A 110,191-nucleotide genomic window follows, 5' to 3' on the forward strand; every position below is an offset into this window, starting at 1 on the left:
CAGAGCCGCGCAGTATACAGCGCAGAGCCGCGTAGTATACAGCGCAGAGCCCCGCAGTATACAGTGCAGAGCCCCGCAGTATACAGCGCAGAGCCGTGCAGTACACAGTGCAGAGCCGCGCAGTACACAGCGCAGAGCCGCGCAGTATACAGCGCAGACACACGCAGTACACAGCACGGACACGCGCAGTACACAGCGCAGAGCCACGCAGTACACAGCGCAGAGCCGCGTAGTATACAGCGAAGAGCCACGCAGTATATAGCGCAGAGCCGCGCAGTACAAAGCGCAGAGCCGCGCAGTATACAGCGCAGAGCCGCGTAGTATACAGCGCAGAGCCGCGTAGTATACAGCGCAGAGCCACGCAGTATACAGCGCAGAGCCACGCAGTATACAGCGCAGAGCCACGTAGTTATACTGCCCAGTCACGTAGTATATTGTCCAGTCACATAGTATACTGCATATCCCTGTTAAAAAAAAAAAAAAAGAATTAAAATAAAAAAGTTACATACTCACCTCCTGGAGCGGCCGGTATCTGATGGTTGTTGCACCTCCTAGAGCGGCCGGTACACGATGCTTGTTGCACCTGGAGTTGCCGGTACCCGATGCTTGTTGCGCGCTCCGGTCCCAAGAGTGCATTGCGGTCTCATGAGATGATGACGTAGCGGTGTTGTGAGACAGAAAGACGGAAGTGCCCTTAGACAATTATATAGTAGATTACCCCGCTCACCAAATCGGACCCCGAGGGGCCCGGCTCACCAAATCGGACCCAGAGTGACCCCGCCCACCAAATCGGACCCAGAGTGACCCCGCCCACCAAATCGGACCCAGAGTGGCTCCGCCCACCAAATCGAACCCAGAGTGACCCCTTCCACCAAATCAGACCCAGAGTGACCCCTTCCACCAAATCGGACCCAGAGTGACCCCACCCACCAAATCGGACCCTGAGGTTCCCAGCCCACCAAATGAGACCCTGAGGTGCCCAGCCCACCAAATCGGACCGAGTGACCCCACCCACCAAATTGGTCCCTAAGGTGCCCCGCCCACCAAATCGGACCCAGAGTGGCTCCGCCCACCGAATCGGACCCAGAGTGGCCGCGCCCACAGAATCGGACCAAAAGTGACCCCGCCCACCAAATCGGACCTAGATTTACCCCGCCCACAAAATCAGACCCAGATTGACCCAACCCACCAAATCGGACCGCCTGAGGGGCACCCAAGTGTGAAAGTCTTGCAGGGGCAGCCCGGGCACCATTCCAAAGCACTATCTGTAGTTCCTTCAGGAAATACCCATCTAGTTATAGTGCTTTGGAACAAAGCACTATACTGTTATTCCACCGTGGTAAACTTCTTCTTATTCTTATTATTCAGTCCGCACGTAATGCGGCCCGAACCGCTAAACTCACAGACTCCAGTGAGGTGTCATTTCGAAGCCAGCGTTCCTGAGAGGTGTGCTAAGTATTTTTCGTGCCGATCGGATTTGTAGTTTTTGCGCAATTTGTGTTTGAAAAAAGTCTTTCAATGCGTTTCAATAGGGAAATTGTCCCATACGTTTATAATGGGCTGGTTTCTGAGGCAATTTCTAAAAATAACTGCCACCTGGCTGATTAGCTCATTGATATGCGCAGTCAGACACAGTTACTATGCCAACGCCTATGAAGTCTACATCAGCTCACCAGGTCACAAGTTTTGTCAGATAATATCAGCTCTTAAAGTGACAGTACAGCACAATTCCAAACCACTATCTGTAGTCTTATGATTATTAGACTGTGGCCCGATTCTAACTCATCGGGTATTCTAGAATATGTATGTCCACGAAGTATATTGCACAGCCACGCAGTATACAGTGCAGAGCCGCGCAGTACACAGCGCAGAGCCGCGCAGTACACAGCGCAGAGCCGCGCAGTACACAGCGCAGAGCCGCGCAGTACACAGCGCAGAGCCGCGCAGTATACAGCGCAGAGCCGCGCAGTACACAGCGCAGAGCCGCGCAGTACAGAGCGCAGAGCCGCGCAGTATACCGCGCAGAGCCGTGCAGTGCACAGCGCAGAGCCGCGCAGTACACAGCGCAGAGCCGCGCAGTATAAAGCGCAGAGCCACGCAGTGTAAAGCGCAGAGCCGCGCAGTACACAGCGCAGAGCCGCGCAGTACACAGCGCAGAGCCGCGCAGTACACAGCGCAGAGCCGCGCAGTACACAGCGCAGAGCCGCGCAGTACACAGCGCAGAGCCGCGCAGTACACAGCGCAGAGCCGCGCAGTACAAAGCGCAGAGTCGCGCAGTATAAAGCGCAGAGCCGCGCAGTACACAGCGCAGAGCCGCGCAGTACACAGCGCAGAGCCGCGCAGTACACAGCGCAGAGCCGCGCAGTACACAGCGCAGAGCCGCGCAGTACAAAGCGCAGAGTCGCGCAGTGTAAAGCGCAGAGCCGCGCAGTACACAGCGCAGAGCCGCGCAGTACACAGCGCAGAGCCACGCAGTATACAGTGCAGAGCCGCGCAGTACACAGCGCAGAGCCGCGCAGTACACAGCGCAGAGCCGCGCAGTACACAGCGCAGAGCCGCGCAGTACAAAGCGCAGAGCCGCGCAGTACACAGCGCAGAGCCGCGCAGTACAAAGCGCAGAGTCGCGCAGTATAAAGCGCAGAGCCGCGCAGTACACAGTGCAGAGCCGCGCAGTACACAGCGCAGAGTCGCGCAGTATAAAGCGCAGAGCCACGCAGTACACAGCGCAGAGCCGCGCAGTACACAGCGCAGAGCCGCGCAGTACACAGCGCAGAGCCGCGCAGTACACAGCGCAGAGCCGCGCAGTACACAGCGCAGAGCCGCGCAGTACAAAGCGCAGAGTCGCGCAGTATAAAGCGCAGAGACGCGCAGTACACAGCGCAGAGCCGCGCAGTACAAAGCGCAGAGCCGCGCAGTACACAGCGCAGAGCCGCGCAGTATAAAGCGGAGAGCCGCGCAGTACACAGCGCAGAGCCGCGCAGTACACAGCGCAGAGCCGCGCAGTACACAGCGCAGAGCTGCGCAGTATACAGCGCAGAGCCACGCAGTACACAGCGCAGAGCCGCCCAGTATAAAGCGCAGAGCCGCGCAGTATACCGCGCAGAGCCGCGCAGTGCACAGCGCAGAGCCGCGCAGTACATAGCGCAGAGCCGCGCAGTATAAAGCGCAGAGCCGCGCAGTACACAGCGCAGAGCCGCGCAGTACACAGCGCAGAGCCGCGCAGTACACAGCGCAGAGCCGCGCAGTACACAGCGCAGAGCCGCGCAGTACACAGCGCAGAGCCGCGCAGTACACAGCGCAGAGCCGTGCAGTACACAGCGCAGAGCCGCGCAGTATACAGCGCAGAGCCGCGCAGTACACAGCGCAGAGCCGCCCAGTATACAGCGCAGAGCCGCGCAGTACACAGCGTAGAGCCACGCAGTATACAGCGCAGAGCCGCGCAGTATACAGCGCAGAGCCGCGTAGTATACAGCGCAGAGCCCCGCAGTATACAGTGCAGAGCCCCGCAGTATACAGCGCAGAGCCGTGCAGTACACAGTGCAGAGCCGCGCAGTACACAGCGCAGAGCCGCGCAGTACACAGCGCAGAGCCGCGCAGTATAAAGCGCAGAGCCGCGCAGTACACAGCGCAGAGCCGCGCAGTACACAGCACAGAGCCGTGCTGTACACAGCGCAGAGCCGCGCAGTATAAAGCGCAGAGCCGTGCAGTACACAGCGCAGAGCCGCGCAGTACACAGCGCAGAGCCGTGCAGTACACAGCGCAGAGCCGCGCAGTATAAAGCGCAGAGCCGTGCAGTACACAGCGCAGAGCCGCGCAGTACACAGCGCAGAGCCGCGCAGTACACAGCGCAGAGCCGCGCAGTATAAAGCGCAGAGCCGCGCAGTACACAGCGCAGAGCCGCGCAGTACACAGCGCAGAGCCGTGCAGTACACAGCGCAGAGCCGCGCAGTATAAAGCGCAGAGCCGTGCAGTACACAGCACAGAGCCGCGCAGTACACAGCGCAGAGCCGTGCAGTACACAGCGCAGAGCCGCGCAGTATAAAGCGCAGAGCCGTGCAGTACACAGCGCAGAGCCGCGCAGTACACAGCGCAGAGCCGCGCAGTACACAGCGCAGAGCCGCGCAGTACAGAGCGCAGAGCCGCGCAGTATACAGCGCAGAGCCGTGCAGTATAAAGCGCAGAGCCGCGCAGTACACAGCGCAGAGCCGCGCAGTACACAGCGCAGAGCCGTGCAGTACACAGCGCAGAGCCGCGCAGTATACAGCGCAGAGCCGTGCAGTACGCAGCACAGAGCCGCGCAGTACACAGCGCAGAGCCGCGCAGTACACAGCGCAGAGCCGCGCAGTACACAGCGCAGAGCCGCGCAGTACACAGCGCAGAGCCGCGCAGTACACAGCGCAGAGCCAGCCGCGCAGTACACAGCGCAGAGACGCGCAGTACACAGCGCAGAGCCGCGCATTACACAGCGCAGAGCCGCGCAGTATAAAGCGGAGAGCCGCGCAGTACACAGCGCAGAGCCGAGCAGTACACAGCGCAGAGCCGCGCAGTAGACAGCGCAGAGCCGTGCAGTACAGAGCGCAGAGCCGCACAGTATAAAGCGCAGAGCCGCGCAGTATACCGCGCAGAGCCGCGCAGTACATAGCGCAGAGCCGTGCAGTACACAGCGCACAGCCGCGCAGTATAAAGCGCAGAGCCGTGCAGTACACAGCGCAGAGCCGCGCAGTACACAGCGCAGAGCCGCGCAGTACACAGCGCAAAGCCGCGCAGTATAAAGCGCAGAGCCGCGCAGTACACAGCGCAGAGCCGCGCAGTACACAGCGCAGAACCGCGCAGTACACAGCGCAGAGCCGCGCAGTACACAGCGCAGAGCCGCGCAGTACACAGCGCAGAGCCGCGCAGTACACAGCGCAGAGCCGCGCAGTACACAGCGGAGAGCCGCGCAGTACACAGCGCAGAGCCGAGCAGTACACAGCGCAGAGCTGCGCAGTACACAGCGCAGAGCCGCGCAGTACACAGCGCAGAGCCGCGCAGTATACAGCGCAGAGCCGCGCAGTACACAGCGTAGAGCCGCGCAGTACAGAGCGCAGAGCCGCACAGTATAAAGCGCAGAGCCGTGCAGTACACAGCGCAGAGCCGCGCAGTACACAGCGCAGAGCCGCGCAGTACACAGCGCAAAGCCGCGCAGTATAAAGCGCAGAGCCGCGCAGTACACAGCGCAGAGCCGCGCAGTACACAGCGCAGAACCGCGCAGTACACAGCGCAGAGCCGCGCAGTACACAGCGCAGAGCCGCGCAGTACACAGCGGAGAGCCGCGCAGTACACAGCGCAGAGCCGCACAGTACACAACACAGAGCCGCGCAGTACACAGCGCAGAGCCACCCAGTATACAGCGCAGAGCCGCGCAGTACGCAGCGTAGAGCCACGCAGTATGCAGCGCAGAGCCGCGCAGTATACAGCGCTGAGCCACGTAGTATACAGCGCAGAGCCCCGCAGTATACAGTGCAGAGCCCCGCAGTATACAGCGCAGAGCCGTGCAGTACACAGTGCAGAGCCGTGCAGTACACAGTGCAGAGCCGCGCAGTACACAGCGCAGAGCCGCGCAGTATACAGCGCAGACACGCGCAGTACACAGCACGGACACGCGCAGTACACAGCGCAGAGCCGCGCAGTACACAGCGCAGAGCCGCGTAGTATACAGCGAAGAGCCACGCAGTATATAGCGCAGAGCCGCGCAGTACAAAGCGCAGAGCTGCGCAGTATACAGCGCAGAGCCGCGCAGTATACAGCGCAGAGCCGCGCAGTATACAGAGCAGAACGCGCAGTACACAGTGCAGAGCCGCGCAGTACACAGCGCAGAGCCGTGCAGTACACAGCGCAGAGCCGCGCAGTACACAGCGCAGAGCCACGCAGTACACAGCGCAGAGCCACGCAGTATACAGCGCAGAGCCGCGTAGTATACAGCGCAGAGCCGCGTAGTATACAGCGCAGAGCCACGCAATATACAGCACAGAGCCACGCAGTATACAGCGCAGAGCCACGTAGTTATACTGCCCAGTCACGTAGTATATTGTCCAGTCACATAGTATACTGTATATCCCTGTTAAAAAAAAAAAAGAATTAAAATAAAAAAGTTACATACTCACCTCCTGGAGCGGCCGGTATCTGATGGTTGTTGCACCTCCTAGAGCGGCCGGTACACGATGCTTGTTGCACCTGGAGTGGCCGGTACCCGATGCTTGTTGCGCGCTCCGGTCCCAAGAGTGCATTGCGGTCTCACGAGATGATGACGTAGCGGTGTTGTGAGACAGAAAGACGGAAGTGCCCTTAGACAATTAGATAGTAGATTACCCCGCTCACCAATTCGGAACCCGAGAGGCCCGGCCCACCAAATCGGACCCCGAGGGGCCCGGCCCACCAAATCGGACCCAGAGTGACCCCGCCCCCTAAATCAGACCCAGAGTGACCCCGCCCACCAAATCGGACCCAGAGTGGCTCCGCCCACCAAATCGGACCCAGAGTGACCCCTTCCACCAAATCAGACCCAGAGTGACCCCTTCCACCAAATCGGACCCAGAGTGACCCCTTCCACCAAATCGGGTCCAGAGTGACCCCGCCCACCAAATCGGACCCAGAGTGACCCCACCCACCAAATCGGACCCTGAGGTGCCCAGCCCACCAAATCAGACCCTGAGGTGCCCAGCCCACCAAATCGGACCGAGTGACCCCACCCACCAAATTGGTCCCTAAGGTGCCCCGCCCACCAAATCGGACCCAGAGTGGCTCCGTCCACCGAATCGGACCCAGAGTGGCCGCGCCCACAGAATCGGACCAAAAGTGACCCCGCCCACCGAATCGGACCTAGATTTACCCCGCCCACAAAATCAGACCCAGATTGACCCAACCCACCAAATCGGACCGCCTGAGGGGCACCCAAGTGTCAAAGTCTTGCAGGGGCAGCCCGGGCACCATTCCAAAGCACTATCTGTAGTTCCTTCAGGAAATACCCATCTAGTTATTCATTATTATTTATTTGGCTGTGTAGGTGCACATATACACTTTTTTACATATATTTTTCACCACTATTTTTATTTCTTCTTGTCACACTGACAGTATATCATTGGTCCTTATGTGCCTTTTTTGTCATTATAGTGCTTTGGAACAAAGCACTATACTGTTATTCCACCGTGGATAACTTCTTCTTCTTCTTCTTCTTATTATAGTGCTTTGGAACAAAGCACTATACTGTTATTCCACCGTGGTAAACTTCTTCTTATTCTTATTATTCAGTCCGCACGTAATGCGGCCCGAACCGCTAAACTCACAGACTCCAGTGAGGTGTCATTTCGAAGCCAGCGTCCCCAAGAGGTGTGCTAAGTATTTTTCGTGCCGATCGGATTTGTAGTTTTTGCGCAATTTGTGTTTGAAAAAAGTCTTTCAATGCGTTTCAATGGAGAAATTTTCCTATACGTTTATAATGGGCTGGTTTCTGAGGCAATTTCTAAAAATAACTGCCACCTGGCTGATTAGCTCATTGATATGCGCAGTCAGACACAGTTACTATGCCAACGCCTATGAAGTCTACATCAGCTCACCAGGTCACAAGTTTTGTCAGATAATATCAGCTCTTAAAGTGACAGTACAGCACAATTCCAAACCACTATCCGTAGTCTTATAATTATTAGATGGTGGCCCGATTCTAACTCATCGGGTATTCTAGAATATGCATGTCCACGTAGTATATTGCACAGCCACGCAGTATACAGTGCAGAGCCGCGCAGTAGACAGCGCAGAGCCGCGCAGTACACAGCGCAGAGCCGCGCAGTATAAAGCGCAGAGCCGTGCAGTACACAGCGCAGAGCCGCGCAGTACACAGCGCAGAGCCGTGCAGTACACAGCGCAGAGCCGTGCAGTATAAAGCGCAGAGCCGTGCAGTACACAGCGCAGAGCCGCGCAGTACACAGCGCAGAGCCGCGCAGTATAACGCGCAGAGCCGCGCAGTACACAGCGCAGAGCCGCGCAGTACACAGCGCAGAGCCGTGCAGTACACAGCGCAGAGCCGTGCAGTACACAGTGCAGAGCCGCGCAGTACACAGCGCAGAGCCGCGCAGTATACAGCGCAGACACGCGCAGTACACAGCACGGACACGCGCAGTACACAGCGCAGAGCCGCGCAGTACACAGCGCAGAGCCGCGTAGTATACAGCGAAGAGCCACGCAGTATATAGCGCAGAGCCGCGCAGAGCTGCGCAGTATACAGCGCAGAGCCGCGCAGTATACAGCGCAGAGCCGCGCAGTATACAGCGCAGAACGCGCAGTACACAGTGCAGAGCCGCGCAGTACACAGCGCAGAGCCGTGCAGTACACAGCGCAGAGCCGCGCAGTACACAGCGCAGTACACAGCGCAGAGCCACGCAGTATACAGCGCAGAGCCGCGTAGTATACAGCGCAGAGCCACGCAGTATACAGCACAGAGCCACGCAGTATACAGCGCAGAGCCACGTAGTTATACTGCCCAGTCACGTAGTATATTGTCCAGTCACATAGTATACTGCATATCCCTGTTAAAAAAAAAAAAGAATTAAAATAAAAAAGTTACATACTCACCTCCTGGAGCGGCCGGTATCTGATGGTTGTTGCACCTCCTAGAGCGGCCGGTACACGATGCTTGTTGCACCTGGAGTGGCCGGTACCCGATGCTTGTTGCGCGCTCCGGTCCCAAGAGTGCATTGCGGTCTCACGAGATGATGACGTAGCGGTGTTGTGAGACAGAAAGACGGAAGTGCCCTTAGACAATTAGATAGTAGATTACCCCGCTCACCAATTCGGAACCCGAGAGGCCCGGCCCACCAAATCGGACCCCGAGGGGCCCGGCCCACCAAATCGGACCCAGAGTGACCCCGCCCCCTAAATCAGACCCAGAGTGACCCCGCCCACCAAATCGGACCCAGAGTGGCTCCGCCCACCAAATCGGACCCAGAGTGACCCCTTCCACCAAATCAGACCCAGAGTGACCCCTTCCACCAAATCGGACCCAGAGTGACCCCTTCCACCAAATCGGGCCCAGAGTGACCCCGCCCACCAAATCGGACCCAGAGTGACCCCACCCACCAAATCGGACCCTGAGGTGCCCAGCCCACCAAATCAGACCCTGAGGTGCCCAGCCCACCAAATCGGACCGAGTGACCCCACCCACCAAATTGGTCCCTAAGGTGCCCCGCCCACCAAATCGGACCCAGAGTGGCTCCGCCCACCGAATCGGACCCAGAGTGGCCGCGCCCACAGAATCGGACCAAAAGTGACCCCGCCCACCGAATCGGACCTAGATTTACCCCGCCCACAAAATCAGACCCAGATTGACCCAACCCACCAAATCGGACCGCCTGAGGGGCACCCAAGTGTCAAAGTCTTGCAGGGGCAGCCCGGGCACCATTCCAAAGCACTATCTGTAGTTCCTTCAGGAAATACCCATCTAGTTATTATTATTATTCAGTCCGCACGTAATGCGGCCTGAACCGCTTCACTCACAGACTCCAGTGAGGTGTCATTTCGAAGCCAGCGTCCCCAAGAGGTGTGCTAAGTATTTTTCGTGTCGATCGGATTTGTAGTTTTGGCGCAATTTGCGTTTGAAATTTTTTTTTCCCCTCATTGTAATGCATTTCAATAGGGAAATTTTCCCATAGGTTATAATGGCCGGGTTTCTGAGGCAATTTGAAATGTACCTGCCACCTGGCTGATTAGCTCATTGATATGCGCAGTCAGGCCCAGTTACTATGCCAACGTCTGCGAACTGTACATGACCACACCAGCAGTTTTGCCAGATAATATCAGCTCTTAAAGTGATAGCACAGCACAATTCCAAAGCACTAGGCCGCCCACCAAATCGGACCCAGAGTGGTGCCGCCCGCCAAATCGGACCCGGAGTGGCGCCGCCTGCCAAATCGGACCCAGAGTGGCGCCGCCCGCCAAATCGGACCCGGAGTGGCGCCGCCCGCCAAATCGGACCCGGAGTGGCGCCGCCCGCCAAATCGGACCCAGAGTGGCCCCGCCCGCCAAATCGGACCCAGAGTGGCTACAACTACAAAACCAGCGTCTGAGGGGCACCCAAGTGTGAAAGTCTTGCTGGGGCAACCCGGGCACCATTCCAAAGCACTATCTGTAGTTCCTTCAGGAAATACCCATCTATTTCTCTCTGTTATCAGCCATTCCCCGTACTGCTGTCAGTCTATTTCTCTCTGTTATCAGCCATTCCCCTGTCCTACTGTCAGTCTATTCTCTCTGTTATCAGCCATTCCCCGTCCTGCTGTCAGTCTATTCTCTCTGTTATCAGCCATTCCCCCATCCTGCTGTCAGTCTATTTCTCTGTTATCAGCCATTCCCCTGTCCTGCTGTCAGTCTATTTCTCTCTGTTATGAGCCCTTCCCCGTCCTGCTGTCAGTCTATTTCTCTCTGTTATCAGCCATTCCCCTGTCCTGCTGTCAGTCTATTCTCTCTGTTATCAGTCATTCCCTTGTCCTGCTGTCAGTCTATTCTCTGTTATCAGCCATTCCCTTATCCTGCTGTCAGTCAGAGTGACCCGGCCCACCAAATCGGACCCAGAGTGACCCGGGCCACCAAATCGGACCCAGAGTGACCCGGGCCACCAAATCGGACCCAGAGTGACCCGGGCCACCAAATCGGACCCAGAGTGACCCGGCCCACCAAATCGGACCCAGAGTGACCCGGCCCACCAAATCGGACCCAGAGTGACCCGGGCCACCAAATCGGACCCAGAGTGACCCGGCCCACCAAATCGGACCCAGAGTGACCCGGGCCACCAAATCGGACCCAGAGTGACCCGGGCCACCAAATCGGACCCAGAGTGACCCGGCCCACCAAATCGGACCCAGAGTGACCCGGCCCACCAAATCGGACCCAGAGTGACCCGGCCCACCAAATCGGACCCAGAGTGACCCGGCCCACCAAATCAGACCCAGAGTGACCCGGGCCACCAAATCGGACCCAGAGTGACCCGGGCCACCAAATCGGACCCAGAGTGACCCGGGCCACCAAATCGGACCCAGAGTGACCCGGCCCACCAAATCGGACCCAGAGTGACCCGGCCCACCAAATCGGACCCAGAGTGACCCGGGCCACCAAATCGGACCCAGAGTGACCCGGCCCACCAAATCGGACCCAGAGTGACCCGGCCCACCAAATCGGACCCAGAGTGACCCGGGCCACCAAATCGGACCCAGAGTGACCCGGGCCACCAAATCGGACCCAGAGTGACCCGGCCCACCAAATCGGACCCAGAGTGACCCGGCCCACCAAATCGGACCCAGAGTGACCCGGGCCACCAAATCGGACCCAGAGTGACCCGGCCCACCAAATCGGACCCAGAGTGACCCGGCCCACCAAATCGGACCCAGAGTGACCCGGCCCACCAAATCAGACCCAGAGTGACCCGGCCCACCAAATCGGACCCAGAGTGACCCGGCCCACCAAATCGGACCCAGAGTGACCCGGGCCACCAAATCGGACCCAGAGTGACCCGGGCCACCAAATCAGACCCAGAGTGACCCGGGCCACCAAATCGGACCCAGAGTGACCCCGGCCACCAAATCGGACCCAGAGTGACCCGGCCCACCAAATCGGACCCAGAGTGACCCGGGCCACCAAATCGGACCCAGAGTGACCCGGGCCACCAAATCGGACCCAGAGTGACCCAGGCCACCAAATCGGACCCAGAGTGACCCGGCCCACCAAATCGGACCCAGAGTGACCCGGGCCACCAAATCGGACCCAGAGTGACCCGGGCCACCAAATCGGACCCAGAGTGACCCGGGCCACCAAATCGGACCCAGAGTGACCCGGCCCACCAAATCGGACCCAGAGTGACCCGGCCCACCAAATCGGACCTAGAGTGACCCGGCCCACCAAATCGGACCCAGAGTGACCCGGCCCACCAAATCGGACCCAGAGTGACCAGGCCCACCAAATCGGACCCAGAGTGACCCGGCCCACCAAATCGGACCCAGAGTGGCCTCAACCCTGAGGGGCTACAACTACCAAACCAGCGCCTGAGGGGCACCCAAGTGTGAAATTCTTGCAGGGGCAGCCCGGGCACCATTCCAAAGCACTATCTGTAGTTCCTTCAGGAAATACCCATCTAGTTTATTAATGGAATGCCCATCCATTAGCTATGTCTTTCACATGTGATTGGTGGTCCCATAGATGGACCCACAGTCTCTAAAACCCCCACTTTTGATTTTTCTCCAGCAAAGGGGATATTTCATAAAAGTAAAATGTTGAAAACGTTTAGTATGTTGAGTATATTTAGTATTAGTTTTGTATTCATATATTGATTAATTATTTATTTAGTATTTAGAATAATGTTTGAGTCTGCATAGTATTAGTTTAGCATTCATACATTGCTTAGGTATTTATAGTAATAGTTCCGTACACCGCTTAGTAATTATAGTATTAGTTTACTATCCATTCATTGTCTTAATATTTCTAGAATTAGTTTAGTATGTAGAAAAATATTTGCGTATTCATAGTATTAGTTCAGTAGCCATCCATTTTAGTATTTTTAACATTAGTTTAGTATCCATATATTGATTATTTATTTAGTATTTAGAATAATGTTTGAGTCTGCATAGTATTAGTTTAGTATTCACACATTGCTTTAGTATTTATAGTATTAGTTTAGTATTCATACATTGCCTTATTATCTCTAGTATTAGATCAGTACACTTCTTTAGAATTTATAGCATTAGTTCTGAAGCCATCCATTTTCTTAGTATTTCTAGTATTAGTTTAGTATTTAGAATATTATTTGAGTACACATAGTATTAGTTTAGTTTCCATAGTGTTGCTATATTATTTCTAGCATTAGCTTAGGATTTAAAATAACTTTTAAGTATTTATAGTATTAGCTAGTATGTAGAATAATATTTGAGTATACATAGCATTAGTTTAGTATCTATGTATTGCCTTAGTAGTATGTTAGTAATGTAAAGTATTTCTATTGTTAGTTTAATGTCCATAGCATTGCTTTAGTATTTATCAGATTAGTTTAGCACAGTGATGAGCAAAAGTGCAACAATATTTTGAACTTTTGACTTTCAGGCTTCATATCTCACCATCCACTACTGCAGAGGTGGAGAACCTCAGGCACGCGGGACGTGTACGGCCCTCAATGACCTTTTATTCGCCCCCGGCCAGATTCCATAAAGTAGAACTTGGTCAGTAGCTGTATTTTGATGGCCACTTGCCCATTTATTTCTTCTTGCTCTGTGACCCAGTCTGTGCCCACCCCATCTTGTGCTTCTGCTTACCTAGTATAATAATGTAGTCTGTGCTGCCATAGGCGGTGCACATCTCGGCACAGGCAGGTTTCCTGGAGCTCCCCGAAACAGCCTTGCAGCTCCAAGAGAGTCCCCCCACCTCTTATGTGACGCGCTGATGGCGGTGCGTATGCGATTACATCATTGTGTACGCACCGCATGTACGCATGCCATTTGCCGTCACCAGGACACCAGAGGCGGAGCTGCACCTGCAGGGGATAGTATGAGTTGTAGGTATGAAACTCTTTTTTTTTAATAAAATGAATGAAATGGGTGTAGGGGAGCAAATAATGATGGATTGTGGGTGGGGGACAGAGGACAGCAAATAATGATGGATTGGGGGCATGGGGGGCAGTAAATAATGGATTGGGGGTGGGGGACAGTGAATGATGATGTACTGAGGGTGCTGTGGGATAGCACAAATAATGATGGATTGAGAGTGAGGGAAGGGGGACAGCAAATAATGATGGATTGGGGTGGGGGACAGTGAATGATAAAGGATTGGGGTGGAAAACGGGAACAGTGAATGATGATGTATTGAGGGTGCTGTGGGGGGTACAAGTAATGATGGATTGAGGGTGGGGGACAGCAAATAATGATGGATGGATTGAGGGTGGGAGATGGGGGGCAGCTAATAATGATGGATTGGGGGAGGGGGACAGGGTAAAGCAAATAATGATGGATTAGGGTTGGGGACGAGGGACAGCAATAATGATGGATTGGGGTGGGGGAGCACAAATAATGATGAATTGGGGGTGAGGAACAGCAAATGTTGAATTGAGAGTGGAAGACACCAAATGACGACTTGAGGGTGGGGTTTAGAAAAAAAACAAATAATGAGGAATTAAGGGTGGGGTACAGCAAATGATCATGAATTGAGGGTGGGCAGAGAGCAAATGTTGATGAATTGATGGTGGGAGAAGAGAGAAAAGGATGATGAATTGAGGGTGGAGAGAGTAAATGATGAATTGAATTTGGAGGAGAGCAAATGATGCTGTATTGAGGACATGACATAATGAATTGGGGTGGAGGGGTGCATGTAAATATAATTAATCGAGGGAGTGGGAGGTACAGAGTGGGGGGCATTAAGGATGCAGGAGTGTGACTGGTAATGAATTGGGGGAAAGCGTACAGGTGCTAATTAATTTATATATTTATTAGGTGGGGAATGTGGCTATTTATATTTAGTGTGGGCACAGTGGTGGATTACTTGATATGGTGGGTTGCATAATAACTAATTATATATTAATGGTGGGTGCACATCTGTATTCAGCTGCATAGCGTAGAGGTTGGGGAAAAGGTGGGGAATGTGCTCTGGAAGCAGTGCTCTAGATATGTTATATTTTATGCAGAGACGAGTCCTGGCTGGAAGAAGTGATGGCAGTCTGTGCCGGATGAAGAAGAAAAGCGAAGAAGGACCTCATTTAGAGATATCATTGGTGAGTCAATGTGTTATCTGTACACTGACACTATATACTGCATACTATGTGCAGAGCTCCTGTGTGTAATGTCATTGATGATCCATGTATTATCTGTACACTGACACTATATACGGAGCTCCTGTGGTGATCACTGTATTATCTGTACACTGACACTATATACAGAGCTCCTGTGTATAATGTCACTGGTGATCACTATATTACCTGTACACTTACACTATACACTGTATAGCGTATAAAGAGCTCCTTTGTAAAATGTCACCGGGAATCACTGGATTATCTGTACACTGACACTATATACAGAGCTCCTTTGTATAAAGTCACTGGTGATCACTGTATTATCTGTACACTGACAATATATACAAAGCTCATGTGTATAATGTCACCGGTGAGTCACTGTATTACCTGTACACTGAAACTACAGACAGAGCTCCTGTGTATAATGTCACCAGTGATCCCTGTATTTCCTGTACACCTGAGCTCCTGGGTATAATGGCACTTATGGTAATATTATTATGTTTTTTTATTAATAATCAGTATTGTATTATTCGATCACTATGTGGTCTGCTCATGATGTGGCAGTATTTGTTCCTTGTATGTGGTATTATTTGATCACTATGTGGTGGTAATATGTGGTCTGGTGTGGGGGTATTTATCCCCTGTATGTAGTATGTGTTGGTAATATGTTGTCCAGCCATGGTGTGACGGTATTTGTCCCTTGTATGCAGTAATTATTGATCATTTTTTTAAAAAGTATGTGACTCATTCCCTTATAGAAAAATAAAAATATACTTGAGCCGATGCTTCTTATGACAATACTAGATGGTGGCCCGATTCTAACGCATCGGGTATCATAGAATATCTATGTATGTATGTATATAGCAGGCACATAGTATATAGCACAGGCCATGTAGTATATAGCAGACAAATACTACGTGGGCTGTGCTATATATTATGTGGCTGCTATATACATACATACATATTGTAGAATACCCGATGCGTTAATACAGGCCACGCAGTATATAACTGTGGCCACGCAGTATATAACAGCCCACGTACTATATAACACAGCCCACGCAGTATATAGCAGCCACGCAGTATATAACACAGCCCACGTAGTATATAACACAGGCCAAACAGTATATAACACAGCCCACATAATATATCGCATAGCCCACGTAGTATATCACATAGCCCACGCAGTATATAACACTGGCCACGTAATATATAGCACAGCCCATGCAGTATCTAACACTGGCCACGTAGTATATAGCAGCCACGCAGTATATAACACAGCCCATGTAGTATTTAGCAGTGTGGGCGCCATATCCCTGTTAAAAAAATATTTAAAATCTAAAATAGTTCTATACTCACCCACCGGGATCTCGCAAGACCGGTAAGTCATCTGGGTAATTTCACAATGCATCCTGGGAACGGAAGATGGCGGCAGCCGCGCATGTCTCGGCTTACTACGGTAGGTGAGAATAGCAGGTTTTTTGTTTATTATTTTTAACATTATATCTTTTTACTATTGATGCTACATAGGCAGCATCAATAGTAAAAAGTTGGGGACACACAGGGTTAATAGCAGCGTTAACGGAGTGCGTTACCCGCGGCATAACTCGCTCCGTTAATGCTGGCATTAACCCTGTGTGAGCGCTGACTGGGGGGCACTCGGGAGTATGGAGCGGGCGGCGGGCACTGACTGGACGGAAGTAGGGAGGGACTAATCGGACTATACCTGTCGCTGATTGGTCGCGGCAGCCAGGACAGGCAGCTGGTGAGACCAATCAGCGATGCGGGATTTCCGGGACAGACAGACGGAAGTACCCCTTAGACAATTATATAGTAGATTGAATTTGAGGCTTCTTCACATTTTTTCGGGCAACCATTCCAGACTTGTATAACGTGCATCTCACGGTGTTTGCATGGATGTATGTGATGTCTGTGTTTGTAGCTCCAGAACTGATAGACCTTGGGAGGAGCCGACTTGTTGATGCCGATATTTTGCCTGGACATCCACTTCTTGGCTTTTGAATGGATGGACAGACTTCATTTCATATTCTTCCAACTGTCATGAGTCTCACATGATGTAGGTGGGCAATTTTCTTGGCTATCGATGAGATGGATGATGCTGTTTTTCTTTTTTTGGGAAATCTTCTTCATCTTGATTCGAACCAATGACCTTTTACTTGGGAATCAATTCAATTCAATTCAATTCAATTCAATTCAATGAAGCTTTATTGGCAGGACCAAATAAACATTAGTTTTGCCAAAGCACATGTTCAGTAGGGAACAGGGAGTAGGGACTGTGGGAACGATGGATGGGGTCAACCTGATAATATAGTGAGCTATTAGGGAATGTGAGAACAGGTTGTATTTTGTAGTATAAAGGAAGAAAAATATTTTTTCACCAATCGGAGCAAAACAGTAACAATGCAGTAACATGACAAAGAATCTGTATAACTAATCATATGCTAAATAGTTGCAAGTCAGATTTATGTATGAGATAGCCATAATTTTATAGACTATCATCTTGGCTATGCCACAAGCAATGCAGTAGTGGATCGTGAGGTATGGAGCCTGAAAGTCAAAAGATCAAAACATTGTTATCCTATTGCTCGTCACTGAATATAGAATATTTCAGCATATATAGTGTAAGGCTCAAATATTACACAGTATTAGTTTAGCATCCATACAGTGTGTTAGTATTTATAGTATTAGTTTAGTATGTATACAGTAGTATTAGTACATAGAATAACATTAAATATTCTGAGTACACACAGCATTAGTATATACAATATTATATAATCTGAGTACACACAGTGTTAGTATATAGAATAATATATAATCTGAGTACACACAGTATTAGTATATATAGAATATTATATAATCTGAGTACACACAGTATTAATATATAGAATATTATATAATCTGAGCACACACAGTGTTAGTATATAGAATAATATATAATCTGAGTACCGACAGTATTAGTATATAGAATATTATATAATCTGAGTACACACAGTATTAGTATATACATGGCTGACATCCTCTGACACAGCCTCCCCTGCTGCACTATGTTATGGTGGCCTCCACTTCACCCACACTCCTTGCCCTGGCAATAAGCATGGGCATGGTGGAGGAGTGGGCCTTCTCCTTTCTTTCAACTGTACCTTTAACCCAATCCCACCTCTACCCTCCCTTATCCTCCCTTCTTTTGAAGTCCACACTGTCCGCATCTACTCTCCCTACAACCTCCAAATGGCCTTCATATACCGACCAGGTCCGACCACTGCCTTTATTGACCAATTCTCCACCTGACTCCTTCACTTTCTCTCTTCTGACACTCCCACCATCATCATGGGTGACTTCAACATCCCCATTGACACCCACCAGTCAGCAGCCTCCAAACTCCTGTCCCTTACTTCATCCTTTGGAATTACTCGGTGGTCCTCCTCAGCCACCCACACAGATGGACATATATTAGACCTGGTCTTCACCCGTCTCTGCTCTCTATCTAATTTCACCACCTCCCCTCTCCCTCTATCTGACCACCATCTACGCACTTTCTCATCCCTGTCCTCCCCACCTATCACCCATGTCCAGCAACATGCGCACCCACGCAGGAACTTCGCACACCTAGACACCCACACATTCTCTGACTCTAACCTATCACTAGCATATATATCCTCATTCCAAGACACAGACACTGCCACTGCTTTCTACAATGCCACTCTTGCATCAGCTATTGACATGGTCGCCCCTGTCATGCATAGCAGAGTGCGACAAATCAATAGACAACCCTGGCACAATAACATCACTAAAAAGCTGAACGTCGTTGGAAGAAAACGCATTCGCAAGATGATTTCACTGCACTCAAACAAGCAACACTCGCATTCAGCTCTCACCTCTGCTAAACAGGCCTACTTCACAACCCTTGTATCTTCCTTATCCCACAACCCCAAATAGTTGTTCAATACTTTTAACTCACTCTGCCCACCACTGCCTCCTCTGAGTTCCATAATCGTTGCCGAGGACTTTGCCACACACTTCAAAAATAAGATTGACCAAAAAAGGCAAGTCTTTGTCATCAAACCACCACAACCCCTTTGTATACGAGACCAATGCCCAAAACCCATAAATTCCCTCTCCAAAATCACTGAAGGGGAGCTTGCTCATCTTCTCTCCAAATCACACCTCACCACTTGTGCACTTGACCCCATCCCATCCCACCTCCTCCCCAACCTCACCACCACACTAATCCCATCCCTAACCCATCTCTTCAACCTATCACTAACTTCTGGTACCTTCCCTTCTGCTTTCAAATATGCCACAATCACACCTATCCTCAAAAAGCCAACCCTCGACCCAACAGCTATGTCCAGCCAAATATTATTGCTCCCTTTTGCTTCCAAACTCCTTGAGCAGCACGTCCATGCTGAACTTTCCCCTCACTTTGCATCTAACTCTCTCTCACAACCTATAATCTGGCTTCCATCCCCCACCATTCCACTGAGACTGCCCTAACCAAAATTACGAATGACTTACAGCAAAAGATAACAGACAATGCACTATACTCCTCCTTCTAGACCTGTCCTCTGCCTTCGACACAGTTGACCACTGCCTCCTACTACAGATCCTCTTTTCCTTTGGTGTCAAAGACCTTGCCCTATCTTGGATCTCCTCATTCCTTACCAACTGCACAGTTAGCGTTTCCTACTCTCAAAATACCTCTTCACCTCGCCCCCTCTCTGTTGGTTTCCCACAAGGCTCTGTCCTTGGGCCCTTACTCTTCTCAGTCTATACACTCGGCCTGGGACAACTCATAAGGTCCTATGGCTTCCAGTACAATCTATATGCTGATGACACTCAGATCTACTTCCAGTGGCGTATCCAGGGGGGCAGCCGAGGCATGTGCCCCGGGCACAGCCGACAGGGGGGCGCCAGCGGGCCGCCTGATGCGGCGGTCCAAGGAGGCTCCTCGTCGAGTCATACCCAGGGGTCGGCATGGGAGGGGGAGCGGGGTCTGTCTAATTGTACTCACCTACTCCTGGCGTGGTCCCTGCAGGTCTCTGGTTCCCCGGCGCCACAGCTTCTTCCTGTACTGAGCGGTCACATGGTACCGCTCATTACCGTAATGAATATGCGGCTCCACCTCCCATATTCATTACTGTAATGAGCGGTAACGGTCACCGTTCAGTACAGGAAGAAGCTGCCGGCGCCGGGGAAGCAGGGACCGCACAGCGCCAGGAGCAGGTGAATATAATGGGGAGGGGAGCGCTGCGCGATATTCACCTGCTTCTCGTTCCAGCCGCAGCTCCGTCTTCAGCATCTTCTGCAGTGACGCTCACGTCAGAGGGCGCGGTGACGTGGTTAGTGTGCACCCTCTGCCTGAACGTCAGTGCTGAAGACGCTGAAGATGGAGCGGTGGCTGGAACGAGGAGCAGGTGAATATTGAAAGTGCCGGGGGCCTGAGCGACGAGAGGTGAGTATATGATTTTTTTTATCGCAGCAGCAGCAGATGGGGCAAGTGTCTGTATGGAGCATCTATGGGGCCATAATCAATGTTTCTGCAGCATTATATGGCGCAAATATCTTTATGGAGCATCTTACGGGGCCATAATCAACGTTTCTGCAGCATTATATGGGGCAAGTGTCTGTATGGAGCATCTTATGGGGCCATAATCAATGTTTGTGCTGCACTATATGGGGCAAGTGTCTATATGGAGCATCTTATGGGGCCATAATTAACATTTCTACAGCACTATATGGGGCAAATGTCTCTATGGAGCATCTTATGGGGCCATAATCAACGTTTCTGCAGCACTATATTGGGCAAAATGTGTCTATGGAGCATCTTATGGGGCCATTATTAACCTTTATCCAGGATTATATGGGGTTCCTGATTCAATATGGATATTCAAAAACACTTAACCTACTGATGTCTCAATTAATTTTACTTTTATTGGTATCTATTTTAACATTATGGGGATTCAGGAATGTACCTTGGCTTGGTCATACAGTTTCAATAGATTTAAGGTTCAAATGGGGGAGGTGCAGGAAAGGCTAGATACACCTCTGTCTACTTCTCTGGCCCAGATGTCAGATGTCACCTCTCTGCTCTCCAGAATCCCAGAGTGTCTATCAGCCATATCCTCCTTCTCCTCTCACTTCCTCAAGCTCAATGTGGACAAATCTGAACTAATTATCTTTCCTCCATCTCGCATATCTTCCCTACCTGATCTATCTAAGTAAATGAAATCACACTTTCCCCTGTCCCCAAAATCCGCTGCCTCGGAGTAAGGGTACTGTCACACAGTGCAACTTTCCAACGATCACGACCAGCGATACGACCTGGCCGTGATCGTTGGTAAGTCGTTGTGTGGTCGCTGGAGAGCTGTCACACAGACCGCTCTCCAGCGACCAACGATGCCGAGGTCCCGGGTAACCAGGGTAAACATCAGGTTACTAAGCGCAGGGCTGCGCTAAGTAACCCGATGTTTACCCTGGTTACCAGCGTAAAAGTAAAAAAAAAAAAACGTACATACTCACATTCCGGTGTCCTTCAGGTCCCTTGCCGTCTGCTTCCCGCTCTGACTGAGTGCCGCCGTAAAGTGAAAGCAGATCACAGCGGTGACGTCACCGCTGTGCTCTGCTCCGGCCGGCAGTCAGTCAGAGCAGGAAGCAGACGGCAAGGGACCTGACGGACACCGGAATGTGAGTATGTACGGTTTTTTTTTTTTTACTTTTACGCTGGTAACCACGGTAAACATCGGGTTACTAAGCGCGGCCCTGCGCTTAGTAACCCGATGTTTACCCTGGTTACAAGCGAACGCATCGCTGGATCGCTGTCACACACAACGATCCAGTGATGACAGCGGGAGATCCAGCGACGAAAGAAAGTTCCAAACGATCTGCTACGACGTACGATTCTCAGCAGGGTCCCTGATCGCTGCTGCGTGTCAGACACAGCGAGATCGTATGTATATCGCTGGAACGTCACGGATCGTACCGTCGTAGCGACCAAAGTGCCACTGTGTGACAGTACCCTAACCCTGGACTCTGCCTTGTCCATCAAGCCGCACATCCAAGCTCTCGCCACCTCCTGTCACTCCAGCTCAAAAATATTTACAGAATCCATCCTTTCCTCAACCCTCACTCTACCAAAATGCTTGTACATGCCCTCATCATCTCCCGCCTCGACTACTGCAACATCCTCCTCTGTGGCCTACATTGTAACACTCTCGCACCCCTCCAGTCTGTCCTTAACTCTGCTGCCCGACTAATTAATCTCTCTCCTTGCTACACTCCTGCTTCCCCTCTTTGCAAATCTCTTCACTGGTCCCCTATTTCCCAGCGTATCCAGTTTAAACTACTAACACTGACCTACAAAGCCATCCATAACCTTTCTCCTCCGTATATTTCCACACTAATCTCTCAATATCTTCCTTCACGTAATCTCCGGTCCTCCCAAGACCTCCTTCTCTCCTCCATGCTTATTCGCTCCTCACCCAATCGCCTACAAGACTTCTCCCGAATATCCCCCATCCTCTGTAATTGTGTTTCCCAACACATCCGACTATCAACCACATTTGGATCCTTCAAACGGATCCTGAAAACCCATCTCTTCAAAGAAGCTTACAACCTGTAAAGACCACACGACCACCTCAACACCATCGGAGCTACTGCAACCCTCGACCTACTGTCTCCTTCCTCACAATCCTGTAGAAAGTAAGCCCGCAAGGGCAGGGTCCTCTCCCCTCTGTATCAGTCTGTCATTGTTAGTTTGCTTACTGTAAGTGATATTTGTATTTTGATGTAACCCCTTCTCATGTACAGCACCATGGAATCAATGGTGCTATATAAATAAATAATAACAATATATAGAATATTATATAATCTGAGTACACACAGTATTAATATAGAGAATAATATATAGTCCGAGTACACACAGTATTAATATAGAGAATAATATATAATCTGAGTGCACACAGTATTGAAATATAGATTATATAATCTGAGTACACACAGTATTAGTATATATAGAATATTACTGTATATAAACTGAGTACACACATTATTGATATATAGAATAATATATAGTCTGAGTACACACAGTATTAGTATATAGAATATTATATAATCTGAGTACACACAGTATTGATATATAGAATATTATATAATCTGAGTACACACAGTGTTAGTATATAGAATATTATATAGTCTGAGTACACACAGTGTTAGTATATAGAATATTATATAGTCTGAGTACACACGGTATTGATATATAGAATATTATATAATCTGGGTGCACACAGTATTTGTATATAGAATATTATTTACTCTGAGTACACACAGTATTGATATATAGAATATTATATAGTCTGAGTACACACAGTGTTAGTATATAGAATATTATATAATCTGAGTACACACAGTATTGATATATAGAATATTATATAATCTGAGTACACACAGTGTTAGTATATAGAATATTATATAGTCTGAGTACACACAGTATTGATATATAGAATATTATATAATCTGGGTGCACACAGTATTTGTATATAGAATATTATTTACTCTGAGTACACACAGTATTGATATATAGAATATTATATAGTCTGAGTACACACAGTGTTAGTATATAGAATATTATATAATCTGAGTACACACAGTATTGCTATATAGAATATTATATAATCTTAGTACACACAGTATTGATATATAGAATATTATATAATCTTAGTACACACAGTATTGATATATAGAATATTATATAATCTTAGTACACACAGTATTGATATATAGAATATTATATAATCTGAGTACACACAGTATTAATATAGAGAATATTATATAATCTGAGTACACACAGTATTAGTATATAGACTATTATATTATTTGAGTACACACAGTATTAGTATATATAGAATATTATATAATCTGAGTACACACAGTATTGATATATAGAATATTATTTAATCTGAGTACACACAGTATTAGTATATATAGAATATTATATAATCTGAGTACACACAGTATTAGTATATATAGAATATTATATAATCTGAGTACACACAGTATTAGTATATATAGAATATTATATAATCTGAGTACACACAGTTTTGATATATAGAATATTATTTAATCTGAGTACACACAGTATTAGTATATATAGAATATTATATAATCTGAGTACACACAGTATTGATATATAGAATATTATTTAATCTGAGTACACACAGTATTAGTATATATAGAATATTATATAATCTGAGTACACACAGTATTAGTATATATAGAATATTATATAATCTGAGTACACACAGTATTAGTATATGTAGAATATTATATAATCTGAGTACACACAGTATTAGTATATATAGAATATTATATAATCTGAGTACACACAGTATTAGTATATATAGAATATTATATAATCTGAGTACACACAGTATTAGTATATATAGAATATTATATAATCTGAGTACACACAGTATTAGTATATGTAGAATATTATATAATCTGAGTACACACAGTATTAGTATATATAGAATATTATATAATCTGAGTACACACAGTATTAGTATATATAGAATATTATATAATCTGAGTACACACAGTATTGATATATAGAATATTATTTAATCTGAGTACACACAGTATTAGTATATATAGAATATTATATAATCTTAGTACACGCAGTATTGTTATATAGAATATTATATAATCTGAGTACACACAGTATTAGTATATATAGAATATTATATAATCTGAGTACACACAGTATTAGTATATGTAGAATATTATATAATCTGAGTACACACAGTATTAGTATATGTAGAATATTATATAATCTGAGTACACACAGTATTGATATATAGAATATTATTTAATCTGAGTACACACAGTATTAGTATATATAGAATATTATATAATCTGAGTACACACAGTATTAGTATATGTAGAATATTATATAATCTGAGTACACACAGTATTAGTATATATAGAATATTATATAATCTGAGTACACACAGTATTGTTATATAGAATATTATATAATCTGAGTACACACAGTATTAGTATATATAGAATATTATATAATCTGAGTACACACAGTATTGTTATATAGAATATTATATAATCTGAGTACACACAGTATTAGTATAAGTAGAATATTATATAATCTGAGTACACACAGTATTAGTATATGTAGAATATTATATAATCTGAGTACACACAGTATTAGTATATGTAGAATATTATATAATCTGAGTACACACAGTATTAGTATATGTAGAATATTATATAATCTGAGTACACACAGTATTAGTATATGTAGAATATTATATAATCTGAGTACACACAGTATTAGTATATGTAGAATATTATATAATCTGAGTACACACAGTATTAGTATATGTAGAATATTATATAATCTGAGTACACACAGTATTAGTATATATAGAATATTATTTAATCTGAGTACACACAGTATTAGTATATATAGAATATTATATAATCTGAGTACACACAGTATTAGTATATGTAGAATATTATATAATCTGAGTACACACAGTATTAGTATATGTAGAATATTATATAATCTGAGTACACACAGTATTAGTATATATAGAATATTATTTAATCTGAGTACACACAGTATTAGTATATATAGAATATTATATAATCTGAGTACACACAGTATTAGTATATATAGAATATTATTTAATCTGAGTACACACAGTATTAGTATATATAGAATATTATATAATCTGAGTACACACAGTATTGTTATATAGAATATTATATAATCTGAGTACACACAGTATTAGTATATATAGAATATTATATAATCTGAGTACACACAGTATTGTTATATAGAATATTATATAATCTGAGTACACACAGTATTAGTATAAGTAGAATATTATATAATCTGAGTACACACAGTATTAGTATATGTAGAATATTATATAATCTGAGTACACACAGTATTAGTATATGTAGAATATTATATAATCTGAGTACACACAGTATTAGTATATGTAGAATATTATATAATCTGAGTACACACAGTATTAGTATATGTAGAATATTATATAATCTGAGTACACACAGTATTAGTATATGTAGAATATTATATAATCTGAGTACACACAGTATTAGTATATGTAGAATATTATATAATCTGAGTACACACAGTATTAGTATATATAGAATATTATTTAATCTGAGTACACACAGTATTAGTATATATAGAATATTATATAATCTGAGTACACACAGTATTAGTATATGTAGAATATTATATAATCTGAGTACACACAGTATTAGTATATGTAGAATATTATATAATCTGAGTACACACAGTATTAGTATATATAGAATATTATTTAATCTGAGTACACACAGTATTAGTATATATAGAATATTATATAATCTGAGTACACACAGTATTAGTATATATAGAATATTATTTAATCTGAGTACACACAGTATTAGTATATATAGAATATTATATAATCTGAGTACACACAGTATTGATATATAGAATATTATTTAATCTGAGTACACACAGTATTAGTATATATAGAATATCATATAATCTGAGTACACACAGTATTAGTATATATAGAATATTATATAATCTGAGTACACACAGTATTAGTATATATAGAATATTATATAATCTGAGTACACACAGTATTGATATATAGAATATTATTTAATCTGAGTACACACAGTATTAGTATATATAGAATATCATATAATCTGAGTACACACAGTATTAGTATATATAGAATATTATATAATCTGAGTACACACAGTATTAGTATATATAGAATATTATATAATCTGAGTACACACAGTATTAGTATATATAGAATATTATATAATCTGAGTACACACAGTATTGATATATAGAATATTATTTAATCTGAGTACACACAGTATTAGTATATATAGAATATTATATAATCTGAGTACACACAGTATTAGTATATGTAGAATATTATATAATCTGAGTACACACAGTATTAGTATATATAGAATATTATATAATCTGAGTACACACAGTATTAGTATATATAGAATATTATATAATCTGAGTACACACAGTATTGATATATAGAATATTATTTAATCTGAGTACACACAGTATTAGTATATATAGAATATTATATAATCTGAGTACACGCAGTATTGTTATATAGAATATTATATAATCTGAGTACACACAGTATTAGTATATATAGAATATTATATAATCTGAGTACACACAGTATTAGTATATGTAGAATATTATATAATCTGAGTACACACAGTATTAGTATATGTAGATTATATAATCTGAGTACACACAGTATTGATATATAGAATATTATTTAATCTGAGTACACACAGTATTAGTATATATAGAATATTATATAATCTGAGTACACACAGTATTAGTATATGTAGAATATTATATAATCTGAGTACACACAGTATTAGTATATATAGAATATTATATAATCTTATATAATCTGAGTACACACAGTATTGTTATATAGAATATTATATAATCTGAGTACACACAGTATTAGTATATATAGAATATTATATAATCTGAGTACACACAGTATTGTTATATAGAATATTATATAATCTGAGTACACACAGTATTAGTATATGTAGAATATTATATAATCTGAGTACACACAGTATTAGTATATGTAGAATATTATATAACCTGAGTACACACAGTATTAGTATATGTAGAATATTATATAATCTGAGTACACACAGTATTAGTATATGTAGAATATTATATAATCTGAGTACACACAGTATTAGTATATGTAGAATATTATATAATCTGAGTACACACAGTATTAGTATATGTAGAATATTATATAATCTGAGTACACACAGTATTAGTATATGTAGAATATTATATAATCTGAGTACACACAGTATTAGTATATATAGAATATTATTTAATCTGAGTACACACAGTATTAGTATATATAGAATATTATATAATCTGAGTACACGCAGTATTGTTATATAGAATATTATATAATCTGAGTTCACACAGTATTAGTATATATAGAATATTATATAATCTGAGTACACACAGTATTAGTATATATAGAATATTATATAATCTGAGTACACACAGTATTAGTATATATAGAATATTATATAATCTGAGTTCACACAGTATTGATATATAGAATATTATTTAATCTGAGTACACACAGTATTAGTATATATAGAATATTATATAATCTGAGTACACACAGTATTGATATATAGAATATTATTTAATCTGAGTACACACAGTATTAGTATATATAGAATATTATATAACCTGAGTACACACAGTATTGATATATAGAATATTATATAACCTGAGTACACACAGTATTGATATACAGAATATTATATAATCTGAGTACACACAGTATTGATATACAGAATATTATATAATCTGAGTACACACAGTATTGATATATAGATTATATAATCTGAGTACACACAGTATTGATATACAGAATATTATATAATCTGAGTACACACAGTATTGATATATAGATTATATAATCTGAGTACACACAGTATTGATATACAGAATATTATATAATCTGAGTACACACAGTATTGATATATAGATTATATAATCTGAGTACACACAGTATTGATATACAGAATATTATATAATCTGAGTACACACAGTATTGATATATAGATTATATAATCTGAGTACACACAGTATTGATATACAGAATATTATATAATCTGAGTACACACAGTATTGATATATAGATTATATAATCTGAGTACACACAGTATTGATATACAGAATATTATATAATCTGAGTACACACAGTATTGATATACAGAATATTATATAATCTGAGTACACACAGTATTGATATACAGAATATTATATAATCTGAGTACACACAGTATTGATATACAGAATATTATATAATCTGAGTAGACACAGTATTGATATATAGATTATATAATCTGAGTACACACAGTATTGATATACAGAATATTATATAATCTGAGTACACACAGTATTGATATATAGATTATATAATCTGAGTACACACAGTATTGCTATACAGAATATTATATAATCTGAGTAGACACAGTATTGATATATAGATTATATAATCTGAGTACACACAGTATTGATATACAGAATATTATATAATCTGAGTACACACAGTATTGATATATAGATTATATAATCTGAGTACACACAGTATTGATATACAGAATATTATATAATCTGAGTACACACAGTATTGATATACAGAATATTATATAATCTGAGTACACACAGTATTGATATATAGATTATATAATCTGAGTACACACAGTATTGATATACAGAATATTATATAATCTGAGTACACACAGTATTGATATACAGAATATTATATAATCTGAGTACACACAGTATTGCTATACAGAATATTATATAATCTGAGTACACACAGTATTGATATATAGATTATATAATCTGAGTACACACAGTATTGATATATAGATTATATAATCTGAGTACACACAGTATTGATATATAGATTATATAATCTGAGTACACACAGTATTGATATACAGAATATTATATAATCTGAGTACACACAGTATTGCTATACAGAATATTATATAATCTGAGTACACACAGTATTGATATATAGATTATATAATCTGAGTACACACAGTATTGATATACAGAATATTATATAATCTGAGTACACACAGTATTGATATACTGAATATTATATAATCTGAGTACACACAGTATTGCTATACAGAATATTATACACACAGTGTCTCCACACAGTATTGCTATACAGAATATTATATAATCTGAGTACACACAGTATTGATATACTGAATATTATATAATCTGAGTACACACAGTATTGCTATACAGAATATTATACACACAGTGTCTCCACACAGTATTGCTATACAGAATATTATATAATCTGAGTACACACAGTATTGATATACAGAATATTATATAATCTGAGTACACACAGTATTGATATACAGAATATTATACACACAGTGTCTCCACACAGTGTCAGCCCTGGGTGGCAGTGAGGAGCTCGGCCAGCAGGGGGCAGCACTACGTCCACAGTGCAGTGCACTCCCCTCCCCGGGAGCAGGCTGCAGGCTGGATGGCAGTCGGTGTGGGAGTAGTGCTCGCACAGGGGGCGCCCCGGACGGTTGTGTGTCTTCTCCATGTGGAGTTGCCCTGAATGGAGAGGCCGGCGCTCGCTGTGCGCGTAGTCTCAGCCTGCGGGAAACTTGTTAGCAGGTGAAGTGGCGTACCTGGTGCAATGGCTGCTCCGCGCTGGACTCTGCCGGTGACCGGACTGCTGCCGGTGACCGGACTGCTGCCCCTGCTCTGGCTCACAGCCCCTGCACTGCTGCTGGCGGAGACCCCGGGTGAGTCCTAGCTGTGCGCTCCATTGGTGAGCAGCGTCTTTCCTAAGTTTTGTCTGTTCCTGGGAAAGTTTGGTGAAGACCACGAGCCCTCCTACTGGCTGACTGCCTAGGTTACCTGCAGGGCTCTAGGAGAGCTGGGTGACTGCAGTGGGGTCCTGCCTTGTGTGTACGGTTTATCTGACTTGTTCCTGTGGCCTGATCCTTGTGTGTGTCCTCAGTATGTGGCAGGCAGTGCTGTGGGCAGTATGTGTGTATATGAGCTGAGACGTCGCCCACATGTTCTTATAGATGGCCCTATAGTCAATGGGCACAATGGCTACTGACAGCGATGGGGGGCTACGTGCGGACTAGTGAGAGCTGCATCAGGGAGCTCTGTATTGGGGTGTGGGCACACAGCGGCTCGCCCAGGCACAAACCGCCTGAAAAACCTGTCGGAGAGCGCTGGACCTTCCATGTAGACACTTGTTCACATGTTCAGGCTTCTAAAAATGGCCAGCGGCTAAAAGAAGAGCGTGGTCCGTTCCCCTGGCGTGTGCCACTTGGGAGATGCTCTAATTTACAAGGCGCCGGACGTCTCTTGGAGCTTTTCCATCATTTTTAATACAGGAAAAAAAGTCCAAAAAACTGTAGGAAAAACCTTTTTTTTTTTCTGAAACAGAATGAAGGTTTTTTTTTGCAGCCTCTTAAGTGGACAGTACCTAGTTTGGGGTGGATTCCCATAAGAATCTGCCTCCAAGAAGATTTTTTTTTCTAACCGGGCATTTTTCAAAATCTGAAGCCGCAAAAAAATCTCTTAAAAGACCGAACATATGAACTGGAAAACTGAACCAGTAGAAATGAATCGGAAGAGACTTTCTAAGGCCGTGTTCACACGTTTAGTATCTGTAAGCCCAAATCAGTATACTAGAAACACATCACCTCTCCTGTATTATCACCCACTGCTGGTTTTACAGATACTGAACACGGCCTGATTCCATGTTCAAGGGTATGTTCACACTTCGGGTTTTTTTCTGCATTTTTTGAGCACTGCTGCTTAGAAAAAACACCATAAAGCGCTGACTTAAATGCTAGAAATACATGACCCATTCATTTGTATGGAAAAACAACTTGCTGTTCATATGGTCAGTATTTAAAATAAAAAAAAATGACGTACTTTCTTTTGGCATTTTCTTCTAGGAGGATGCTGAATACAATGCAATACAAGTTAATGTCTTTTTGAGCAATTTTTTAAGCTTTTTTTGCCCAGTGTATCTTTCATTACTTTATAGATTTCTAAAAACTGCTATGTGCACACATTGCGGATTAGGCTTAGGAATTTTTGGTGCGGATTCTGCATCTCTTGGCAGAAAACGTAGGTGCGGATTTGTCGCGTTTTTTGTGTTGACTTGCTGCGGATTTTCTGCGTTTTTACCCCTGCGGATTTCTATAATGGAATGGATACAAAAACGCTGCAGATCCGCAAAAAAGTGGCATGCTCCTTCTTGTAATCCGCAGCGTTTACGCACAGAATTTTCCGCACCATTAGCACATCATATTTTTTTTTTACCATTGATTTACATTGTACTGTAAATCACTTGCGGATCTGCCACCTTTCTGCACCTCAAAAAATGCTGCAGATCCGCAGGAAATCCGCAATGTGTGCACATACCCTAAGAGTATGTGCACGCGTTGCAGATTTGCCTGCGGATCCGTAGCGGATTTGGCCCTGCGGATTCGCAGCAGTTTTCCATGCGGTGTACAGAACCATGTAAACCTATGGAAAACAAAAATCCGCTGTGCACATGCGGAAAAAACTGTGCGGAAACGTAGCGTTGTTTATTCCGCAGCATGTCAAGTCTTTGTGCGGATTCCGCTGCGGTTTACACCTGCTTCACAATAGGAATACGCAGGTGAAATCCGCACAAAAAACGCTGGAAGTGCTCAGGATACAATCATAAAATGTAGGGAAAAATTAGCTTCAGGCTATGTTCACACTAGGCTTTTTTTCTGCATTTTTATGTTTTACAGTATTACAAATCTCATGCACACACATTGGTTTTTTTAGTCCTCAGCATTTTGTGCTTTGCATGTTTTTTTGCACAATAGAGCACGTCACTTCTTTCAGCCTTTTTTCTAGGTTTTTCACCCATTGAAAAAACGCTGAAAATCCGCACCAAAAAAACCGCAGGTGTCAGGTTTTGCAGCATTTTTTTTTGTGCTAAATCCTAATTAAATAGACTGAGTTTTTTTTTTTTTTTTTTTTTGAACCAAGTTTTATCAGCATGCACAAGAGACAAATGTAGCATGGCAAAAACGCAGGGGGAAAAAAAAAAAACGCAAAACCTGTTTTTGCAGCAGCTTCTTTCCTGCCAAGAGATCAGGTTTTGCTGCAGAAAAAAACACAGCAAACCCCCCCCGTGTGAACTTAGCCTTAGGGTATGTGTCCACTGTCCGGATTTACGGCGCTTTGGACGGAGCGGAAAGCCCGCTCCGCCCAAAGCGCTGCCCCCTTCTGTACGTGCGGTGATTCCGGATGTGTTCATTGCACACATCCGGAATCACCGCACCCCATACATAGGGTCCTGTGTTTTACCTTGCGGCGACGGAGCTGAACATCTGGACACTGCGGGTTGAACACTGCGGTTGTATGCAGCGTTCATTCCGCAGCTTATCCGGATGTAAACCAGCCCGTGGACACATACCCATAGTATTCCAAAATGCCATAGAAATGGAGCAGTTCCTGACGTGACTTCTACTTGAAATATAGAGAGTTTTGACCACCAGAAAGACGCAGTGTGAACATAACCTAAGGGTTTTGCTTATTGTCAGCTGAGACTTCCCCTCTTGTATTTTCAGTGGCCGCACTTGGTCAGATGATGATTGTAGCTTGGTGGTAGAATTAGATTAGTAAAAGCCTTCTGATATATCCAATATAAATCAATGGTTTTATCATACCATGCGATAAATCATTAATAGTGATGAGCTAACGTGCTGGGATAAGGTGTTATCTGAGCATGCTCATGTGCTAACAGGGTGTCTTCAGAGTGCTCTGATAATATGTCCGAGTCCCCACAGTCGCATGAATGGCACGAGAGGTGAGTATAGGCTTTATTTTTATCAGGGCCAAACATATAGATCAAGAAGGGGTTGTCTTAGTAGTGGATAACCCCTTTAACTGCCCTATTTAGAGCTAAGATTTTTTGAGAAAGAAATCCTACTGAAAGGGTTTTCTGGTTTCAGAAAAATCAAACTCGCCTTTACTCACCCTCCCCAGGTCCAGCAATGAGCTTCTGCTACTCCCAGTGTCTGTGATTGTCTGCAGCGCTGATGTTACTTCGTCCGTGAGCCACTGAGCTCTCCGATTCGCTATGACTCTAGATGTGATGTCAGCATCGCAGACAATAAGAGACACCAGGAGCAGTGGCAGACACTCTGTGCTGGACCCGTGGAGGGTGAGCAAAGCACAGTTGGTATTTTTTGTACACATAAGTGCAAGGGGAGAGGGCTCCGTTTGTTTGTGTTTTATAAAACCCTATACAGATTCGGTGAACGTGGAAGCCTCGACTTTAGCACAGAGTGAAAGGTCGCCGTACTCATTAGATTAAGACCAATGTTAGCCATATTTTTAGTCAATCTGCTTGGAGATGGGCGCACTTGATAACTCTTTGACCAGTAAGGCTGCCGTCACACTAGCAGTATTTGGTCAGTATTTTACATCAGTATTTGTATGCCAAAACCAGGAGTGGGTGATAAATGCAGAAGTGGAGCATATGTTTCTATTATACTTTTCCTCTAATTGTTCCACTCCTGGTTTTGGCTTACAAATACTGATGTAAAATACTGACCAAATACTGCTAGTGTGACGGCAGCCTAATAGTCTATATTCCTGGGTGATTTTACAGACCAGACTAGTACATGTAATAGTAGGAGCCAGTCACAATGGCTGTCTGAACCAGGCCGTACTCATCAGATAGCTCTGCGAACCACCCAGAAAGATGTTGCAAGTCGCCTATCGTAGCGGCATAACTCCCCTAAAAACAAAACAATCGGCATCGTAATTCCCACTGTTGGATGATGGATGGTCTGATGAGTAGCCAGTCCACCAAACCGGCACCGTCACATCATGTGTACCAGGGTCTCAAGGTTGACAGACCATCTAATATGTATTCACTGTTCGGATAATGTTTGTTGGCCCTTTTTCGAGGCAGTGGAGGTGGGGAAGGATTGGGAATTATCCATTTCTGACTTTGGCTTCAAAAATAAAATAAAGCCTGAAGGTAGAAACGGACAGGCCAGTTTAAAAGGAATCTGACCCTCCCTGGAAAATTTTGATCTCTTACTATAGGCATACTGGTAATAGGATGATTAAACCAGTCTTACCTGTATGCCTCATAGCTGCGGTGTACATCTTGAGAAATTTGTTTTATGTTAATGATTTTGTGTGGTGCCTGGAAGCAATCACTGCCTCCGGTCTTCATTAGAATGGCACCCCCCTCCCATTAGCGCCACAGTGACCTGTTCAGTGCTGTAATCCCGCAGCTATGAGGCATACAGGTAAGACTGGTTTAACCATCCTATTACCTGTATGCCCATAGTAATAGATCAAACTCATCCGGGGGGTAGTGACAGATTCCCTTTAAGTCCAACCTATGACAAGTGCCAGCTATTGATGGTCTAGTGAGATGATCTGACAGCTCCATAGGGATCAGTGAAGTTGTGAGTTGAGGTTATTGGGTTGGCCTGAAACTTGCGTCCATCGTAATACAAATGTAATTTGTCATCAGTTATTCTGAAACTGTCCAAGTCTTTATTCACCTGGGTTCCTGCAGACTGGATAACATCTTCAGATTGAAAAACTCGCATGAAATATTTTTGGAAGATTTTAGTAAATCTTTCGCAAAAAAATCCACAAGACCACAATCGTACATTATCCATAATAAAGTGCTCTGAGCTCCTTTGGATTTAGCGCAACCATGACCTTAAAGGATTGTTCTAATATTCTTTTGGAAGAAGCGCACCACTCGCTTGCGTTCCTTCTTCTTGCTCCTGAAGATTGATAAGTCTGATAACAGCACTAAAGCTAGCTGGATACAGAGCTATGGCTCAGAGCAGTGCTTGTGTAACGTAGCGTGGGGCGCTAGCTGTGGGTGGGGTACTCCTCTCTTGCACCCCAGCATGTTACATGAAAATACTGGTCCTGGCTTGGTGTGTGCGTTTGTGCTGTGGGGTGTTACGCCCATGCTGGCCACATGTAATCGATGTCACTTCTTCTCGCACGTTTCAATATCACAGGGCATCTCTGTACATATTCTCTTCACTTCTCTGGTTCCAGTCTCCGCTAGTCTCACTTGTTTCAGCACAACCGAGCCTAGTACCACAGTTCGCGAAAGTCCTCTTTTGCCTTTGTGTGACTGCTGACGTATGGATCCCCCCACAATAATGTGCTGCAATGAAACGCCGCTGTCAGATCCGGGACATGAGGGTGTGTATGAGTTATACATACCCCCACCCGTAGGTGCCGCCTCGCTCTCCATACACTTGTATGGATCAAGGCCGTACCCTCTAGTCGGACATGCCCACTGGCCGGCGGCATTACTAGCCGAGACGTGGCCTCTCTCCAATACAAGTGAATGGTGAGCGGTGCGCCGCCCACTGGCTGGGTGTGTGTATAACTCATGCACACCCTCCGGTCCCGGGTCTGGAGCTGGCGAATACCGGCAGCACACAGTGCGTGCCCTGGGGGAACTAAGAAGTCTGCAGTTAGAGTGACTGCAGACTTATCAGTTTTGATCGGATAACCCCTTTTAGGAATCTCGCTATCCTCTGCTTTGATCTTCTCTCTCGACTTGGGGACACCCACGAACCGCGGCACTGCACACGCTGGACCTTAGGTCGGTGTCTGTCACTCGCTGGGCCTGAACTCCCTTTCTAACAGGAAGCTGTGGCGGTCCTTGCATTAGCCCCTCCAACTATGGGCTACTCCCAACACTTATCTCTATCTTACCCTATTCACTGTCTGTTGCTGGGCAGAACACTGCAATGCATCACAGTACAATTCACATTACACATCACCCTCACAATAACGCATGACATTGTACATAGCACTGATGTCTTCAAAGGTGAGCAGGCCAATTCGGTATATCCAATCCCTTACACTGTCACTCTCAAAGACTGTGGGGGATTGATAAGCTATGACATTAAAAATCCTTCTGGTCTTGAGAATGGGGGGATTTTTAAGAAGAGGTACATTGTTTTTACAAACACTTTGCAGGTTTAACCATTTATAAAGTGAGAGCGCCCCTTTATTGGTGCCCTCATAGTTTGGGGTTGCTGCGTAATGCTAACGCACTACATACTGTACACCAATGAGCCCCATCCTTAGAACCGCTGGCGTGCTGTGAATCCTGCGGCTGACATGACACAATGTATACAGATGTGTGTATCTCACGTGATGAAGAGCAGCCATGGCAGGCACACATGGCGTCCAGGTATGGGATGAAGTGACTGTTGGTTTCATGGACACATTACTAATTATAGAGTCATATGTATGGTTTGGATCCTTTGTTAGTCACTGTCTGAGATACTCTGCAGACTGGTTTTCTGACTGATCTGACACATAATGTAAATTCTGTTATGAAACACATAATTAGGGTGGGAAAATTGTTCCAGAAATGATTGTGTAAATATGAAGGTTCAGCTACAAAGAATGACAAACTGGTTCCCAGTCTCTGTATCATGACACCAAAAATGTCATAGGAAACCTTATACACTGTAACAAAAAGCATCACTCACTTAAAGGGAACCTGTCGGCCAGTACATGCTGCCTAAATTGTAAGCAGCATGTACAGGTCCTTCTCAAAAAATTAGCATATAGTGTTAAATTTCATTATTTACCATAATGTAATGATTACAATTAAACTTTCATATATTATAGATTCATTATCCACCAACTGAAATTTGTCAGGTCTTTTATTGTTTTAATACTGATGATTTTGGCATACAACTCCTGATAACCCAAAAAACCTGTCTCAATAAATTAGCATATTTCACCCGACCAATCAAATAAAAGTGTTTTTTAATAACAAACAAAAAAACCATCAAATAATAATGTTCAGTTATGCACTCAATACTTGGTCGGGAATCCTTTGGCAGAAATGACTGCTTCAATGCGGCGTGGCATGGAGGCAATCAGCCTGTGACACTGCTGAGATGTTATGGAGGCCCAGGATGCTTCAATAGCGGCCTTAAGCTCATCCAGAGTGTTGGGTCTTGCGTCTCTCAACTTTCTCTTCACAATATCCCACAGATTCTCTATGGGGTTCAGGTCAGGAGAGTTGGCAGGCCAATTGAGCACAGTAATACCATGGTCAGTAAACCATTTACCAGTGGTTTTGGCACTGTGAGCAGGTGCCAGGTCGTGCTGAAAAATGAAATCTTCATCTCCATAAAGCATTTCAGCCGATGGAAGCATGAAGTGCTCCAAAATCTCCTGATAGCTAGCTGCATTGACCCTGCCCTTGATGAAACACAGTGGACCAACACCAGCAGCTGACATGGCACCCCACACCATCACTGACTGTGGGTACTTGACACTGGACTTCAGGCATTTTGGCATTTCCTTCTCCCCAGTCTTCCTCCAGACTCTGGCACCTTGATTTCCGAATGACATGCAAAATTTGCTTTCATCAGAAAAAAGTACTTGGGACCACTTAGCAACAGTCCAGTGCTGCTTCTCTGTAGCCCAGGTCAGGCGCTTCTGCCGCTGTTTATGGTTCAAAAGTGGCTTTACCTGGGGAATGCGGCACCTGTAGCCCATTTCCTGCACACGCCTGTGCACGGTGGCTCTGGATGTTTCCACACCAGGTCTGGAATCGGTCCTTCTCCACAATCTTCCTCAGGGTCCGGTCACCTCTTCTCGTTGTACAGCGTTTTCTGCCACATTGTTTCCTTCCAACAGACTTACCATTGAGGTGCCTTGATACAGCACTCTGGGAACAGCCTATTTGTTGAGAAATTTCTTTCTGGGTCTTAAGGTACCGTCACACTAAACGATATCGCTAGCGATCCGTGACGTTGCAGCGTCCTCGCTAGCGATATCGTTTAGTTTGACACGCAGCAGCGATCAGGATCCTGCTGTGATGTCGCTGGTCGCTGAATAAAGTCCAGAACTTTATTTGGTCGTCCGATCGCCGTGTATCGTTGTGTTTGACACCAAAAGCAACGATACCAGCGATGTTTTACACTGGTAACCAGGGTAAACATCGGGTTACTAAGCGCAGGGCCGCGCTTAGTAACCCGATGTTTACCCTGGTTACCAGCGTAAAAGTAAAAAAAACAAACAGTACATACTTACATGCGTCCCCCAGCGTCTGCTTCCTGCTCTGACTGAGATCCGGCCCTAAAGTGAAAGTGAAAGCATAGCGGTGACGTCACCGCTGTGCTGTTAGGGCCGGAGCTCAGTCAGTGTCAGGAAGCAGACGCTGGGGGACGCGCAGGTGAGCATGTACTGTTTGTTTTTTTTACTGTTACGCTGGTAACCAGGGTAAACATCGGGTTACTAAGCGCGGCCCTGCGCTTAGCAACCCGATGTTTACCCTGGTTACCCGGGGACCTCGGCATCGTTGGTCGCTGGAGAGCGGTCTGTGTGACAGCTCTCCAGCGATCAAACAGCGACGCTGCAGCGATCGGCATCGTTGTCGCTATCGCTGCAGCGTCGCTTAATGTGACGGTACCTTAACCCTCTTGCTTGAGGGTGTCAATGATGGCCTTCTTGACATCTGTCAGGTCGCTAGTCTTACCCATGATGGGGGTTTTGAGTAATGAACCAGGCAGGGAGTTTTTAAAAGCCTCAGGTATCTTTTGCATGTGTTTAGAGTTAATTAGTTGATTCAGAAGATTAGGGTAATAGGTCGTTTAGAGAACCTTTTCTTGATATGCTAATTTATTGAGACAGGTTTTTTGGGTTATCAGGAGTTGTAGGCCAAAATCATCAGTATTAAAACAATAAAAGACCTGACAAATTTCAGTTGGTGGATAATGAATCTATAATATATGAAAGTTTAATTGTAATCATTACATTATGGTAAATAATGAAATTTAACACTATATGCTAATTTTTTGAGAAGGACCTGTATTAGCCACTGTGTGTGTGATCACAGCCATATATGTTTGTTTCTGAAACGCTGCGGCATTTAAGAGAAACGCATGCTTTCAATAGCCGCCGAGGCTTCCTGCATGCGCGTATAGGCAGAGGCTTGCCAGTCACTGTCAACAGGTGGGGAGAAGCCACCAGGGACCCGCCAGTACGACTAGTCACCCATGTGGCTCTGTCTCCGGCGGCTAGTCACCGCAGGCTTGGGGTAAAATCTATGTGACAGCCGACTGCAAAATCGCATGCAGTGTCAATGGGGAGAGTGTAGTAAGCACACGTGGTGGCATACCTCTGGCCAGAGTGTTGGGCATCCTGAAGTCCAACTTGCCCCACTCTTCTTGCTCTCAGAATCTGCTGTATGCGGTGGGTTGGAACACCCCCATTCAGATGAGATCGGGTTCAGGTAACTCGTCTGTGTACAATTGCCCCAAGTGTTGTATACAATGTATATTGTTGTGTTGGGACCAGCTGACCATCTAGTTTAGTGTGTGTTAGATTAATAGGGGTGGCTCAGTGGTTAGCACTGCAGCCTTGCAGCACTGGGGTCCTGGGTTCTAATCCCACCAAGGACAACATCTGCAAGGAGTCTGTATGTTCTCCCTGGGTTTCAGCTCAGCACTTTAATATCATACTGATAGGGAAGTTACATTATGAGCCCCAATAGGGACAGTGATGATAATGTCCGTACAGTGCTGTGGAATTAATGGCGCTATATAAATGAGAAAAATATGTAACAAATCGTAAACTGCAGATGTTGCAGGTGAAAAATCCTTTAGAACATATGGGTGTTGGAATGAATAGCTGTTGGGGAACCACCATGTCAGATGGGTGCGAGTCCTACATCCGGCATATGTATACACTGGCGGTGTACAAGCTCTGCACAGCTCCATTCAATGTGTAGTGGCTGCGGCCAGGTCCTATAGTACCCCAACTAACCTGAGATGGGTCCTAGGTTTTCTGACTGGTCAACTTTAATTACACTGGTGAACTGAACCCCACATACTGTATGCATTACATGCTTACTGCAAGAATGTGAATGGCGCCAGTGAAAAAAAAAAAAGCAGTTTTCAGTTTTCGGAAAGAATCGAGCTGCTACCTGGGAAATGTGTGGTCCTAATTTTGGGAAGGTATATGTGATATAAGGCTGCTCCTGTATATCCCAGGCCTGTGATGACCATTCCTGTTTGGCCATTGGATACTGTATACAGAGACCGCTTGTTACGTTGTGATTTGGACGGTGTTCAAAGCAAGAGATACTTCTGGCTTCATTGTGTTTTCCAGCCAAAGGAAGCCGTGCCCTCTATTTATGGATTAAGAAAACACAATGCATCACAAGTGTCTTGGCTTCCTGTAGCAAAATACATGCGAGGCGACCTGTACTTGTCAGCATTTGGCCACCTCTACTAACTGTGCCAGGCTTTCTCATTGTATGCCACAAGGGTATAGACATGAGGGTATGTCCCTTATCTGCTTTTTTTGACCATGAAGGTACTTAACAGTATGAGAGGAATGTATTTGTGTGTCTTAAGGTACCGTCACGCTCAGAGACGCTGTGGTGATATAGACAACGAGCCGACCTAAACTAGATCGCTGAAGCGACGCTGTTTAGGTCGCTGTAGAGACGTCAAATACAGCAGCTCCAGAACGATGCAGGAGCGATCCAGTGACATAACGGCGACTCACTTCTCGTTCTTGCTGGTTGTTAGCTCCATTACATCCATTGTTAGCGTCGTTGCTTTTGATGTCAAACATGACGATACACGCCGACCTGGCGACAAAATAAAATTCTGGACTTCTAGCTCCGACCAGCGATGGCACAGCGGGATCCAGATCGCTGCTGCGTGTCAAACACAACGATATCGCTATCCAGGACGCTGCAACGTCACGGATTGTTGTCATTCTCTTTGCAAAGTCGCTGAGTGTGATGGTACCTTTAGAATATAGCCTAGCTTTAGGCACACTATTACAGGTATCAGGAGACAATCTATGTATTTAATCGTCTAAGGGGTACTTCCGTCTGTCTGTCTGTAACGGAAATCCCACGTCGCTGATTGACCAATCAGCGACAGGCTTAGTCCTGCTGTGAAATGGCCCCTCCCTACTCTCCTCCGGTCAGTGCCAGTGTGTCGCCCCATCCCGGACCAACTTTTTACTATTGATGCTGCCTATGCAGCATCAATAGTAAAAAGATATATAATGTTAAAAATAATAAAAAAATAAAAAATTGTGCTATTCTCACCTTCCGCTGTCCACCGATGCGCGTGATGCTGCCGCCAGCTTCCGTTCCCAGTGATGCATTGCGAAATTACCCAGATGACTTAGCGGTCATGAGACCCATGACCGCTAAGTCATCTGGGTAATTTCGCAATGCATCACTGGGAACGGAAGCTGGCGGCAGCATCACGCGCATCGGTACAGCTTCGCTGGACGCCGGAGGGTGAGTATATAACTATTTTTTATTTTAATTTTTTTTAACAGGGATATGGTGCCCACACTGCTGTATGCTGCGCGGGCTGTGTTGTATGCTGCGCGGGCTGTGTTGTATGCTGCGCGGGCTGTGTTGTATGCTGCGCGGGCTGTGTTGTATGCTGCGCAGGCTGTGTTGTATGCTGCGCGGGCTGTGCTAAGCGCGACGTACGTACATACGTACATACATACATATTCTAGAATACCCGATGCGTTAGAATCTGGCCACCATCTAGTGAGAACATAAACATTTAAAGGTAAAAAAAAAAAAGTCCTAAGCATGCTATACTTTGGTGAGCGCAGTGGATCTTTGCACTTTTTTATATAGATTGGAATCAATCTTTAAAGGGAATTTGTCATCAAGTGTTTACTATGTAATCCAACAGCAGCATGAGGTAGGGACAGAGACCCTGATTCCAGTGATTTATCACTTAGTTAACTGGGAGCAGCGGTTATGATAGAATCCTAGTTTTCTCTGCTTCATATCTAGCAGAGCTCAGTAGTTTAGCTGTGTAACCTCGCTCACACCACTGATTAGCACCTTTCTGTATACATTATGTAGTGACAGAAAGCTGCTAGTCAGTGCTGGAGGTGTTTTATCAGCCGGAGATTATCACTGGAGGACTAGTAAACCTGCTGTTGTTTAGTCCTTCATATTCATGAGCTCTGCATAACCCACTTCCACCACTGATTGGCAGCTTTCTGCACATGCATAACATAGCCAGAAAGCTAACAATCAGCGCTGTGCATCATGATGCTTTCAGAGAGAGTAGCAAAAACCTAGTGACAGATAAGCTGTATGAATTTGAAGTCATAAGGAGATATAGTAGGAACTCTTGGATCTTTTATGGCTCTGTACAACACAGAACCATGTGTCTGAGCATTGAAATTATCTGGCACCAAATTTCCAACATTACATGGTCCATGTGCAGCGCTGTACATGCATCCGCAACGCGTAGGGTTGCAGGAGCTGCCTACAATTGCATGTTCTATTTCTGGTGTTAAAGTGGACAAGAATAATGCATATTGACTGAAATTGGTCAGTGTGCTATGTACAGTCATTTGCCATTTATTAAAGTCACTTTTTTCTATTTCTTTCTTCTACTTTCTTCTGCTTGTTGCCTGTCCTGCTGCACAAAGTCTCCTCTTAACAGTTGTTGTAGAGATGTGTCTGCTGCTATAGAACTCTGTGTGGCATTGACCTGGTCTCTAATCTGAGCTGCTGTTAACCTGCGATTTCTGAGGCTGGTGACTCGGATAAACTTATCCTCAGCAGCAGAGGTGACTCTTGGTCTTCCTTTCCTGGGGCAGTCCTCATGTGAGCCAGTTTCTTTGTAGTAGTGCTTGATGGTTTTTGCAACTGCACTTGGGGACACTTTCAAAGTTTTCCCAATTTTTCGGACTGACTGACCTTCATTTCTTAAAGTAATGATGGCCACTCATTTTTCTTTACTTAGCTGTTTTTTTCTTGCCATAATACAAATTCTAACAGTCTATTCAGTAGGACTATCAGCTGTGTATCCACCAGACTTCTGCTCAACACAACTGATGGTCCCAACCCCATTTACGGTATAAGGCAAGAAATCCCACTTATTAAACCTGACAGGGCACACCTGTGAAGTGAAAACTATTCCCGGTGACTACCTCTTGAAGCTCATCAAGAGAATGCCAAGAGTGTGCAAAGCAGTCATCAAAGCAAAAGGTGGCTACTTTGAAGAACCTAGAATATAAGACATAATTTCAGTTGTTTCACACTTTTTTGTTAAGTATATAATTCCACATGTGTTAATTCATAGTTTTGATGCCTTCAGTGTGAATGTACAATTTTAATAGTCATGACAATACAGAAAAATCTTTAAATGAGAAGGTGTGTCCAAACTTTTGGTCTGTACTGTACATGTGATCTGTCCTGGATGCATGATATGGATGATGCATTACTTAGTACATATACATGGATGTGATCTGTCCTGGATGCATGATATGGATGATGCGTTACTTAGTACATATACATGGATGTGATCTGCCCTGTATGCATGATATGGATGATGCGTTACGTAGTACATATACATGGATGTGATCTGCCCTGGATGCATGATATGGATGATGCGTTACGTAGTACATATACATGGATGTGATCTGCCCTGGATGCATGATATGATGATGCATTATGTAGTACATATACATGGATGTGATCTGCCCTGGATGCATGATATGGATGATGCGTTACGTAGTACATATACATGGATGTGATCTGTCCTGGATGCATGATATGGATGATGCGTTACGTAGTACATATACATGGATGTGATCTGTCCTGGATGCATGATATGGATGATGCGTTACGTAGTACATATACATGGATGTGATCTGCCCTGGATGCATGATATGATGATGCATTATGTAGTACATATACATGGATGTGATCTGCCCTGGATGCATGATATGATGATGCGTTACGTAGTACATATACATGGATGTTATCTGCCCTGGATGCATGATATGGATGATGCGTTACGTAGTACATATACCTGTACTGGATGATGCGTTACATAGTACATATACATGGATGTGATCTGTCCTGGATGCATGATATGGATGATGCGTTACGTAGTACATATACATGGATGTGATCTGTCCTGGATGCATGATATGGATGATGCGTTACGTAGTACATATACATGGATGTGATCTGCCCTGGATGCATGATATGATGATGCATTATGTAGTACATATACATGGATGTGATCTGCCCTGGATGCATGATATGATGATGCGTTACGTAGTACATATACATGGATGTTATCTGCCCTGGATGCATGATATGGATGATGCGTTACGTAGTACATATACCTGTACTGGATGATGCGTTACATAGTACATATACATGGATGTGATCTGTCCTGGATGCATGATATGGATGATGCGTTACGTAGTACATATACATGGATGTGATCTGTCCTGGATGCATGATATGGATGATGCGTTACGTAGTACATATACATGGATGTGATCTGCCCTGGATGCATGATATGATGATGCATTATGTAGTACATATACATGGATGTGATCTGCCCTGGATGCATGATATGATGATGCGTTACGTAGTACATATACATGGATGTTATCTGCCCTGGATGCATGATATGGATGATGCGTTACGTAGTACATATACCTGTACTGGATGATGCGTTACATAGTACATATACATGGATGTGATCTGTCCTGGATGCATGATATGGATGATGCGTTACGTAGTACATATACATGGATGTGATCTGCAATGTGACATTGGAGGGAAATGAAAAGCGTCAGGGTTGGAGCCCTAATTTGTAATTGCCTGGCTAGACTGTTTTATCTCCTCTGGTATACAGATAGTTGCTTCCTAGTAGGAACAGCCTTTTGTAATGATATTTTCTTGTAGTTAATAAGTGATGGTCCTTATCTGTCACTTTGCAAATGAAATAAATTATCCATTCATTGTGCTTAATGACCGATGACCCCGTTTAATAAGAAGCGAGCATCTGTTGATAGGGATTCTCTTCCTTAATCACGGTCGTTGGGAATGCGTGGATGCACTGTGGCGTATGTGCAGACATTATTTTATCTATTTGTCCTGCTTTCAGCACAAATTGCCAGGGGAATGCTTTGTTTCCACTGATCGCTGTCTGTGAGCCAACATCCCACTCAGCGTGGTCACAGCTCAGCGTCTGCTGCCCTGTCCATAGGATTTCCTGCTCCTTTGTTCTACACCTATACCATAGTGCACAGCTTCAAAGGTTTTGCCTCACAAACTTGCCTAACCTTTTTCAGTTGAAAGATGTCAAGACAGAACTCCAATATTTCTAAAGGATTAATCCCATCCTTCTAAATGGATATTGTCAGTTCCTGTAAAAACGAGGACTTTATTTTTTAAATTAGTTTATTACAGTTTGCAATTGCAACTGTTCTTGAGATAATACATTTCTTCTTTTATTTACTGCTTGTTGCCTAGGAAACCAAGCACTGCTGGCCAGGTTTAGGAGGTAACAGGGCACGCCAGCAATCCCAGCCAGCGCTAAACTGTGCATACAAGTGAGAGCTTGTAAGCGCTGCACACATTCTGTTGTCCTACAGTGGTCGGACTGTAAAGTTGAAGTGTTAATATCTCAAAAACAGATGACAATTTTAATGAGCTGTAAATTGCAAAATGTCTTGTAGTTACAAGCAGCACTATTCTCTTCACAATACAAATTTAAGAAGATGGGAATAATAACCCATTAATGGGGTCTGTCAAACGTTATTGGTGTCCGCATATAACAGGTCCAGCACCGTGGTCATTGTCACTTATCACAGAACAGAAAAACAAAACTGCACCATTGCTAACTTTGCCTTAGGCATTTTTTTCACCTTCATTGTCAGTTTTGAAACATAAGTAAAATAAATAATTATGCATGGCTGAGTTGGTGCGAATTAGTTAACATGACCCATCCATCGGTCGCGTCAATAATCTGCAGCTGCTAAACTAAAGCTGTGAGGATCGCCTTTTGCCTGCCAGAATCCATGGCTCTTGTTTTGATTAGTTAGCCTGGTGCGCGATGTCATGATGCACGTGGGACATGGCGCCAGAGGCCGGCTAAACAAACGAGCCGCGGATCTGGTAGGTAAGAGGCGGTGCGGATTACGGACGTGGTAGATGCATTGTGTTGTATGAATCGATTCACAGCATTTTAATGTCTAAAAAAAAAAAAAAGTGTCATGGCTAAAAGTAGTGGTCAATGGAACACTCAGTTAATGGTATTGCACAGGACAATGGTGCAAATTCTGCCTGTCATGCGGTTGTGTGGGGAAGGATGGAGTGGTTTTTGAGTATTTTTCATTCATTTCTTTTTTTTTTTTTTTTTTTTTTTTTTTTTTTTAGAGTATTTATCCATTACAAAAATCACCTCAAAATCTGTGTCTGAATTGTCTTCCCCAACCTGCTGGTTACACTGTAAATTGTCGGAAATCCCCTCTTATAAGGCACTGTGTTTTACCTGCGGTTTTTGTGCGGATTCCACTGCGGTTTTACACCTGCGGTTTTCTATTATGGAGCAGGTGTAAACCGCTGCAGAATCCGCACAAAGAAGTGACATGCTGCGGAATGTAAACCGCAGCGTTTCTGCACAGTTTTTTCTGCAGCATGTGCACTGCGGATTGCGTTTTCCTTAGGTTTATGTTGTACTGTAAACGCATGGGAAACTGCTGCGGACCCGCAGCAAAATCCGCAGCGTGTGCACATAGCCTTAGCATGCTGCGGGCCCCCCTCCATACAGATCCTTATATGCTTCTGTGCCGGAGCTGTCAGCACTTTCCTCCCATGCCCACGCATGCTGCGGAGCACGCTGGTCCTGTCATTGTGTCCTGTTTGATGACATGCAGGTTTTGTTTCATTAGGCATTGTTTACCAGGGACAGTGATTCCTGATGTCCCACAGTGCCATGTCTTGTTTTATTGTCTGTTATGGAATAAACAACCCAATATTTACTACAGGTAAAAGCAAAACATGGTGATTGTATTGTTAGAGACAACTTTGTATGACTATTAGCAGGAGAATCTTTTCTAGGCATCCAATGGGCTCTACGCCATGAATTACAGGAAGAACACTGATCCAGAACAGCCAAAATCCAAATCGCTGCAATTAGTGACATGTAAGGGTGTGCTCACACCGAGCTTTTGGAGTAGGCACTCTCCAAAAACCATGAGGAGTGCAGCAACAACAATTTGGAGAATTTCTGCTCTGAAAACTCAGTAAAAAAAACAAAAAAACTATGTGAACACACCCTAGTGATGATCCTGCTGGGAACAGGGTTGTGAGAGTTTCCAGTTATGACGTTACGTTGTGGCATTGGGCCCCATTGTCCAGCATACCCTTCTGCTCCTGATCTAATCCTTGTGGTGGGAGCAGGTTGTTGCAGACTGTCATTTACACCTTAGCCTTGCTGGTATTGTTCTGGAGAGACACCAGCTGGCACACTTGGTGCTGACTTCAGCAGTTTCTGGGATTGGAATGACATTTTATTGTGCTGATCAGTTTCAAACAAAACACACCATGCTCTTCTGCCTCCCTGCTGACCTTGTTTCTTATGTAAATTGCCGTAACGCCCTATGGATCTTTAGGAAAGCCTTATGACACATCCTGGCTCCATGCACACTGTAGGACTAGTTTTGATCCAGCTTGGTGAATTACAGACCACAGGTCTTATTTCTAAAAAAATGTTTTTTTAGGGTGTAAGTTCATGTTAGTTTGTTCATTGTAAATGAATCACACTATATTAATTTATGTAATGAGAAGCTTTCCTAAGACCCTGTTCACATCTGCATTAGGTATTCCATTCAGAGCCGCGATCACAGATTAAGCTAAAGTGCTAGACGGAGCATGTCGGAAATAAGACAGTCCGTGATATAGCCTCATTGGTGTCCAGCATGAAGTGGCTCTTTTAATAGTTTCAGATTTTTGTTCTTGTAGCGAAGCACGAATACCAAAATAATGCAGATGTGAACAGAGCCTGATCCAAATAATTCCTGTATGCAGCTGCAAATGGCACGCACCAAACATATTGCATTTTAGATCCTTAATAAAAAAAATGTATTACAGATGTGTGCTATCTTCTGGCACAAATTATCAGTGTGGATGACTGCCAAGGCTGATTCTAGAGATGTACTACACAGTTATATTACAGATTACATGTGTGTGTACGCTGTAAAGGGACTGTAAGCACAGAATGACTGTTGAGACTAAAGGTACCTTAACACTAAACGACTTTGCAACGATATCGCTAGCGATCCGTGACGTTGCAGCGTCCTGGATAGCGATCTCGTTGTGTTTGACACGCAGCAGCGATCTGGATCCTGCTGTGATATTGCTGGTCGTTGCTGAAAGTCCAGAACTTTATTTGGTCGTCAGATCGGCGTGTATCGTCGTGTTTGACAGCAAAAGCAACGATGCCAGCAATGTTTGCCTGCGCTTAGTAACCCGATGTTTACCCTGGTTACCCGGGGACTTCGGCATCGTTGGTCGCTGGAGAGCTGTCTGTGTGACAGCTCTCCAGTGACCACACAGCGACGCTGCAGCGATCGGCATCGTTGTCGCTATCGCTGCAGCGTCGCTTAATGTGACGGTACCTTTAGATTTGGCTCACGTCTATACTCCCTTTACCACATCAGTCACTGTCCTGCCGCACGGCGGGGTCAGTCATTCATATACACCTTCCCACCTGCTTGCTTTCCCTCTATCTCCACCCTCCTCTTTGATTGACAGCTCTGGCTTCATAGGGCCAGAAAAGGATGCAGATAGATGGAAGCCAAGCAGGTGGGCAGGTGTATATAAATGATTGGCCGCACCGTGAAGCTCCGAGCGGCACGACTCAGTTTGAACAGTCATTCAGTGCCTTGAAAGAGGACCTATTACTAGGTGAAAAGTGGCCCATTTTTGCTCTTGTTTTTTACCAGCTGCTCCCCAGTATTTTTATTTTTCAAATAGGTCATATGGTTCCGTAGATGGGGGACGTTGCTCACAGGATTCTCTAGAGCTGTGTTTTTAGGCTATGATACACTGTAGCCCCTTGCTGAACACCATAAAAATTTGCACTAAATGTAGGCCTACATCCATACGACTGGTTTAAAGGGGTTGTCCGATGTAAGACGACAAGTCACTATGTGTGACTGCAGCCTTGTAAATCTTCACAGCAGACATGCACTGCGTGCTGTGAGTATTCTCCGGTGTCAGCAGCGGGATGGGGTCATGTGACTGCAAGTTTGTGATATACATACTACCAGATAGAATCCAACTAGGCTGTTTCCAACCTCACGCAATACACTAGTCTTTTTAGACCGGACAACCCCTTTAAATAATAATCAGAATGCCCTGTAAGAATTGGTCACTTTCCTCTTCAAGGCCTAGTTTGTGAAGAGTCCATATGTGTAGCATCTGATCTACATACCACATTTTTACCTATGAAATTAGAGGCATAGGGTATTATAGCAGGGCACTAAATATGCCTGGGTGTACAACAGCAGTTCATGAGAACATCCACCAGAGGGCGCCTCACCGCGACTCAATGTAAGTACAGATCCAGCTTTCCTTTCAGCACCCGGGGATTACAGGCACGAGCGAGGGGTTTATCGCAGCTCTGCCTGTAATATTAGTTAACCCCTTCAGATGGATTACTTCGTGGGACGTGACAGTTCATCAGAGAGGGTATGTATCTTGTGTGTTTATTGTTTTGCCAAGCGAGGGTCTGAAAATGGAATGAGAGAGCAATAAAATATTAAAACAACCGCTGTGTTTATTTCATTAAAATACTTTTTAATCATGTGTGTGTGTGTTTTTTAACCCTTTCCAACAATTGGATTAATAATGGATAGGTGTCATAATTGACGCCTCTCCATTATTAATCTGGCTTAATGTCACCTTCCAATAGCAAGGTGGCATTAACCCTTCATTACCCCATAGCCCACCGCTACAGGGAGTGGGAATAGAGTGGCCAAGTGCCAGAATAGGCGCATCTTCCAGATGTGCCTTTTCTGGGGTGGCTGGGGGCAGATGTTTGTAGCCAGGGGGGGGCCAATAACCATGGACCCTCTCCTGGCTATTAATTTCTGCCCTCAGTCACTGGCTTTACCATTCTGGCGGAGAAAATTGCGCGGGAGCCCACGCCAATTTTTTCCGCCATTTAACCCTTTATTTGAGCAGCTACAGCGGCCAAATTTTGCACATACACACTACTAACATGAGTAGTGTCGAATATGCAAAAAAAATGGGGATATGAGATGGTTTACTGTATGTAAACCATGTCTCATGTCCTGTCGGGTTTGTGCAGGAGAAATGCAAAGCCGGCAATTGAATTACCGGCTTTTCTATAGAACACCGGTGCGTATTTCTCGCAATGCACACGCATGGTCCATGTGTAATCCGATTTTTTCTCGCACCCATAGACTTTCATTGGCGAGTCTCGGCCGAGATACGCTGACAATCGCAGCCTGCTGCGAGTTCCCTCGGATCCGAAATACGGTGGAGAAAATATCGGATGATGGGAGCTGCACCATAGATTAACATTGGGCCGAGTGCTATGCGATTTTTTATCGCATAGCACTCGTCCGTATTACGGTCTAGTGTGACCCCGGCCTAAGGCTGGGTTCACATTGCGTTAAAGCAGCCCGTTCAACACATGCGTTAAACGGGCTGCGTAAATGCAAGTGCCGAAATGTGATTGCGCTAGCGCAGATAGAGCTAGCAGATGCTCTATCTGCGTTAGCGGTGACGTACCCGGAAACGCTGCAGCCCGCGTCCCAGGGTCCATGACTCAATGACGGCACATCGTTAGCGCACGCCCATTTTGGGGGCGTGTGCTAGCGATGCGTCTGACATAGGGCTTAATGGCGGCATTAACGGACTGCCTATAATGCAATCTGAACCTAGCCTAAGTGTTAAAGAAGCCTAAGTGTTATACACTGCCGTCTGTTTGATGTGCACTGCCAGCTGTTTGTAACACACCTTAGCCTTCTTCATGGCACTGTAGGTCTGGAGGACTTGATCAGGAAGCGCCCCACCACACACACCATGTTCTTATCCCCAGGACACACTCTAGTTTGGGGACCTGTGTAGATGTGTACCTTGTACAGAGGTGGGGATGCGGTCACATCTTTTTACAGCACGTGACAGCTGAGTTGATCAGCTGTGGGTGGATTGCGGTGGAATTAACATGTTAAGGCCGCTGTCAATCTGACAGCAATATTTAACACATTCGGGTTGGAAGGGCATCACAAACACCGCCCATCGTTGCCCCTGCCACATGATCTCGGGGCGACGATGGGTTGGCATGACCACCGGGAGTTCTTCAGAAGACCTCTGTGCTTGTCATTGCAGATCTCCTAAGAAGCCACCACGTGACAGGCGTTCATGGGCGATGGTCATTTTTGCTACATACAGCAGTGTAGCACAAGCGATCAGATGATCACCGCTTCGTCTCCTAAACAGGGCTGTGGAGTCTGAGTCTGTCTAAAATGGACCCCCGCTGATTTTGGGAAAGTAATGAAATGTTCTATTTCTGATGAAAAGAGCTCTGCTCAGTAGTGAGGCAGTGCTGTGGAGTGTGGAGTTAGGGAAATGTCAGAGGTTTGGCTTACCGTCTCCACAGTCCTGGTTAACACTGCTTTTCATCATATTAGCCCCAATGTTGCTACTACCTGTGAGCTGAGCCTTATTAAGGCTGTAATCACACATCCGGGTTTCGCGGCCCCAGTACGACCTGCTAGGCTTGTAATGGCCGCTCGTCTACTAATCCAGAATAAAGAGCCTCATAAGTTCCTGTGAGGATGTTGCGGTCAGGTCAAAAGATCTGCAACTGGTCCTTAGATCACAGTTAGTACTTTGACAGCGAAACATGGATTTGTGAAACCGGTCTAAAGGCGATTGAAGCATAAAATCTGTGATTAAAACTAATACTCTTAGTAAGTCCAAAAATCTTTGTCAGTCACGGCATGCTGAAAGTTATAGATTTTTTCCATGAAGGGAAAGGGGAGTCGAAAATGTTATTACCTTGTAAGAGAAGGAAAGACTCGAATTAGGAGATAGTATGTGTAGAGGCTGCAGCAGTCCGGCTCAGGTTCCCTTCTGTGATGGTCCTACTCCTTATATGTTGTGTATGGGTCCAGCACACGTGTTGTATGGCATCAAAGGGATTTTCCACTTGACAACTCTTTTCGAATGGCCTTAATGTGCTCAATAAATAGAGAAAAAAATAAAAATATTTCGCTCCAAGTGCTGTTTTCCCGGAAATCTCAGGATAATGTTTGACACGTGAGCCCTGCAGCCTTTCATAGTTCTGTCAGAGCCAGCACTTATGCTGGAGTTAAGTATGCTTTCAACTTTTTTTTTTATTGATCAAATTTGGAACATTCTAAAGTAGTTGTCCAATTTTTTTTTTTGAGGCTTCTGTCTACAACAGGGAGTTCCCAATGCAAGTGCACAGCTTCAGTGCAGCATGGTGCTACCATGAAACTGGAGGAGCCTGTCGATTTGCCATCTATGTCAGGAGATGTTAACCTTATTTCATGACATTGATATCTTGCTGTATTACTAAGAACAATTACAGTAGATAATATTTATAAAGTTGTTTTGTGTCGTAGATCATGGTGAAGAAATGAGGGCTTCCTTTAAGGGCCAAGAAGTGGAAAACTTTACACTGGGTTAATGGTAGCCAAGGGGAAACGGAAGGTGGGGCACACCTGCTTTTGTGAGCTGACAGAAGGGCCCTGTTCCTGGTTTCTGGCCCCCTTGCAGCTGCTACTTGTTGTGGTACTGGCACCTGCTGGCTGCCATGCGCCCAAACAGTGGTTCCCCCCCACATATGGGGTATCTGCATACTCAGGACAAATTGGACAACAACTTTTGGGGTCCAATTTCTCCTGTTACCCTTGGGAAAATATAAAACTGGAGGCTAAAAAATCATTTTTGTGGGAAAAAAAATTTTTTTTTATTTTCACAGCTCTGCGTTATAAACTGTAGTGAAACACTTGGGGGTTCAAAGTTCTCACAACACATCTAGATAAGTTTCTTGGGAGGTCTAGTTTCCAATATGGGGTCACTTGTGGGGGGGGTTCTACTGTTTGGGTACATCAGGGGCTCTGCAAATGCAACGTGACGCCTGCAAACCAATCCATCTAAGTCTGCATTCCAAATGGCACTCCTTCCCTCCCGAGCTCTGCCATGCGCCCAAACAGTGGTTCCCCCCCACATATGGGGTATCAGCGTACTCAGGACAAATAGGACAACAACTTTTGGGGTCCAATTTATCCTGTTACCCTTGTGAAAATACAAAACTGGGGGCTAAAAAATCATTTTTGTGAAAAAAAAAAAAAAAAAAATTATTTTCACGGCTCTGCGTTATAACCTGTAGTGAAACACTTGAGGGATCAAAGCTCTCAAAACACATCTAGATAAGTTCCTTAGGGGGTCTACTTTCCAAAATGGTGTCACTTGTGGGGGGGTTTAATGTTTAGGCACATCAGGGGCTCTCCAAACGCGACATGGCGTCCCATCTTAATTCCAGTCAATTTTGCATTGAAAAGTCAAATGGCGCTCCTTCCCTTCCGAGCTCTGCCATGCGCCCAAACAGTCGTTTACCCCCACATATGGGGTATCGGTGTACTCAGGACAAATTGTACAACAACTTTTGGGGTCCATTTTCTCCTGTTACCCTTGGTAAAATAAAACAAATTGGAGCTGAAATAAATTTTGTGTAAAAAAAAATTTAAATGTTAATTTTTATTTAAACATTCCAAAAATTCCTGTGAAACACCTGAAGGGTTAATAAATTTCTTGAATGTGGTTTTGAGCACCTTGAGGGGTGCAGTTTTTAGAATGGTGTCACACGGGTATTTTCTATCATATAGACCCCTCAAAATGACTTCAAATGAGATGTGGTCCATAAAAAAAAAAATGGTGTTGTAAAAATGAGAAATTGCTGGTCAACTTTTAACCCTTATAACTCCCTAACAAAAAAAAATTTTGGTTCCTAAATTGTGCTGATGTAAAGTAGACATGTGGGAAATGTTACCTATTAAGTAATTTGTGTGACATATCTCTGTGATTTAAGGGCATAAAAATTAAAAGTTGGAAAATTGTGAAATTTTCAAAATTTTCGCCAAATTTCCGTTTTTTTCACAAATAAACGCAAGTTATATCGAAGAAATTTTACCACTATCATGAAGTACAATATGTCACGAGAAAACAGTGTCAGAATCGCCAAGATCCGTTGAAGCGTTCCAGAGTTATAAACTCAAAGGGACAGTGGTCAGAATTGTAAAAATTGGCCCGGTCATTAACGTGCAAACCACCCTTCGGGGTAAAGGGGTTAAACCTTTACGGTGTAATGTGTTAGCAATGGGCTTCTTGGTGACTGTGGTCCCAGCTGCCTTGAGATCATTAACAAGTTCCCCCTTGTAGTTTTAGGCTGATCTCTCACCTTCCTCATGATCAATTATACCCCACGAGGTGAGATTTTGCATGGTGCTCCAGATCGATGTCAATTAACAGTCATTTTGTATTTCTTCCATTTTCTTACTATTGCACCAACAGTTGTCTCCTTCTCACCCAGAGTCTTCCTTATGGTTTTGTAGCCCATTCCAGCTTTGTGCAGGTCTATGATCTTGCCCATGTTGTAGACGTTAGAGTCTGACTGATTGAGTCTGTGGACAGGAGTCTTTTATCAAGGTTACTATGTAAGACAGCTGTCTTTAATGCAGGTAACGAGTTGATTAGGAGCGTCTATCTGGTCTGTAGGAGCCAGAACTCTTAATGGTTGGTAGGATATCAAATACTTATTTCTCACTGCAAAATGCAAATAAATTGGATTTTATTTTTGATATTTTATGTCTCAATGTTAAAATTAACCTACCCTTAAAATTATAGGCTGCTCATGTCTGTCAGTGGGCAGACTTACAAAATCAGCAAGGGATCAAATACTTCCTTCCCTGTATATGTTCTAAGTTGTGCACAAATCATCATCTCACCACAGCTGCGTGTTAGTAAGGGTCCCGAACACACAAAAGGGCTTGGCAGTTTGGCCTGCAGCAATCGTTCCTGCAAACTATAGTGGAGATAATTAGATTTTAAGTAAATGCTGAGTCCTGGAGAGGCCGGAACATCTGCAGGTTGTGGGGTATTCAAGGTTTCCCTGGCTTGTCTCCTTTTATATTATAATCCAAAAAGGATTTCCGAGCTTTTTTTTGTGTGCACTGTTTCAGCCTCATACTGTATTTACTGCTGCCATTTAAAAAATGATTAACCCATCATTTGGCACGAGGACTGCAGTAATCTCTCATAAAGAAATTTCAGCTGTCGTTGTAAAAAAAAATACATTTTTGCGAGAAGAATTTTTACTATAATGAAGCAAAAAGTCATAGTAAATGTTCAACAAGGCCTGTGCAGCAGTTGGTTAAGGAAGATATTTCATGAATTTTGACTATATAAACTGTACATGGCTACTGTAGAAAAGAACGCTTTTCACTTTTCTTTTTTCTCCACTCCATTGTAGAGATAAAGGGCACCAAAGTTACTGGCAGGCATTATGTTAATTTTCTAATTGTTCAACAGGGCATTTAATTTCGTACTCCCAACCTACATGCTGCAGTCCAATCTTAAAAAGGCACTGTCACAGGGACAAGAAGTAGACAATCAGAACTGTGTCAGGGTGATACTTGCCCGTCCTGGGTAGGGTTGAGCGACCTTTACTTTTATAGGATCGGGTCGGGTTTCACGAAACCCGACTTTTTCAAAAGTCGGGTCGAGTGAAATCGGCCGATCCTATAAAAAAGTCGGGGTCGGGGTCGGCCGAAACTCGAAACCCAATGCAGTGCATTGGGTTTCCAATGGTTCCCAGGGTCTGAAGGAGCGGAAACTCTCCTTCAGGCCCTGGGATCCATATTTAAGTGTAAAATAAAGAATTAAAATAAAAAATATCGCTATACTTACACTCTGACGGGCCCTGGTACTAACCGGGAACCTTCCTTCCTTAGAATCAGCCTTCCAAGACCTTGCGGTGACGTCGCGGCTTGTGATTGGTCGCGCGGCCCCCATGTGACCGCTCGCGCGACCAATCACAAGCCGCGACGTCACCGTGACGTCACCGTGACGTCACTGAAGGCCCTGGAAGGGCTGATTCTTAGGAAGGAAGGCTGCCGGAACGAAGCCGAGGGTGAGTATATTCCTATTAGGTATATACTCACCCTCGGACACGCCCTGCTTCTTTCCGGCAGCCTTCCTTCCTAAGAATCAGCCCTTCCAGGACCTTCGGTGACGTCACCGAAGGTCCTGGAAGGGCTGATTCTTAGGAAGGAAGGCTGCCGGAACGAAGCCGAGGGTGAGTATATTCCTATTAGGTATATACTCACCCTCGGACACGCCCTGCTTCTTTCCGACAGCCTTCCTTCCTAAGAATCAGCCCTTCCAGGGCCTTCGGTGACTTCACGGTGACGTCGCGGCTTGTGATTGTTCGCGCGAGCGGTCACATGGGGGCCGCGCGACCAATCACAAGCCGCGACGTCACCGCAAGGTCCTGGAAGGCTGATTCTGAGGAAGGAAGGTTCCCGGTTAGTACCAGGGCCCGTCAGAGGGTAAGTATGGCGATATTTTTTATTTTAATTCTTTATTTTACACTTAAATCTGAATTCCGATACCAATTCCCGATATCTTAAACATATCGGGAATCGGTATCGGAATTCCGATTCCAGATTCAGAAGATCGCCGACTTCATGGCCGACCCCACACAGAGGTCAAAAGTCGGCGACTTCTGAAAATTGCCGACCCGTTTCGCTCAACCCTAGTCCTGGGTACTCAGCGTTCCCACGATGCGAAGCAGCCTCTGATTGGCTGCAGGGCTCGTGTGACATATTACTGTCACGCGAGCCCCAAAAGACCAGGCGCCGACATTGCTGGCACCAGAGTCGAGCATAGGCTGCTATTATTTTATATGGGGGGAAATATAATGATTGGGAAGAGGTTGCCTTAATAGCAGACAACCACTTTAACTTTCTACTGGTTATAGTGCATTATAGTGCACAATTATTTTCCACATTGAAAGCTTCCATTTACAAGGTACCTCTCCTGTAACAAAAGAAAAAGAGGCTATTGTGCTTTGTTTATTATATGGAGACTAGGTAGATGGCATTCAACATGGTGAATTATTATAGACCCAAATGTAACATCCAGCGTCAAATTGACTTGTCAATGTCTAAACTATAGGCTCGTAAATGAAGGTGTAATTAAACTGTCATGAAGATGTTGTTTTTTCGTATTTGGCAGGTGCTTTAATTGCTTGCATATTGAGGTCCGTGTGCATGAAAGTTTAGTGACTCTTTAAAGGGAAGCTGTCACCCCCCAAAATGGAAGGTGAGCTAAGCCCACTGACATCAGGGGCTTATCTACAGCATTCTGTAATGCTGTAGATAAGCCCCTGATGTATCCTGAAAGATGAGAAAAAGGGGTTAGATTATACTCACCCAGGGGCGGTCCCGGTCTGGTCCCGTCCGGGGCCTCCCATCCTCATTCCATGACGTCCTCTTCTGGTCTTCACGCCGCGGCTCCGGCGCAGGCGTACTTTGTCTGCCCTGTTGAGGGCAGAGCAAAGTACTGCACTGCGCAGGGAAAGGTCAGAGAGGCCCAGCGCCTGCACACTGCAGTACATTGCTCTGCCCTCAACAGGGCAGACAAAGTACGCCTGCACCGGAGCCGCGGCGTGAAGACCAGAAGAAGACATCATGGAATGAAGATGGGAGGCGCCGGACCGCGACGCCCACCGCAGCGGGGACCGCCCCTGGGTGAGTATAATATAACCTCTCTTTCTCATCTTTCAGGATACATCAGGGGCTTATCTACAGCATTACAGAATGCATTACAGAATGCTGTAGATAAGCCCCTGATGCCGATGGGCTTAGCTCAACTTCCATTTTGGGGGTGACAGGTTCCCTTTAAACACTATCGACTAAAAAATTCCTTTGCTGTTGTCTACTACTTCTTGTTTTTCATTACTTGTCAATATTGTCAAATCATAGCTTTGTCTGTTGGGACATCAGTGTCTTTCACACATGGACTATTTCTCCCACACACAGGAGACCCCCAATAGGGGCTGTCATGTAAAAAGCATGATCCATCCAAGGTGGTGTAAACAGTAGTGCAAAATAAACCAGAGAAAATCTGGGCGTTGTTATGGCATACTGATGGAGAAATCTAGATATTGCTGCAATTGTCACACTCAGTCTACCTTTTGACCCATTTAGCAGGATATTTTTCATAGTAGCCTCTCTATTAAGTCTGCAGAGTACTGGACACAATAGATTCTGTTGGCATTATACCAAGTAGAAGTCTGTAAAGGGTGTGAGGTCTATATGCGGCCAGATTGTATTAACAGCAGCATGGTGTATTTGAGTCCATGCTAGTCTCTTGCAATATGCGTATTTTTCAATCTCTTATAGCACAGCTGTGATGATCTAAGCCCAATACAAGAATGTTTTCTCATTCCAAATCCAGCTGACCCAAGTGATCTACAAACGATAACATATCTGCCAAAAGGAAGTTTCTGGGCTTGGAGTGAGAATGATGCTGGTCACAAAGTTGTTTTGGCCTTTTACTCCAAACTCCCTAATTTTAACCCCTTCACGACATGCGCCGTATATGTACGGCGCTGCGAGAAGTGCGTTTCTGCAAACACAGCATCGTTATTTCCGGTGCATTGTGCAGTGACCAAGTTAAGATGACTGCTGTCTCTGACAGCAGGCTATCCATGCATGTCGCCTCGGGTGAGTCTATACCGCGCCATGCGTCAGCGATCTCTGTGATTGATCCTTTCTGATTAGCCAATCATAGTGATGTTATAAAGTTTTAAAAATAAATTTAAACAAATCAATGTGACACGCTGTGATTGGTGCTGAGTCAGCACCAATCGCAGCAGTCACAATGGATGGGGTGATCGGGGCTAGAGTTGATCGAATATGTTCAAAATCGGTCACCGAATCTGAATTTGCCATATTTGTGCAAAATTGCTACCCTATTCATGTCAAATTTGTTTGATGATCGGTTCTGAACATAGTCGTTCACTTCTACTCCCATTGACTCCAATGACATTCGGCGAATATTGCAAAAACAATATTCTCTGCCGATTTGTAATCGGAAACGAATTTTGAAAAATTCGCTCAACTCTAATCGGGACGTCACCTCAGGTGACTAACATTTTTGGCGCTGATTGGTCAGTAACTATTGTCCAGCCAATCGGCATCAAAAGGGTTGATCTAAATTCTCGATCACCGCTCTGCACTACTTTTTTTTCCTCTATACTTTTTATAATAAATAGTACCCTTCATACAAGCCCCACACAATACACATGTAAAAGCACCATTTACGCACATCCCCAGTGTTTTGAAGAATAAAATAAAAATGGCCCATTCGTCAAGACGCTATTCACCACAGGAGGCATACGCTTTCCTTGTCTCTGACATGGATTCAGGCAGTGAGGAAAATCCCACATTCCTCTATCTGTCTTCCTTCTCCTCCTCCTCCTCTTCCTCCTGCTACTCCGTTTCCTCCACATCTAGTGAGGAAGGACCCCCAGCAAGTTGCCCTAGGATACAGGCAAGGCCTACAGCTATTGATCCCATATGAACTCCACCCCCCGAAAATTATCAGACTGTTATTCTGGATTTTATGGGCAAGAATCCAATTTGATGCTACATGCCTCACTGAAACAGGGTCAATTATGGGGGGTTTATTGTTCTGGCACCTCAGGGGCTCTGCCAATGTGACATGGCACCCTCAAAACAGTCCAGCAAAATCTGAGCTCCAATATGGTGCTTCTTCCATTCTGAACTTTGCACTGTGCCTTTTAAAAGTAGATTTTGACCACATATGGTTAGAGATAGGCAAACCCGAACAGTAAAGTTCGAGGTACGTACAGAACATCTACTGTTCAAGCCCGGCCCCAAACACAGATTTCACCAGGAAGTTTGTGTTAATGTTCAGGACCGGCAGCCCGGGTGTTTCTCGCGCTGTCAGTTGCATGACAGCACAGCAAGCAGTGCCTCTGATTGGCAGTAAAATCATTACAGCAGGTCAGACAGCCGCGGTTCCATGCTGTCAAATGACAGCGTGAGCCCGCAGCTATGATTGGAGGTAAAAAGCTTACCTTTGTCAGTGGCGTCGGCTAATGGGACTACTAATCACTGAGGCTGAGCCAGCTGCAACTTATTCCTCAGTGGTTCTCAACCTGGACGGTCGCATCTTGGAAGCGTCCAGGTTGTAAACTGTTTTTCACCAGACATGGATTTTGTCGTGGGACAGAACGTCGTAAAGATGAGGGATATGGTTGTTTTTTATTTTTGTTTTTTTACAGGAGATGATGGCTTCAATGGAATGAGCTTTAGGTGAGTATAGCTGTATATTTTTAAATAAGTGTGTTTTATTTCAAATAAAGGACTTTATTCTGACTGTGTGTTTATTTACACCAGTGTTTCCCAAACTCCAGTCCTCACGGACCCCACGGGTCATGTTTTCAGGATTTCCATAGTGTTGCACAGGTGAGACAATTCCTGATGCCTTGATGATACTTCCACTACTTGCACAATACTAAGGAAATCCTGAAAATATGACCCGTGGCGTCTGTGAGGATTGGGGTTTGGGAAACACTGATTTACACTATAACTAGGATTAGTAATGGATAGGTGTCTCAGGGTATGTGCACACAATCCGTAAATGCTGCAGGTTGGACTATGCGTACTTGTCCAACCCGCAGAGTCCAGATGTTACAGCATAGTGGATGTGATTTCAAGATATCCCATGTTCACGATGTGTCTAGAGACATCCGCATTTCACCCACCGAGATTGACGTGCAGCATGTCTCTCCGGACCGCAGCATGTCTCTCCGGACCGCAGCATGTCTATTTATCTTGCGGAAACGCGAGCCTCTGCAAGATAAATTTCACCCATACAATGTATTGGACACGGTGAATCTGCACGGTTCAATGAACACATGCGGATTCACCTGCTTTCAATAGCAGGCAGCGCTTTTAACGCAGTGGACATGCACTGCACCTGATCGTGTGCTCATATCCTTATAGACACCTCTCCATTACTAGGCCGTGAGTTTAATGTTACCAGACAAAACAAAGGTGACATCAACCCTACAAATATGAACTCCACTTGTCACCACCACAGGGCAAGAGGGAAGAATTGGCGCATCTAATACATCTCACTATTAGCGGCAGCAGGCGTAGGCTGATGAGAATAGTAGTCCCATCCGCCAACACCAGTGACCAGATGTAAACTTTGATCGCAGCTGCAGGAATACGCTGTCATTTGAAAGCATGGGGACCATGACTGTCTGACCGGGTGTTATGATTTTACAGCCAATCAGGGGCAGTGTTTGCCACGCTGTCATGCACATGACAGTGTGGCAAACACTGGATGTTCTGGGCCCCCAGGTGAATGGGGTTCGGGTCCAGGTACTGTTCTGGTACCCGAACTTTGAGGTGGAACGTAAGCATCCAGGGGTCTGCCCCTCTCTACATATGGGGTATCTGTGTACTCAGGAGAAATTGCACAACAAATTTTGGGGTACATTTTCACCTGTTACCCTTGTTAAAATAAAAGGCTAAAGTTACATTTTTGTAAAAAGAGGTAAAATGTTCATTTTTTTTTTCCTTTTACATGGCAATAATGCCTGTGAAGCACTTGAAGGGTTAATAAACTTATGGAATGTGGTTTTGAGGGCTTCCAGTCCTCCCTTTTTAGTATTTTCTGTCATATACTGAGAAATTGCTGATCACCTTTTAACCCTTCTATCTTCCTAACAAATACAATTATTTCAAAAATTGTGCTGGTGTAAAGTAGACATGTTGGAAATGTAATTTATTAACTATCTTGTGTGATATAACTCTCTGGTTTAGGGGCATAAAAATTAGAAGTTTGAAAATTTCTGAAATTTTCACCAAATTTCAGATATTTTCACAAACGCACGTCATATCGAACAAATGTTACCACTATCATGAAGTACAATATGGCACAAGAGCAGTGGTCAGAATTGAAAAAATTGGCCTGGTCAGGAAGGTGAAAACAGGCTTTGGGATGAAGGGGTTATTATGCATGTTGGGCTCTTTTCATATGTCCAGTTATCAGATACTATCTGGATCTGTTACAAAATGCAAAGGGAATCTATCTGTAGGATTACTTACCCTCCCCCCACAAACAAAAAACAAACCATTTGTAAGCATGTTTCAAAGACAAGTCCAAAATACTTTTACATGGCCTTTCCATTCCTCTGTTACTGAGAAATCAGCGTCTGAACTGATCTGCAAATGGCTATGGAAGATCTGAAGCCTATGTCACTCCAGCTCTATTCCTATCCCAATGTTGCTGCCTCCTGCTTGACTGACAGCTTCTGTGCTTTACGTTGCTGCCTCCTGCATGACTGCCGGCGTCTGTGCTTTGTGACTTCAAATCAAAGCAGAAGTCAGTAACTTATGAAAGTATTTTATGCCAGAACTAATGCCCAGAATACTAGATATGTTCAGGGACACCGCCAGTAAAACGGATCACTTACAGAATAAAATTGGACTAGAAACTGACATCAAAGTGCGCATCTGTGTTTGGACATGTGAACAGTGCTTTAGAGACTGACATTAGGTAGCGGAATGAGACAATCGGCACAGATGCATGACTTGGGTAAGTAGCCCACCCAAAGATTGGCATTTGCAGTAACTTCTTTCTGTTCATAATTCTAGTCCAACAACTAGTCATGTGAAAGTATGTTTTTAAAAAAAACTTACACCAATCAATGTCACTGTCTACGTACATGATCGTCATTGTTCTTGAAAGATCACTTCTCAATTGTGTTTCCTTCTATGAACATAAAGAATGAGGTGCCAACAGATATGCAACATATAGATGTAGGACAACAGAAAGACGAGATACAAGGTTGGGCTGGGAAGGGCTGAAATATGAATGAAAGGAGGAAGTTGTCAGGGTTACATTCATAACATAGCTTCCCAGGGCCTCTGGCCACACCTTTCTCATCTAGATGACATGGTAAGCATACTTGCACATCGAGAGTGGTGTATAAACAGTAGGTGATGGGACAAGCGATGCCTAGCAATGCACTGCTAGGACCACCCTTGTATAGGATGGAGATGCCCTTTAATATACAAAGGCAGGCATACCAATGTAAAAATGGAAACAAGTTTTTATAGTAGATATCGCACTAGGTTATAGGAAGGACAACACTGGCAAATATCCCAAGATCTACCGTCTGTGGGAGTTTGAAAAGATTTAAAGGGAACCCGTAAGTTGATTCATGGTGCCCAAACTACCCGCAGTGTGAATCCGGCTTCTGCGTTACCACACTATGGTCTGTAACGATGTGTGTTCTAGAGAAAGGTGAAATGCGGCCAAGATTGTGAGATTACCAATTGTTAGGGACTGATTTTTGCAGCTTACATTTTTCCATAACACTGGGAACCATCAGCTTTAGCTTACTAACATATTGGTTGTAGGTGATGAGATAAGATACCTAAGAAAGTACCTGACTCTTTTCTGTTTTATTGTAAGCTGAGCACGGAGTAAACAAGAAAAATCCCAAGTGCTGGATAAACTGTATAAAACCCTTTTACTGGTTGTGAAGGGAAAGGGTGCTGTAACGACAGTGACAAGATGTGTGCAAATGCAGATGGTGGATCTACACTGCAATAATTGCAGCTGAAAATGGATCAGACACCTTGCCATAGTGTGAAGTATGGCAGATGCTCCTCCTCAGCACTGACCCTCATGAACCCCGTCCGCCTTTCATGTAGGGTGATAGGATCTTATGTCAAACAAGGGATGGAAATTCTTATACGATCAGACTATCCCCAGAAATAGTCTATCTAATGCCTTTGGTGTACACAATTTTGTCTAACCCTGCATTATTAAATGGCAGTTGTGTGATCTACTAGGCCAGAGCATAGTGGTTTCTTCTGTTACTACCAGGGTGAAATACATGTACTCTTCCGAATCTGGGTGTGAAGAGATAAGTGTAAGTATATTGATCGTCTTTCTTTGCGTTTACAGTAGGTGGATGTGGACATATCGTCAGTAATGAAGAAAGTGGAACGATAACATCGAAGAACTATCCTGGTACCTATCCAAACTACACCCAGTGTACAGTGACGATCCGAGTGCCCATGGGGAAGAGCCTGTATGTGAAGATGGCAGACCTGGATATAGAATCCCCAGACTGTGAATCTGCTTATCTTAAAATCTACAAGGGATCATCAGATGAGGAAGTTGGTGAGTTGACACAAAATGGGTTGTGCCACCTGTTTGTTTCACTGCCTGAGACAGATCCGGATGAAAGTAATCTCCTGACAGTCCACCTCATATATTATACAAGCGGCCTTATTATTTCCCTGGAAAGGGTTAAGAGGTGTAAATGATCTTGAAGTGTGATGCCCTGAATCACAAGTGATCCGTTCCTCCCTTGCTGACAGTAGAATACATCCGGTCTCTGTATAAAAATGAAGAGGACCTGGTTAGCATTGGGTATATACGATGGTGATTGCTGGTTGTCAGGAGAACCGATCACTTGCTGATCCTACCACTCAGTCCCCAGGGATCCTCCCGAGCTGTGCCTCCCAATTCCCACTGAAAGTTGCTGCCAGACTTTTTTTTGGGTGTCGTCTTTATTTCCTGTATTAGGCCAGAAACACAGTAGCGTATCACATCCGATGCGAAAGCATTGCATGCGGTATGCTAATGACACTGAGCTCCTGCTCTCATGCGAGCGTGATCCCAGTGTCTGCTCGCATCAGAGAACTGCAGCACAGCAGCGGAGGAGATGGAGAAATGAAGTTCTCCGTCTCCTCCATTGGGAATCGCACTGCACTCTGGTGATAATCCAAGTGCAGTGAGATGTTTCACATGCACCCACGGACTTATATGGGTGCAGGCAGGGTGGATTGATTTAAATCACGCCGATTTAAATCATGATTTAAATCACGATTTAAATCAAAAGATTTTTTTCTATTTAAATCGGATCGATTTAAATCATGATTTTAATCATGATTTAAATCACTGATTTAAATCAAAAGGTTTTTTTTAATATAAATCACGATTAAAATGAGAAGTGAGAGCAGTGCGCATGTGCGCCCATAGTTACACGGACGAAACTAGGGGCAACGATCTAACACCAGGGTGAGGGGGGGACCCCAAAGTAAGTAAAAATCTTTTTTGTTTTACTATATGGCAATAGGTAGGTGTTTAAAAGCAGCATGTCTTAATTGTATAAACTATTAATAGCCTCCACATTTTGTTCATACTGCCCCTTTAATTCCACACTTCTAGCTTGGTTTCACTTTTGGTTTAGTTTCTTTTTCCATTCAGTTGACATGCCCAAACTTGTTGGATAGTCAGCATCCTACAGAAACCTCTGGAAGAGCATGGCATTGTGAATGTTACACATATACAGCCTTTATTCTACTGAGTTAAACAACTCAGCTTTATCTCATGATGGAAGAACCTTTGGATGGTAAAATATTTTCCTCAAAAAGCAGTTTATTGAAAAAAATCCGATTTAAATCAAAAAAATCAGATTTTTTTGATTTTTTTAAAAAAACATTGATTTTTATCCACCCTGGGTGCAGGCCATCCGAACCGGCATGAGAACATAATCGCAGATGTGAGCTACCTCATAGGTTATTGTTCTGCCAAGTGCTATCCGATTTTTTTTTTTATCGGATTGTACTTGTCCGATTACATCGATCAGGCAGTTGTAACCTGTTGTCGTAAGAGATTTGAGGGGCATTCAAAGATGGCTGATGTACCTCTAATGTGTATGTTCTGCTTAAAGGGATGATGCCGCAATTTTTCTTTATTATTAAACATGATTGTTTATATAAACAATTATTTTTATTACAAAATTAAATGTTTTCACTTTATTTTTTTTATTATTATTTGCCACTCCAGCATTTGTCTTAATTTTTAGCGTTGGAGTGGTGTCACTAATGTAAGTCCCCTGCCCCCAGTAATCTTCTTACCTAGTGCCTCTCCGGTTCCACGCTGCCATCTTGTGATCGCAACTTCTGACTGACCGGAAGTCAGAGGTAACGGTCACAGGCTCTCAATACAAGTCTATGAGAGCCTCGTTCTGGCCTCGTTCTGGCTCGCATAGACTTGCATTGAGAAGTGACCTCTGGCCTGCCCAGCAAACACTGGAGCAATCCAGCAGATCACAAACTGCTAGAGACCTATCGGAGTGGCATCAATAACAGAAGAAGACGGCAGCTGGTAAGTGCAGGGAACTTAGAATAGTGGCACCTCTCCAGCTATGCAATAAAAAAAACCTCTGGAATGGTGCTTGACCTTGTTTTCACTAGTGAACCCTTTTATCACCCATCCACTGGATAGTGATAACTTGCTGATCTATGGGAGTCTGACCGCTGAGACCCGCACCAATCAAAAGAATGGAAAGTTTTTATCCTCAAAAGAGAACTTTAATTCCCTAGAATGGATTGGCAGTGTGAATGCCCAATCACCGCTCCATTTGTTCTCTATGGGCTGCCAGAGGTCAGCAGCCACTTAGAGAATGAATGGCGCAACGGTCAAGCATTCACACTTCAGCTCCATTCCAGTGGGAATAAAGGTGATCTTTTCTGCCGATCAGCAAAGTTTGGACCCCAGTGATCAATAAGTTATCGCTTATTTTGTGGATGGGTGATAACTTGTTTTCACTGGAGAACCCTAAAGGGTGGATTAACACTTCTTCTGCAATGTCCATTTTTTAACATTGGAGCATATAAGTTAGGAGAACTTCCCAACTTACGCCCTTGATGGACTCCTTCAATGTATGCCACTGTACTGTTATATGATGCCCTTAGGCTACTGAGAGCTATGGGTCACTTGGAAGCCTATAGAATAGTGTAGTCAACTATACAGGGTGGGGATGGAGAAGGTAGAACAAGATAATCAGGAAAACTGTCAGGTGATTGCATCTATTTAAAGTACGGTATATGTCGGAAGTTCTGGTTCATGTAGCAAAGGTTCACTGGAAGTTCTCCTTGGTTACTTACTGCAGATAGACCTTGCCGCCTGTATCAGTCCGCTATGTCTACTTGGCCTACTCTTGTTCAGTAAACTGTATGAGGGGATTACAGATTAATTATATGTTATCTCTCTTACAATTAATTACCAGTTAACAGGTTGTGTTGTGGAGCTTAAGGAGTCTGAGCATATGTCCGCTTACCCTTAGGTGACCTCTGTTTTCGGCTGTGCATTCCTCATGCTTTGTTCAGCCTGAGCTTCTACAAACAGCTGTTCATGTCAGAAGATATTAGCATAAGGGCACTGTTCTCCCACCTTCTAAATCGGCTCTACAATACAACCCCGCCTAGTGAGGGGTTTCAGGATAGACTAAGGAGCTCATGCACAATCTTACATGCAAAACATGAGTTTTATTAGACCAAGACACGGCCCTTCAAGTTCCACGGTTTACAATATTTTCAGCAATGACAACCAAGAGTGGGAGAACTTGACTACACAAACAAGGTTTATTGAACCGTTGATTCCGCACTTTTCCACATACGGACTGCTTCATCTAGTGACAGTCATCAGAGGAGGCTTAGGAGGTGACCGCTTCATATATTGGTTGCTGCCAACTACTATTTATTGGTGGGGATCCTTCAACTTCTGTTTCTTTCACTCTGCCGTCTCCTCCTTCTGTCCTCCTGAAGAAACCATTTGAACAATAACGATGACTGTCATGCGAGTTCCAGAGATTGGACCTAAAAAAGCATATAGACTTCATAAGATGACTGCAGTATTGGGTGATGCCCACAAACACTTCTGGCACTGTTCAGACAATTATTTTGGCTCTACTCCTGGCAAATGATTTATTAATGGGAATCTGTCGTGTTGAAAATGGTGTCTGATCTGCATATGTTATAGAGCAGGAGGAGCTGATCAGATTAATAAATATTTTTGGGGAAAAGTTACAGATTATCTTTCATTATATTCATTGAAATCCCTGGTGTTTGTATGCACAGAAGTCCAGTGGGTGGTCCTACTAAGTGATTGACATTCATTCCTGTATGACTGCATACAGAGGTCGCTGTCCATCACTGAGTAGCACCTCCCACTGGACTCGTACATATGGTTCAAAAACAAGGCCTGATACAGACTTTTAAAAAAGTTGGCAAATGATTTGCACAAGTGCACACTAGTCCCTCTCCTCCTGCTTCACCACCTGGGTGATTTTCACATACGCCATTTGTAAAAACTTCTTGTACTGAAAATTTGCAAAACAGAGGTTAATGACAAAAAATAAAGACTTTGCCCTCAAATTAATGAACCACATGTGACGCTTTGAAGTATGAGGCACAAAAAGCAGGAACAAAAGCCACAAGGCAAAAAAAGTGACTTAATAAAAAAAAGTTCTAAAATAGTGCAAATGACGAATCAGGGCCTATTCCACTTATTACAGGAGAAAACTGTACAGGGGAATCCACGTGTAATTTACACCTCAGTGTTACTCTGTGCCTCGTAGAGCCAAATACTCACATGTGTTTTTTATAAAGGTCACAGACACCAATGTCTGCATTTTTATTGCTGTCCCATTTTTGTGTCGTACCTATTATTGTGAGATGCTCCTGTTTGGGTTACAGTCATTCCTGGACAAATGATCGTTTCCTGTTATTTAGCCAACATGTGACGTAAAGAGTCAGGACAAAGGTATGATGGCATTAGAATATGTGCATTGCATTGTGTGCGCTCAGGGACGATAGGTCAGAACGGATGTTAGTCTGTTGTGGGCCTCTGGAAAAGGAAGCTGGAATAGTCTGCACATGTGCTATTACTGTCAATGATCTGCTCAACTTGAAAAACCTTTTTTGTAGCCAAAAATACTCGGATTTCTATTTTCTGTTGATGCAGAACATATAGATGGGCGCATGGCATCGAATTTCATTGTGTATAATCAAAGCCTTTTATGGCATTTTTATTCCTTGCAAATTTCTGAATAATCCTGTAAATCTCTTTATAGTGGGTGTTTAAAAGCGGTCTTCTCCTGACTTTTATGCCTGATACATCCATTCTGTAGCATCTCTTCTCATAACTCTGCATAGTTCTGTTACTCTTAGGAATGCATGATAAGATTACCATTCCCTTGTCAAAAGGGCGTGTTTTACTTTTTACACAGGCTGATACGGTCAGCCCTGATTGGACAGTGTCAGTGTGCAGGGCGAAATGGTAACGCCCACTTGTCAATTGGAAAAGTAACAGAGCAACAACCTAACGCACATCTCTAAGATGTCTTGATTCTGAAGTCTGCAGATTCTTGATTAAAATAGACATGTCAGGAGAGTAGGTAGAGCAGAAGCTGGGAAGTTTGCATCCCCTGGCCTTTCCTAACAATGATAGTCAACAATATGTAACCCTGAGGCTATGTGCACACGTCAGGATTTTGTCAGGATTTTTCATCAGGATTTGTAGCCAAAACCAGGAGTGGAACAATTAGAGGAAAAGTATAATAGAAACATGTGCACTCCTTCTGCATTTATCACCCACTCCTGGTTTTGGCTACAAAACCTGATGAAAAAGCCTGACAAAATCCTGACGTGTGCACATACCTTAAAGGCTAATTAAGGTCTGAAACCTTGGTCAATCTTATCTGAGCCCCCAAATCTCCCAAGGGTGCCCAAACTTTTGCATTGGCTCATTTTCTTTTTGTAATTTTTAAAATGGAAAAAAAAGCCTATTGAGTATCAGCTGATGGATTGTCTTGGTTGCCCTCCAGCCTGTTTTTTGCTTTCTTAGGGTACCGTCACACATTGAAATTTCCATCGCTACGACGGTACGATTCGTGACGTTCTAGCGATATCGTTACGATATCGCTGTGTCTGACACGCTACTGCGATCAGACACCCTGCTGAGAATCGTACGTCGTAGCAGATCGTTTGGAACTTTCTTTCGTCGCTTGATCACCCGCTGACATCGCTGGATCGTTGTGTGTGACAGCGATCCAGCGATGTCTTCGCTTGTAACCAGGGTAAACATCGGGTAACTAAGCGCAGGGCCGCGCTTAGTAACCCGATGTTTACCCTGGTTACCAGCGTAAACGTAAAAAAACAAACAGTACATACTCACCCGTCGGTGTCCTTCAGGTCCCTTGCCGTCTGCTTCCTGCTCTGAGTGCCGGCCGGAAAGTGAGAGCAGATCACAGCGGTGCTGCGCTCTGCTCTCACTGTACGGCTGCACTCAGAGCAGGAAGCAGACGGCAAGGGACCTGAAGGACACCGACGGGTGAGTATGTACTGTTTGTTTTTTTACGTTTACGCTGGCAACCAGGGTAAACATCGGGTTACTAAGCGCGGCCCTGCGCTTAGTTACCCGATGTTTACCCTGGTTACCCGGGGACTTCGGCATCGCTCCAGCGCCGTGATTGCAACGTGTGACCGCAGTCTACGACGCTGGAGCGATGATTATACGACGCTGCGACGTCACGAATCGTGCCGTCGCAGCGATGAAAATTTCAATGTGTGACGGTACCCTAAATAGCAGGATAAATGGGATCATATTTACCGTATGTGCTTTTTCTATTTGTATATGTTATTTCTTTCACTAGCACCCTGAGTGTGGGGGGATCTTTGTTCTGGCAGGCAGGTATACAGACCCTGCATGTCTCCCATCCCCCGGGCTCTGATTAAAGGTGCTAATTGTGTTTTCCTGGAAGGGAAGGGTAGCAGTGCTCAGGGAGAGGGTCTGAAGAGCAGCCTGCTGAGCAGGGGATAGATAAGGACAGTCCTGGTCACAGTGCCCTTTATCAGTCTGACACTGAGTGCCCTAATCCTCAGTGCAGGTCTGTAGATTATGCCTGACACTTCCATTACTATTCTGTGCAATGATGACTGTTCATCATCTATCTAATGGATTGCTAGAGACATGTCGTGGTCTGGCCTCTCACCTGGACCATATTTTTTATATCCATCAGTAATGACTGATGGAGAAAATCCAAAGGAGAGATAAATGGGCTTGTCACTTCTCTTTACTTGAGAAAAAGTGTATTTGTTTGACAGTACTATAAGTGCTGACCAGTGGGGTGCATGTAGCTTTACCTAGGGAGACACATTCACATACAGTAGCTATGCATTAGGGGGAAGCTACTGCTGTAAGGACTCCTTTATTTTAGTTTGAAAAAACTGACCGTCACATCCAAACATAGACTAAGTGTGAACAGGTGCTGAACCTAGAGTCACCAACTCATATACAGTCAAGCAAATAAGGCAGCACACTGCAGCGCTGAAACATGCAAACATGAAACATGAAAATTGAACTGCATTTTACTGCACTAGAAATATGAAAAATGAGAGCGTTTAGCGCATAAAAATGGCCAATTTTATGTGTACCTGGTAGCCACTTTACAGCATCTCTCTTATACCAGGTCCTACGCTTTCCTTTCCTCGCTGAGAATAAACATCTCCATCTGAATGGGTACCTATGAAAACCTCTTCTTAGACTAACATTCTCTCTCTCTGTGGAGGGGTAATGGACCTGCTGCAATTAAAACACCTGTGACTAGGAGGCGGAGTGCTCGGTCAGAAGGCGAAATAATACATTTGAAAAAACTGACCGTCACATCCAAACATAGACTAAGTGTGAACAGGTGCTGAACCTAGAGTCACCAACTCTTATACAGTCAAGCAAAAAAGGCAGCGCACTGCAGCGCTGAAACATGCAAACATGAAACATGAAAATTTAACTGCATTACTGCACTAGAAATATGAAAAATGAGAGCGTTTAGCGCATAAAAAAGTGTACCTGGTAGCCACCCTACCCCTGACCCTAACCACAACTCTAACCGTAACCCTACCACAACCCTAACCCCCATACCACAACCCTAACCCCCATACCACAACCCTAACTCCCACACTATAACCCTAACTCCCACACCACAACCCTAACTCCCACACCACAACCGTAGCCCCAACCCTAACCCTAATGGAAAAATGGAAATAAATACATTTTTTTTATTTTATTATTTTTACCTAAGGGGGTGATAAAGGGGGGTTTGATTTACTATTTTTTTTTTAATTTTGATCACCGTGATGGGGTCTATCACAGTGGTCAAAATGAACCAATAGGAGAAATCTATTGTTGCCAGGTGGCAGATCTCGGCAGGCGCACTGCGCATGCACCCGCCATTTTCTTCCCAGAAGAAGATGCTGGAGGGATTGGGGGACACCGGAAGTACCGGGTTGGCTCGAGGGAAACAATTTCTCTCTCCTCTGATGTGCTAGATCATATGAGATTAGGAGAAATAAATAGGAAGTTGGACTTTTTTTTTTTTTTTTGCGTTTGCAGTTATTCGGTGAATAACTGATCGCAAAACTGGGAATGGTGAAAATTTTCAGACGCTGGGGGGACACTGTAACCTTATTACTCAGCACTGTTAAAAAGCGGCGCTGAGGAATAAGTACTCTTAACTGCTGCTCCTAAAAGGCGTATTCGCGGTCGTTAAGAGGTTAAGGTTAAAAGAAGACACAAGTTCTATTGACTTTATTAGGAACATGCAGTCTGGCATCTAGGGCACAAGCTACTGATGGGCAAAAAAATCCATCTTACCACGTGTAGCTCCAATCCAGTCCGGAGCACGGAAGGTGTCTCTGCCAAGGCGCAACAGCAATGAAGAATAATCCAGCTTCTCAGATGTAAAATCTTCAGTTATTGGTAAGTACGGTACATGAAATCATGATAACCTACATATAAACTTCATGTTAGAAACTGATGCGTTTCTGGTGCTTTATCATGATTAAGTATGCTTTACGCACCAGAAATGTGTCTGTGTTTCAAACACGTAGTTTCTATGGATGTTTTTATTTTTATATACCTGAAGATTTTTCTTCCGTGAAACTGGATAATTCTTCATTCAAGCCTCTAATCCCCAAACACTCAGTGAGCGGTTTTAACCTATTCTAAATAACACGTTATAGATGGGTAAATGTATCATCAGCTGCATCCTTCTTCTTTGGGATTTTTCGCCAAATAAATATATATAAACATATCTTTTTTTTTTATTATTATTATTTTAGCGAGCTATTGTGGGAACCAGAATACTGCACCTAAAGAGCTTTACCTGGACACCAATGAAGTCAGGATGCGCTTTGAGAGCGGACTCCATGTGTCTGGACGGGGATTTTTAATCAACTTTGCCAGCAGCGATCACCCAGGTATTGATAGTTACCCAATTGTAGCTTGTGTATAAATTAGTAAAAATATATACGGTAGGACAATTGATGCTCACAGTGGAAGTAGCATAAACTAGCAACCATGCAACCCCCACATGTACTTATGCTGGCTAACAGATGTAAATCATTCAGCTGCGGCGATAAAAACTAAATCTCCGAGCACTAAAAAATACTCGGAGGCCACCCGAGCTTGCTGGGGAAATCTCGAGTAACGAGTATACTCGCTCATCACTAATGATGGCCAATTGCAGGTAGCTGGTCGACACCCAGCGTGAGATACCGCGGGTGCAGAGAGTGGGTGTTGCCTTGATGACACAATATTGCTGAAGGTTTAGTGGGTGCAGGTTTTGACGCAGAAATAAACAGGTTTTTGTTTCGACCAGTCTATTGTAGAGTAGATGTGAATATCATCTTATGTTTATTGATATTCTAGTAATAGTACACTGGAAACAGTTAACTATATGCAGGCATAAGATTTCCCCCAATATGATGAGCGTTATTTGGTAATGATTATCACTAATTGGTAAACCATTATACTGCTATCCTCTTCTATATGAATGTAAGTAATTTTTATTTTTTGTTTGTTCTTCAAAAACAGATTTAATCACATGCTTGTCCCGATCCAACCATTTTAAGGAGACTGAATACAGGTAACATTTCATATCTTTTCTGGTTGATGCTTTTGCATAAGACATTAGGAACAGTCATATACCATAATACCTGGGCTACATTCACACATCCGTTGGACAACGTTGTATGCTGTATGTTTTTAAATGGCCAGCACATGGACCCATAGGGTTTCATTGAGCGATCCAGATATAAATAGATCCATGTGTTCAGTCCTGGAGGCTGTGGAGGATGTTCTATTCTCATCTGTTTTGCGGATCAGACTCTGCCACTACAGGGAATCTGTCAGTCACTGGGACGTATGTAAGCTATTAATATGGGCATACAGGTGATAGAATGGTTAAACTAGTCCTACCTGTATGCCTCATAGCTGCAGTCTTGTTGTTGAGAAATCTTATTTTATCTCTGTATGCTAATGATTCCTTCATGGCTCCGTGGCGTGTGCTGCCTGGATTAACTCTCTGCCTCTTGTCTCCATTATCATACCTCCCCCATCAGCGGCACAGTGCCCTGTGACGTGTAATGGGGGCAATAGCGCCATTATTCAGTACCTATTCTGCCTTCTATGGGCATTCGTTTCAGCATTCTTCTGCTCAGGCGCCGGCGTGCGCAGCGATAAGGTACTATTTCTACTGTCTACTTCTTTGCATAGTTAGGAACCATACAGTTTCTGATGCCCGTCACCCATGTATGCCTGGTGGAGAGAGCACCTTATTGCCACGCACACCAGAGCTCACTGCAACATAAGTACTGTAGCAGTGACCCGCCAATGCCCAGAGACGGGCGGAATAGGTACTGTATAATCGCACTATTGCAGGGTGCTGGATTCCAGGGACACCATTACGCATCACAGGGCACTGTGCCGCTGATGGGGGAGGTATGATAATGAAGACAGAAGGCAGGGATTTATTCCAGACAGCACACGCCCCGGAGCCTGGAAGAAATCATTAGCATACAGAAATAAAATAAGATTTCTCAATAACAAGACCGCAGCTATGAGGCATACAGGTAGGACTAGTTTAACATTTCTATCACCTGTATGCCCATATTAATAGGTTTATATACTTCCCAGGGGTGACCGATTCCCTTAAAGGTCTATGGAATCTGTTACAGACAGATGACTAACAGAAGACATCTTTTGTGCTTCATCCATTTTTCGCTTATCTATTTTCAGCAGGTTCTGTCCAGTTGGCTGTAGAGATGTGGAAGGGGATATATCAGGGGATGTACACGAAGGATATAGAGATGTAAGTATTCATGTACACTTATTGTCTTAGATTTTAGCTTAAATTCCAATGTATTGATGACATCCCAGGAAATTACTTTTTCCTTTATTCATTTGTATATCCAGAATAAATAAACATTGGGATAAAACATGACTATATTGTGATTTGATCGATAGATAGATGGATGGATGGATATATTTTACCTTCTTTTCAGTCCATTCTGTTTCCTGTTCCTGGTAGATGGTGAGAGTGCCATAATTAAGTGGTGAGATATATGTGAAACTCCTCATGTCAAGGTCAGGTGGCTGCAGTAAAATACGAACTCAAAGTCAATAGATTTAATGAAAAGCTTGCAAGCACCCACCCGCCTTGCTGGTGCAGTCACCACCCAACCACATGAAGGAAGCAGAGATTAGTGACCTCTAAGATCTCACCTCTGTGTCACATACTGATTGCTTGGTGTGTCCCAGAAGTCCTTTGAAGATCCTCACCTGACTCAGGAAACAAAACAAGAAGCCAGCAGATTGCCACGCCTGACAATTATATATGACAGTGATCAAAATGACATTAGAGAGCTGGGTGCTCTCCGCGTCCATTAATGGGACTGTCTGCTTTCCCAACAATGGGTGACTGATCATTCCTAGTTTCTGTAGTTATATATAGACATTCATGACATTGTTGTCTTGGTTTTCTATCTTCACGTAGGTGAACAAGGAAAACATGAGAGCCCCATCATTTGAGCAAGTAATCATCAGTACCATTCATCAAGAATTTGGTTCAGTAATGATTACGAGTCAGTCATAAGACTAAAACATGACTTTAGCAGTCACACATGTATTTCCCTATTTATTAGAAATGGGACCTGGGGCCTAAATTCCACATATAACTGGTTTGTCTACATAATAACATTTTCAGTAAGACTTGGATATGAATAGAAGACATTCTCGGTGTGCATTTTTGCATTTTACCAGGGATTACTAGCTTGTGAAAGCTTGTTTCCTTCATTTAAAACCTAGTTGCAAAGACAAAGAGACTTGTATTGACATCTTTGAGTTGCTAAAGTATGTTCTTGACCTCGACCTTTCTCTGTGCTTTAGAAAACACTGGTCATGTAGATCCTTATTTTGTGTAACTTATCATGATCTCATGGTATGTTATCAGTGGTTTTACATAGGACATCTGAGAAACCTGGTCAGAACAGTGGCTCGGTATCTAGTTCTGTTAGCCTTCTGTTGTATGGTTTTTGGACTCAACGGATGACTAGCGGTAACATCTGCATGTCATTTTGTTACGGCCCACCGATTAAGAGTTAAAGGCTCAGTTTATCTATAGACATACATTTAATCTTAAAAAAAGTGCATTGACCCTACACAATTCTGGCCTTAAACAACTGCTGATTGGCTACATTTGCCAATCATTGCTCGTTTAGACAGTCTGACCGCGCTTCTATAGACACAGAACAATTGTTAATTTGATAGGCTACATCGGCACAATAATTGTCTTGTCATTGATTGGCAGCACATCCTTTCTAGTAGAAAAGGATGTTGCCAACAATAAGCTAAAGTACAACAGAAGGAGGGGATATCAAGTTTTTTTTTTTAAAACATTACATTAGTCATTTTTTGCTGGTCGCTAATTTGTACTATAGTAAAGAGCTGTAATCACATCTTCGGGTCATCAATGGAAACAGTTGACAAGGTTTCTGTCAGGTTGGTATAAAGAAACAAACCATACTTGCTCACCATCCCCAGGTCCAGAACTGACTATCCACCACTGCTCTCGGTGTATGCATTGACTACAGCACTGATGGCCACATAGAAGCCAATCATTGAGCTCAGCAGCTTTGCCGGTGTGGATGGAAGGTCCCCATTAGAGCTGATGAGAGCACTGATTGGCTGCCGCACTCTTGATGTGACGTCAGCTCCGCAGCCAATGACAGACACCGGAGGTTGCGGCAGAGACTCGCTGGTGGAACCGGGGAAGGTGAGTACAGAGCGGTTTGTTACTTTGTTTATAGTAACCTACAACTGGGGACCAACTTTATTGGAAGAGAAAAACCCCTATAACTCAGTAGTGACACAAATGAATAATTTGATTACTGTACATTTTATGATAATCGACTAGAGTAACCGGTGTGCAGACATTGATCCAGATGGAATAGCTGAAAGGTTTCGGCAGGATTACATAAAGGTGCATTTACCCAATAGATAATTGGCCAATGCCCGATTTATTTACCAGTGTAGACATGCCAGCTATCGCCTGATGGGCAATGCTCATTCATTGGGTGAATGGATTGTTTCTGATATCAATGAAACCCCCTTGTTATCAGTGCCACATTGCCCCATGACCGGGCTTGTGTTGCGAACAACATGATGCTGTATGGGGTCAGAACGTTCATATTGGCATGTGTTTGTCAGCCCATGCAACAGGCCAGTAAACGGGCGCCGAACGTCTTGTGTATAGTGAAACAGCGCTAGTTTATTCTGCATTTACGTCCCCAAATCAGTACAAAGTAGTTTAACCAACTTCTTATTCAAAGTTACTCAACTTTCATATAAATGTATTTTCTTTGTAAAATGCTGCACAGATGGGCTTCACGTCCTGCATGTTGTTGCATATTAGCCAGTTCTGCTTTTATGCTTGTGGTCACTATTACCCGAATTCTCCACTCTTACCAGGCAGATTACTTGGATTTTCCTATTCCGAGTTGGTTCCCATATTTGTGGATTCAGGCAAGCCCTGACTAAAGTCGCCAGCATCCATTCCTAATATACATATTGCTGGAGACAAGAATGATTTTGAGTTGTGTTCCAAAATAGATTCCCATATGCTTGATGGGTTTAATGTGCTGACAATAATATATTCAGCTCATTCAGCTTTGAGCCGCATCAGTGGTTAAGCGAGCCGTCCATCTGCAGCTAGAGCCCAGCGCTGTACATGCCTGGTGTCTGCACATCCCCGGACAGGCAGACAGACTGGCCCTGTGAGAAAATCCAGTTCATCTTCTCTACAGACAGATATGGTTGGATAGTAGCACCTGACAGAGGTCAGAGATCCCCAACAACAATCACATTCCGGCACAATATCCTGAGGGTGATGGACAGGCACGTCCAGTAATTCAGGTGCACAAGGTTGTTTCTTTCCCAGTTCCACAATAGAAGCACAGTACTATATCATACTGTAATGGCCATTAAAGCTGCGCTCTATTGTTTCCAATTATGTGTGATTACGCGGATTGTACCATTACTTGTCCGATAGATTTCATGAAGTAGTATCTACTTTGGATTGTGGCAGTAGAGCCCGGTTCTCAGCCTTTTTATATAGGTTTTCTCTATGTCTCTGGCTGCTTTTACAATACTCTAAATATAAAAATCTTAGAGACAATATAAAAGACTTACAGCAGGTTAGTTTTACTTCCCTTGTATTGGGTATTATCACAAGTTCTGATAGACCTATTATGAGGCCTGGCGACACTATATGTGGACAAAGACAACAACGAGGGATCTGACCAGAGAACAGATCTTAACTTTGCCACCTTGGTAGAGTGTTTCCATCACTATATATACTGTATACCAGAGGTGTCAAACTGCATTCCTCGAGGGCCGCCAACAGGTCATGTTTTCAGGATTTCCTTAGCATTCCACAAGGTGCTGGAATCATTCTGTGCAGGTGATGAAATTATCACCTGTGCAATACAAGGAAATCCTGAAAACATGACCTGTTGGCGGCCCTCGAGGAATGCAGATTGACACATCTGCTGTATACAACACTGACAGCTGAGCAGCTGCCTATTTGCTTCCATTCTGTTGTACACAGCTAGGGTCAAACAACCAAAAAGTGGCACGGAGTTAAATTGCGCAAAATTTCACACAAAATTATGCTTTATTTTTCCAAACTCTTTCTAAATGTAACAGCAGTAAGATTGAAAAATTAAAACCCCACCACCACACGGTTACACAATAGGTCGCTGTTGGACGAGAGATTGTTCATCTGACAGCTACCGTATTTCTCCGGAGTCTTCCATGCACACAAAGGTTCAGCTCAGCCAAGCATTCCTGTCCTCTCTTGAGAGCCCCTGATGGACTGGTGGTAGCTCATCTCCTGGAGAACAAAAGGATTGACCGTTGGAAAGCTGACATGCCGTATCCTACTCTTCCCCAACAACATTCTTCAGTACACATTTGACTGTCAGACAATCTCAATTGGTTTGTTTGGCCAGCGTTGGTCTATTGTGTAAGTCAAGATGTCAGGAGGCCCACTTACATTACACACTTAAGGTAGTCTTCCAGATCAGCTATAAATGGGTTCTTTGGCTGACCTGTATTTCAGTCTGGCTAGTGGTGTCTCCACGGAGTTCATTCTAGATGATCTTGTTTAGCCTTGTGGTCTTAAAGATAACCTGTCGCCAGGTCAAAATTGGCCTGTTTTTGTTCTCATTTCATTCCCACTTCTCTGAATATTCTGTTTTTCATTTCTTTTAAACCCACCATACAGTTCCAGAGACCTGGTCCTCTTTATTTAGTGGTAATTGGTAGTTTTTACCAAAGGGGCATGTCTCACAGGGTAATACTGCCAGTCAGCCCAAAGACACGCCCCAGAGAATCATGAGAGCCATGCCCCCTTGTATAGACCTGAAAAATTAGAAGTAAATAAAACGGGCCAAATGTTTTGAGGCATATGGAGGATTTAAGGGAAAATAAAATGAGAACAAAAACTGGCCACACTTGACCTTGTGAAATTTCCTCTTTAAGGTAGCCATAGGCATAAGATAGCTTTTGGGTCAACTGACTTTAATTCAATTAGTTCAGTGACTTTAAAGGGGTTTTCTGTTTTCAGAAAATCCTGGTCCCCAGGCACAGTTTGCTTTAAGAAAAACAAACTGTGCTTTACCCGACATCTCCACTTCTGCACCTAATCCTACTGGTTGGTAACTGCGGATGGCTTTTCTGAGCACAGAGAACCTTTTTATGACTTTGCAACTGTGTTTTTAGGCCAATAAGCAGTGCTGTGCTCCTAAAATAATAAATTGGGTACAGTAGTGAAGCTCCTCCTCCAGGGCTGTGGAGTTGGGAGTCAGAGGTTTGGCTTACCGACTCCACAGCCCCGCCAATACGCTAGGCATCGTGCTGTATTTCTGTGAAATTAATGAGTGTAGGTTTTTATATAAACATTATTTTATGACAAAAATTATGGTAATGCTGAAAATCCCTTGCAACATTTTCCCTGGTTTCTCCCTTAGAATTAATAGCCCACTATGTTACAAATGACGAGTATTTTTTATTTTTTAATGTTGCAGACTTCGTTACTTTGCAAAGCAGCGATTCATGCTGGCGTTATTGCGGACGAACTTGGGGGTCAAATTCATCTCACTCATTACAAAGGTGCAAGTCGATACAGCGGGGTACAGGCGAATGGAATCCTCTCAAAAGAGTAAGTTTGAGTCAAACACGGCCTTTTTGTGCATATTCAGCGGTTGTACAGTATATAGTAATGTATTGGAAAGTGACTTGGTCTTCTCTATAGAACTTCATAAACTCCCTGTATAAAAAGACAAAGCATGTAACCAGTGTCAAAAGTAGAAAGTGCATCTAGAAATACTTGTAAAAATAACATTAGAGACGCCCAAAACAATTGTATAGGAAAGCACTTCATTTCCCAGATCTGTACATCAGGCCAGTTGGACAGAACTGCAGATATTTTGACCTGTATGAAAGCTGTTCTCAGAGCTGGATATACCCCAGTCTTTGTTTTCGATGAATTTCCATGGCGTGGTTATGTGCAGCAAGTCTGATAGTGTGAGCTGGAATGATACAGCAAAGTTCTGAATGGCCTCCTTACTGTGCGTCCCTGACCTTGTCCCTCCGACTAAAGTAATTAGCAGTCCCCTTCTAGTGTGTGGGCTCACCATAGTGTTCTCTTTCATAGACCTAGAATGGCCATTGTTAGGGGTTAAATGCTCAAGCGTTTTCTCAATGAAGGGAGGTAAATGGAGTTCAAATGCCAAAGGCAGTGCCGCTGTTCTGTCGTCACAGGCTACAATTCCAGCTATTCCCCTGTGTGTGGACTCTTGGAGTCACGTTTACGGTGTTTATGGACCTACATTTTTCCAGTTTCAGTGCATTAGTCACCAACTGATGTGTGTCTTGTGTTGTCACAGTTCGCGAATACTTCATTATTGCCACATTGTACTATGGTAAAGGTCGTGTGCCGCTAGCAGGTGGTAAAGAGCAGATGTGTAGTGGCTTCTACTTTAAGGGCAGCCATACACCTTAGGCCTGATTCACACAGCCCATGATTGCTATTCATCAGTGTTTTAGATGGGCGTTTCATCAGTGTTTTTTGTCTGTCAGTTTTTGCCATACGCGGACTACAGGCTGATGCCATTTGTGTGCTGTCTGATTTTCACAGACCCATACACTTATTGAACCATGACTTGGAACAAAATCACTCATGGAACTGTGTTTTTTGCAGACCACATAGTCTTCAGAAAACATGATTCAGAAAACATGAACATGTGAACAGCCCCATAGACTGTAGTGGGTAGATGTTCTATCCGTGAAAAACACTGATACAACTAGTACGTGACTCGTGGATGGCTGACTGAGGCCTTGGATGTCTGTAAGCCAACTGCTCAGTAGGCCAATGGTTCTCACCCCCCAATCCACTCATACACTCATACACACACGTGCCCATCTCACGCTTGTGTGTTCTCTAGAGGTAGGGTGGAGAAATCCGCTGCCAAACGCTCCTGGAATAAGGGATTGGCCACTTTTATGTCCAACGTTTCCAAGTCTTCATTTGCCATCAGCGGACCCTGCCATATACATGTCCTGCTGATATCACAGCAGATGCCACAGTGTAGCATAAAGCCGTACACTGGTCAATGCAGCGTTCACATAAAAACTTGTCTCTGTATGCTATTTTGGTGCAAAATGAGCTTCCTTTAGCCTGACACTTGACTGGAGAGCGTATTGCTATGACCCCAATCCCCAAAGACGCTGACTTGGGAACAGCTGTTGAATCGCCACAAGATGACATTTTAAATGCTACTCTTCTAAAGAGTGAATAAACATGACAATGATCCATGACACGGCGAGGACTCTACACAAACATACACCGGGTGAAGGCCTCTGACAGGAAAGAAAAGCCTTGTTCAGTGATCATCTGTCATCTGTGGTGCAGGCACAGATAGGAGCAGCACTTTGTACCTCTCCGATAATGAGATTACCCGCCTCTGAAAGAATGCTTTGTCTCCTGCTACTAATCACTTCTCTCCTTTGTGTTTTTTCTTACAGCGGCTCACTTTCTGATCGGAGATTTGTGTTTAACAGTCTTGGTAAGAATAATTTACAGTAAACGTCTGTGTGTGTGTCCTCGTGAGTGAACTAGAATACGTTGGTATACAGAGGAGTTCATGGTCAACTCAATGACTGCAAGGTGCCCAGGTCCTTGTAAAACAAGCCCAAAACCTCATCCTTTCAGCACATTGTTTGACAGTTGATATGAGGCATTTCTTCTGGTATGCTGTTTTTGGGTTTCACCAAACATGGTGCAGGGCATTATGGCCAAAAATACTCACTTGAGTCTCGTCTGTCCAAAAGGCATTATTACAGAAGTTTTGTGGTTTGTTTAGATTAAACTTTGCAAGTTATAATGTTCTTTTTAGAAAGAATGGGCTTTCTCCTGGCAACCATTTTGAACAAGCCATACTTGTTCAGTTTTTTCTAATTGTCCTGTCATGAACATTAACATGCTATTTGAGGCCTTTAGAGTGTGAGCTGTAGCTCTTAGTTTTTTGTTTCTTTTGCAATTTGTCTGAGCATTACACAGACTGACTTTGCAGTGACTTTGCTGGGATAACCGCTCCTGAGAAGATTGTCATCCGTCTTGTATGTTTTCCACTTGTCTTTCTGTCTGTAGAATGATGTATTCCTAATTGTTTTGAAATTTCCTTATAACCCTTCACAGATGGATGGGCAGCAATAATTGCTTCTCTAAGATCATTGCTGATGTCTTTCCATCTTGGTATTGTGTTAACACACACCTGACTACTGCTGTTGTGGCGGTAGTCACATTTAGGGCATGTGGTTAGCAGCACTTGCCTACTACTTACCCACCTTATTATGGAAGTAGAAAAGGTGTAATTAGTTTTTTGCTTATTTTTATATTAAATAATGACAGTGTAATTTATCATGTGTTATTCTGCATCTGAGGGTATATCTACATACCTGTAGGGCCCCAAAGACCAGATTTTTCTATATAGATAGATAGTCATATATTCATAGATACATATGTATATGTAATACTGCACATAACTGTATGCATGACATGTATGTCTATGGATATGCCTGTCCTGCATATAATTTGCCATTATGCATTACATGATCACAGCATTACATTATCATATATGTGATAATGTGTGCAAACTGTAAAGCGCTGCGGAATATGTAGCGCTATATAAAAGTGAAGATTATTATTATTATCATGCATCAGTTCAGTAATTAGTATTGTCTGGCAGAAGATATTGAAGGACTTTCAGAAATCAGGCACCCGGGGTCATAATAGATCTGCAGCTGCTGTGTAAAATATGTAGCTTGTTGAGGCAATGTGTGAAGGTTACACAAATTCCACATTCTGAGTCTGCCTTCAGGGCGGCTCCTTCTGATGTGCCGTACTAGAGCCATCCTGACTTTGCTGCTTTATGTCTATAATATGTGCTGGTGAGTTTTGCCAGCACTGGTTAGGTCTGAAGCATACACCCAAAACATAATGTGTAGGAATGATCCGGTACTGTTTTGTGTCGGTAGGTTAGAAGTGACCAAATAACCATACCACACTTAGCTAGCTTAAATATGTTACGGCGTTTTGTAGAGATAACTTTTCCTATCAGTCATCCTTGGGTACCTCCACGAGATTAGCTCCATTTTCTATTTCTGGGGTCATTTATTGCTGTGTCTGGAGATCAGGCTTCATGCCAGTGTTTTTTTTCCACACTGCTTAGGCCACAAGTGAAGGCCATTCATGATCCAAAGAACAAGAGCTGGCTTTATTTTATTAACCTTCACTTGTTGTTCCATTAAGATTGCAGCTCTTCGCTCACTGGAGGACGTGAAACAGACACATTTTCAGCTACCTCGTCCTGGGAGTGGAGCAGTGAGACTGGTGAAAGGACACAATGGTCTCCTGAAAAGGCACAGCTCAACAGTCCAGGTGTCTCTTGGGCATCCAGTCATCAGTCTGTCCGTGAATGGCTGGAAATTGATTTAGGAGACAAAAGGAAAATTACTGGTAAGCTCCATCACGGTTTCACAAAGCCAAGGCGATTCTGCTGCATCACTCTTTTCCATAGACAGAGCCTAGCCTAAAGGGTCCCATACACGTTAGATGGCCGACTAGCTAATGTCTATGACCCTACCCTGACTGATATCAGTTTGATCTCCCGATCCTTTGCTTTCTCTGGAGGCATGCCATCACAAGTGGTTCTAACAACAGTTTCCGCCTCTCTCCCTATAGAAAACACAGGAATAAAGTTACAAATGTAGCACATTTGTATCCTTTTATTCCTCAATCAGATTTTAAGGGATTCTCTGGCCATCTTCATAGACATGAAAGGCGACTTAGCAGATCTCCTGACATGGTTTCTTATTGTTTTGTGTTCCCCATTCAATAACAATCGTGGAGTAACATTTCTGAGAACTGTGCGTTGTGGCATTCCAATTACGGTATTACTCCTGAGAATGTATGAAGAAATTGGCCCAAGAGCTCTCCTGTAATTTTATAGGAAATGCAAGTACTATTAACACACAACAATTTTCAAGGCTTTTTTCTTAGAAATCTGCATTGTGCCCTTTCTGCTAAAAATGTGTTGCATAACAAAGTCCCCTTAGGGCTAGCTCACACTGGTGTATAACATGGACGAGCACAATCTGATTTATCAGATGGCACTCGGCCCAGTGTTAGGGTATGTGCACACATTGCAGATTTTGCTGCAGATTCACAGCAGTTTTCCCAGAGTTTACAGCACCATGTACACCTATGGAAACAAAATCCGCAGTGCACATGCTGATGAAAAAGACGCGCGGAAACGTAGCGTCGTTTATTCTGCAGCATGTCAATTCTTTGTGCGGATTCCGCAGCGGTTTACACCTGCTCCATAATAGGAATCCGCAGGTGTAAAACCACAGGTGGAATCCACACAAAATCCGCAAAAAAACTGCGGTAAATCCGCAATGATTACACAGCGTGGATTACCTGCAGATTTACCAAAATCAGTCCGGAAAAATCCGCACTACTTTCCGCAACGTGTGCACGTGGCCTTAGACTATGGGGTAGTACAGATCTGCCATTTTGTTTCTCATGCCAGTAAGATATTAACTCTTCAGAAACTTTCACTGTTTTTTCCCAGGTATTGTAACTTCAGGATCCACATTACCCAACTTTAACTTCTATGTGACATCTTATATCATCAACTACAAAAGGGATGGATCCAAGTGGAGGACGTATAAGGGAGCACTGAGCAGTGAAGAAAAGGTGAATCCTCTTTCCTTTCTTCTTATCTGTGCACACTTATTCCTGCTCTACCCTAATCTTGCCTTTTTAATTTCTGACAGGCGTTGAACCACCATAATCTATATATTTAAATTATGTTTTGACCATTTTTCAATTTACTTCTGTTAAAGAGAATGCATGGTTATACATGTATTTGTTTTCTCAGAACCCCATCTTGACTGAAAAAAAGCAGAAATGTAGAAATTTTTGCAAATTTAGAAAAATTGAAATATCACATGGTCATAAGTATTCAGACCCTTTGCTCAGACACTTATATTTGTCACATGCTGTCCATTTCCTTGTGATCCTCCTTGAGATGGTTCTACTCCTTCATTGGAGTCCAGCTGTTAATTAAACTGATAGGACTTGATTTGGAAAGGCACACACCTGTCTATATAAGAGCTCACAGTGCATGTCAGACCAAATGAGAAACATGAGGTCAAGGGAACTGGCCAAGGAGCTCAGAGACAGATCTGGCCAACATTACAGCAGAATATCTGCAGTACTCAAGCCAAACTGAGCAATCGTAGGAGAAGAGGCTTGGTGAGAGAGGTAAAGAACAATCCCAAGATCACTGTGGCTGAGCTCCAGAGATGCAGTAGGGAGATGGGAGAAAGTTCCACAAAGTCAACTATCACTGCAGCCCTCCACCAGTCAGGCCTTTATGGCAGAGTGGCCCGATGGAAGCCTCTCCTCAGTTGAAGATATATGAAAGCCGCATAGAGTTTGCTAAAAAAACACATGAAGGACTCCCAGACTATGAGCAATAAGATTATCTCGTTTGATGAGAAGAAGATAGACCTTTTTGGTGATAATTCTAAGCGGTATGTGTGGAGAAACCAGGCACTGCTCATCACCTGCCCAATACAATACCAACAGTGAAACATGGTGGTGGCAGCATCATGCTATGGGGATGTTTTTCAGCAGCAGGGACGGGATGACTGGTTGTCATTGAAAGAAACATGAATGCTGCCAAGTACAGAGATATCCTGGATGTAAACCCCTTCCAGAGTGCTCTGGACCTCAGACTTGGCCGAAGGTTCACCTTCCAACAAGACAATGACCCTAAGCACACAGCTAAAATAACAAAGGAGCGGCTTCAGAACAACTCTGTGACCATTCTTGACTGACCCAGCCAGAGCCTTGACCTAAACCCAATTGAGCATCTCTGGAGAGACCTGAAAATGGCTGTCCACCAACGTTCACCATCCAACCTGACAGAACTGGAGAGGATCTGCAAGGAAGAATGGCAGAGGATCCCCAAATCCAGGTGTGAACAACTTGTTGCATCATTCCCAAGAAGACTCATGGCTGTACTAGCTCAAAAGAGGGCTTCTACTAAATACTGAGCAAAGGGTCTGAATACTTATGACCATGTGATATTTCAGTTTTTCTTTTTTAATAAACTCGCAAAAAATTCTACATTTCTGTTTTTTTTCAGTCAAGATGGGGAACAGAGTGTACATTAATGAGAAAAAAAATGAACTTTTTTGAATTTACCAGATGGCTGCAATGAAACAAACAGTGAAACATTTAAAGGGGTCTGAATACTTTCTGTACCCACTGTATGTGATTTGCATACATGCTGTCACATGTATACTAGATGGGCGCAGTCTCGAATGCAAGTATGTTGAGCAAGACCAGACACGTCTAGTTGGAATGTGGCTTGGAAGTATGTAAATCGCATACTTGCTGTCACATGATCATCCACTTCCAGCATTGGAGAATCCTCAAAACGTGCAGTGTGCGCGATGTGAGGATTCACAAGTCTGCAGTCACATAGCGTGACTACAGAATTGTTGCCTAAGGCCGGACAACCCCTTTAAGGTGCCAATCAATATTGATCTTTCTGTAGCTCTGGCCAGTCTAGCTTTCCAATTTGTGAGGCTTACAGAATGTTACGTCTTTCTAGTAGGATGCACTATGGGGCTTATGTCTGACTGACCTTTATATTCTGCGTATGGGCAACTTAAAAGGTGACATAGCGGTTACCCGAACAATTTTAATTTTGGCTGAACAAACGTTCTGCTGGCAGTAATCTCTCACTGACTCCCTGCAAAGTGTGTGTGATTATTTCTTTGGGAAGGCATACAAGGCTTTGCCAGACACTTCTTCCCTCAAGTCTTCTATCTGGATCCTGACCTCCTTCTGCTTTATATTACTTTCCTCCAGCCTCAGCTCTTGATTTCCTCTGGTTCCATACCTGCTTGTAGTGATAAATGGTGGAATGCTCACTTTCAGAATGAAATGTGGGTCCTCACACCTCACTTTTCTGTTTTACTTGTATGTGTTTTTTTAAGGTTTTTGTGGGCAGCTCGGACTTTCAGGGTCATACTCGTAACAACTTTATCCCTCCAATTGTGGCTCGCATCGTCCGGATTATTCCACGGACCTGGAACCAAAGGATCGCTCTGAAGGTGGAGCTGGTGGGATGTGGACTTGCACAATGTATGTAGAGATGTCCGTCTGTGGTTCTGTTTGGACGTGTCACCGTGTATGTGGGAGGCAGAATGCACTTTTAGTTGTTGCGCATACATTGGAATTTTATATCCATTAGTTTTGTTCTTAGTTGAGAAGTGGCCATGAGCGGTATATATATTCAGGTCGCACTGATCCTGTAATGTGCGTCAGAATCACAACATTGCCACAAAATATAATTGTGACATCCAGCAAAATAAGCTCTAATTAGTCTGAATTATTCAAATGTATTAATATAAGCTAATCAAGTACCTGTGTAACAAATAATGATTCTGTACTAAAACCATGTTGGTTTGTATAGAGATGCACACTCTTTATGCCTTTGCCAGGGGCGCATGTGTGATTTTTTTTTTTTTTTTGTCATATTCTCTATATATCGTGGCACGGACCCTCAGATGCGGTCAGCATTGTCATACAGGAGCCCACGGACACTGTTCGGCTCCGCGCTGCGCTGCTGTACAGGCCCCCATGCTGCCGATACTGACTTAGAGGCACTTTTTTTTTCTTTTTTTTTTTTTTTTTTTGATCCTCCTGTCTTGTTTTGACCTTCACAGCGCACAACTCATCCACTCATCCCATGTGGAAGAAGCCAAATGAGAAGGACCGAAAAAATGTCCTAAAGGAAGAAAAGAACATCACTGAGCCTGTTCCTTCTGAAGAGAATGATTTTGGTATTTATTCTTCTCATTCGTTTTATATTTAGAGATATAGTAACGCATTTCTAATAGAAAACCATTTCGGTAACATTTCCTTATGTCGTTCCTCTGGATTTCTTCCTGGAAATGTGTGCACACATAGATAATGAGAAAGGCAACCCCCAGTTATGTTCTGAGGAGGGAGATGTCAGTGCAGTCATACAGGTGGGATAACAAGGTGGTCCAGCATTGCTGCCGAGCTTCCTGCTCTTCTCAGTTGCCGCTCCATACAGACAGCGACCACAGGACCCCCATTCTCATAGTTGGTGGATGCACACCAGGGAGAAGGTGACATGCTTGGATCCCGGAAAACCCCTTTAATCTATCTTTATTTAAAGCTAACATCTGATTCAATAGTACCATCTACTATATAATTGTCTAAGGGTCACTTTCGTCTGGCTGTCTGTCCTTCTGTCTGTCGCGGATATTCATTGGTCGCGGCCTCTCTGTCATGGAAATCCAAGTCGCTGATTGGTCGCGGCAAAACGGCCACGGCCAATCAGTGACGGGTACAGTCCAGCGGCAAAATGGCCGCTCCTTACTCCCCGCAGTCAGTGCCCGCTCCATAATCCCCTCCAGTCAGAGCTCACACAGGGTTAATGGCAGCGGTAACGGACCGCGTTATGCCGCGGTGTAATGCACTCCGTTACCGCTGCTATTAACCCTGTGTGACCAACTTTTTACTATTGATGCTGCCTATGCGGCATCAATAGTAAAAAGATCTAATGTTAAAAATAATTACAAAAAAAAATAAAAATCGTTATATACTCACCGTCCGTCGGCCCCTCGGATCCAGAACCGGCCTTTCCCGATTCTCGCGACACTCCGGTGACCGCTCCATGCATTGCGGTCTCGCGAGATGATGACGTAGCGGTCTCGCGAGACCGCTACGTCATCATCTCGCGAGACCGCAATGCACTCTTGGGACCGGAGCGCGCGAGGAGCGTCGGTAACCACTCCGCCTACATCCGGGGCCAACGGAAGGTGAGTATATAACTATTTTTTATTTTAATTCTTTTTTTTTTAACAGGGATATGATGCCCACATTGCTATATACTGCGTGGCTGTGCAATATACTACGTGGGCTGGGCAATATATTACGTGGCTGTGCAATATACTGCTTGGGCTGTGCTATATACTACGTGGGCTGTGCAATATACTACGTGGGCTGTGCAATATACTACGTGGGCTGTGCAATGTACTGCATGGGCTGTGCAATGTACTGCATGGGCTGTGCTATATACTGCGTGGGCTGTACAATATACTACGTGGGCTGTGCAGTGTACTACGTGGGCTGTACAATATACTACGTGGGCTGTGCAGTGTACTACGTGGGCTGTGCAATATACTACGTGGGCTGTGCAATATACTACGTGGGCTGTGCAATATACTACGTGGGCTGTGCAATGTACTACGTGGGCTGTGCAATGTACTACGTGGGCTGTGCAGTGTACTACGTGGGCTGTGCAGTGTACTACGTGGGCTGTGCAGTGTACTACGTGGGCTGTGCAGTGTACTACGTGGGCTGTGCAGTGTACTACGTGGGCTGTGCAGTGTACTACGTGGGCTGTGCAGTGTACTACGTGGGCTGTGCAGTGTACTACGTGGGCTGTGCAGTGTACTACGTGGGCTGTGCAGTGTACTACGTGGGCTGTGCAGTGTACTACGTGGGCTGTGCAGTGTACTGCGTGGGCTGTGCAGTGTACTGCGTGGGCTGTGCAGTGTACTGCGTGGGCTGTGCAATGTACTGCGTGGGCTGTGCAATATACTGCGTGGGCTGTGCAATATACTACGTGGGCTGTGTTATACACTATGTGGCCTGTTATAAACTACGTGGCCTATGTTATATACTGCGTGCGTGGGCTGTGTTTATACACTACGTGGCCTGTGTTATACACTACGTGGCCTGTGTTATACACTACGTGGCCTGTGTTATATACTATGTGGGCTGTGCAATATACTATGTGTGCTGTGCAATATACTACGTGGGCTGTGCAGTGTACTACGTGGGCTGTGCAGTGTACTACGTGGGCTGTGCAGTGTACTACGTGGGCTGTGCAGTGTACTACGTGGGCTGTGCAGTGTACTACGTGGGCTGTGCAGTGTACTACGTGGGCTGTGCAATTTACTGCGTGGGCTGTGCAATGTACTGCGTGGGCTGTGCAATATACTGCGTGGGCTGTGCAATATACTGCGTGGGCTGTGCAATATACTGCGTGGGCTGTGCAATATACTACGTGGGCTGTGCTATACACTACGTGGGCTGTGCTATACACTACGTGGGCTGTGCTATACACCACGTGGGCTGTTATACACTACGTGGGCTGTGTTATACACTACGTGGGCTGTGTTATACACTACGTGGGCTGTGTTATACACTACGTGGGCTGTGTTATACACTACGTGGGCTGTGTTATACACTACGTGGGCTGTGTTATACACTACGTGGGCTGTGTTATACACTACGTGGGCTGTGTTATACACTACGTGGCCTGTGTTATACACTACGTGGGCTGTGTTATATACTGCGTGCGTGGGCTGTTATATACTACGTGAGCTGTGTTATACACTCCGTGGGCTGTGCTATATACTACGTGGCTGTGCTATATACTACGTGGGCTGTGCTATAAACTCCGTGGGCTGTGCTATAAACTCCGTGGGCTGTGCTATATACTATGTGGCTGTGCTACATACTATGTGGCTGTGCTACATACTATGTGGCTGTGCTACATACTACATGGCTGTGCAATATACTACGTGGCTGTGCTATTTACTACATGGGCTGTTATATACTACATGGCAGGCCGCGAACAATCAGCGACAGGCGCAGTCCGGCTGCGAATTGGTGCGGGATTTGAACCACGCTTCGCTAATTGGACGCGGCTGGCCGAATCCTGTGTATTCAATGTATTATTCTCAAATCTTCATAAATAAACTACATACATATTCTAGAATACCCGATGCGTTAGAATCGGGCTACCATCTAGTATATAATATGATCTGTGATTTATTTTAGGGTGGAAGCTGATAGCAATCTTTATCACCTTGGCGCTGGCGGTGTGTGTATTCATAGCGGTCATCTGTATATGTGTAGCAAGAAGGTATGTATCTTGTCTCCACTATTTCCAGCATTTGCGACACTGATCTAATTGTATGGGGATGTTTTTTGATAAATGATATCGGGCAGTCACCATTAGCAGATAAAGCAATATATTATCCTGTATGTCTCCACCACTAATGAAGCCCGCCCTGTATTGCAGAAAACGATTGAAAACCGACACTTACAAGACGGAGGACCAGAATACTGGTGAGTGAGCGATGGTGAAGCATTACACTTAGGGGGTCTAGTGGCCTGTATAATATAGACGTGGTCTCCTGTGCAGGGTGCTGGAAGCAGCAGGAGCAGCCATTCATGAGGCCGCAGTCCGCAGAGTTTACCATCAGCTACGCCAGTGACAAGGATATCCTGCAGAAGTTCGACCTTGTCAAGTGCGACACGGAAGGTAAGAAACTAGCTTTACTGCATACCTGCCTTCATTTCCCTCCTGTCTGCATACTCCATATGCCTGGGCATGAAGTCCACACCCCACATACTTCCGCTGCCGCCATCCATATTACAGGGCCGGTCTGCACAGGGGTCCGTGGGGCCGCCCACTGCCAATGCAGGTGATCCACTGGATCATCCAAAATCATGCAGTTGTGTGATATACTTTATTAAGATCTCATAGCTTTTCAGGATCTCTGCCATTAACCCTTACTGACGTGGACATTTTTTTTTCATCTGCTTTGTGTTCCTGAATTTCAAGAACCATAACTTTTTTAGTTTTCCGTTGACATAGTCAAGTAAGGGCTTGTTTTGTTTTTTTCTTAGTTTTTTGCACGATGAGCTACTGTAGTCTTGTTTGACACAGTTAAACGTTCTATAAATTGCATGGAGAAAAAAAGTTTTAGGGCGCAGTGATGAAAAAAAGTGCAATTCCACCATTGTGGCTTCATTTTTAATTTGTGTATTCACTGCCTTGAAAAATTAACCAGGCAGCGTTATCCTACGATTACTATCACAACAGATTTATATAGTTTTTAATGTTTTACTACTTGGAAATAATGAAAAAAGTCGAACAAATTAGCGCCATATAAGATGTATCATGGGGGCTTATATTTTATTTTTTACATCGTTTGTACAGGTAAGTTGTTAGTTTTTTTTATGTTCAGAGTGTATCGGATGCAGTGATAACAAAAATTAAAAGAAAGCATGTTTTTTCGCTATAGAATGGGGAAAGGGTGGGGATTCAAAGCAAAAGTTTAATGTTTTTTAGATACATTTTACACTCTTGATCCTTATCTTATACGAAGGTACTTCTTTTGGCAAATGCAGGGGTCTTCAGTAAGAACCTGGCTGCCATGATAATTTAGATGGGCTCTCTGCAATCACATCCCAAAGAAGGTTGCAGGGGCAATGGAGTGACATAGAAGGCTACATCACAAAATCTCCACTGGGGTTATCATCCCTTAGAATGACAGATTTTACCTTTTGGAAGTGAAGACTTTAATTTTAATGAAAGCAGAGATCATTATATCTGTGATACTATGGCCACGGGATTTCTGAGTCCGACAGTATTCAGGACTATGTGCTGGAACAGGAAACCCCATATACAGAGATGCACAGTCATCATTTTCCTTGGCAATAGTGCCATCTAGTGGCAATTCACAATAAGTAAGGCTAAACCCAGAAATGCAATTGGAATTCTGGAAGTTTATGTTGTGCCTGTTCTATGTAAAGTCCTAACCTCTGAATGGATTTCTTTTCCAATTTTTCTAGAATAACATTTTTTTTCTTTATATCACTGGGGCCAAACTATGGTCGTATTTAAGTAAAACATTGTTTTTTTCTTTTCACTAGATTATGGGCAGTCCCTCATGATTGGCACTGTCACCAGGAAAGGATCCACGTTCAAGCCAATGGACACCGATAGTAAAGACACATTTGGTGGGCAGGATAAAGAAAACCACTATGACTGCCCCCTCAGGACCAATGAGTACGCACTGCCTCTGACATATCCCGAACCCGAGTATGCCACCCCCATCATTGAGCGTCACATAATGAGGGACTGCACCTTCTCGCCAGACTCTGGATACAACGTCCCGGTGGTGTCTCTGGACCGCAAGCATTCCTTCTCTGCTGTCAGCTTTTCCATGTCTTCCAGTGCGGAGAACAGCGGTGGAGACTACCAGACCCCTCACAGCGTACACACTGAGGAGTGTGACTATGACCGGCCTAAAATGCACAGCACATGGGCTGTGGCGGACAGCGAGGACTATCGGAAGCCACAGTTCTGCGCCTTAGTGGCCGATGGCTACTCTTCGCCCAGGGACTGTTTGAAGCCCATAAATCAGACTGCAATAACGGCCCTCTTATGACTAGCTCCTGGGGACTATGCGTATGGAGACCCCCATACATGAATGTTACCGCTCAGCTGCTGAAGATAAAAGGTGTTTACATGGACATGTCCCGGAAACCTGCCGCAGGGGTGAAGGTTTTGCATCCAGTATCTGCAGCCCCAGCTACCTTGTGAAATCCGTGCAATGTGTACAGAAGATATTTATGACAGACTCGATCACTTTATACCTGGCTTCTGTCCAGACGGGACGGCGTACTTGACCTACATGTAGTCGGGGGGCTCCAGACATTGCTACGCCCGACTTCACCGGTGCTTCCTGAACACTGTGAATGTTTAACATGTACTCACTTTAATTTATGTTCCTGTAAAACAGGACCCAATGGGCTCAGTGTTAACCCATTATACCTCTTCATTACATGCACATAGCTGTGACGGCTGACTTGTGCTAGCCCATTGTCTGGCTCAGGGGGGCAGATATCCAGGTCACTTTATCAAGTGGGATCGTGCTTAGAATCAAGCAATTTATAGTGAGATCCCTGCAATAATCCCTTTGGACATCAGCAAGTCTGTAGGTGGGAATGACGGGCGTACATCATTTCATACATGGCTGACTTGGTCATGTGGTCTGTCACTTTAAATGCTGTGTATTCCCCACGTGACCGCCGCATACTGATACGCACAGGCTTTCCTATCTGAGCGTTTATGCTGTCCTTGTAAATTCACACTGAACACATCTACCATTGATTGGGCAGAAATACAATTTTCCTGGATTTCCACCCAAAACGTGGTCATAAAGGAAGTAAAGTTAGATCCGCAGCCGTAGTTTGCTACTTACCACCTGCCATGTTCTCTGCATATCCTGTGAGAGAATAACAAAGGAACCTTTCACAGTCACTTGCTAAAAGGCTCAGTAAAAAGTGACAAACCTTATTCTTGCACTACTGTGACAAGTACAGAAAAAAGATATCATTTTATGACCTACTATTTTAATTATTTTTTAAAAGCCCTACCAGGCATAGTTTCTACTGTAAAAGCAAATAGATGTTTTCCTATTTTGTTAAAAAAAAACACAAAAAAAAAACACAACAACTTGCCACATGTCAAAGTTGTGATCAGTGTGTTGCTGAGACCCCCAGTGATCACTTAAAGGAGTAGAAACACTCAGCTTTTTATTTGAACCATCAAGGGGGATCTTTAAACATCAGCCCCAATAATCAAAACTGCAGATTCGTTAAAGTTCTTGAAAAGGAATCTGTCACCAGGTTTTGGCCACTGAATCTGAGACCAGCATAATGCAGGGGCGAGATCCTGATTCCAGAAATGTCACTTACTGGGCTGCTTGCTGTAGTTTTGATAAAATCAGTGTTTTATCAGCAGGAGATTATCATTAGAGGGCTAGTAAACCTGCTGCCAGATAGTCCGCCATATTCTTGTGCTCTGTATAACCCCGTCCATATCACTGATTGGCTGCTTTCTGTGTACACTGTACATGGGCAGAAAACTGCCAATCAGTGATGTGGGCCAGGTAACACAGAGATTAACACTCAGAGACTTGAAGATCTATAGCAGATAAAACTGTGAATTTTATCAAAATAAGCTGCCCAGCAAGTGACACATCAATGGAATCAGGGTATCTGCCCCTACATTATGCTGCTCTCAGGGGAGCCAAATAAGATTCTTTATATAAAATGAGAAATTATGTAGCCTTTACCAATATTCTCAATAATGCAGGTAGTTACTTGGTTAGAGACTAATGCTTCATGATTTTAGTGATTTTCAAAACCAGTATTGTTCCACAGTTTTCACATTTGCAGTATTAAAGAGGACCTGTCACCGGGTCAAAAGTGTCCAGTTTTTGTTTTTATTCTCACTACCCTCTTCTGTATTTTTTTCTCAAATCCGCCATACTATTCCGGAGATATGGGCCTTTTTATTTAGAGCTAATTTTTACATCTTTACCAATGAGGCGGTTCTCACAGAGTAAGAGCAGAGTAGCCTAAAATCAGAGCATCCTGAGACCAATGCCCTCTTTGTAAAAAAAAAAAACAAACAAAAAAAACAATACAAATTGACACTAAATAAAAATATTTTTGGAACCATATGGCGTATTTAAAAGAAAAGCAGGGAGCAGCGGGAATGAAACAAGAGCAAAAGCTGCCACTTCTGATTTGGTGACAGGTCTTCTTAAAGACCTAAATGCAAAGCGTTACCTGCCAATTGACAACCTGCTGTGGATGGGACACTTTTTGCAATCTTTACCAGTCAGTAGTGCTTGGCACTGTGCAATTTTTAACTTTCGAACACCTCTTTTGGCCAATATTGATGTGAGGACACCTCCTTGAGTCAGACAAGTAGAATTACTGTATTTTTCAGACTATAAGCCGCACCTGGGTTTCAGAGGAGGAAATTAGAAAAAAAAATGAAGCAAAAAATGTGGCATATATGGTCCCCTCAGCCTTATCCTGATATGCATGGCCCCTCATCCCTATCCTGATAGGCATGCCCCCCTTATCCCCAGCCTGGTAGGAATGTTCCCCCTCATCCCTATCCTGATAGGAATGGTCCCCCTCATCCCCACCCTGGTATGCAGAGCCCCATCAGAAAAGCATTAAAAAACCCATAAACCATTATACTTACCTTCCTGCACTCCCTCGCAGCGTCTTGTTCCAGTGTCAGCAGCTGCTTTATGCTTATAAGCAGCGCATGGCAGTGACATCATGCACTGCTCACAAGCAGAGCACAGCTGCCGGAATACTCACTGCTCTGCACGCCGGGACTGTGCGCGCTGAGAGCAGCGAATATTTCTTTTAAGTAACACGCATAGTGTCAGCCACAGGCTTCTTGCAGCGGCCGGGCTTTCATGTGTCCCCGCTACTAAAGGGAATAAATATTCACTACTCTCCACTCCCTTTGGTAGCGGGGACATGTGAAAGCCCGGCTGCTGCAGCTGACACTGCGCGCTATTAAAGAACAATGAATACTCACTGCTCTCCACGCACAATAATCCTTGCGTAGGGAGCAGCGAGTATTCCAGCAGCTGTCCTTCGACTTGTAAGCAGCGCATGGTGTCACGGTCATTCACTACTTACAAGCATAAAGCAGCTGCTGCGAGGGAGTGCAGGAATGTAAGTGTAATGGTATGGGGTTTTTTATGTTTTTTTGATGGGGCCATGCATACCAGGATGCTATTAAAAAGAAATAAATATTCACGGCCTCCACGCCCATGGGTGTGGAAAGCAGTGAACGTTCATTTCTGTTTAGCAGCGGGCACGGGATTAAGCCGCATCTGCCAGCTCCTGCGACCCACTGTTCGACCGATGCCACTCCCCCACCTCAGTCAGAGCAGGCACATCGGGACAATAGGACGCACCTCCCATTTTAATCCACATTCTTGGAGGAAAAAAATCCATCTTAAAGTCCGAAAAATGCAGTACAATGTGTTGTCAAACAGGCTGATACATATACAAGAGTATAGCTGTGTATATACTGCAGATCTTATCTTACATAAACATAGCAAATCTAATGTTCTGCTTTACTTGTCCTTTGGTCCGCCAAAAGAATGCCAAGTGAACTCGGTCAATTGATAAAAATGCCAAGGGTTTTATACAGAAAAGCTGCATTTACGCACACAGATTTCTGACCAGTCAGACCAAACTTACAGATTGTAAAATTGGTCTGAGATTGCCAGATAATTCTTGTCTTGCACACACCTATTTTGGTTTGATCAGACAGAAATTGGCGAGACATCTGTACAGGTGCGGTAAATGCACCTGAAATGTTAGGTCAGTATGGGTGGATACATATGAGCCTCACCCGTGGTGGGTACATTCCTCTGAAGCTGCCATAGTGCTATCTGAACAGTGTTTCTGACCATGAATACAATACATGGCCGCGTCTTGTTCACTGATTTCTATTTAAGCCTCTGTGACAGGACCACTAGAACTATATCCATCCACCATAAGTAATTGCCGGATCCACTGTGAAGATGAATAAAAATGGGTATCCTGGATTAGTAATTGACTTTTTCTTCTTTCATGGTCTGAATTTTATTTTGCCTGTCACTTATGTAAAGTTTAATCTACCCATTCCATGCAACGTATTTAGTGACTACAGATCCCAATATATAATGTCACTGACGTGTTTGCACAGTCCATAAACGGTGTACAGACTTCTTTATGGATGCTTCCAACTGAATGTTCTCCTAGTAAGACATGTTTGGATCACCGGGGAGACTTTTATATGATTCGCCCTATCATTATGTAAAGCCATTCTGACTAAATCCTACACTGGGGAGCCATAACTGTTTACCTCTGTTCCTTTTCTTTTAATTATGATGCATATATATGACAAATATTTTACACTGAGGCAACTCACCTCAGTTTAAACATGCTTAATTGGCCACGGTTTCGAATAGTTGAATAAAACTTTTTTTTAATTTATCCTCTGTTGAAGTGCTATTTGGATTCTAATCTTGGCTAAAACAAACTGGGTGTTAGCAGGGATTCTTCTTTAGGTGTGAAATTTTTACCCTGCAAGAGATTGACCAATTATAAGCAGAAGGATTCCTCTGGGGAGAGGACTTGAGACTAGGTCACATAGCTGTCACAACTGGCAAAAACTATGCAGGGGAAGAGAGAAGAGCTCTGTGTTATTAGAAAGCTACTGCAGCTCTCCTTTCACAGTACTGTCAGTTCTGCTCTGCTCCCATTTCCCCCACACTGACTGCTGTAAGAGAAGAGCTGCAAGGTGTTTGTAATGACACACAGCTCTGCTCTACTCACTGATCTCACTATCAGCACCTACTGTTATTAGCTAGAATTGAGGGGCGAAGAGCAGAACTGTGTGTCAAGAAAAACCTCAATGCAAAGTCAGCTTTTCTCTATTCTGTGTGTGTGGGGGGGGGGGTAGGTGGATTAGAACAAAGCTTCTTCCTAGTATGGTAATCGCCAGCAGTTATATCAGCAAGGCTGTAGGTCATTATTACATGTCGAAAACTGGTTCTAAACTTTTCTGGGGAGGTGTTCTTCCCCCCTCCCGAATGATGCCTTCTAATAGTGATTGTTCTGCATAATGCAGGGGGCAGGAAAGTAAATGTACAGTTGCCAGCTCTGGTGAAAATTACTGTTATAGTGAACAGTTAAAGTGAGCTGAAGATGGACTGATCTCTAAAAAGGCCTAAAGTTAAAGAGGATACATTTCCTTTGGATTTTAGGCAAAAAAAATATAGATTTTCATCTTTTACATTTTAAAAGTTACAAAAAAGAAAATGAGTTGATGCAAAAGTTTGGGCACCCTGCATGGTTAGTACTTAGTAGCACCCACTTTTGCAAGTATCACAGCTTGTAAACACCGTTTGTAGCCAGCCAAGAGTCTTTCAATTCTTGTTTGAGGGATTTTCATCCATTTTTCCTTGGAACATTCTTCCAGTTCTGTAAGATTCCTGGGTCATCTTTCATGCACTGCTGTTTTGTGGTCTAGCCACAGATGTTCAATAATGTTCCAAATGGGACTGTGAGGGCCATTGTAAAACCTTCAGCTTGTGCCTTTTGAGAGTCTATTGTGAGAGCCCACCTAAATTACAGCTGCGTGTCTCCATAAGCACGGGCTGGGCATAATGTACTGGTACGTACTGGTCACTACAATGGCAATCTGCAATTTTCACTCCGCAACATCCACTTATTTGGGAAAAATGTGATTTTTATTTCCACGGCTCCATGTTATAAACTTCTGTGAAGCACCTTTGGGTTCAAGATGCTCAATGCATATCTAGATAAGTTCCCTAAGGGGTCTAGTTTCCAATATGGGGTCACTTGTTGGGGGTTTCCACTGTTTAGGCACATCAGGGGCTCTACAAACGCGACATGGCAACTGCTAAGTATTCCAGCAAATTTTACATTCAAAAAGTGAAATGGCGCTCCTTCCTTTCTGAGCCCTGCCGTGCGCCCAAACAGGAGATATCCCCCACATATGGGGTATGAGCATGCTCAGGAGAAATTGCACAACAAATTGTATGGTTCATTTTTTGTCCTGTTACCCTTGCGAAAGTAAAAAAAAAAAAAAAAAATCTAAAAAGGAAAATTTTTTTGTGATATAAAGTTGTGTTTATTTTTTCCTTCCACATTCCAAAAATTCCTATGAAGCACCTGAAGGGGTGCAGTTTTTAGAATAGTGTCACTTTTGGGTATTTTCTCTAATATAGACCCCTCAAGGTGACTTCAAATGTTATGTGGTCCCTACAAAAAAAAAAATAGTTTTGTAAAATTTGTTGAAAAAATGAAATCTCGGGTCAACTTTTAACCCTCAACTTCCTAACGTAAAAAAATTTTGGCTCCAAAATTGTGCTGATGTAGATATGTGGGAAATGTTGTTTATTAACTATTTTGTGCGATATGACTGATTTAAGGGCATAAAAATTTAAAGTTTGAAAATTGCAAAATTTTTCAAGTAAACGCAAGTCATATTAAAGAAATTTTACCGCTATCATAAAGCACAAATGTCATGAGAAAACAGTCTCCGAATCACTGGGATCCGTTGAAGCGTTCTAGAGTTATGACCTCAAAATGACAGTGGTCAGAATTGTACAAATTGGCCCGGTCATTAAGGTGAAATTCCTGTGAAACACCTGAAAGGTTAATAAACTTCTTCGTCTCACAGGGGTTAAATGCATATTGGGCATGGAGTTTACGTTCACTTGGCTTGAACTGTTTAATGCAGAACATTTTGTGCACAAAAAACTTTAGAGAAAAAAAAATGTAGGGTTGACACTACCGGGGAATATGCCCTAAATTAATCTAGGGGTGAGGAACCTTTTTTTCTGCCAAGGGCCATTTGGAATTATATAATAGCGTTCGGGTCGTATAAAAATATTAACTTAAAAATTAAACTACACCGTGTTCCAAATTATTATGCAAATTGGATTTAAGTTTCATAAAGATTTAATTGTTTTGTTTTTCAAATAAACTCATGGATGGTATTGTGTCTCAGGGCTCAATGGATCACTGAAATCAATCTTAAACACATGTGATAGTTAGTTTTCCAGGTATTCTAATTAAAGGAAAACTACTTAAAAATGATGTTCCACATTATTAAGCAGGCCACAGTTTTCAAGTAACATGGGAAAGAAAAAGGATCTCTGCTGCCGAAAAGCATCAAATAGTGCAATGCCTTGGTCAAGGGATGAAAACATTAGCTATTTCCCGAAAACTTAAGCGTGATCATCGTACTCTTAAGAGATTTGTGGCTGTATCTGAGCACAGATGTGTTCGTGCTGATAAAGGCATAATGAGGAAGGATTCTGCCAGGCAAGTTCATCAGATTAAGAGAGCAGCTGCTAAAAAGCCATTACAGACCAGCAAACCGATATATGAAGCTGCTGGTGCCTCTGGAGTCCCTCGAACATCAAGGTGTAGGAGCCGTCAAAGGCTTGCTGTTTCATAAACCTACTATTCGGCCACCGCTAAACAGTGTTCACAAGCAGAAACGGTTGCAGTGGGCTAAGGCATACATGAAAACTAATTTTCAAACAGTCTTGTTTACTGATGAGTGTCAAGCAACCCTGGATGGTCCAGATGGATGGTTGGTGGATGGCCACCATGTCCTAACAAGGCTGCGACGTTAGCAAGGAGGTGGAGGAGTCATGGGGAAACAGCTGGTAGGGCCCTTTAAAGGGAAGGTGCCACCAGTTTTCTTGTAGTTTGTTTTTTTGTGAAATTAAGCTTAAAATAGTAAATAAAATGTATTAATGCAATGTTTGCACTGTTTGCAAACATTTCTATATGAAAAATATTATATATTTTCTTACAAATATATATTGACCACTAGGGGGAGCATTTTCCGTTTTAGACCTCAAGCAGCTATAGTGAGACTTACCAGCTTTACTGTTAGCTGGAAAATCTGGGCAGTAACTGCTGACATCAGCATTTCCCTCCCCTTTTGGGTGGTCTAATATCCCTGGGGCAGAATGAAGAGCAGCATCACAGGGCAGATCCATTTTGTGTGTGACTGCCCTGTGATCTGCTATCACCAGCAGTTACTGCATCAGAAGCACAGTTAGTTTCTGTGGTGTGTACGGAGCAGCATTGTCTGTGCAGAGCTGTCTGTGACTCATCCCTCAGTAAGATAAGAAGGAGCTCCAGGTCTGCAGTGAGTGGCCAGGCATTGTGGAGGGAGGGGAGAGATACATTGTATGGCTGGGACAGGTGTCAGGTGTCACCTCTCTCTGCAGGCTGGGAATGGAGCTCCTGTGATAGAGAGTAAGTGGAGCTGGGCAGAGAGCACTGGGCTATAATAAAATGGCTGCTAGTCACACCTACAGCAGTGAGTTGTGCAGCCCACAGAGGCGTGCCCAGCTCACTGCTAACACCTCTCCAATGTTATAGATAGGGTCCTCGCCGGTCTATTAGCTCCTATGTCCATGGGGTGCTGTAAAATGACACTGTTAGTGTCGTGAACTGCTGTGAAACCAAGATGTCAGCCCCCAGTTCCTTCTTTAAACACATATAACACACGAAATCTGTTTCACATGCATTTAAAACTTGGTTATAGCAGCATGTTATGCTACATTACAGTGATTTATTAATGATCTACAAACGCGGTACCTTACCTTTAAGGTTCATAAAGGTGTGAAAATGACCTCTGCAAAGTATAGAGAGTTTCTGACTGACAACTTTCTTCCATGGTATAAAAAGCAGAAACGTGCCTTCAGGAGCAAAATCATCTTCATGCATGACAATGCACCATCTCATGCTGCAAAGAATACCTCTGAGTCATTGGCTGCTATGGGCATAAATGGAGATAAACTCATGGTGTGGCCACCATCTTCCCCTGACCTCAACCCTATAGAGAACCTTTAGAGGATCATCAAGCAAATGATCTATGAGTGTGGAAGGTAGTTCACATCAAAACAGCAGCTCTGGGAGGCTATTCTGACTTCATGCAAAGAAATACAAGCAGAAACTCTCCAAAACATGTAACTTGGCCTGTTAGGATGTTTTGGAGTTAAATAGCTTTTTTGTTCAGTGAATGTGACCTCCTAGTGCTGCAAATTCCACAAATGAGCATTTTCAGTTCTTTAAAACATATCAAATGATTAGAAATTCTACTGTGCCTAATAATTTGGAACAGCGCATTTTGAGTTGTTATTCATTTTGGAGATTATACTGTTATCATTGGGAGGTTTATTCAATAAAATTCGATGTATACTCTAACGGGTGATGACTTTTATTAGACTGTCTGTCATTTGCACCGACCATTTAGGAAAATCCGAGAAAAATATAATTTGCATAATAATTTGGAACATGGTGTATATTGGTTCAAAGATTTAAATAAATTGCAGCCCCCCCCCCCCACACACAGTATAGTGCAACTCCCCCAACCAACTCAGACAGTATAGTGCACCTCCTACTCCCCACACACGGTATAGTGCAGGCGCAGCTCCCCCAATCCATAGTATAGTGCAGACACACACAGTATAGTGAAGCCCCTGCACTCACACACAATTCACCCCTTCTCCTTGTTCCCCACACCGGTCTCATCGGCTCCACTGCTGGTACAGCGCGGCACACGATGAAGTGACCGAGTCACAAGCAGAGGGGAAGTGATGGGAGAGGGAGCGTCTGACACTCTCTTCTCCATCACTGCTTTAAACTGTATCAGTTGAATGAGCGATGGGGGCGGCGCCAGGCCACAGCGCAGCCATCCGCACACACCTCTGCAGAATTAAAGGACCCGCGGCCAATAACGGGCAAAGTGGCTGCAGGCCCCAGCAGGTGATATTGTGGGCCATATATGGCCCCTTGGCCGCATGTTCCCCACTCCTGATTTAAGGGGTAACTTTTCTCCTTGCGAAAACGACATGTCAAACCTGACATGCCAAGGTGAGGAGACTTAAGCATTGCAATGCTCCTCTGGGAAATTAAATATGCAAATTGTATCTTTAGAGAGAAAGACGATTAGAACACTAGAGTTCTAGTAGTCTTCCTCTCTGAAGAAACAATTTGCAAATTTGACAATTTAAGAAGAAAATTTGGAAAAGATGTCACTTCTAAAATTGAACAAAAATCATACTGGTTCTGTACATTTGGTTGTTATTTTTATACATATTTTTTATTTTATAGCAAAACAATTTTATTATGGGGAGGTGGGGGCAACCTTAGCATGGCCAAAGGCTCTTTGCAGCATTCCACCCCCTCAATTACCATCCTCAATTCCTCCCTTTACAGCGAAAGTATCACAAAGCAGCCGAAGCTGAAAGGAGAAGGATATGCTTTCATCTCCTCCTATATGTAGCGGATCCATGCTTATGTGTGCTGCAAACTAAAAAAAAAATATATATATATATATTTTACACACACAATGGTAAATATATGGTACAGGCCAGCTCCCAAATATGAATGTCTAAACAGTTTAACTTCAATTTTAGTGGTGACAGATTCCCTGTAATCTTCCATGTAAAATCCAATGTCTTGGCTTCAGTTGGGATTGGTAAAATGTCAGGTTTGGAACAAAATTCTTTCCGGTGACAAATCTCCTGAGCATTCCATTACTTAATATGACCTAATTGCATTTGCATGATGATGTAAGACTGGAATCACACAGGGAAAAGGAAGAGGTATAAAAGGGAAGATTGTTACCTCACTCTTTGGGATTCGCTTCCGTCTGGTTTTACAACCTCCCCAAAACCTATGGCTGTTTAGACCTGCAATTGATCTCTGAAACATTAAGCTACTTTCACACTAGTCCGTCGGTACAGGCCGTCGCAAACCGTCTACCCGACGGACAGTGTGTTAAGTAGCACAACGGGGGCAGCGGATGCAATTTTTCAAATCCGCTGCCCCATTGTAATGGTTGGGGAGGAGGGGGCGGAGTTCCGGCCGCGCATGCGCAGTCGGAAATGGCAGACACGACGCACAAAAAATGTTACATGTAACTTTTTTAGTGCCAACGGTCCGCCAAAACAAGACGCAGCCGTCGCACGACGGATGCGACATGTGGCCATACGTCGCTAACGTAAGTCTATGGGTAAAAAACACATCCTGCAGACAACTTTGCAGGATGCGTTTTTTTCTCCTAAACGACGCATTGCGACGTATTCCAAACGACACTAGTGTGAAAGTAGCCTAAGGCTACTTTCACACATCAGGTTTTTTGTTTCAGGCAGAATCTGGCTAATGTTTAATCCCTTAAGCCCAGAGGGTGGTTTGCACGTTAATGACCGGGCCAGTTTTTACAATTCTGACCACTGTCCCTTTATGAGGTTATAACTCTGGAACGTTTCAACAGATCCGGACGATTCTGACACTGTTTTCTCGTAACATACTGTACTTCTTGATAGTGGTAAAATTTATTTGATATTACCTGCCTTTATTTGTGAAAAAAAACAGAAATTTGGCAAAAATATTGCAATTTTCCAACTTTGAATTTTTATGCCCTTAAATCACAGAGATATGTCACACAAAATACTTAATAAGTAACATTTCCCACATGTCTACTTTACATCAGCACAATTTTGGAACAAAAATTTTTTTTTTTTGTTAGGGAGTTAAAAGGGTTAAAAGTTGACCAGCAATTTCTCATTTTTACAACACCATTTTTTTTTTTTTAGGGACCACATCACATTTGAAGTCATTTTGAGGGGTCTATATGATAGAAAATAACCAAGTGTGACACCATTCTAAAAAGTGCACCCCTCAAGGTGCTCATAACCGCATTCAAGAAGGTTATTAACCCTTCAGGTGTTTCACAGGAATTTTTGGAATGCTTAAAAAAAAAATAAAAAAAAAAATGAACATTTAACTATTTTTCACAAAAAATTTACTTCAGCTCCAATTCGTCTTATTTTACCAAGGGTAACAGGAGAAAATGGACCCCAAAAGTTGTACAATTTGTCCTGAGTACGCCGATACCCCATATGTGGGGGTAAACCACTGTTTGGGCGCATGGCAGAGCTCAGAAGGGAAGGAGCGCCATTTGACCTTTCAATGCAAAATTGACAGGAATGGAGATGGGATGCTATGTTGCGTTTGGAGAGCCCCTGATGTGCCTAAACATTGAAACCCCCCACAAGTGACACCATTTTGGAAAGTAGACCCCTTAAGGAACTTATCTAGATGTGTGGTGAGAGCTTTGAACCCCCAAGTTTTTCACTACAGTTTATAACGCAGAGCCGTGAAAATTCTTTTTTTTTTCCACAAATTATTTTTTAGCCCCCAGTTTTGTATTTTCCCAAGGGTAACAGGAGAAATTGGACCCCAAAATTTGTCCTGAGTACGCTGATACCCCATATGTTGGGGTAAACCCCTGTTTGGGCACACGGGAGAGCTCGGAAGGGAAGGAGCACTGTTTTACTTTTTCAACGCAGAATTGGCTGGAATTGAGATCAGATGCCATGTCGCGTTTGGAGAGCCCTGATGTGCTTAAACAGTGGAAACCACCAATTCTACCTGAAACCCTAATCCAACCATAACCCTAACCACACTCCTAACCCTGACACATCCCTAACCCTAATCCCAACTGTAAATGTAATCCAAACCCTAACTTTAGCCCTAACTGTAGCCCTAACCCCAACTGTAGCCCCAGCCCTAACGGCAAAATGGAAATAAATACATTTTTTTAATTTTATTATTTTTCCCTAACTAAGGGGGTGATGAAGGGGGATTTGATTTACTTTTATAGCGGGTATTTTAGCGGATTTTTATAAATGGCAGCTGTCACACACTAAAAGACGCTGTTTATTGCAAAAAATAGTTTTTGCGTCTCCACATTTTGAGAGCTATAATTTTTCCATATTTTGGTCCACAGAGTCATGTGAGGTCTTGTTTTTTGCAGGATGAGTTGACATTTTTATTGGTAACATTTTCGGGCACGTGACATTTTTTGATCGCTTTGTATTCCAATTTTTGTGAGGCAGAATGACCAAAAACCAGCTATTCATGAATTTCTTTTGTGGGGGCGTTTATACCGTTCCACGTTTGGTAAAATTGATAAAGCAGTTTTATTCTTCGGGTCAGAACGATTACAGCGATACTTCATTTATATCATTTTTTTATGTTTTGGTGCTTTTATACGATAAAAACTATTTTATAGAAAAAATAATTTTTGCATCGCTTTATTCTGAGGACTATAACTTTATTTTTTTGCTGATGACGCTATGTTGCGGCACGTTTTTTGCAAGACAAGATGACGTTTTCAGCGGCACCATGGTTATTTATATCCGTCTTTTTGATCGCGTGTTATTCCACTTTTTGTTCAGCAGTATGATAATCAAGCGTTGTTTTTTGCTTTTTTTTTTTTATGGCGTTCACTGCAGGCTTACCAGCGCTTGCTCTGAGCAGGCGCTGGTAAGCCACCTCCCTATAAACCTAAAACGACTAAGACGCACCAGACAATCAAATGATCCCTAGATCCTAAGAATCATGATCAGAAAAAGTCTTAGACCAGGGCTCTGTGCATCAGAAATAGAGGTGCAAAAGAAATATATGCAAACATTATTTTATTAAGGTATCAAATATACAAAAAAATAAGTTCTAGAGTATAACAGTACATGGACAAAAAAGGTGTAGGGAGAGGGCAGCTAAAAGATAGCATGTAAAAGATGGCAAAATGTTAAAGATAACATGAAGGAGATTTGAGGCTCCCCTCTCCGCCTGCAGCACCTTGTTACTTTCCGCAACCATGTCCCATGGTAACGGTATACCGCTTTTAGCTTAGATATTGCATTACTAACCGCGCTGCCTTGATTATGATATATTTCCCCTGTCATTTACCATATGCTAGGGGTTTATTACTGGGGCATACACATCTCTATTTTTTGTGCACACTTAGGAATATCATCCTTGTGTATTTTCCAGTATTTACTGACCTGCAGACGGAGTAGGGCGCTCAAATCTCCTTCATGTTATCTTTAACATTTTGCCATCTTTTACATGCTATCTTTTAGCTGCCCTCTCCCTACACTTTTTTTGTCCATGTACTGTTATACTCTACAACTTATTATTTTTTTGTATATTTGATACCTTACTAAAATAATGTTTGCATATATTTCTTTTGTACCTCTATTTCTGATGCACAGACCCCCTGGTCTAAGACTTTTTCTGATCATGATTCTTAGGATCTAGGGATCATTTGATTGTCTGGTGCGTCTTAGTCGTTTTAGGTTTATATGGTTTGGCCTAGAGGTACGCCCCCTGTTGGCCGAGAGGGCATCATTGTTTAGCTGGTAAGCCACCTCCCTGCAGGACCCGGAAGTAGTCCCGTGGCCATTTTGGATCCGGGGCCTGCAGGGAGGAGACGCTCAGTACAAGGTGAGCACATCGCCTTGTACCGAGGGTCTCAGGGAAGCCCGCAGGGAGCCCCCTCCCTGTGCGATGCTTCCCTATGCCCCCGAAACGCTGCGATCATGTTTGATTGCAGTGTTTCGGGGGTTAATGTGCCAGGAGCGGTCCGTGATAGTCAGCTGACACCCGGCCGCGCTAAACCCCGCCCCCCCCGTGGGCGCGGCCGATTGCATATGACGTACTATCCCGTCACTGGGAATTAAGTCCCAGGTCAACGCGACAGGATAGTACGTCATATGGGATTAAAAAAACGGATCCGGTTTTTATTTTTACTATGGGCTGTATTGACTTCATGGAAAAAAAGAAAAAGAGAGAGAAAGAATCCGGCACTAATGCAGCTCTATGAGAAAAAAACGGATCCGGCACAAAAAAAAAAAAAAAAAAGGATGTTTTTTTCAAAACTTGCCGGATTGTGCCTGAAACAAAAAACCTAATGTGTGAAAGTAGCCTTCGAAAACTGGTGTGCAATTTTCACAATTTTTTTTTTTCTTAACCCCTTCCTGACATCGGACGGGATAGTACGTCCGACGTCAGGTCCCCTGCTTTGATGCAGGGCTCCGCGGTGAGCCCGCATCAAAGCCGGGACATGTCAGCTGTTTTGAACAGCTGACATGTGCCCGCAATAGTGGTGGATGAAATCGCGATTCACCCGCCGCTATTAACTAGTTAAATGCCGCTGTCAAACGCAGACAGCGGCATTTAACTACCGCATCCGGCCGGACGTCATGCTTCAGTATTGTAACCATAGAGGTCCTTGAGACCTCTATGGTTACTGATCGCCGGTAGCTGTGAGCGCCACCCTGTGGTCGGCGCTCACAGCACACCTGATTTTCTGCTGCATAGCAGCGATCTGATGATCGCTGTTATGTAGCAGAGGCGATCGTGCTGTGCCTGCTTCTAGCCTCCCATGGAGGCTATTGAAGCATGGCAAAAGTAAAAAAAAAGTTTTAAAAAAATGTGAAAAAAATAAAAAAACACAAAGTTTAAATCACCCCCCTTTCGCCCCAATCAAAATAAAAAAAAAAAAAAATCAAACCTACACATATTTGGTATCGCGGCGTTCAGAATCGCCCGATCTATCAATAAAAAAAAAGCATTAACCTGATCGCTAAACGGCGTAATGAGAAAAAAAATCCGAAACGCCAGAATTACGTTTTTTTGGTCGCCGTGACATTGCATTAAAATGCAATAACGGGCGATCAAAAGAACGTATCTGCACCAAAATGGTATTAAAAACGCCAGCTCTGCACGCAAAAAATAAGTCCTCAACCGACCCCA

The 110,191-nt window shown here is 43.9% G+C and overlaps 1 protein-coding gene across 2 annotated transcripts; it reads left to right on the plus strand.

The window, feature by feature from the left end:
• The first annotated feature begins 29,872 nt into the window (after positions 1-29,872).
• Positions 29,873-96,614, plus strand: DCBLD1 (discoidin, CUB and LCCL domain containing 1). 2 transcript variants are annotated; one of them, XM_077289524.1, is made up of 15 exons: positions 29,873-30,241; positions 64,444-64,662; positions 73,452-73,589; positions 74,206-74,257; positions 75,409-75,481; positions 80,757-80,890; positions 82,756-82,796; positions 84,542-84,748; positions 85,866-85,990; positions 88,309-88,456; positions 89,041-89,157; positions 92,198-92,282; positions 92,442-92,488; positions 92,565-92,684; positions 94,082-96,614. In XM_077289524.1, exons 1-15 carry the CDS (start codon positions 30,133-30,135, stop codon positions 94,597-94,599), a joined length of 2,133 nt encoding a protein of 710 aa, XP_077145639.1. In that variant the 5' UTR covers positions 29,873-30,132; the 3' UTR covers positions 94,600-96,614. The 2 variants fall into 2 exon arrangements, with proteins under 2 accessions (XP_077145639.1, XP_077145640.1); XM_077289525.1 differs by having other exon boundaries at positions 29,999-30,241; positions 75,412-75,481; positions 94,082-94,737.
• The last annotated feature ends 13,577 nt before the right edge of the window (positions 96,615-110,191 follow it).

This window comes from Ranitomeya variabilis, chromosome 2 (genome assembly GCF_051348905.1).
Source record: "Ranitomeya variabilis isolate aRanVar5 chromosome 2, aRanVar5.hap1, whole genome shotgun sequence".
NCBI lineage: Eukaryota > Metazoa > Chordata > Amphibia > Anura > Dendrobatidae > Ranitomeya > Ranitomeya variabilis.

What these genes read in the sequence shown, in the direction of transcription:
- DCBLD1 (XM_077289524.1), top strand. Translation starts at nt 30,133, where the DNA reads ATGGCTGCTCCGCGCTGGACTCTGCCGGTGACCGGACTGCTGCCGGTG. An exon ending in TTTAAGGAGACTGAATACAG is followed by an intron (nt 74,258 to 75,408) that starts GTAACATTTCAT and finishes ATCTATTTTCAG; the next exon opens with CAGGTTCTGTCCAGTTGGCT. An exon ending in GACGGAGGACCAGAATACTG is followed by an intron (nt 92,489 to 92,564) that starts GTGAGTGAGCGA and finishes TCTCCTGTGCAG; the next exon opens with GGTGCTGGAAGCAGCAGGAG.